General features: G+C 43.3%; 3 protein-coding genes and 1 pseudogene across 9 annotated transcripts; 1 reads left to right on the top strand and 3 right to left on the bottom strand.

Annotated features, from left to right (window-relative positions):
• Window positions 1-2245: 2245 nt before the first annotated feature.
• Window positions 2246-75677, bottom strand: FBXL16 (F-box and leucine rich repeat protein 16). 5 transcript variants are annotated; one of them, XM_075830730.1, is made up of 7 exons: window positions 75629-75677; window positions 69425-69505; window positions 17145-17843; window positions 5600-6108; window positions 4723-4807; window positions 4196-4259; window positions 2246-4053 (listed from the first exon to the last, which is right to left on the bottom strand). In XM_075830730.1, exons 2-7 carry the CDS (start codon window positions 69503-69505, stop codon window positions 3905-3907), a joined length of 1587 nt encoding a protein of 528 aa, XP_075686845.1. In that variant the 5' UTR covers window positions 75629-75677; the 3' UTR covers window positions 2246-3904. The 5 variants fall into 5 exon arrangements, with proteins under 5 accessions (XP_075686845.1, XP_075686842.1, XP_075686843.1 ...); XM_075830727.1 differs by having other exon boundaries at window positions 74810-75663; XM_075830728.1 differs by having other exon boundaries at window positions 75460-75663.
• A 5447-nt stretch (window positions 75678-81124) lies between these two features.
• On the top strand, window positions 81125-96074 carry WDR24 (WD repeat domain 24). Of its 3 annotated transcripts, none has more exons than XM_075830725.1 (10): window positions 81125-81165; window positions 83015-83707; window positions 86074-86251; window positions 87059-87734; window positions 88822-88937; window positions 89013-89128; window positions 89216-89320; window positions 91764-92101; window positions 92697-92881; window positions 93252-96074. In XM_075830725.1, the coding sequence occupies exons 2-10, from the start codon at window positions 83227-83229 to the stop codon at window positions 93418-93420; spliced, it is 2364 nt and encodes a 787-aa protein (XP_075686840.1). In that variant the 5' UTR covers window positions 81125-81165; window positions 83015-83226; the 3' UTR covers window positions 93421-96074. The 3 variants fall into 3 exon arrangements, with proteins under 3 accessions (XP_075686840.1, XP_075686841.1, XP_075686839.1); XM_075830726.1 differs by having other exon boundaries at window positions 81131-81224; window positions 87062-87734; XM_075830724.1 differs by having other exon boundaries at window positions 81131-81224.
• Window positions 96075-97637: 1563 nt separating this feature from the next.
• On the bottom strand, window positions 97638-102888 carry LOC142656683 (E3 ubiquitin-protein ligase TRIM21-like; annotated as a pseudogene).
• Window positions 102889-111611: 8723 nt separating this feature from the next.
• LOC142656533 (E3 ubiquitin/ISG15 ligase TRIM25-like) lies at window positions 111612-112973 on the bottom strand. The gene has a single exon (XM_075831464.1). The coding sequence runs from the start codon at window positions 112971-112973 to the stop codon at window positions 111612-111614; it is 1362 nt and encodes a 453-aa protein (XP_075687579.1).
• Between the last annotated feature and the right edge of the window lie 9749 nt (window positions 112974-122722).

Genomic DNA, 122722 nt, shown 5'->3' with positions numbered 1-122722 from the left:
CATAGGCCAAAAGAAACGGTGTCATGTGGGGTAATGCTTCTTCCAGCCCTCTCCGAACAGTCAGGAGGACTGAGGGGGTGCACATACCCTCTAACATTCTGAAATCTCTCCACTTGCAAGCATTAAGTATGTAGCTAAGTGGCAGTGCCAAACAGTCCTCAAATAATATCGCCACAAACCGTCCACATAATACCGCTAAACAGTCCGCAAATGCTAATGCCATGGAGTCACCCAAATAACAGTGACAAATAACCCTAGAATAAAAATGCCATACAATGTCCAAATAATACTCCTATTCACTGCCCAAACAATACCACCAAACAGTCCTCAAATAATAGTTGCATTCCATCTCGTACTGTCAGACAGTCCTCAAATAGTTCCTAAATAACGCTGATATACAGTACCTTAATAAGTGTCACTGTTCACATAATAGCGTCATACACTCCCCATATTAATGCCTCAACTTATGCCATAAAGTCCTTACACAGTCCCAAATAATACTGCCGCAAAGTGGCTAAATAACCGCGTCATGCAGTGCCAAAATAATAGTTCACAATGGCACCCAAATAATAAGGCTGCAGTCCCAAAATAACAGCACCACATAGTCTATAAATTATACTGCCATACAGTCCTCAAATAATTGCCATAAAGTCTATAAATAATATTGCCATACAGTCCCCAAATAATTGCCATAAAGTCTATAAATAATAGTGCCATACAGTCCCCAAATAATTGCCATAAAGTCTATAAATACTAGTGCCATACAGTGCCCAAATAATTGTGTCGTAAAGTCTATAAATAGCGCCATACAGTCCCCAAATAATTGTGTCATAAAGTCTATAAATAATAGTGCCATACAGTGCCCAAATAATTGTCCTAAAGTCTATAAATAATAGTGCCATACAGTCCCCAAATAATTGTGTCATAAAGTCTATAAATAATAGTGCCATACAGTCCCCAAATAATTGTCGTAGTCTATAAATAATAGTACCATACAGTGCCCAAATAATTGTCCTAAAGTCTATAAATAATAGTGCCATACAGTCCCCAAATAATTGTCCTAAAGTCTATAAATAATAGTGCCATACAGTCCCCAAATAATTGTGTCATAAAGTCTATAAATAATAGTGCCATACAGTCCCCAAATAATTGTCGTAGTCTATAAATAATAGTGCCATACAGTGCCCAAATAATTGTCATAAAGTCTATAAATAGTGCTATACAGTGCCAAAATAATTGTCAAAGTATATAAATAATAGTGCCATAGTCCCCAAATAATTGCCATAAAGTCTATAAATAATAGTACCATACAGTCCCCAAATAATTGCCATATAGTCTATAAATACTAGTGCCATACAGTGCCCAAATAATTGTGTCGTAAAGTCTATAAATAGCGCCATACAGTGCCCAAATAATTGTCCTAAAGTCTATAAATAATAGTGCCATACAGTCCCCAAATAATTGCCATAGAGTCTATAAATAATAGTGCCATACAGTGCCCAAATAATTGTCGTAGTCTATAAATAATAGTGCCATACAGTGCCCAAATAATTGTCCTAAAGTCTATAAATAATAGTGCCATACAGTGCCCAAATAATTGTCCTAAAGTCTATAAATAATAGTGCCATACAGTCCCCAAATAATTGTCATAAAGTCTATAAATAAAAGTGCCATACAGTGCCCAAATAATTGTCGTAGTCTATAAATAATAGTGCCATACAGTGCCCAAATAATTGTCATAAAGTCTATAAATAAAAGTGCCATACAGTGCCCAAATAATTGTCAAAGTATATAAATAATAGTGCCATACAGTGCCCAAATAATTGTCATAAAGTCTATAAATAATAGTGCCATAGTCACCAAATAATTGCCATATAGTCTATAAATACTAGTGCCATACAGTGCCCAAATAATTGTGTCGTAAAGTCTATAAATAGCGCCATACAGTGCCCAAATAATTGTCGTAGTCTATAAATAATAGTGCCATACAGTGCCCAAATAATTGTCCTAAAGTCTATAAATAATAGTGCCATACAGTGCCCAAATAATTTTCATAAAGTCTATAAATAATAGTGCCCAAATAATTGTACCATATAATATAACCCATCATATTAGGCTGAATAAAGTGTCTGGATGTGTCTATTAGTACAAGTGGCGGCATCAGGACTGGATTGTCCCACCACTTTCCTACTGCCGGAGAAATCAGTAGAATAAATGAATAAATTGATGAGACGGAGACGAGCGGTCATGTTCCTCTGGATGAAAACTTGGAATTCTTATATATTTTAATATATTTAAAGCATGGTGAAAAAACAGCACAAGATTGTTCCATAGATAGTGCTCTCCAGAAATGAGAAGAGTCCGAAAAAGAGACAGAAGGAAAGAAACATGCGGGGGATGGGCCAGAACATGGGACACGCATACATAGAGACAATGTGTTATATGGGAAAATGAGAGAGAGATAGGATGAGAGGAGAAAAGGAGATTCCTAGAGAGACCCTGGGGAATCATAGATGGACAGAGACAGTACGAGACGGCAACAGAGAACCGAAAAGGAATATCTGATTGTATGTGAACCCCTGAAGCTTCCTTTTTACTATCACGTCATCCAAGTGACATCTCACGGTTCCTCGGAACAATGGCGTCAAAAAGCACAAATGTCATTAGAAAGACCGCACTGCTTCTCCCTGGTCTTCTGGGGGACCGGTCGTGGAGGGAAGAGATGAACAGTAATGTCCTCCACCTTGATGAAAGCAGTGAATCGAGCAACAGCAATAATGTACAGGCACTAGGGCAAGCCGGGAAGATGTACGAGGGATGGAGCCCCTCTCCATCCAAGCAATGGTTCATACAAGGTCTCTCCTGCCTGATGTCCCTCTGATCAGTATCTACACCACATCATAGAGTCTACCCTAAATGGTGGCACCAACATCCATGAAGATACGGCACGATGACCACCCAATGGCAATCACGATCTTCTGGTTTGTGGTCACGTGTAGAAAGTTGAAGGCAATCAGCTCAACATAATGGACCTTTGGCGATCCGCCATCACTTTTATCGAATGCCTTGACCAAATCAAAGGGTTCTCTTGATGTGCCGCCACCACAGCTCCCATAAGACTCTCACATCACAAAAACGAGGGTCGTTCCTGTAGGACAAGATATTGAAACGTTGAGCGAGGAGTAGCCACAGGCAGATGTTGGAAATGTCCACACGATATATATATAGACTGGAGGTTGTGTAGAAAAGGGCGACAGGGGATTGTGGTACGGGACAGGTCTCCATGGATCTTTCCAACTACTCCATCTGGATGGACGCCATACGGTGGAGTTACGACATTTCAACAGCCATGCGGAACCTTTCTAATGAACTTTCCATAACTTGAAGAAACACCACAAGCAAAAACTCTTCACGTCGCTGGTATTCCGATTTGTTGATCTTTCTCCAAATTTAGGATACAAAAAAAAAATCCAGACTCGAACAACCAAAAATAATCATCTTCTAAAGCATTAGGAACCAAAATATGGAGGACCACCACTGGAACTGGGAGCAACACTCCACAATGTGCTGTACTCCACCTCACACCATAGAATCCTGGTAGAGAGAACATCGATGGGGTTTCGGATGGGAGCCGGCTCTACTTGTTGTGAGTATCAATCCACGACAGAGAAGACAAGAGATGAGGCGTGGGAAATCATACAGCCCGGACTTCGGGACATGGAATGAGGTCTTCACAAACCGGAGTGTGAATTATCTCCCAGGATCTTGCTCTCTTTGCTTTGTCAGCAAATCAATGACTTGGGGGTCAAACTCCCGCAGCCAAAGTCTCCGATCGGATGGTCAGTGCTGGGAATGGTTTCGGAGGATACGGCTCGAATATTTTTGAACACTTGACTCCTGCTGGTTACTCGATCACCACGCAACGAGGCAGGTGCTGGGAGAAATATTTGAAGAGCTCAGGAGTGGCACCAGGACAGTTGGTTAATTCCAGTTCTTCTAGGTCCTGTAGTTGGACGAGACCCGAAAGGCCAGTGGTGGTGAGTAGAGGACAACCTAGAGGGAGACATGAGGAAGGTTCAGGATCTCCACAAGGATTTACCTCTGACTACTTCACTTGTCTGAGTACAACAACCACCAACATCCAGTCTTCTACATCAAACCAAACATCAAATAGAGTAATAAGTTATAAACTCACCGGCCAGAGATAAGAGACGTAAACTTTTCATCCCCAGGAGATGTTTCAGACCGAAATCCTGCACCTGCAACGGAAGGTGATTGTTCAGTCATCAGATTCATCTTTTATTGAGAGTATCACACATGATAGGCTTAGATACACAGCTCAGCAGACAGTATCACACATGATAGGATTAGATACACGGCTCAGCAGACAGTATCACACATGATAGGCTTAAATACATGGCTCAGCAGACAGTATCACACATGATAGGCTTAGATACATGGCTCAGCAGACATTATCACACATGATAAGCTTAGATACATGGCTCAGCAGACAGTATCACACAGGATAGGATTAGATACACAGCTCAGCAGACAGTATCACACAGGATAGGATTAGATACACAGCTCAGCAGACAGTATCACACAGGATAGGATTAGATACATTGGCTCAGCAGACAGTATCAAAGATCTCAGGACAATAGAAACAATACAGTAAGACACTGAACATGGACATTACACTGCACAGGGCCACCTATATTTTACCTGGCAGCACCAGCGGAGGTACAGACTGCGGAGCGCCGACATTGTGGACAGGTAGCTGAGTCCAGTGTCTGTGATCCGTACACACCTGAGGAGAACAACAAAGTTCAGCACAACATCCCATGAGCGAATTATATCCTTCATTCACCCCCAGCCCGCTGCCAGTTATACATACCCGCAGTAATCCTGGTCCTGTGGTGCTGGGGATGTTGTACTGCAGACACTGTATTTTACAATCAGTTTACATGAGAAATAGATTGTGTAACATAGATTAGTGCCAGGGGGGCGCTATTGCACTGATTCCTATGACTGTTTACACTATCAACAGTGGTGGAACGTGGTACTGCAAGTCACAGAGATTTGGAGAGATCAGACAAGGGTTAATGGGGAGGTGAGATGGACCCAGAGAACATTTCATTATCAGGTTCTTCTAGTCCAAACATAGAACTAAGACCACTGCTGCCACTGTGACGAGAATAACCTGTCCTATGCTAGTTATCAATGTGACATCTAAGGAACGTCAAGGTCCCACTATGGGGTCTTAAGGGATCCCCGAGATGAAAATGGCTCATGGTTGACGAAGGAGATACCTGGAAGGTGTTCGGTGGAGGAAGATCTCCAGCTCTGCTTCCATTAGTGATCTGATACCACCATGTAGTTAAGCAGGACACCACTCAAGTGCGCCAACTCTCAGGAACTGCGGGATCGCCTAACCTGGTGCTCAAAGTTGGGCACCAACACAGCTCCTATGGCTGGGGTACTACTGAAGAGCGCTTTCTCCAGCCCCTCCACGCGGTACCTCAGTCGGTTCTCTACCCCTTTTTAGGGTTCCTTGTGCTCACATAGTTTGAGTGACAACTATATCCAATTCACCACCCACCTATCAAGAACGAGCTCCTCCAGCTTGTGCAGGTCACATGCAATATACTCCAGTGCTGTATCCGTGAGTCTAGGGCACCATGACAGGTCCAGTCCTCGTAGTCTTCTCAGGTTTTCGGCCACCAGTTCCACTCCATCGTCTGTCACTTTGGAGCACCCAGAAAGGCTGAGGACAGTCAGGTTGGGCAGACTGTGGACCACATTGACCACACCATGGTTGGTGATCTCCCAGCAGGAGTGGAGGCGCAGTGTATGTGTGGCTCGGCCCTGTTTGGCAGTAAAGTAAGCCAGCGCTGTGTCCGTTACATGGTAGGCCTGGAGGTTCAGCTCGCCCAGGTTGGGAAGGAGCTGGGAGATGGCCGCTACGGCGTCATCAGCCACATTTATACAGTCACTGACGCTCAGAGAAGTGATGCGTCCATGTAAGCTAGACCACAATCCAGCCTCCGTGAAGTCGTTACAACCGGACAGCTCCAGCCTGATCACCCCCTGCATCTGCTCCAGCATCACCTGGGGAAACATGGAAACAACTTATAGAAAATAATATCATATCAGCAATAATATCCAGCTAATAAAGATTAAGAAAATAATAACATTTTCCAATTTCCTTTTTGGATCATTTCCTCTAAATTTTCAAGATCTTTGCTTGCTGTCATTCAAAAGGATGTCTGATAATTGTACAGCATCTGTATGTTTCACATGAACAGGACATATTTTTATAAATTTGGAAGTAAACAATAAATTCATATTCACTGACAGCAAGCAGACATCTTGAAAATCATAAAAAAACATATTAAACATAAAATATTTATTTGATACAACCAATTTAAACTTTAAAAACAATCTGTCAGCTCTCCTGTGTGGTGTAGTATAGAGGATCTGTCAGCTCTCCTGTGTGGTGTAGTATAGAGGAGATGTCAGCTCTCCTGTGTGGTGTAGTATTGAGGAGCTGTCGGTTCTCCTGTGTGGTGTAGTATAGAGGATCTGTCAGCCCTCCTGTGTGGTGTAGTATTGAGGAGCTGTCAGTTCTCCTGTGTGATGTAGTATAGAGGATCTGTCAGCTCTCCTGTGTGGTGTAGTATAGAGGAGCTGTCAGCTCTCCTGTGTGGTGTAGTATAGAGGAGCTGTCGGCTCTCCTGTGTGGTGTAGTATAGAGGAGCTGTCAGCTCTCCTGTGTGTAGTATAGAGGAGCTGTCAACTCTCCTGTGTGGTGTAGTATAGAGGATCTGTCAGCTCTCCTGTGTGGTGTAGTATAGAGGAGCTGTCAGCTCTCCTGTGTGGTGTAGTATAGAGGAGCTGTCAGCTCTCCTGTGTGGTGTAGTATAGAGGAGCTGTCAGCTCTCCTGTGTGGTGTAGTATAGAGGAGCTGTCGGCTCTCCTGTGTGGTGTAGTATAGAGGAGCTGTCAGCTCTCCTGTGTGTAGTATAGAGGAGCTGTCAACTCTCCTGTGTGGTGTAGTATAGAGGATCTGTCAGCTCTCCTGTGTGGTGTAGTATAGAGGAGCTGTCAGCTCTCCTGTGTGGTGTAGTATAGAGGAGCTGTCAGCTCTCCTGTGTGGTGTAGTATAGAGGATCTGTCAGCTCTCCTGTGTGGTGTAGTATAGAGGATCTGTCGGCTCTCCTGTGTGGTGTAGTATAGAGGATCTGTCGGCTCTCCTGTGTGGTGTAGTATAGAGGATCTGTCGGCTCTCCTGTGTGGTGTAGTATAGAGGATCTGTCGGCTCTCCTGTGTGGTGTAGTATAGAGGAGCTGTCGGCTCTCCTGTGTGGTGTAGTATAGAGGAGCTGTCGGCTCTCCTGTGTGTGGTATAGTATAGAGGAGCTGTCGGCTCTCCTGTGAGGTGTAGTATAGAGGAGCTGTCAGCTCTCCTGTGTGGTGTAGTATAGAGGAGCTGTCAGCTCTCCTGTGTGGTGTAGTATAGAGGAGCGGTCAGCTTTCCTGTGTGGTGTAGTATAGAGGAGCTGTCAGCTCTCGTGTGTGGTGTAGTATAGGGGAGCTGTCAGTTCTCCTGTGTGGTGTAGTATAGAGGATCTGTCAGCTCTCCTGTGTGGTGTAGTATAGAGGATTTGTCAGCTCTCCTGTGTGGTGCAGTATAGAGGATCTGTCAGCTCTCCTGTGTGGTGTAGTATAGAGGATCTGTCGGCTCTCCTGTGTGGTGTAGTATAGAGGATCTGTCAGCTCTCCTGTGTGGTGTAGTATAGAGGATCTGTCAGCTCTCCTGTGTGGTGTAGTATAGATGAGCTGTCAGCTCTCCTGTGTGGTGTAGTATAGAGGAGCTGTCAGTTCTCTTGTGTGGTGTAGTATAGAGGAGCTGTCAGCTCTCCTGTGTGGTGTAGTATAGAGGAGCTGTCAGTTCTCCTGTGTAGTGTAGCATAGAGGATCTGTCAGCTCTCCAGTGTGGTGTAGTATAGAGGAGCTGTCAGTTCTCCTGTGTGGTGTAGTATAGAGGAGCTGTCAGCTCTCCTGTGTGGTGTAGTATAGAGGAGCTGTCAGCTCTCCTGTGTGGTGTAGTATAGAGGAGCTGTCAGCTCTCCTGTGTGGTGTAATATAGAGGAGCTGTCAGTTCTCCTGTGTGGTGTAGTATAGAGGAGCTGTCAGCTTTCCTGTGTGGTGTAGTATAGAGCATCTGTCAGTTCTCCTGTGATGTAGTATAGAGGAGCTGTCGGCTCTCCTGTGTGGTGTAGTATAGAGGATCTGTCAGCTCTGCTGTGTGGTGTAGTATAGAGGATCTGTCAGCTCCGCTGTGTGGTGTAGTATAGAGGATCTGTCAGTTCTCCTATTGGTGTAGTATAGAGGATCTGTCAGTTCTCCTGTGTGGTGTAGTATAGAGGATCTGTCAGTTCTCCTGTGTGGTGTAGTATAGAGGATCTGTCAGTTCTCCTGTGTGGGGTAGCATAGAGGAGCTGTCAGCTCTCCTGTGTGGTGTAGTAAAGAGGAGCTGTCAGCTCTCCTGTGTGGTGTAGTATAGAGGAGCTGTCGGTTCTCCTGTGTGGTGTAGTATAGAGGAGCTGTTAGTTCTCCTCTGTGGTGTAGTATAGAGGAGCTGTCAGCTCTCCTGTGAGGTGTAGTATAGAGGAGCTGTCAGCTCTCCTGTGTGGTGTAGTATAGAGGAGCTGTCAGCTCTCCTGTGTGGTGTAGTATAGAGGAGCGGTCAGGTCTCCTGTGTGGTGTAGTATAGGGGAGCTGTCAGTTCTCCTGTGTGGTGTAGTATAGAGGATCTGTCAGCTCTCCTGTGTGGTGTAGTATAGAGGATCTGTCGGCTCTCCTGTGTGGTGTAGTAGAGGAGCTATCGGCTCTCCTGTGTGGTGTAGTATAGAGGATCTGTCGGCTCTCCTGTGTGGTGTAGTATAGAGGAGCTGTCAGCTCTCCCGTGTGGTGTAGTATAGAGGAGCTGTCGGCTCTCCTGTGAGGTGTAGTATAGAGGAGCTGTCAGCTCTCCTGTGTGGTGTAGTATAGAGGAGCTGTCAGCTCTCCTGTGTGGTGTAGTATAGAGGAGCTGTCAGCTCTCCTGTGTGGTGTAGTATAGAGGAGCTGTCAGCTCTCCTGTGTGGTGTAGTATAGAGGAGCTGTCAGCTCTCCTGTGTGGTGTAGTATAGAGGAGCGGTCAGGTCTCCTGTGTGGTGTAGTATAGGGGAGCTGTCAGTTCTCCTGTGTGGTGTAGTATAGAGGATCTGTCAGCTCTCCTGTGTGGTGTAGTATAGAGGATCTGTCGGCTCTCCTGTGTGGTGTAGTAGAGGAGCTATCGGCTCTCCTGTGTGGTGTAGTATAGAGGATCTGTCGGCTCTCCTGTGTGGTGTAGTATAGAGGATCTGTCAGTTCTCCTGTGTGGTGTAGTATAGAGGAGCTGTCAGCTCTCCTGTGTGGTGTAGTATAGAGGATCTGTCAGCTCTCCTGTGTGGTGTAGTATAGAGGAGCTGTCAGCACTCCTGTGTGGTGTAGTAGAGAGGATCTGTCAGCTCTCCCGTGTGGTGTAGCATAGAGGATCTGTCAGTTCTCCTGTGTAGTATAGAGGTGCTGTCAGCTCTCCTGTGTTGTGTAGTATAGAGGAGCTGTCAGTTCTCCTGTGTAGTATAGAGGTGCTGTCAGCTCTCCTGTGTGGTGTGGTATAGAGGATCTGTCAGCTCTCCTGTGTGGTGTAGTATAGAGGATCTGTCAGTTCTCCTGTGTGGTGTAGTATAGAGGATCTGTCAGCTCTCCTGTGTGGTGTAGTATAGAGGATCTGTCAGTTCTCCTGTGTGGTGTAGTATAGAGGATCTGTCAGTTCTCCTGTGTGGTGTAGTATAGAGGAGCTGTCAGTTCTCCTGTGTGGTGTAGTATAGAGGAGCTGTCAGCTCTCCTGTGTGGTGTAGTATAGAGGAGCTGTCAGTTCTCCTGTGTGGTGTAGTATAGAGGAGCTGTCAGCTTTCCTGTGTGGTGTAGTATAGAGCATCTGTCAGCTCTGCTGTGTGGTGTAGTATAGAGGATCTGTCAGCTCCGCTGTGTGGTGTAGTATAGAGGATCTGTCAGTTCTCCTGTGTGGTGTAGTATAGAGGATCTGTCAGTTCTCCTGTGTGGTGTAGTATAGAGGATCTGTCAGTTCTCCTGTGTGGTGTAGCATAGAGGAGCTGTCAGCTCTCCTGTGTGGTGTAGTAAAGAGGAGCTGTCAGCTCTCCTGTGTGGTGTAGTATAGAGGATCTGTCAGCTCTCCTGTGTGGTGTAGTATAGAGGATCTGTCAGCTCTCCTGTGTGGTGTAGTATAGAGGATCTGTCAGCTCTCCTGTGTGGTGTAGTATAGAGGATCTGTCAGTTCTCCTGTGTGGTGTAGTATAGAGGAGCTGTCAGTTCTCCTGTGTGGTGTAGTATAGAGGAGCTGTCAGCTCTCCTGTGTGGTGTAGTATAGAGGAGCTGTCAGTTCTCCTGTGATGTAGTATAGAGGAGCTGTCGGCTCTCCTGTGTGGTGTAGTATAGAGGATCTGTCAGCTCTGCTGTGTGGTGTAGTATAGAGGATCTGTCAGCTCCGCTGTGTGGTGTAGTATAGAGGATCTGTCAGTTCTCCTGTGTGGTGTAGTATAGAGGATCTGTCAGTTCTCCTGTGTGGTGTAGTATAGAGGATCTGTCAGTTCTCCTGTGTGGTGTAGCATAGAGGAGCTGTCAGCTCTCCTGTGTGGTGTAGTAAAGAGGAGCTGTCAGCTCTCCTGTGTGGTGAAGCATAGAGGAGCTGTCAGCTCTCCTGTGTGGTGTAGTATAGAGGAGCTGTCGGTTCTCCTGTGTGGTGTAGTATAGAGGAGCTGTCAGTTCTCCTGTGTGGTGTAGTAGAGGAGCTGTCAGCTCTCCTGTGAGGTGTAGTATAGAGGAGCTGGCAGCTCTCCTGTGTGGTGTAGTATAGAGGAGCGGTCAGGTCTCCTGTGTGGTGTAGTATAGAGGATCTGTCAGCTCTCCTGTGTGGTGTAGTATAGAGGAGCTGGCAGCTCTCCTGTGTGGTGTAGTATAGGGGAGCTGTCAGTTCTCCTGTGTGGTGTACTATAGAGGATCTGTCAGCTCTCCTGTGTGGTGTAGTATAGAGGATCTGTCGGCTCTCCTGTGTGGTGTAGTATAGAGGATCTGTCGGCTCTCCTGTGTGGTGTAGTATAGAGGATCTGTCGGCTCTCCTGTGTGGTGTAGTATAGAGGAGCTGTCAGCTCTCCTGTGTGGTGTAGTATAGAGGAGCTGTCAGCTCTCCTGTGTGGTGTAGTATAGAGGATCTGTCAGCTCTCCTGTGTGGTGTAGTATAGAGGAGCTGTCAGCTCTCCTGTGTGGTGTAGTAGAGAGGATCTGTCAGCTCTCCCGTGTGGTGTAGTATAGAGGATCTGTCAGTTCTCCTGTGTAGTATAGAGGTGCTGTCAGCTCTCCTGTGTTGTGTAGTATAGAGGAGCTGTCAGTTCTCCTGTGTAGTATAGAGGTGCTGTCAGCTCTCCTGTGTGGTGTGGTATAGAGGATCTGTCAGCTCTCCTGTGTGGTGTAGTATAGAGGATCTGTCAGTTCTCCTGTGTGGTGTAGTATAGAGGATCTGTCAGTTCTCCTGTGTGGTGTAGTATAGAGGAGCTGTCAGCTCTCCTGTGTGGTGTAGTATAGAGGATCTGTCAGCTCTCCTGTGTGGTGTAGTATAGAGGAGCTGTCAGCACTCCCGTGTGGTGTAGTAGAGAGGATCTGTCAGCTCTCCCGTGTGGTGTAGTATAGAGGATCTGTCAGCTCTCCTGTGTGGTGTAGTATAAATGATCTGTACAAGAGAACATATTCTTGTATATAGGGGGCAGTATTATAGTAGTTATATGCTTGTATATAGGAGCAGTATTATAGTAAATATATTCTTGTATATAGGAGCAGTATTATTATAGTTATGCTCTTGTATATAGGGGCAGTATTATAGTAGTTATAATCTTGTATATAGGGGCAGTATTATAGTAGTTATATTCTTGTATATAGCGGCAGTATTATAGTAGTTATATTCTTGTATATAGGGGGCAGTATTATAGTAGTTATATTCTTGTATATAGGGGGCAGTATTATAGTAGTTATATTCTTGTATATAGGGGCAGTATTATAGTAATTATATTCTTGTATATAGAAGCAGTATTATAGTAGTTATATTCTTGTATATAGGGGCAGTATTATAGTAGTTATATTCTTGTATATAGGGGGCAGTATTATAGTAGTTATATTCTTGTATATAGGAGCAGTATTATAGTAGTTATATTCTTGTATATAGGGGGCAGTATTATAGTAGTTATATTCTTGTATATAGGAGCAGTATTATTGTAGTTATACTCTTGTATATAGGGGCAGTGTTATAGTAATTCTAATCTTGTATATAGGGGGCAGTATTATAGTAGTTATATTCTTGTATATAGGAGCAGTATTATAGTAGTTATATTCTTGTATATAGGGGGCAGTATTATAGTAGTTATATTCTTGTATATAAGGGTCAGTATTATAGTAGTTATATTCTTGTATATAGGGGGCAGTATTATAGTAGTATATTCTTGCATATAGGGGGCAGTATTATAGTAGTTATAGTCTTGTATATAGGGGCCGGTAGTATAGTAGTTATATTCTTGTACATAGGGGGCGGTATTATAGTAGTTATATTCTTGTATATAGGGGGCAGTATTATAGTACTTATATTCTTGTATATAGGGGCAGTATTATAGTAGTTATATTCTTGTATATAGCGGGTATTATAGTAGTTATATTCTTGTATATAGGAGGCAGTATTATAGTAATTATATTCCTGTATATAGGAGACAGTATTACAGTAGTTATATTCTTGTATATAGGGACAGTATTATAGTAGTTATATTCTTGTATATAGGGGACAGTATTACAGTAGTTATATTCTTGTATATAGGGGGCAGTATTATAGTAGTTATATTCTTGTATATAGGGGGCAGTATTATAGTAGTTATATTCTTGTATATAGGGGGCAGTATTATAGTAGTTATATTCTTGTATATAGGAGCAGTATTATTGTATATAGTGGGCAGTGTTATAGTAGTTATATTTTTGTATATAGGAGCGGTATTATAGTAGTTATATTCTTGTATATAGGGAGCAGTATTATAGTAGTTATATTCTTGTATATAGGGAGCAGTATTATAGTAGTTATATTCTTGTATATAGGGGCAGTATTATAGTAGTTATATTCTTGTATATAGGGGCAGTATTATAGTAGTTATATTCCTGTATATAGGAGCAGTATTATAGTAGTTATATTCTTGTATATAGGGGATAGTATTATAGTAGTTATATTCTTGTACATAGGGGGCAGTATTATAGTAGTTATAGTCTTGTATATAGGAGACAGTATTATAGTAGTTATATTCTTGTATATAGGAGCAGTATTATAGTAGTTATATTTTTGTATATAGGAGCGGTATTATAGTAGTTATATTCATGTATATATAAACAAAAAGAACAATGATCTCTGGACTAAAGAGCTCAGTATATGTAAATATATATATCTATATACGGTGCCAACCAGACATGGAAATGTGAGGAAAAGAAAAAACAAAAACCTGGTAAAAAAGGCACTCGGCTCAATAAAGTCGCAATTTAATTATCAAAAGTTTATTAATATATATGTAAAATTATGCAATCTTGCACAAAAACCTACAAACAGACATCACAAACCCGGCCGGGTAATGAATGGCAAAGAAATCAGTTTTAAGAAAAATTCTCATTTAGCATGGCCATATAACAAATAGTATCAAGTAATAAGTTACTTCAATACAGGCCACACAAGTGGATGAATCAGATACAATGTAGTGAGTGGAGGCAACATACTAACCAAGGTCATAACATCCATGGATATAAGCGATCCTGCTGATCAGATAGCAGTATACAGATGGACTTACTAGCAAGGATATACATGCAATGAACCCATAGAGCACATGAATAGATGCAAGAGTATATACTTATCAGTAGGTAGTATATGTGGAAGTCCATAGGGTTCTCTACAGATGAAAACGAACAGGTCACTCCATGAGAAGATAAAACTCTGGTGTCTCCTCAAAGCTCCAGTGTAAAGTAACTGCAGACAGCAGATAGAGATCTGTCCACTCCGTGCCGTTCCTCTGTAACCTCCCAGCACAGGGAAAGATAATCATGCAGCAGGTGTGTCGACACTCCAACATGCGAGAGTCCACAGGACCGAATCCCCTCCTGGGACAAGCAAAAGCAGGGAGTGGCAAGTCAGAGCCGTATCCTCCACAGCAGGGCAAGTGCTAGCAATGCGTTTCCCAGCTTTGACAGCTTGTATTGCCAGTAAGGTTCACACTTAGATGAAATATCCTTGTGTCCAGCTCAAAGGAGTCTTAACTCCAAATAGGAGGGCAGGAGTGCAGGAGTGCGCAGCTTCCCAGCTTTCCGTCCATTCATCATGTGCTACGTCCAAGTCTCATGCATGTTTGCTTGTCCCAGGAGGGGATTCGATCTATTCATGTGCTCTATGGGTTCATTGCATGTATATCCTTGCTAGTAAGTCCATCTGTATACTGCTATCTGATCAGCAGGATCGCTTATATCCATGGATGTTATGTCATTTGTAAATTACCTTGGTTAGTATGTTGCCTCCACTCACTACATTGTATCTGATTCATCCACTTGTGTGGCCTGTATTGAAGTAACTTATTACTTGATACTATTTGTTATATGGCCATGCTAAATGAGAATTTTTCTTAAAACTGATTTCTTTGCCATTCATTACCCGGCCGGGTTTGTGATGTCTGTTTGTAGGTTTTTGTGCAAGATTGCATAATTTTACATATATATTAATAAACTTTTGATAATTAAATTGCGACTTTATTGAGCCGAGTGCCTTTTTTACCAGGTTTTTGTTTTTTCTTTTCCTCATATTCTTGTATATAGGAGCAGTATTATATTAGTTATATTCTTGTATATAGGAGCAGTATTATAGTAGTTATATTCTTGTATATAGGGGGCAGTATTATAGTAGTTATATTCTTGTATATAGGGGGCAGTATTATAGTAGTTATATTCTTGTATATAGGAGCAGTATTATAGTAGTTATATTCTTGTATATAGGGGCAGTATTATAGTAGTTATATTCTTGTATATAGGGGGCAGTATTATAGTAGTTATATTCTTGTATATGGGACAGTATTATAGTAGTTATATTCTTGTATCAGGAGCAGTATTATAGTAGTTATATTCTTGTATATAGGGGCAGTGTTATAGTAGTTATATTGTATATAGGGGGCAGTATTATAGTAGTTATATTCTTGTATATAGGGGCAGTATTATAGTAGTTATATTCTTGTATATAGGAGCAGTATTATATTAGTTATATTCTTGTATATAGGGGGCAGTATTATAGTAGTTATATTATTGTATATAGGGGCAGTATTATAGTAGTTATATTATTGTATATAGGGGGCAGTATTATAGTAGTTATATTCTTGTATATAGGGGCAGTATTATAGTAGTTATATTATTGTATATAGGGGGCAGTATTATAGTAGTTATATTCTTGTATATAGGGGCAGTATTATAGTAGTTATATTCTTGTATATAGGGGCAGTATTATAGTAGTTATATTCTTGTATATAGGGGCAGTATTATAGTAGTTATATTCTTGTATATAGAGGGCAGTATTATAGTAGTTATATTCTTGTATATAGGAGGCAGTATTATAGTAGTTATATTCTTGTATATAGGAGCAGTATTATATTAGTTATATTCTTGTATATAGGGGGCAGTATTATAGTAGTTATATTATTGTATATAGGGGCAGTATTATAGTAGTTATATTCTCGTATATAGGAGCAGTATTATATTAGTTATATTCTTGTATATAGGAGCAGTATTATAGTAGTTATATTCTTTATATAGGGAGCAGTATTATAGTAATTATATTCTTGTATATAGGGGGCAGTATTATAGTAGTTATATTCTTGTATATAGGGGCAGTATTATAGTAGTTATATTCTTGTATATAGGGGCAGTATTATAGTAGTTATATTCTTGTATATAGGGGCAGTATTATAGTAGGTATATTCTTGTATATAGGAGGCAGTATTATAGTAGTTATATTCTTGTATATAGGAGCAGTATTATATTAGTTATATTCTTGTATATAGGGGGCAGTATTATAGTAGTTATATTATTGTATATAGGGGCAGTATTATAGTAGTTATATTCTCGTATATAGGAGCAGTATTATATTAGTTATATTCTTGTATATAGGAGCAGTATTATAGTAGTTATATTCTTTATATAGGGAGCAGTATTATAGTAATTATATTCTTGTATATAGGGGGCAGTATTATAGTAGTTATATTCTTGTATATAGGGGCAGTATTATAGTAGTTATATTCTTGTATATAGGGGCAGTATTATAGTAGTTATATTCTTGTATATAGGGGCAGTATTATAGTAGTTATATTCCTGTATATAGGGGGCAGTATTATAGTAGTTATATTCTTGTATATAGGGGCAGTATTATAGTAGTTATATTCTTGTATATAGGGAGCAGTATTATAGTAGTTATATTCTTGTATATAGGAGCAGTATTATAGTAGTTCTATTCTTGTATATAGGGGGCAGTATTATAGTAGTTATATTCTTGTATATGGGGCAGTATTATAGTAGTTATATTCTTGTATCAGGAGCAGTATTATAGTAGTTATATTCTTGTATATAGGGGCAGTGTTATAGTAGTTATATTCTTGTATATAGGGGGCAGTATTATAGTAGTTATATTCTTGTATATAGGAGCAGTATTATAGTAGTTATATTCTTGTATATAGGGAGCAGTATTATAGTAGTTATATTCTTGTATATAGGAGCAGTATTATAGTAGTTATATTCTTGTATATAGGGGGCAGTATTATAGTAGTTATATTCTTGTATATAGGGATCAGTATTATAGGAGTTATATTCTTGTATATAGGGAGCTGTATTATAGTAGTTATATTCTTGTATATAGGAGCAGTTTTATAGTAGTTATATTCTTGTATATAGGGGGAAGTATTATAGTTGAGTGGTATCAGTCTGATGAGTGCTTTTCTTTACCTCTAAGCCGGCATCAGTGATTGTTGAACGCTTCAGGCTGACGGACTTCACCCCCTTCTTGGACAGAGGATAGTTGTCAATGAACTCACAGATATCCAAATCTGACACCCCGACCAAACAGAATGAATCAAAACCGCGCACAGCGAATCCCTGCAGATTGACAAACTCTTTCTCCCCGGTAGGTAGGACATTGTAGAGTTCCTTGGCATGTAGGACAGGCATCAGGCCCACCCAGAACCTTGGTTGGTACAAAACCCGTCTCCACGTCTTGCAAACCTGTGCAAGAACACACTTCTCGCATGCTGAAAAATAACAAAAAAGCCGGTTTAGGATCTTTTCTTCAAGGGCCAGGTGACAATCCATTCCCTGACCCTGGACTCTGTCCAGTGAGGGCCCACACGGGATTGGTGGGTTCTCTTCTCCAGGGCTAAGGCCCAGTGGGATACTATGGGTCGGGGGAGGGGTAAGGATTGGTAACACTGAAGGGTTGACATGCTCTTGGTGCTTGGGAAAGGCTTGACTTAGGATGGATGGCACAGACGGCGGCTGGCAAATGCGGTTCTTGACAGCTGGTGTCCCTTTGGTGATGCTAGCGGAGCCCAGGCCATTGGTGGGACCGGGGATCTTTACCAGCCCATTCCGCGGCAAACATTGGGCCTTGGTGTCTCCGTTAGTTGTATTCGACATCTTTTCAACTCGCTACGAGGAAGAAAGATAAGATAGAGGTTAGTTTTAATAAAATGCTCATACATCTAATATACGTATGTGACTGACATGGAGTGGAATACTCAGCAGGGGGCGACGATGAGCAGAGTGGATATCTGTGCTTCCTCCTGAGGCATGATGGGAGTGACATTCAGAATAACAAAATTGGGGGTTTATTAGACCCTAATTTATACTATATCATAACCATGTGACTCGTCAATGATTGCTGCACCGGACATGTTAATATCAAGCGTGGATGGAGTGTCCTTTTAAAATCCCTTTAGATCTATTATAGCCGGCAGCAGGGACACAGACAGGAATCGGGGACATTCCTGTAACCAGCCGTCCGCTCTCCATGGTGCTGAAAATATATCTTCCTAACTGTAATGATCAGGGTAGTAGTCGAAAACCTGGGGCTCTACAACTGTTTTGTAACCATGACAGCTTTCCAAGCATGTTGGGAGCTGTAGTCTCACAAAAGCTAGAGAGCTGCCGGTTGGCACTGATAATCCATAATCCTTATATAATAACACAGGGTTTACTTCACGTGTGCAATATTTGCCTTTATATTAGAGCAGCTTCCATATAACATGCACCGCAGTAGTCACTGGCATTACAGTGCCAGTCAGGGCACGGGAAATCCTCTTGCCACATAAGCCCCTCCCCTCTGTGACTCATCACAGCCATTCAGAAGAGCTGATAAGGGTCACATGACCCTACAGTCCTGACTCCTTAGAAACAAGTAGAGTCCCGAGGGACAGAGCTTAGTTCTCCTGATCCCTTGACTCGCACTTTGGGGGCTATTTAGCAGATGGAGTTGCTCCGACTAGTTTTGCTTGGATAGGTCAATGTCTAGATAAAGGAAATCTGTCACTAGGAGGTTTCCTTTAAGAAACTGCTGTGCTGAGCGGCATAGACTGATATAAGATCTGCGGGCAGATACCCTAACGATGGGGTCAGAGCAGCAATTTTCTGGTGAGAGTTTTCTATTTGGGCATAAGAATGAATGCAAATTTTTGTGAAGGTCCCAAAAATGACTTACAATTGCGTCATGTAATAAAAATAAAATGATTATATAAAAACAATAATTATAATGGTAAAGAAAAAAAAGCCACATCGAAGGAATGGGCGCCATTTTTAAAGTGGTAGCAGAGTATATTAATTCCTAGGGAGAAGTCTATTTTCAGTAAGCCCTGGAGCGAGCAGCGATACGCCAGATCAATACTGCTACCTCCAGACAGGTTGAATAATATATACTCTCTATTATTGCTCGGAGGCTGAACAGACGCTTTTCATGAAGAGTCATAAAACAGATGTTCTGGGTTCAATTAACCCTTTGATCACTACAGTTGACTGCAGAACATTCACAAGGGACACATTTGACTGTCCTGGGGCGTTGGGAAAGATCAGGTTATCAGCCAGAGATTTCCCAAAACGTTGGAAGTCTAACACTATTGGCTCATTGCCCCTCCCTAACCGGGTCCAAAACCCAAATCAGGACTTGAACTTTTATTTTGCCCCCCCCCCCCCAGCAAACGAAACTCCAGTAATAAAAAGTGTGCTAAAGCCATTTACCAAAACTCATTTCAAAATGTGTGTGAATTAAAGGACTTGTACCACTAATTTTGTAAAATGTTCCTATTTATAGATCTATTTTTGATTATCAAAAAGTGGGGTCTGCCATGTCTGGGAGACACTTCAATCAAATGTTATTGCATTTTAAATATTGGACTTTTGATCAAGTTGGATTTCAGCTAGAATAGGAGGAAGGGGAGGAGCTGTTTAATTGTTATTTGTGGAAAATAAAGCTATTTGCTGACACCTGTGGTGAAAAGTGGTACTGCATGTTGCAAACGTCATTTACAATAAGTTTTAAAGGAAACATCTCACAGTAATGGTAGACGCCTCATTTTAATGGGTAGGAGGAGGCCTACAAGGAAGCAGCGCTGCAGATTGTGTTACAAAGATGTAAAGATAGCAGTAAATAACATCAGAAATAGAGATGATTTTCGCCTCCATTACATGAGACCTGAGGAGATGAGTGGTGTGATAATCACGCTGATAGATGAACGCAGGATCATTCCTATGCATCTGATAATCACAGGGTAACACGCACAGCATAGAAAGTGCACCCCTCCCCCGTAATTACAAGGCAATCGCAATTATCTGTTTCCATTGATCCATACAGACGACCCTTTTCCAAGCACCGACCTCGGGATGAGAGGACCGGAGCACAGAGGTGAAGAGACCACCAGACCCCAGTGCAAATTACTTCAGAGCTGAATATCAATTATCATAAATGTATCTACAGTGAGAGTGCGCTTCTGAGCCGCTGTATCTAATCCTATTATGTGTGATACTGTGTAAGCCGGGTATCAAATCCTATCATGTGTGATACTGTCTGCTGAGCCACTGTATCTAATCCTATCATGAGTGATGGTGTGTGCTGAGCTGGTGTATCTAATCCTATCATGCGCGATACTGTCTGCTGAGCCACTGTATCTAATCCTATGTGTGATACTGTCTGCTGAACTGGTGTATCTAAGCCTATCATGTGTGATACCGTGTAATCCTATGATGTGTGATGCTGTCTGTTGAGCCACTGTATCTAAGCCTATAATGTGTCATGCTGTTTGCTGAGCCGCTGTATCTAAGCCTATTATGTGTGATACTGTCTGCTAAGCTGGTGTATCTAATCCTATCATGCGTGATACGGTCTACTGAGCTGATGTATCTAATCCTATCATGTGTGATACTGTCTGCTGAGCTGATGTATCTAATCCTATCATGTGTGATACAGTCTGCTGAACCGGTGTATCTAAGCCTATCATGTGTGATACGTTCTTCTGTGCTGGTGATTCTAATCCTATCATGTGTGATACTGTCTGCTGAGCCACTGCATCTAATCCTATCATGTGTGATACTGTCTGCTGAGCTGTGTATCTAATCCTATCATGTGTGATACTGACCTTCTGAGCCGCTGTATCTAATCCTATCGTATCTAATCCTATCGTGTGATAATGCCTGCTGAGTCGCTATATCTAGTCTTATCCTGTGTGATTTGCTGTATCTAAGCCTATCATGTGTGATACTGTCAGATAATCTGCTGTATGTAATCCTATCCTTTGTGATACCATCTGCTGATCTGCTGTATATAAGCCTATCCTGTGTGGCCTGATGTATATAAGCCTATCCTGTGTGGCCTGATGTATATAAGCCTATCCTGTGTGGCCTGATGTATATAAGCCTATCCTGTGTGATACTGTCTGCTAACCTGGTGTACCTAATTCTATCCTTTGTGATACTGTCTGCTGAGGTGATGTATCTAAGCCTATCCTGTGTGATATTGTAAATAATGGCTATATGACAAGTTACTGGGTTACACGTCCATATATCCCGGTGTATAGGATCTGGTTGGAGCCTCATTAGACTCTTAGGCCCTGAGATGGACGTACAAGTTGCAGCCGCTCGTTCCCTGCCGAGCGATTATTCACTGCAGAATCACCGACCCCGCAGCAGGAGCGTAAATGTGTGGGCGCTTCCGAGAGAAGATGGTGGACTGTCAGAGGAGAGGAAGAGGTGGGAGGAGAGCAGGAAGGAAAGATGAATGTGGCAGTGAAAACACAACATGAAAACAAACCTCTGCAGTTTACAGGCCGCACCGTGGGGGACCCCTGCACTTTATAGGCCGCACCATGTGGTGACCCCTGCCGCTTACAAGCCGCACCGTGGGGGGACCCCTGCCGCTTACAAGCCGCACCGCGGGGGGACCCCTGCCGCTTACAAGCCGCACGGCGGGGGGACCCCTGCCGCTTACAAGCCGCACCGCGGGGGGACCCCTGCCGCTTACAAGCCCCACCGCGGGGGGACCCCTGCCGTTTACAAGCCGCACCGATTAATTAATACGGTCTATAAAGGGGTTGTCCAGACATTTTTTATTGACGCCCTAGTCTTAGGATAGGTCATCAATATAAGATCGGTGGGGGTCCGACTCTTGTCACACCTGCCAATCAGCTGACTGAATGGGCTGTGGATTTAGTCGCCGCAGCCTCCTCAGTGTTTACCAGGCACGGCGCCGTACACATCCGGAGGGGCCGTGCCTGGGATTATAGGACTCAGCTGCAATCTCAGGCACAGCCGCTACTGAAGTGTACGGCGCTGTGCCCGGTAAACACTCAAGAGGCGGCGGCGATTATGAAATCTGCTGATCGGCGGAGGTTCCCGGGTGTCTGACCCCCACCGATCCAATATTGATGATCTATACTAAGGATAGGCCATCAATACAAAATGTCCGGACAACACCTTTAAAGACCCATAGTGCAAGACAGGCAGAAACTGCGCCAAATTTATCACAGTGATTTTGGCGCATCTTGCTAGACACGACAGCCATTTTTTCTTCCTTACGCCACTTCATGGCTGGTGCACCGATCATCAATAATTTGTGGCAAAAAATGGCACACGCCCTTAATAAATCTGGTGCATTTTACGACTCCTCGTAGCCACGCGCTTTTTCTAGACTCTTTTCATGTGTAAAAGGGTCTAAACACGTAACAAATTTGGCGCCTTTTGTGCCAGAATTTTTCTCATCTTCCCCACTTTATGGATCATAATCACCATCCACATCAATGTACACATACTAGTTATCAGAAATAGCGGATGTTAATAGGCGGACATTGATGTAGATGGTAATTTATATCCACACAATCTCCTTATAACAAGACAGGAAGTGTTGTCATGAGAACACAGGCTCCAGGGATGTTACTTCAAGCAACGAGATCTTTACATGGGAATGAGGCAGTGAAAAAAATATTTCTGAATGTCGATCGTGCAGTAATGGTTTCGTCATTCTCCTTTAAGCGCAATTTCTTTTGTTTCATACTGTGGTAGAACGTGCGGCGGCAGAAGGGCAGCTTTTAACGGACCGCTCGCTCCAGACTACAGGACCCGACAAGCGGTGGATTCATTTTGACAGTTTTTCCTCAGTCTCTTAATAAGAGATCTGCAGCGAGAAGCTCGGACTCCTACATAACACACCCGTCAGCCATTTTGCTTGTGTTTACGTAGTGTTTTTTTTTTTACTTTTTGGACCCTACAATACAGAATTCAGAAATACGATAAATTTTTCTAGAGAAATATATTCACATCATCACCAAACATATAGGCTTCCTGCATTAACTCTGCCATCAGCTGTAATCTGTGAAGAAACTTGGCAGTAAGTGTTGAATTTCCCTGCAGCGCCCCCACAGGTGAAAGGAGGCATTACACAGAGCACAGTGTAATGCAGGACAGGACAGGTCCTCCACAGCAAGAGACTCTCCATGTAACCACTCTCCATTCTGGTCAACAGATGAGAATCCTGAACAGAGGACCCCCCTCTATTAACTCAGAATTCCCTAATGAGGTGTATGGAAATGGGTTTTGTAAACTGGACAACCCCTTTAAAAGGAATGTCCATCTTTAATGATCATGTCATACTTAAGTCAATCATTCTGTACCTATTCATTTCTATATAGAGGTCGGAATTCAATTTTTCTGACACAGAGCTCCAAATCTCCAGCACAGAGATAAAATTAAATGATAAAACGGCTACTTACAGCTACCACTAGGGGGGGGGGGGCTTATAATTTTTCTGCATTTTGTATATATACTAAGCACAGTAATAACACATCATGCAGTAAGCTCCTAATCCCCCCCTAGTAGTGGCTGCGGCCATTTAACCCTATGTCCAACAAAACTGATAAATTTGTGTAGTTAATGGGCAACGGCACTGGATCGCAGGTACTAATGGGCAACGGCACTGGATCGCAGGTACTAATGGGCAACGGTACTGGATCGCAGGTACCAATGGGCAACAGTACTGGATCGCAGGTACCAATGGGCAGCGGTGCTGGATCGGAGGTACCAATGGGAAGCGGTGCTGGATCGCAGGTACCAACGGGCAGCGGTGCTGGATCGCAGGTACCAACGGGCAGCGGTGCTGGATCGCAGGTACCAACGGGCAGCGGTACGGGATCGCAGGTACCAACGGGCAGCGGTACGGGATCGCAGGTACCAACGGGCAACGGTACTGGATCGCAGGTACCAACGGACAACGGTACTGGATCGCAGGTACCAACGGGCAACGGTACTGGATCGCAGGTACCAACGGGCAACGGTACTGGATCGCAGGTACCAACGGGCAACGGTACTGGATCGCAGGTACCAACGGGCAACGGTACTGGATCGCAGGTACCAACGGGCAACGGTACTGGATCGCAGGTACCAACGGGCAACGGTACTGGATCGCAGGTACCAACGGGCAACGGTACTGGATCGCAGGTACCAACGGGCAACGGTACTGGATCGCAGGTACCAACGGGCAACGGTACTGGATCGCAGGTACCAACGGGCAACGGTACTGGATCGCAGGTACCAACGGGCAACGGTACTGGATCGCAGGTACCAAACGGCCAACGGTACTGGATCGCAGGTACCAACGGGCAACGGTACTGGATCGCAGGTACTAATTGGAAACGGTACTGGATTACAGGTACTATGGGAGTTGTAATGACAGCCATATGGACTTTCAACCAGCTTTCTCAGAAACAGATATTCCGAAACAAGTTGAAAAAGGAATGAAGATGATGAAGTTGTGCTTCTTACTCAAGGTTTTTATTTAAAGCGGTTGCACAGGATTAGAAAAACCTGGCTGGTTTCTTTCAAAAAATGTTTCACACCTGTCCATAGGGTTCGTGTGGTGTTGCAGCTCAGCCCTATTTACTTCTATGAAGCTAAACTGCTATACCAGATGCAACCTGTGGACCAGTTTGGCGCTGTTTTTTGAATGCTGCTATGTTTTTCTAATCCTGTACCAGCCCTTTAATTCATCCTCTGACTTGCTTAAGATCATGTTACTCTATTATTGATATGGCTGAAGTTATTGGAATCGTAATAATGAACCCTGGGTAATGGCTGCATTAAAAATAGTTTTGTATTGAACGGTCTAATTCCCAGTAGGAGCCGTTGGCGGAGAATGGGCTCATGGTTTTCTTATATTAACAGTATCATGAAGACCAGAAAACGAAGGAAAATGAAATAACCTGAAATATAGTAATGGTCCTTCAAGACATGACGATGACGATGACCCTCAACTTGATATAGGCAGAATCATCTAACCTCTACAGAAGTTCTCTCCAACCTGTAAACACTCCAGCTGTTGCAAAACAACAACTCCCAGCATGCCCTGACAACCATGCTGTGGGTTATAGGTCCACATCAGCGGAATAGCCAGGGGTTGGAGACCACTGCTCTACAAAGTGGTCAAAAAAAAGCAAGAGAGATGAAGATAAGGTCAAGCTCCTTTCTAATTCTTACAGGACATAAACAACATGCCTTTGACTTTGTGGACCAAGGTATTTTTACCGGACTCAAGAGATAGGAAGATGTTCCCTTCAGGAATAATGTTTGAAAACGGTGTTCAAGAAGACTCTGTCAGAAAATTAGGTCAAGTTCCATTTGGGCTAGTAGCTACTGGACTTCACCTCCCCATACATGTGCAGCATGTAATGGGGAGGGCTGTACATACCCTGGGGCACTTTAAAAAAAATTCTACCCTCCTCCGTTATTTAGATATCGGTGCCGTTATATTTGGCGCCCGATATTTGAATAACCCCCTGAACTGTCAATGGGGCGTGTACTGGCAAGGGGGTGTGTTACTATGACTGTGACACTGTCCAATCAGCTACGGACAGTATCCAGCAAGAGCTGGAGAGAGGAGAGCGTGTGCGCGCGCACACGCTCTCACTCTTCAGCTCTCGGTAGACAAGGACAAGACTGTGATCTCTTGCGAGAGATCACACAGTCTTGTACTTGTCTGCCAAACTGGCAAGGGGGCGTGTCTCTGCTACGGACAATGTAAGAGCTGGAGAGAGGAGAGCGTGCGCACGAGAGATCAGTCTTGTACTTGTCTGCTGAACTGGCAAGTGGGTGTGTCACTGCTACGGACAGTGTAACAGCTGGAGAGAGGAGAGCGTGCGCATGAGAGATCACACAGTCTTGTACTTGTCTGCTGAACTGGCAAGGGGGCATGCGCGCTCTCCTTTCTCCAGCTCTTACACTGTCTGCAGCAGTGACACGCCCCCTTTTCATTTCAACGCCCCTTGCCAGTTTGGCAGACAAGTACAAGACTGCGTGATCAGTCTTGTCCTTGTCTGCCGAGAGCTGAAAAGTGAGAGCGTGCGTGCGCACATGCTCTCCTCGCTCCAGCTCTTGCTGGATACTGTCCGTAGCTGATTGGACAGTGTCACAGCCATGTTGCTCGCCCCCTTGCCATTGCACGCCCCATTGACAGTTCAGGGGGTTATTTAAATATTGGGCGCCAAATAGAACGGCACCGATATCTAAATAACGGAGGAGGGTAGAAAAAAAATGTCAAGTGCCCCAGGGTTTGTGCAGCCCCCCCCCCCCATTATATGCTGCACATGTATGGGGAGGTGAAAGGTTCTCTTTAACTAAGATATCATGTAAATCCTCTACTGGATAGTAGACGAGAGGCTAACCAGACTCAAATAATCTGAGATAGCATCATGTCTAAAAAAAATAAACTATGTCATGAAACTCTTCTTTAAGGAAGCCGGCAAGAAGACTCGAAAAAGGACTCAAATATCATGAAATGAAGCCACGTTCCTTCTAGGCATGATAATGGCTCTCAGGTTCCTTTTAATCAATGGTCCAAAAAGCATGAACATGAGATCAGGTCAAGTTACTTTAGTTGTAGGACATCATGTTATGTAAACCATCTGACAGATAGGGAACCAGACTCAAATCTTGATATCCTACAACTACTCCTATTATGTAAAACCTCTTCTGGATAGTGGTCAGGAAGACTCGAACAGAACACAAATGTCCTAAAATAAGGCCAAGTTCCTTCTAGGCGTGATGTTGGTCATCAAGTTCTTAAAAGTCCTAGTCAAGATCCATGATAGACTTCTACTAAATAGTGGAACCAGAAGACTAACAGAAAAGAACGGAGAACATGAAGGCATGACGACGGTTCCCACGTTCCTATGGTGCACAAAGAAGAGCTTGCCTTCTAGACAGTCAACCAGGAGACTTTTGTAGAACTTTTGGAGTCTAGAGTTCTGTCTAGTGTGCACTGGGGTTCAAATCTCCTGAAATAAGGGAAGGCTCATTGAAGACAAAATGCTGGTTCCCAAGTTCCTAAAGGGCTTAAACAATGGGTCATGTAACTCTTCTAGTAGAACTCTAAGAAGCCTCCTGAGAAGAAGTGATGCTCCTCCTAAAGCCCATACAGGAATATTGTAACTCTGGGCATTGTCAGCAGTCCAAAAAATTCTACATGACATGATGATGTTACGCACAATGTCAACTTTAAACAGAACATCAGAGTTTCAGAAAGTTCCAGAGATCAGTAGAGACGTCATTTCAGAGAGATGCATCATGGGACAGTGAAGCTTCTAACAAGGTACTGAGTCTAACCTTTGAGGGTTCTTCTTTTAAGGAAACTGCCTTTGTTCCTTCTGAGCCTTTGCAGATAGTAAGTGGGCAGTTAGGGCCGTGGAACTGTTCCCTCTAAGCTGGACGAGGAAGGAGTTAATATCAATATTCCTGGTGGTCCAAAGAAGTTAAGGGGTTAATGCCAATATCCTTGGCTGTCTAGGGAAGTTGAGGGTTTAATGTCAGTATGCCCAGTGGTCTAGAGCAGTGAAGGGGTTAATGTCAGGACCCATGGTGGTTGAGGGAAGTGAAAGGGCTATTTTTAGGATCTTGATGGTCTACAATAGTGAAGAGGTTAATTTTGGGATCCCTGGTGGTCTAGGGTAATAAAGGGGTTTATTTTAGGATCCCTGGTGGTCCAGGGCAGTGAAGAAGTTAATTTTAGGATCCCTGGTGGTCTTGAGCAGTGAATGGCTTCATTTTAGGATCCATGGGGAAGGGGTTAATGTTTCATACCTTTGCTGTAACACTGATCAGTCAGTTTCCAGGACGACATAAAGAGGACGGAGCAGCAGTAACTACGGTTTAGTAGTTCCCTCTGTAATAGGGGAAGAGCGTTTCAGGAGCACTCTGCCCAATCATTAAGGGGAGAGGGGCTCAGGGAGTCTGCGCAGGAGCGGACTTTGTATGAGTCAGGGTATCTTTTGAGCTAACAGCAGACGCTACCATTCAAGGAGTTGACAGTACCCCAGCATGCAGACTATCAAGGACCGACCGGTTTTGGAACTCCATTAATATTTTTACTTTAGGACAGATATGGTGCAGCAGAGGTGACACCCTATTTTTGGATCATTCCCACCATGCAGGTGCTGGGTTATAAAGCGAATCTCCCACATGTACAATCCCATATTGGTTGAAGATAAAACCAAAAAGTTGAAATAAAAAAATTCTAAAAAGTAGATATCAGAAAACCTGAGGTTCTAGGGTCTGGGGATGTGGGTGGTCAGAAGGGTCAGGTGACCCGAGCACTATTTTTGTCCACTTTACAGATTTGCTACATTCATGATCTGTTTCAGTTGCAGAAAATGACGTCATCCCCACGACTGGGAGTGTTTTATCCTTCAGAGGACATTTCCGTATTCCATAGTGGAACATGAAAGCCAAAAGGAAAGGTAAAAAGAAAAGATATCAGGAGAGTTATGAAAAATTAGTCAAAATAAATATTAAGACACTTTGACTTGTCTAGTGGCCTCTTTGGGGGGGTCAAACAATTTGTATTTTCCCTCTAAAAAAAAGAAAAAAGAAAATACATTTACAGGGGGAATTTCATAAATTAGGTGCATTTCTCGGCGTCCGTGCACCGGAAAGGGAAATCTATGCCAGCTATGAGCTGGTGTAGATTTCCACTATAACTTACGCCAATTTCTGGCATAAATTATAGTGAAATTGTCGGGCCGACCCATTACACTAAATGACACCCACTTAAAAAAAACAAAGTAGCAGGGGCAGCATAAAATGGCAAAAAGTTGCATATTATTGCACAAATATGGCGTGCGCCATTATTTGTGCCATTTTAACTCCATAATGCTGGCGTACAGCCGATGATGAATTCCCCCATAGTATATAACATTACTGCCCAGTATAGAGTACAAATTACGGTGGAAGAACTCTACAGTGCCACCCAACATGTGGCCATTCCTGGTACTGCAAGTATTTTTATTAGTGTTTTGAATAGTCCCTTTCAGTTCCGGGAGGATTCCATGGTCCTGTAACCACCCCACCACCCGCACCTCTGTACAAGCCAAGGAAGCATTCAATGTCATATGGTATTTCTCACTAAAATTTATCAGTGACCGCAGGGTTAAAGGTCACCCTTTAATTGACCCATTTCCCTAAGGCCGATGATTTAAGGCTCAGCACAGATGAATTTTTAATAACATATTGAACAGTTTTTTTCTTTTTTTTTTTTTCCATTTCCCCGATTCTTTTTACTTTTTAAGTGTCATTCTTCGTCCTGTGCAATCGTTCACGAAAAAAAAATAAAAAAAAAAAAATCGGAATGTAAAGTCTGATTTTCCCCAATAGTCGGAGACAATTTCCCATAAACTTTTATTGGGCACTTCTGGTCAAGAAACATTTGATTGTTAGACAGACAGTGTAGACTCATTCCGTCCTTGCTGTAGTGGGATCAGCTCCCCCTGCACTGACGTTCTGCTAAACCGGTAATCTCCCTCTAGTGGTGACTGCAGGCAGCTCTGCAGGGGATTTGGAACAATGTATCAGGAAAACGGAGCCCCAACCGCTAAAATTTATGAATTTAACAACTGGGCGTTACCATTCTCCTGGTCATAGGGGCGTGTTCCTACACAGTCTCACTCTGTCAGCCCTGATTGGACAGTGTCAGTCTGTGTAGGGACACACCCCAAACTGGTAACACCCAGTTGTCAATTTAATCATAAATTTTTAGGAAGAATAACAGAGGAACGGCACAACGTAGAGTTCTAAGAAAAGATACTTCTAAATTGTTATTTCCCATTACGACTATTTAGTAAAACAGACATCAGGAGAGGTGACAGATCCTCTTAAACAGTTATCATTTTTAAGATCTCTGCTTGCTGTCAGTGAATAGGAACATTCTTGAAAACCTTTCCTTGTCATGTCCAGCTGACACAGATACAGAGCTCGTTACAGTGTACCAGAACTTTTATTTAGCGGCAATAGGAAAAGGGGAAGCGGAGATAAACCCCGAGACGGCCGGCACAGTTTCACAACAAACTGTTTTCTATATAATAGAATTGCAATTGTGAGAAAAAATAGGGCAGATATCCATCGCGGGATCAGGTGATTAAACGCCGTCCCTGAGGTCTGGGATTGATTTTATAAGGAGCCACTAGAGCAAATATTTTTACCTTATCTTCTCCTGACCGAATTATCAAGAACCACGATGGCCAACATCTGGGGTCTATGATTTAGGAGGCCATAGCGCAGGCTGTTGTCTAGCAACCACTTTTAACATCCCCCATCAGCACCGAGCGGTCATAAATGTTTGTCAATAGGATAAAACCACTTAAGAGTTATGGCGAGTGCTTCCTGGGTAACAGCGCTTCAAAAATAATTATTTTGATTTAATTGGGACTTCCGTCCTCCAGAGAAGTAAAAGGAAAATAGACAATAAGTGTTTACTAAAGTGTTCTCACTACAAAAGCATCACAATTGCTGCAAAGTTATCATCACCTACACAAAGCACAATATAGAGACATCCAGCTGTACAAAGGGACCTACAGTAATGGTCTCCAACTTGTAGTTTTGTAAATAGGGGGCAGTATTATAGTAGTTATATTCCTGTATATAGGGGGCAGTATTATAGTAGTAATATTCTTGTATATAGGAGCAGTATTATAGTAGTTATATTCCTGTATATAGGGGGCAGTATTATAGTAGTTATATTCTTGTATATAGGGGCAGTATTATAGTAGTTATATTCCTGTATATAGGGGGCAGTATTATAGTAGTTATATTCTTGTATATAGGGGCAGTATTATAGTAGTTATATTCTTGTATATAGGAGCAGTATTATAGTAGTTATATTCTTGTATATAGGGGCAGTATTATAGTAGTTATATTCCTGTATATAGGGGCAGTATTATAGTAGTTATATTCTTGTATATAGGAGGCAGTATTATAGTAGTTATATTCTTGTATATAGGGGTCACTATTATAGTAGTTATATTCTTGTATATAGGAGGCAGTATTATAGTAGTTATATTCTTGTATATAGGGGGCAGTATTATAGTAGTTATATTCTTGTATATAGGAGCAGTATTATAGTAGTTATATTCTTGTATATAGGAGCAGTATTATAGTAGTTATATTCTTGTATATAGGAGGCAGTATTATAGTAGTTATATTCTTGTATATAGGAGCAGTATTATAGTAGTTATATTCTTGTATATAGGGGGCAGTATTATAGTAGTTATATTCTTGTATATAGGAGCAGTATTATAGTAGTTATATTCTTGTATATAGGGGCAGTATTATAATAGTTATATTCTTGTATATAGGAGCAGTATTATAGTAGTTATATTCTTGTATATAGGGGGCAGTATTATAGTAGTTATATTCTTGTATATAGGAGCAGTATTATAGTAGTTATAATCTTGTATATAGGGGCAGTATTATAGTAGTTATATTCTTGTATATAGGGGGCAGTATTATAGTAGTTATATTCTTGTATATAGGGGGCAGCATTATAGTAGTTATATTCTTGTATATAGGGGCAGTAATATAATAGTTATATTCTTGTATATAGGAGCAGTATTATAGTAGTTATATTCTTGTATATAGGGGCAGTATTATAGTAGTTATATTCTTGTATATAGGAGCAGTATTATAGTAGTTATATTCTTGTATATAGGGGCAGTATTATAGTAGTTATATTCTTGTATATAGGGGGCAGTATTATAGTCGTTATATTCTTGTATATAGGGGGCAGTATTATAGTCGTTATATTCTTGTATATAGGGGGCAGTATTATAGTAGTTATATTCTTGTATATAGGGGCAGTATTATAGTAGTTATATTCTTGTATATAGGAGCAGTATTATAGTAGATATATTCTTGTATATAAGAGCAGTATTATAGTAGGTATATTCTTTATATAGAGAGCAGTATTATAGTAGTTATATTCTTGTATATAGGAGCAGTATTATAGTAGTTATATTCTTGTATATAGGAGCAGGATTATAGTAGTTATATTCTTGTATATAGGGGCAGTATTATAGTAGTTATAATCTTGTATATAGGAGTAGTATTATAGTAGTTATATTCTTGTATATAGGGGCAGTATTATAGTAGTTATATTCTTGTATATAGGGGGCAGTATTATAGTAGTTAGATTCTTGTATATAGGGGGCAGTATTATAGTAGTTATATTCTTGTATATAGGGGCAGTATTATAGTAGTTATATTCTTGTATATAGGGGCAATATTATAGTAGTTATATTCTTGTATATAGGAGCAGTATTATAGTAGTTATATTCTTGTATATAGGAGCAGTATTATATCAGTTATATTCTTGTATATAGGGGGCAGTATTATAGTATTTATATTCTTGTATATAGGGGCAGTAGTATAGTAGTTATATTCTTGTATATAGGAGCAGTATTATAGTAGTTATATTCTTGTATATAGGGAGCAGTATTATAGTAGTTATATTCTTGTATATAGGGGCAGTATTATAGTAGTTATATTCTTGTATATAGGAGCAGTATTATATCAGTTATATTCTTGTGTATAGGAGCTGTATTATAGTAGTTATATTCTTGTGTATAGGGGCAGTATTATAGTAGTTATATTCTTGTATATAGGGGCAGTATTATAGTAGTTATATTCTTGTGTATAGGGGCAGTATTATAGTAGTTAGATTCTTGTATATAGGAGCAGTATTATAGTAGTTATATTCTTGTATATAGGGGGCAGTATTATAGTAGTTATATTCTGGTATATAGGAGCAGTATTATAGTAGTTATATTCTTGTATATATGGGGCAGTATTATAGTAGTTATATTCTTGTATATAGGGGCAGTATTATAGTAGTTATATTCTTGTATATAGGGGCAGTATTATAGTAGTTATATTCTTGTGTATAGGGGCAGTATTATAGTAGTTATATTCTTGTGTATAGGGGCAGTATTATAGTAGTTATATTCTTGTATATAGGGGGCAGTATTATAGTAGTTATATTCTTGTATATAGGGAGTAGTATTATAGTAATTATATTCTTGTATATAGGGGCAGTATTATAGTAGTTATATTCTTGTATATAGGAGCAGTATTATAGTAGTTATATTCTTGTATATAGGGGGCAGTATTATAGTAGTTATATTCTTGTATATAGGGGGTAGTATTATAGTAGTTATATTTTTGTATATAGGAGGCAGTATTATAGTAGTTATATTCTTGTATATAGGGGGCAGTATTATAGTAGTTATATTCTTGTATATAGGGGGCAGTATTATAGTAGTTATATTCTTGTATATAGTGGGCAGTATTATAGTAGTTATATTCTTGTATATAGGGGCAGTATTATAGTAGTTATATTCTTGTATATAGGGGGCAGTATTATAGTAGTTATATTCCTGTATATAGGAGAAGTATTCTAGTAGTTATATTCTTGTATATATGGGCAGTATTATAGTAGTTATATTCTTGTATATAGGAGCAGTATTATAGTGGTTATATTCTTGTATATAGGGTCAGTATTATAGTAGTTATATTCTTGTTTATAGGGGGCAGTATTATAGTAGTTATATTCCTGTATATAGGGGGCAGTATTATAATAGTTATATTCCTGTATATAGGGGCAGTATTATATTCTTGTATATAGGAGCAGTATTATAGTAGTTATATTCTTGTATATAGGGGCAGTATTATAGTAGATATATTCTTGTATATAGGAGCAGTATTATAGTAGTTATATTCTTGTATATAGGGGACAGTATTATAGTAGTTATATTCTTGTATATAGGGGGAGTATTATAGTAGTTATATTCTTGTATATAGGGGCAGTATTATAGTAGTTATATTCTTGTATATAGGAGCAGTATTATAGTAGTTATATTCTTGTATATAGGAGCAGTATTATAGTAGTTATATTCTTGTATATAGAGGCAGTATTATAGTAGTTATATTCTTGTATATAGGAGCAGTATTATAGTAGTTATATTCTTGTATATAGGAGAAGTATTATAGTAGTTATATTCTTGTATATAGGGGTCAGTATTATAATAGTTATATTCTTGTATATAGGAGCAGTATTATAGTAGTTATATTCTTGTATATAGGGGCAGTATTATAGTAGATATATTCTTGTATATAGGAGCAGTATTATAGTAGTTATATTCTTGTATATAGGGGACAGTATTATAGTAGTTATATTCTTGTATATAGGGGCAGTATTATAGTAGTTATATTCTTGTACATAGGGGCAATATTATAGTAGTTATATTCTTGTATATAGGGGCAGTATTATAGTAGTTATATTCTTGTATATGGGGGCAGTATTATAGTAGTTATATTCTTGTATATAGGAGCAGTATTATAGTAGTTATATTCTTGTATATAGGAGGCAGTAATATAGTAGTTATATTCTTGTATATAGGGGCAGTATTATAGTAGTTATATTCTTGTATATAGGAGCAGTATTATAGTAGTTATATTCTTGTATATAGGAGAAGTATTATAGTAGTTATATTCTTGTATATAGGCGTCAGTATTATAATAGTTATATTCTTGTATATAGGAGCAGTATTATAGTAGTTATATTCTTGTATATAGGAGCAGTATTATAGTAGTTATATTCTTGTATATAGGAGCAGTATTATAGTAGTTATATTCTTGTATATAGAGGCAGTATTATAGTAGTTATATTCTTGTATATAGGGGGCAGTATTATAGTAGTTATATTCTTGTATATAGGAGCAGTATTATAGTAGTTATATTCTTGTATACAGGGAGTAGTATTATAGTAGTTATATTCTTGTACATAGGGGGCAGTATTATTTTACCTCTATTCACTAGGCATCACCTAAATATATTTGGCCATTGGTTAGTAGCAAGTGCTACTTTATACAGGTAACAACTTACATGCTCCTGTAAAGATGGATATCGTCACTCACTATACTCCAGAAAGGTGAGTGATGCATAAGGTGTCAATATGGCTGACCGTCCCCAGTGCTAGAGTCAGGAATTCTAGGTAAGATTCTCACTTTGATTGTGAACAGGCAGGACGGGCCGGACAATGTCTGTTGTAATTGCATCTCATTAAATAACCATAAAATATTTATGACCAATAACAAAGCCTCTGCAGGTGCAGCATTTACAGTTTTGTGTTTTATTGGGCGGTTCTACCTTTTATTATGAGGTTGTAGTCACTGAAGACGCCGATCCCCACCTGGGTTATTGCCCTTATTACTGCAGCCTGTGGCACTGCTGCATATACATATACTGTAGTTTTCTATACAACTTGTCCCATGGACAAAAACATAATAATGGACTGAAAACTGTATGACACTACATACAGGAGTCACCGCCCCTTAAAGGGCACTTCCACTCTTTATACATTTCTACATGAATTCGATCCGCAACTAGGTATAAGTGTGGTATGGGGTTCTTTTTCAAAATAAATCTCCCCTATAGGTGCTTTTTTCATGGTTCTGAAATTCAGGACCATGATGCTTTGCCGTAGGACAATGCTGCTTCCCAAGTGGGTGTGTCCTCCTCACTACTGTTGGAGGGATTTAAAGTGGCAGCTACACCTATTTCATGATCGGCTTGTTTGTAACCTATCTTGTGTATGACATACAACTAGCCATAAGGAGATGTGTAGGACTACCCTAGAAGGTCATTGTACAATTTTCCACGAACGAACAACGCTATAATAATAGGATCAGTTGAAAGCCGTAGAGGAAAATGAATTGCTATTAATCCTGTAAATCAATGAGATTGATTCAGAATAGGTTTGATCCGGAGAGAAATCAGCTGGTGACGGTTTACGATCAGTCCGTCCCGGGAGAGCGCGCTGAGTGAGGCAGTCTAATAATTAGTCATTTTAAATGAGGAAGACCTGACAGTGGCTGCGCTTTATGGTAATGACACACTTCCTGCTCAGGGCTGAATGGAGACAAAGCCATGAATGAAAGGGGAGATGAGGTCATAGTGGAACGGAATAATCTCTCATGATGCCATCCACTGAGCGGCTGGCGCCTTACTGCTTCCACCGCCACAGTTGAACATTGCAGCATCGTCAGGGGACTCCGGCAGTGGAAATACAATGACGGCTTTCCAAGGCTTAACACTGAACACTTGGTTATTCCTTGCAGAAGTTCTCTCTACTCTATACCGCATAGGGATAAGCGGCCAAAATAAACCATTGGGTCTCTCCTCGATGTAGGGAGGTGATGCAGGAGTGCCCCATTATCCTTTACAGACCCTACTGCATAGGATTGACCACCTGGAAGAGGCATTCGTGAAGATCCCCTTTCAGGCTCACCGGTCGTTGGCAATCATTTGGAGAATACACCAGACTGCTCTCCCCTATGAGTAGAAATCTCACATTCTGGGAGCAGCACATTAGTGACGGCTGTTGAGGTGTCGAGCCTAGGGATTCGGTAGCTGAAATCTATGATGGGGGAACATATTGCTTCTGCTATGGGGCCCTTCCTACGTGGATCTAACGCTCATGGAAATCATATGGATCAGACTCCAATAATATGTGAGCACCAGACCAGATACAAATAGTCTCCAATAGGCAAATCTAAGATGAGACCGGAAACATAGCAATACGGGTTGGTGGGCTGTATTCTCCCGTTGGTTATAAGTCAGTTTGTGATTGGATGGTGATGTCATAACGAGAGAGGTGAGGTCACACAGTCTATGTAACAGGTCAATCTGTGACTGGATGGTGATGACATCATGTAGGCAGTGAGATAACACAACAGGTTAGTTAGTATCTTGATATCTGTGTATTAGAAGGGTGGGGGTGATAGGCCACTCCCTGATATCTTTGATTAGATGGTGATATCATCATGAGAGTAGTGAGGTCACACAGTCCATGTAGCAGGTTAGTCTGTGATTGGATGGTAATATCATCTTGAGGGGGGATTCACACGAGCGTGTATTCGGTCCGTGCGGGCCGCGTGGTTTTCACGCGCCACGCACAGACCAATACAAGTCTATGGGGCAGTACAGACAGTCCGTGCTTTTTGCGCAGCGTTTGTCAGCTGCGCAAAAAGCGCGACATGCTCAATATCTCCGCGTATTTCGCGCATCACGCACCCATTGAAGTCAATGGGTGCGTAAAACCACGCAGGTCGCATGGAAGCACTTCCGTGCGAACCGACTGAAACAGCGCACCAGCTGTCAAAAGGATGAATGTAACCAGAAAAGCACCACGTGCTTTTCTGTTTCCAAACATCCAAATGGAGTGTCTTTGAGATGAGCGAACCCGGACAATCGAACCGAACTTCACCGGGTTCGGCCGAACTCGTTTTGGCCAAACCCGGCAAAAAAAATTCCGGTACGCGACGTCAGGAGATAGTCACTGTCCAGGGTGCTGAAAGAGTTAAACTGTTTCAGCACCATGGACAGTGACTACCGATCCCAATATACATGAACCTGTAAAAAAAAACGAAGTTCTGACTTACCGATAACTCCCGGCTTCTTCCTCCAGTCTGACCTCCCGGGATGACAATTCAGTCCAAGTGACAGCTCCAGCCAATCACAGGCCAAGCACAGGCTGCAGCGGTCACATGGACTGTCGCGTCATCCAGGGAGGTGGGGCCCGATGTCAAGAGAGGCGCGTCACCATGGACGCGTCACCAAGGCAACGGCCAGGAGGGAAGTTCTCGGTAAGTACGAACTTTTTCTTTTAACAGGTTTCTCGATCTTGTGTTCGGCATTCACTGTCGAGGGTGCTGAAAGAGTTACTGCCGATCAGTTAGCTCTTTCAGCACCTTGGACAGTGACGGGCGTCGACTAGCCTCATCTCTATGATGGCGGCTGCGCGAAAATCACGCAGCCGCGCATCATACACGGATGATACACGCAGCTGTCAAATGTTTTTTGCGCGCGCAAAACGCTGCGTTGTTTGCGCGCGCAAAAACGCTACGTTCGTCTGAATCTGCCCTGACAGTAGTGAGGTTACACAGTCTATGTAGCAGGTTAGTCTGTGTTTGGACGGTGATGTCATCATGAGATTAGTGAGGTCACAGTATATGTAGAAGGTTGGTCTGTGATTGGACGCTGATGTCATAAGGAGAGTAGTGAGGTCACACAGTCTATGTAGCAGGTTAGTCTGTGATTGGATGGTGATATCATCATGAGAGCAGTGAGGTCAAACAGTCTATGTAGCAGGTTAGTCTGATTGGATGGTGATATCATCATGAGAGCAGTGAGGTCACACAAACATGTAGCAGGTTAGTCTTTGATTGAATGATGTCATAATGAGCACAGTGAGGTCACAGTCTATGTATCATGTCAGTCTGATTGTGATTGGATGGTGATGTGATAATAGAAGTTGTCAGAGACGTAACTTGAAGCTCCTGGGCCCAAATGCAAAATCAGTGACAGGGTCCCCCACCTACTATGTGCTATTAAAAATACTGGACCCTCGTGCAACTGCTACCTCTGCACCCTCTATAGCTGAGAGCAGTGAGGTCACACAGTCTATTTAGCAGCGGTCTGTGATTGGAAAATGAAGTCATAATGAGAGGAGTGAGGTCACACAGTCTATGTAGCAGGTTAGTCTGTGATTGGATGGTGATGTCATATTGAGAACAGTGAGGTCTAACAGTTTATGCAGCAGGTGGGAACTTGGTAGGCTTATTCCGTTCACACACTTCAAACTAGATCCCAAAATTAAAGTATTGTAACATCACAAATAGTGTGCATTTACCATACTTTTCCTATATAGCAGGCGATGGGTGGTGATGTCATCACGAGAGTATTAAGGTAACACAATCTAAGTTTTTTTTACATTATTAGAATTTTAGTGATCTTTATGGTAATCTGGAAATTCACTGCTGTGATTGGCTAATTATGTCATCATGACAGCAGTAAGTTCATGGAAACTCTCACTACACAAGTGCCTGTATGGCTGAAATGTCCTATAAATTACACTTGTGAAACGTGCTTCTCAGGAAAGGAAAAACTTTTCTTAGTAGTTTTATTTTCAATGCATACCCGTGTATTATATCTGTGTATAAGGAAGAGGAGAGGTCTGTGTATTAGGAGGAGGAGAGGTCTGTGTATTAGGAGGAGAGGTCAGTGTCCTGATATCTGTGTATTAGGAGGAGGAGAGGTCAGTGTCCTGATATCTGTGTATTAGGAGGAGGAGAGGTCAGTGTCCTGATATCTGTGTATTAGGAGGAGGAGAGGTCAGTGTCCTGATATCTGTGTATTAGGAGGAGGAGAGGACTGTGTCCTGATATCTGTGTATTAGGAAGAGGAGAGGTCAGTGTCCTGATATCTGTGTATTAGGAGGAGGAGAGGTCAGTGTCCTGATATCTGTGCATTAGGAGGAGAGGTCGGTGTCCTGATATCTGTGCATTAGGAGGAGAGGTCAGTGTCCTGATATCTGTGTATTAGGAGGAGGAGAGGTCGGTGTCCTGATATCTGTGCATTAGGAGGAGAGGTCAGTGTCCTGATATCTGTGTATTAGGAGGAGGAGAGGTCGGTGTCCTGATATCTGTGCATTAGGAGGAGAGGTCAGTGTCCTGATATCTGTGTATTAGGAGGAGGAGAGGTCGGTGTCCTGATATCTGTGCATTAGGAGGAGAGGTCAGTGTCCTGATATCTGTGTATTAGGAGGAGGAGAGGTCGGTGTCCTGATATCTGTGCATTAGGAGGAGAGGTCAGTGTCCTGATATCTGTGTATTAGGAGGAGGAGATGTCAGTGTCCGGATATCTGTGTATTAGGAGGAGGAGAGGTCTGTGTATTAGGAGGAGGAGAGGTCAGTGTCCTGATATCTGTGTATTAGGAGGAGGAGAGGTCAGTGTCCGGATATCTGTGTATTAGGAGGAGGAGAGGTCTGTGTATTAGGAGGAGGAGAGGTCAGTGTCCTGATATCTGTGTATTAGGAGGAGAGGTCGGTGTCCTGATATCTGTGTATTAGGAGGAGAGAGGTCAGTGTTCTGATATCTGTGTATTAGGAGGAGGAGAGGTCAGTGTCCAGATATCTGTATATTAGGAGGAGGAGAGGTCAGTGTCCTGATATCTGTGTATTAGGAGGAGGAGAGGTCTGTGTATTAGGGGGAGAGGTCAGTGTCCTGATATCTGTGTATTAGGAGGAGGAGAGGTCTGTGTATTAGGAGGAGGAGAGGTCAGTGTCCTGATATCTGTGTATTAGGAGGAGGAGAAGTCAGTGTCCTGATATCTGTGTATTAGGAGGAGGAGAGGTCTGTGTATTAGGAGGAGGAGAGGTCAGTGTCCTGATATCTGTGTATTAGGAGGAGGAGAGGTCTGTGTATTAGGAGGAGGAGAGGTCAGTGTCCTGATATCTGTGTATTAGGAGGGGGAGAGGTCAGTGTCCTGATATCTGTGTATTAGGAGGAGGAGAGGTCGGTGTCCTGATATCTGTGTATTAGGAGGAGAGGTTGGTGTCCTGATATCTGTGTATTAGGAGGAGAGGTCTGTGTCCAGAGATCTGTATTAGGAGGAGAGGTCGGTGTCCCGATATCTGTGTATTAGGAGGAGGAGAGGTCAGTGTCCTGATATCTGTGTATTAGGAGGAGGAGAGGTCTGTGTATTAGGAGGAGGAGAGTTCAGTGTCCTGATATCTGTGTATTAGGAGGAGAGGTCGGTGTCCTGATATCTGTGTATTAGGAAGAGGAGAGGTCTGTGTATTAGGAGGAGGAGAGGTCAGTGTCCTGATATCTGTGTATTAGGAGGAGGAGAGGTCTGTGTATTAGGAGGAGGAGAGGGCAGTGTCCTGATATCTGTGTATTAGGAAGAGGAGAGGTCAGTGTCCTGATATCTGTGTATTAGGAGGAGGAGAGGTCGGTGCCCTGATATCTGTGTATTAGGAGGAGGAAAGGTCTGTGTATTAGGAGGAGGAGAGGTCAGTGTCCTGATATCTGTGTATTAGGAGGAGGAGAGGTCGGTGTCCTGATATCTGTGTATTAGGAGGAGAGGTCGGTGTCCTGATATCTGTGTATTAGGAGGAGGAGAGGTCGGTGTCCTGATATCTGTGTATTAGGAGGAGGAGAGGTCGGTGTCCTGATATCTGTGTATTAGGAGGAGAGGTCAGTGTCCTGATATCTGTGTATTAGGAGGAGAGGTCAGTGTCCTGATATCTGTGTATTAGGAGGAGAGGTCGGTGTCCTGATATCTGTGTATTAGGAGGAGAGGTCGGTGTCCTGATATCTGTGTATTAGGAGGAGAGGTCTGTGTCCTAATATCTGTATTAGGAGGAGAGGTCGGTGTCCCGATATCTGTGTATTAGGAGGAGAGGTCAGTGTCCTGATATCTGTGTATTAGGAGGAGGAGAGGTCGGTGTCCTGATATCTGTGTATTAGAAGGAGGAGAGGTCAGTGTCCTGATATCTGTGTATTAGGAGGAGGAGAGGTCGGTGTCCTGATATCTGTGTATTAGGAGGAGAGGTCGGTGTCCTGATATCTGTGTATTAGGAGGAGAGGTCAGTGTCCTGATATCTGTGTATTAGGAGGAGAGGTCGGTGTCCTGATATCTGTGTATTAGGAGGAGAGGTCGGTGTCCTGATATCTGTGTATTAGGAGGAGAGGTCGGTGTCCTGATATCTGTGTATTAGGAGGAGAGGTCGGTGTCCTGATATCTGTGTATTAGGAGGAGGAGAGGTCAGTGTCCTGATATCTGTGTATTAGGAGGAGAGGTCGGTGTCCTGATATCTGTGTATTAGGAGGAGAGGTCGGTGTCCTGATATCTGTGTATTAGGAGGAGAGGTCGGTGTCCTGATATCTGTGTATTAGGAGGAGAGGTCTGTGTCCTGATATCTGTATTAGGAGGAGAGGTCGGTGTCCCGATATCTGTGTATTAGGAGGAGGAGAGGTCAGTGTCCTGATATCTGTGTATTAGGAGGAGGAGAGGTCGGTGTCCTGATATCTGTGTATTAGGAGGAGAGGTCGGTGTCCTGATATCTGTGTATTAGGAGGAGAGGTCAGTGTCCTGATATCTGTGTATTAGGAGGAGAGGTCGGTGTCCTGATATCTGTGTATTAGGAGGAGAGGTCGGTGTCCTGATATCTGTGTATTAGGAGGAGAGGTCTGTGTCCTAATATCTGTATTAGGAGGAGAGGTCGGTGTCCCGATATCTGTGTATTAGGAGGAGAGGTCAGTGTCCTGATATCTGTGTATTAGGAGGAGGAGAGGTCGGTGTCCTGATATCTGTGTATTAGGAGGAGGAGAGGTCGGTGTCCGGATATCTGTGTATTAGGAGGAGAAGAGGTCTGTGTATTAGGAGGAGGAGAGGTCGGTGTCCTGATATCTGTGTATTAGGAGGAGAGGTCAGTGTCCTGATATCTGTGTATTAGGAGGAGAGGTCGGTGTCCTGATATCTGTGTATTAGGAGGAGAGGTCGGTGTCCTGATATCTGTGTATTAGGAGGAGGAGAGGTCAGTGTCCTGATATCTGTGTGTTAGGAGGAGGAGAGGTCAGTGTCCTGATATCTGTGTATTAGGAGGAGAGGTCAGTGTCCTGATATCTGTGTATTAGGAGGAGGAGGAGGAGAGGTCGGTGTCCTGATATCTGTGTATTAGGAGGAGGAGAGGTCAGTGTCCTGATATCTGTGTATTAGGAGGAGGAGAGGTCGGTGTCCTGATATCTGTGTATTAGGAGGAGGAGAGGTCAGTGTCCTGATATCTGTGTATTAGGAGGAGGAGAGGTCAGTGTCCTGATATCTGTGTATTAGGAGGAGGAGAGGTCAGTGTCCTGATATCTGTGTATTAGGAGGAGGAGAGGTCAGTGTCCTGATATCTGTGTATTAGGAGGAGGAGAGGTCAGTGTCCTGATATCTGTGTATTAGGAGGAGGAGAGGTCGGTGTCCTGATATCTGTGTATTAGGAGGAGGAGAGGTCAGTGTCCTGATATCTGTGTATTAGGAGGAGAGGTCAGTGTCCTGATATCTGTGTATTAGAAGGAGAGGTCAGTGTCCTGATATCTGTATATTAGGAGGAGGAGAGATCGGTGTATTAGGAGGAGGAGAGGTCAGTGTCCTGATATCTGTGTATTAGGAGGAGAAGAGGTCTGTGTATTAGGAGGATGAGAGGTCGGTGTCCTGATATCTGTGTATTAGGAGGAGAGGTCAGTGTCCTGATATCTGTGTATTAGGAGGAGAGGTCGGTGTCCTGATATCTGTGTATTAGGAGGAGGAGAGGTCAGTGTCCTGATATCTGTGTGTTAAGAGGAGGAGAGGTCAGTGTCCTGATATCTGTGTATTAGGAGGAGAGGTCAGTGTCCTGATATCTGTGTATTAGGAGGAGGAGGAGAGGTCGGTGTCCTGATATCTGTGTATTAGGTGGAGGAGAGGTCAGTGTCCTGATATCTGTGTATTAGGAGGAGGAGAGGTCAGTGTCCTGATATCTGTGTATTAGGAGGAGGAGAGGTCAGTGACCTGATATCTGTGTATTAGGAGGAGGAGAGGTCAGTGACCTGATATCTGTGTATTAGGAGGAGGAGAGGTCGGTGTCCTGATATCTGTGTATTAGGAGGAGGAGAGGTCAGTGTCCTGATATCTGTGTGTTAGGAGGAGGAGAGGTCAGTGTCCTGATATCTGTGTATTAGGAGGAGAGGTCAGTGTCCTGATATCTGTGTATTAGGAGGAGGAGGAGGAGAGGTCGGTGTCCTGATATCTGTGTATTAGGAGGAGGAGAGGTCAGTGTCCTGATATCTGTGTATTAGGAGGAGGAGAGGTCGGTGTCCTGATATCTGTGTATTAGGAGGAGGAGAGGTCAGTGTCCTGATATCTGTGTATTAGGAGGAGAGGTCAGTGTCCTGATATCTGTGTATTAGGAGGAGGAGAGGTCAGTGTCCTGATATCTGTGTATTAGGAGGAGGAGAGGTCAGTGTCCTGATATCTGTGTATTAGGAGGAGGAGAGGTCGGTGTATTAGGAGGATGAGAGGTCGGTGTCCTGATATCTGTGTATTAGGAGGAGAGGTCAGTGTCCTGATATCTGTGTATTAGGAGGAGAGGTCGGTGTCCTGATATCTGTGTATTAGGAGGAGGAGAGGTCAGTGTCCTGATATCTGTGTGTTAGGAGGAGGAGAGGTCAGTGTCCTGATATCTGTGTATTAGGAGGAGAGGTCAGTGTCCTGATATCTGTGTATTAGGAGGAGGAGGAGAGGTCGGTGTCCTGATATCTGTGTATTAGGTGGAGGAGAGGTCAGTGTCCTGATATCTGTGTATTAGGAGGAGGAGAGGTCAGTGTCCTGATATCTGTGTATTAGGAGGAGGAGAGGTCAGTGTCCTGATATCTGTGTATTAGGAGGAGGAGAGGTCGGTGTCCTGATATCTGTGTATTAGGAGGAGGAGAGGTCAGTGTCCTGATATCTGTGTGTTAGGAGGAGGAGAGGTCAGTGTCCTGATATCTGTGTATTAGGAGGAGAGGTCAGTGTCCTGATATCTGTGTATTAGGAGGAGGAGGAGGAGAGGTCGGTGTCCTGATATCTGTGTATTAGGAGGAGGAGAGGTCAGTGTCCTGATATCTGTGTATTAGGAGGAGGAGAGGTCGGTGTCCTGATATCTGTGTATTAGGAGGAGGAGAGGTCAGTGTCCTGATATCTGTGTATTAGGAGGAGAGGTCAGTGTCCTGATATCTGTGTATTAGGAGGAGGAGAGGTCAGTGTCCTGATATCTGTGTATTAGGAGGAGGAGAGGTCAGTGTCCTGATATCTGTGTATTAGGAGGAGGAGAGGTCGGTGTCCTGATATCTGTGTATTAGGAGGAGGAGAGGTCAGTGTCCTGATATCTGTGTATTAGGAGGAGAGGTCAGTGTCCTGATATCTGTGTATTAGAAGGAGAGGTCAGTGTCCTGATATCTGTATATTAGGAGGAGGAGAGGTCAGTGTCCTGATATCTGTGTATTAGGAGGAGAGGTCGGTGTCCTGATATCTGTATATTAGGAGGAGGAGAGGTCAGTGTCCTGATATCTGTATATTAGGAGGAGGAGAGATCGGTGTATTAGGAGGAGGAGAGGTCAGTGTCCTGATATCTGTGTATTAGGGGGAGAAGAGGTCAGTGTCCTGATATCTGTGTATTAGGAGGAGAGGTCAGTGTCCTGATATCTGTGTATTAGGAGGAGAGGTCAGTGTCCTGATATCTGTGTATTAGGAGAGGTCAGTGTCCTGATATCTGTGTATTAGGAGGAGAGGTCAGTGTCCCGATATCTGTGTATTAGGAGAGGTCGGTGTCCTGATACCTGTGTATTAGGAGGAGGAGGAGAGGTCAGTGTCCTGATATCTGTGTATTAGGAGGAGAGTTCGGTATCCTGATATCTGTGTATTAGGAGGAGTAGAGGTCAGTATCCTGATATCTGTGTATTAGGAAGAGGAGAGGTCAGTATCCTGATATCTGTGTATTAGGAGGAGGAGAGGTCAGTATACTGATATCTGTGTATTAGGAGGAGGAGAGGTCAGTGTCCTGAGATCTGTGTATTAGGAGGAGAGGTCAGTGTCCTGATATCTGTGTATTAGGAGGAGCTGAGTGTCCTGTATATAAGATGACGGTTAGAGATCTCTGTATTAGGAGTGAGTGTCCTGTATATAAGATGACGGTAAGAGGTCTCTGTATTAGGAGTAGGTGAGTGTCCTGTATATAAGATGACAGTAAGAGGTCTCTGTATTAGGAGTAGGTGAGTGTCCTGTATATAAGATGACGGTAAGAGGTCTCTGTATTAGGAGTAGGTGAGTGTCCTGTATATAAGATGACGGTAAGAGGTCTCTGTATTAGGAGTAGGTGAGTGTCCTGTATATAAGATGACAGTAAGAGGTCTCTGTATTAGTAGTAGGTGAGTGTTCTGTATATAAGATGATGGTAAGAGGTCTCTGTATTAGGAGTAGGTGAGTGTCCTGTATATAAGATGACAGTAAGAGGTCTCTGTATTAGTAGTAGGTGAGTGTTCTGTATATATGATGATGGTAAGAGATCTCTGTATTAGGAGTAGGTGAGTGTCCTGTATATAAGATGATAGGAAGAGGTCTCTGTATTAGGAGTAGGTGAGTGGCCTGTATATAAGATGACAGTAAGAGGTCTCTGTATTAGGAGTAGGTGAGTGTCCTGTATATAAGATGACGGTAAGAGGTCTCTGTATTAGGAGTGAGTGTCCTGTATATAAGATGACGGTAAGAGGTCTCTGTATTAGGAGTAGGTCAGTGTCCTGTATATAAGATGACGGTAAGAGATCTCTGTATTAGGAGTGAGTGTCCTGTATATAAGACGGCAAGAGGTCTCTGTATTAGGAGTAGGTGAGTGTCCTGTATATAAGATGATAGGAAGAGGTCTCTGTATTAGGAGTAGGTGAGTGTTCTGTATATAAGATGATGGTAAGAGATCTCTGTACGAAGAGTAGATGAGTGTTCTGTATATAAGATGATGGTAAGAGGTCTCTGTATTAGGAGTAGGTGAGTGGCCTGTATATAAGATGACAGTAAGAGGTCTCTGTATTAGGAGTAGGTGAGTGTCCTGTATATAAGATGACGGTAAGAGGTCTCTGTATTAGGAGTGAGTGTCCTGTATATAAGATGACGGTAAGAGGTCTCTGTATTAGGAGTAGGTCAGTGTCCTGTATATAAGATGACGGTAAGAGATCTCTGTATTAGGAGTGAGTGTCCTGTATATAAGACGGCAAGAGGTCTCTGTATTAGGAGTAGGTGAGTGTCCTGTATATAAGATGATAGGAAGAGGTCTCTGTATTAGGAGTAGGTGAGTGTTCTGTATATAAGATGATGGTAAGAGATCTCTGTACGAAGAGTAGATGAGTGTCCTGTATATAAGATGATAGGAAGAGGTCTCTGTATTAGGAGTAGGTGAGTGGCCTGTATATAAGATGACAGTAAGAGGTCTCTGTATTAGGAGTAGGTGAGTGTCCTGTATATAAGATGACGGTAAGAGGTCTCTGTATTAGGAGTGAGTGTCCTGTATATAAGATGACGGTAAGAGGTCTCTGTATTAGGAGTAGGTCAGTGTCCTGTATATAAGATGACGGTAAGAGATCTCTGTATTAGGAGTGAGTGTCCTGTATATAAGACGGCAAGAGGTCTCTGTATTAGGAGTAGGTGAGTGTCCTGTATATAAGATGATAGGAAGAGGTCTCTGTATTAGGAGTAGGTGAGTGTTCTGTATATAAGATGATGGTAAGAGATCTCTGTACGAAGAGTAGATGAGTGTTCTGTATATAAGATGATGGTAAGAGGTCTCTGTATTAGGAGTAGGTGAGTGGCCTGTATAGAAGATGACAGTAAGAGGTCTCTGTATTAGGAGTAGGTGAGTGTCCTGTATATAAGATGACGGTAAGAGGTCTCTGTATTAGGAGTAGGTGAGTGTCCTGTATATAAGATGACAGTAAGAGGTCTCTGTATTAGTAGTAGGTGAGTGTTCTGTATATAAGATGATGGTAAGAGATCTCTGTATTAGGAGTAGGTGAGTGTCCTGTATATAAGATGATAGGAAGAGGTCTCTGTATTAGGAGTAGGTGAGTGTCCTGTATATAAGATGATGGTAAGAGGTCTCTGTATTAGGAGTAGGTGAGTGGCCTGTATATAAGATGACAGTAAGAGGTCTCTGTATTATGAGTAGGTGAGTGTCCTGTATATAAGATGACGGTAAGAGGTCTCTGTATTAGGAGTGAGTGTCCTGTATATAAGATGACAGTAAGAGGTCTCTGTATTAGGAGTAGGTGAGTGTCCTGTATATAAGTTGACGGTAAGAGGTCTCTGTATTAGGAGTAGGTGAGTGTCCTGTATATAAGATGACGGTGAGAGGTCTCTGTATTAGGAGTAGGTGAGTGGCCTGTATATAAGTTGATGGTAAGAGGTCTCTGTATTAGGAGTATGTGAGTGTCCTGTATATAAGATGACGGTAAGAGGTCTCTGTATTAGGAGTAGGTGAGTGTCCTGTATATAAGATGATGGTGAGGGATCTCTGTATTAGGAGTAGGTGAGTGTCCTGTATATAAGATGACGGTGAGAGATCTCTGTATTAGGAGTAGGTGAGTGTCCTGTATATAAGAGGACAGTAAGAGGTCTCTGTATTAGTAGTAGGTGAGTGTCCTGTATATAAGATGACGGTAAGAGGTCTCTGTATTAGGAGTAGGTGTCCTGTATATATGATGACGGTAAGAGGTCTCTGTATTAGTAGTAGGTTAGTGTCCTGTATATAAGATGACGGTAAGAGGTCTCTGTATTAGGAGTAGGTGTCCTGTATATAAGATGACAGTAAGAGGTCTCTGTATTAGGAGTAGGTGAGTGTTCTGTATATAAGATGATGGTAAGAGATCTCTGTACGAAGAGTAGATGAGTGTCCTGTATATAAGATGATAGGAAGAGGTCTCTGTATTAGGAGTAGGTGAGTGGCCTGTATATAAGATGACAGTAAGAGGTCTCTGTATTAGGAGTAGGTGAGTGTCCTGTATATAAGATGACGGTAAGAGGTCTCTGTATTAGGAGTGAGTGTCCTGTATATAAGATGACGGTAAGAGGTCTCTGTATTAGGAGTAGGTCAGTGTCCTGTATATAAGATGACGGTAAGAGATCTCTGTATTAGGAGTGAGTGTCCTGTATATAAGACGGCAAGAGGTCTCTGTATTAGGAGTAGGTGAGTGTCCTGTATATAAGATGATAGGAAGAGGTCTCTGTATTAGGAGTAGGTGAGTGTTCTGTATATAAGATGATGGTAAGAGATCTCTGTACGAAGAGTAGATGAGTGTTCTGTATATAAGATGATGGTAAGAGGTCTCTGTATTAGGAGTAGGTGAGTGGCCTGTATATAAGATGACAGTAAGAGGTCTCTGTATTAGGAGTAGGTGAGTGTCCTGTATATAAGATGACGGTAAGAGGTCTCTGTATTAGGAGTGAGTGTCCTGTATATAAGATGATGGTAAGAGGTCTCTGTATTAGGAGTAGGTCAGTGTCCTGTATATAAGATGACGGTAAGAGATCTCTGTATTAGGAGTGAGTGTCCTGTATATAAGACGGCAAGAGGTCTCTGTATTAGGAGTAGGTGAGTGTCCTGTATATAAGATGACGGTAAGAGGTCTCTGTATTAGGAGTAGGTGAGTGTCCTGTATATAAGATGACGGTAAGAGGTCTCTGTATTAGGAGTAGGTGAGTGTCCTGTATATAAGATGACAGTAAGAGGTCTCTGTATTAGTAGTAGGTGAGTGTTCTGTATATAAGATGATGGTAAGAGATCTCTGTATTAGGAGTAGGTGAGTGTCCTGTATATAAGATGATAGGAAGAGGTCTCTGTATTAGGAGTAGGTGAGTGTCCTGTATATAAGATGATGGTAAGAGGTCTCTGTATTAGGAGTAGGTGAGTGGCCTGTATATAAGATGACAGTAAGAGGTCTCTGTATTATGAGTAGGTGAGTGTCCTGTATATAAGATGACGGTAAGAGGTCTCTGTATTAGGAGTGAGTGTCCTGTATATAAGATGACAGTAAGAGGTCTCTGTATTAGGAGTAGGTGAGTGTCCTGTATATAAGTTGACGGTAAGAGGTCTCTGTATTAGGAGTAGGTGAGTGTCCTGTATATAAGATGACGGTGAGAGGTCTCTGTATTAGGAGTAGGTGAGTGGCCTGTATATAAGTTGATGGTAAGAGGTCTCTGTATTAGGAGTATGTGAGTGTCCTGTATATAAGATGACGGTAAGAGGTCTCTGTATTAGGAGTAGGTGAGTGTCCTGTATATAAGATGATGGTGAGGGATCTCTGTATTAGGAGTAGGTGAGTGTCCTGTATATAAGATGACGGTGAGAGATCTCTGTATTAGGAGTAGGTGAGTGTCCTGTATATAAGAGGACAGTAAGAGGTCTCTGTATTAGTAGTAGGTGAGTGTCCTGTATATAAGATGACGGTAAGAGGTCTCTGTATTAGGAGTAGGTGTCCTGTATATATGATGACGGTAAGAGGTCTCTGTATTAGTAGTAGGTTAGTGTCCTGTATATAAGATGACGGTAAGAGGTCTCTGTATTAGGAGTAGGTGTCCTGTATATAAGATGACAGTAAGAGGTCTCTGTATTAGGAGTAGGTGAGTGTCCTGTATATAAGAGGACGGTAAGAGGTCTCTGTATTAGGAGTAGGTGTCCTGTATATAAGATGATGGTGAGAGGTCTCTGTATTAGGAGTAGGTGAGTGTTCTGTATATAAGATGACGGTAAGAGGTCTCTGTATTAGGAGTAGGTGAGTGTCCTGTATATAAGATGACAGTAAGAGGTCTCTGTATTAGGAGTAGGTGTCCTGTATATAAGATGACGGTAAGAGGTCTCTGTATTAGGAGTAGGTGAGTGTCCTGTATATAAGATGACGGTAAGAGGTCTCTGTATTAGGAGTAGGTGTCCTGTATATAAGATGACAGTAAGAGGTCTCTGTATTAGGAGTAGGTGTCCTGTATATAAGATGACGGTAAGAGGTCTCTGTATTAGGAGTAGGTGAGTGTCCTGTATATAAGATGACGGTAAGAGGTCTCTGTATTAGGAGTAGGTGTCCTGTATATAAGATGACGGTAAGAGGTCTCTGTATTAGGAGTAGGTGAGTGTCCTGTATATAAGATGACGGTAAGAGGTCCCTGTATTAGGAGTAGATGAGTGGCCTGGGAATACACGGCCTTCTCCCTGTATATTAGGTACATGCGCCCCCTCCCTCTCTGGGTCGGCTGCCATGTATCACCTCGTTAGTGCGGGGAGCAGCCGCTGCATCATCCATCATGGAGAGATTACATTACATTGTATAAAATCACAGCCATGTCTTACCGTCAGCGCTGCCTCCTCAGCTCATGGCATCACTGCCTCCCAGATTATTATGGTCCAGACAGGTGACAGCAATATGGCAGTGACAGCTTCCTAGCACCCCAGCCCTGGGGGAGGAGGAGTACGAGGGTGGGAGGATGGGGGTCTCCTCTGAATCCAATTCTTCTGCAAAATCCTGATGTCCACGCTAAACCACCACCACCATCATCATCATCATCATCATCATCATCAGCAGCAGCAGCAGCAGCAGCAGCAGCAGCAGCCGCCTATATAGGTCACTCCAGCATCTTGCATCCCACAACGCCTCGTACCCGGCGGGATGACAGAGACGCTGAAATCCACAGGGTTCCCTTCTCGGCTCAGCCTCGGGGAGCCATTCACCCTAATGCATGGGGTTTAGGAGGATCTGGGGAGGGGGTGACAGCTGGAGACGCTTGCAGGTGCAAAAACAGAATCTGGCGTGAAGAAGAAGAAAAAAAATATAGAATCCTTTAGAATAATGGCAAAAAAAACAGCAAATCTGCCCTTTGTCAGCAGGAAGATGGGTATAAAGCCCAGAATGGCTGTGAATTCCCCACCCTGTCACACACGGCGCCGATGCCTGCCTGGCTATTATAAGTGCACACACACACAGGGTGTCACACACGGCTCCAGTTAAAGAGACATCAGCATTATTATCAATAATTCATGACTCCGGGCTGGCCTCCTCCCGAGCAGTCTATCCCCTCCTCCTCCTCCTCTCCGGAGTCACCGTCCCCTCCTCCTGAGCCATACACGCATGGGACTGGAAGGTGCCAGTGACATGATGAGCTCTGCTATCCCTACTCCATAGGTGGCGGCTGCCCCGCCTCGTAACCAACAAACCCAGATCTCCAGCCAGGTTCCCTACATGTATTATATACATGAACTATCTGTGTCTATGACATGTGGGTAGATCCATAACTGGAACAGAATATTAGACGTTGCATTCAAGATGGAGGCTTTCAAAATGGTGGTACAGTAAGGTCGCTTAAAACAGAGGGGCGACCATTGGTCTGATACGTAATGGTCATAATGGGATCAATCACTAAATCACAATAGAGAATTTAGAGGATAACCGCATATAATCTAATTTCTACGAGAACTGAAAGATGGTTCCTCAACGCCTCAATTGAGGGAAATAAGGATCCAATAAGGAGAATTTCCACTGCTACGACGCCTAATGGTAGCCACTTATCCCCCTATTGAAAGAACACCTCTGTACAAAAATAGAGCTACTATAATACTGCCCCCTCTGTACAAAAATATAACTACTATGATACTGCCCCCTGTATACAAGAATATAACTACTATAATACTGCCCCCTATGTACAAGAATATAACTACTATAATACTGCTCCCTATATACAAGAATATAACTACTATAATACTGCCACTATATACAAGAATATAACTACTATAATACTGCTCCCTATATACAAGAATATAACTACTATAATACTGCCACTATATACAAGAATATAACTACTATAATACTGCTCCTATATACAAGAACATAACTACTATAATACTGCTCCCTATATACAAGAACATAACTACTATAATACTGCCCCCTATATACAAGAATATAACTACTATAATACTGCCCCCTATATACAAGAATATAACTACTATAATACTGTCTTTTATGTACAAGAATATAACTACTATAATACTGCTCCTATATACACAAGAATATAACTACTATAATACTGCTCCCTATATACAAGAATATAACTACTATAATACTGCCTCTATATACAAGAATATAACTACTATAATACTGCCCCTATATACAAGAATATAACTACTATAATACTGCCCCCTATATACAAGAATATAACTACTATAATACTGCCCCCTATATACAAGAATATAACTACTATAATACTGCCACTATATATAAGAATATAACTACTATAATACTGCCCCCTATATACAAGAATATAACTACTATAATACTGCCCACTATATACAAGAATATAACTACTATAATACTGCCCCTATATACAAGAATATAACTACTATAATACTGCTCCCTATATACAAGAATATAACTACTATAATACTGCCCCCTATATACAAGAATATAACTACTATAATACTGCCCCCTATATACAAGAATATAACTACTATAATACTGCCCCCTATATACAAGAATATAACTACTATAATACTGTCTTTTATGTACAAGAATATAACTACTATAATACTGCCCCCTATGTACAAGAATATAACTACTATAATACTGCTCCCTATATACAAGAATATAACTACTATAATACTGCCTCTATATACAGGAATATAACTACTATAATACTGCTTCTATATACAAGACTATAACTACTATAATACTGCCCCCTATATACAAGAATATAACTACTATAATACTGCCCCCTATATACAAGAATATAACTACTATAATACTGCCCCTATATACAAGAATATAACTACTATAATACTGCCCCCTATATACAAGAATATAACTACTATAATACTGTTCCTATATTCAAGAATATAATTACTATAATACTGCCCCTATATACAAGAATATAACTACTATAATACTGCCCCCTATTTACAAGAATATAACGACTATAATACTGCCCCCTATATACAAGAATATAACTACTATAATACTGCCCCTATATACAAGAATATAACTACTATAATACTGCCCCCATATACAAGAATATAACTACTATAATACTGCTCCTATATACAGGAATATAATTACTGTAATACTGCCCCCTATGTACAAGAATATAACTACTATAATACTGCCCCCTATATACAAGAATATAACTACTATAATACTGCTCATATATACAAGAATATAACTACTATAATACTGCCCCCTATATACAAGAATATAACTACTATAATACTGCCCTATATACAAGAATATAACTACTATAATACTGCCTTTTATGTACAAGAATATAACTACGATAATACTGCTCCCTATATACAAGAATATAACTACTATAATACTGCCTCTATATACAGGAATATAACTACTATAATACTGCCCCCTATATACAAGAATATAACTACTATAATACTGCCCCCTATATACAAGAATACAACTACTATAATACTGCCCCTATATACAAGAATATAACTACTATAATACTGCTTCTATATACAAGAATATAACTACTATAATACTGCTCCTATAGACAAGAATATAACTACTATAATACTGCTCCTATATACAAGAATATAACTACTATAATACTGCTCCTATATACAAGAATATAACTACTATAATACTGCTTCTATATACAAGAATATAACTACTATAATACTGCTCCTATATACACAAGAATATAACTACTATAATACTGCCTCCTATATACAAGAATATAACTACTATAATACTGCTCCTATATACAAGAATATAAGTACTATAATACTGCCCCCTATATACAAGAATATAACTACTATAATACTGCCTCCTATATACAAGAATATAACTACTATAATACTGCTCCTATATACACAAGAATATAACTACTATAATACTGCTCCTATATACACAAGAATATAACTACTATAATACTGCCTCCTATATACAAGAATATAACTACTATAATACTGCCTCCTATATACAAGAATATAACTACTATAATACTGCCTCCTATATACAAGAATATAATTACTATAATACTGATCCTATATACAAGAATATAACTACTATAATACTGCCTCCTATATACAAGAATATAACTACTATAATACTGCTCCTATATACACAAGAATATAACTACTATAATACTGCCTCCTATATACAAGAATATAACTACTATAATACTGCCTCCTATATACAAGAATATAACTACTATAATACTGCCCCCTATATACAAGAATATAACTACTATAATACTGCCCCCTATATACAAGAATATAACTACTATAATACTGCTCCTATATACACAAGAATATAACTACTATAATACTGCTCCTATATACAAGAATATAACTACTATAATACTGCTCCTATATACAAGAATATAACTACTATAATACTGCTCCTATATACAAGAATATAACTACTATAATACTGCTCCTATATAGAAGAATATAACTACTATAATACTGCCCCTATATACAAGAATATAACTACTATAATACTGCTCCTATATACAAGAATATAACTGCTATAATACTGCCCCTATATACAAGAATATAACTACTATAATACTGCCCCCTATGTACAAGAATATGTTCTCTTTAGCACCTGGACTTTCCCCAGCAGGCTACAGATTACTGTACATTAGGATTATTCATGTATTACTCAGGTGCTATGGTTATATGTAATCTCAGGAGGATTCTACATAATTTCTATTGTGAGTCACTTTCCTCCTAATAAGATGCAGCTTTGTGGTCTGTGAGGTCGTGGTTAACGCTCTCGTAATCATCTGATTTCTGTCACAATCATTTTGTTGCTGGTGTTCCAGTTATTACCTTTCTCCCATCATTCAGATCAATATCATATGGTTATAATATAACAGGTTGTACCCGCTTTATGTGTAATGTCAGTGCGTAAACACTCCAAAAGGGGGAGAAAAAAAATATGTGAAAAATAACGGAGGATTCTGTTATATGGTGATAATCATGTGACATTTCCTATAACATGGAACCTCACCACAAGTGATGCTGGAGTCATCAGATTCATGTGGAGATTAATGGAAGAGGCTGCAGGGAGCAGAAGAGCTGAAGATGTTTCAACTATTTGTACCATTGGAACATTTAGTATGACTGGCTACTAGGAAAACTTGTGTATATATATATATATATATATACAAAATAAAAGGCTGAAAGTATGTACACCCCTTCTATTCATTACTGGGTTTGGCCTTTTCAGGCTCAACCATGACGAATAGGTTCATAAGATCCACCATAAAGCCATGCAATTCCCAGTAGAGCTCACTGTGGTACTCTCATGGGATGCCACCCTACCAAAGCTGCCTCAATCACCTCTACATGCTGGTAGCAACAACAGCTGTGTGATTTTCTCTTTAGCATCTGGAAGCAAAGTCAGCACAACAAATGTTTATCCAGGCCTTCACGGATTGGTTTCCCATGGTTGTGCAGTTTCATGTAAGCCTGACATCACCATGCTCAGTGCCAGGTGTGGGCTGGAGAGTCATAAAGCCACCATGCTCAATGCCAGGTGTAGGCTGGAGAGTCATAAAGCCAACTTGCTCAATGCCAGGTGTAGGTTGAGGAGTAAAAAAAAGCCACCTTGCTCAATGCCAGGTGTAGGTTGGAGAGTCATAAAGCCGCCTTGCCCAATGCCAGGTGTAGGTTGGAGAGTCATAAAGCCGCCTTGCTCAATGCCAGGTGTAGGCTGGAGTCAAAGCCACCATGCTCAATGCCAGGTGTAGATTGGAGAGTCATAAAGCCGCCTTGCTCAATGCCAGGTGTAGGCTGGAGTCATAAAGCCACTATGCTCAATGCCAGGTGTAGGTTGGAGAGTCATAAAGCCGCCTTGCTCAATGCCAGGTGTAGGCTGGAGAGTCATAAAGCCGCCATGCTCAATGCCAGGTGTAGGTTGGAGAGTCATAAAGCCGCCTTGCTCAATGCCAGGTGTAGGTTGAGGAGTTAAAAAAAAGCCGCCTTGCTCAATGCCAGGTGTAGGTTGGAGAGTCATAAAGCCGCCTTGCTCAATGCCAGGTATAGGCTGGAGTCAAAGCCACCATGCTCAATGCCAGGTGTAGATTGGAGAGTCATAAAGCCGCCTTGCTCAATGCCAGGTGTAGGCTGGAGTCATAAAGCCACTATGCTCAATGCCAGGTGTAGGTTGGAGAGTCATAAAGCCGCCTTGCTCAATGCCAGGTGTAGGCTGGAGAGTCATAAAGCCGCCATGCTCAATGCCAGGTGTAGGCTGGAGTCATAAAGCCGCCTTGCTCAATGCCAGGTGTAGGTTGGAGAGTCATAAAGCCACTATGCTCAATGCCAGGTTGGAGAGTCATAAAGCCGCCTTGCTCAATGCCAGGTGTAGGCTGGAGAGTCATAAAGCCTTCATGCTCAATGCCAGGTGTAGGTTGGAGAGTCATAAAGCAATCTTGCAGGATTCTAAAGGAGTGGAAAACAATTTTTGTAGTGATAAAACACACTTCACGATCTGGCAGTCTGGTGGATGGATCTGTGTTTGGCGGATGCCATTAGAATTTTTTTTGTCCAAGAAAGCACTGATAACTGTAAAATTTGTTCACAAGGTAGAACCAATTCTTTCATGTACTATGTCGCACAAGTAACCTCGTTCTACCACTCTAACTCTAGCCAATCGTTGCCTTCCAGTCCTATGTATGACCAGCTATAAGGAAAACCTCATCCGAATGGACCCCTTTAAATTAGGTGATCTGTAAAAAAGCTGAACTAGCATCCATTAATTATCCACCTAAACATTCATAAATGAAGTACACCTGATATATTATGCTCCTCAGTGACTCTTCTTGGCCAGCCACAAGCATCAAGAGGGCTCACGTGTTAGAAGCAGGAAGTGTCATTTTACCCCACCTCTAAGACCTGTTAGACACAGGAAGTGTCATGTTTTCCCACCTTTTAGACCTGTTAGAAGCAGGAAGCGTTATGTTTCCCCACCTCTTCGACCTGTTAGTATCAGGAAGTGTCAGGTTTCCACCTCTTAGAAGCAGAAATTGTCATGTTTCCCCGCCTCTAAGAAGCAGGAAGTGTCATGTTTCACAGTGTCTAAGACCTGGAAGTGTTGGTGTTTCCCAAATGTTGCATTTCCCAACCCCTTAGACTTGTTTCCATGACCCTTAGAGAGTCCTAAAGAGTCTATTTGTCAGTCACAAGGATGAGGAGCTCTCACAGGTCTGCATTTCCCTACACAACAGAAACTATAAGTAGAAAGAGTAACATTTCCGCACCTCTAAGTTAGAACCGAGAAGTGTTAAAGAGGCTCTGTCACCAGATTTTGCAGCCCCTATCTGCTATTGCATGTGATCGGCGCTGCAATGTAGATTACAGTAACGTTTTTAGTTTTAAAAAACGAGCATTTTTGGCCAAGTTATGACCATTTTCGTATCTATGCAAATGAGGCTTGCAAAAGTACAACTGGGCGTGTTTAAAAGTAAAAGTACAACTGGGCGTGTTGAAAAGTAAAAGTACAAGTGGGCGTGTATTATGTGCGTACATCGGGGCGTGTTTACTACTTTTACTAGCTGGGCGTTGTGTATAGAAGTGTCATCCACTTCTCTTCAGAACGCCCAGCTTCTGGCAGTGCAGACACAGCCGTGTTCTCCAGAGATCACGCTGTGTCGTCACTCACAGGTCCTGCATCGTGTCAGACGAGCGAGGACACATCGGCACCAGAGGCTACAGATGATTCTGCAGCAGCATCGGCGTTTGCAGGTAAGTCGATGTAGCTACTTACCTGCTGATGCTGCTGCAGAATCATCTGTAGCCTCTGGTGCCGACACGATGCAGGACCTGTGAGTGACGTCACAGATCTGCACTGCCAGAAGCTGGGCGTTGTGAAGAGAAGTGGATGATACTTCTATACACAACGCCCAGCTAGTAAAAGTAGTAAACACGCCCCGATGTACGCACATAATACACGCCCACTTGGACTTTTACTTTTCAACACGCCCAGTTGTACTTTTGCAAGCCTCATTTGCATAAATACGAAAATGGTCATAACTTGGCCAAAAATGCTCGTTTTTTAAAAATAAAAACGTTACTGTAATCTACATTGTAGCGCCGATCACAGGCAATAGCAGATAGGGGTTGCAAAATCTGGTGACAGAGCCTCTTTAATGATTCTCCACCCCTAAGACCCTCTTAGATTTGGAAATGGTTCTAACAAGTCCAAGGTGCAGGAAAATTCCAAGACATGAACCCTTGACCAAGAGGGCAAAGATGGTACGCTTGAAGTAGAAGTCCCGCAATTGTTGCTGCAGCTTCGTAGATCGCGATATAGTCTTCCGCCCCATTACCTGCACATTGAACCTATTATGATGTCATATTACAGACTCAAATTAAAATATGTTCACGTTGCCCATGGCAACTAAAAGATTAATATCGTTTACAAAACGGTTTTAGAAAACTGATAGCATCTGATTGGACGGTGACTGTGGATGACTCTAAACCTATAGTGAAGTTTAGTATATGCCCCGCTTTCAATGAATAAGTCCTCTATATTTCATGTCAGCAATGATAACAGGTAGAGGATCGGCAGTATCTGGTGTTTTCTGGCATCCGTCGAGAAATCCGTTATAAAACATCCATACGTGATTAACTCTTCTCGTTATCCCCTAGAATCGGTAATTAAACCCCGAACTCATTTATATTTCAAGCCAGTCGTTGTCTTCCCTACCAAAGACTCCGAATGTATTAAAATGTAATTAAAATCAAATAAAAAAAATATCACGCTGCATAAAAAACAAAAAAAGCTGCAGATGGTTAAATAATATGTGGAATGTCAATAATTAATTGTCTGTGTGCGGGGGGGGGGGGGGGGGGAGAGTTACCCCAGTGAAGGCTGCCATATAGCGGGCCGCAGCAACAATCAGCCATTGTCATCATCAAACAGGAGGCAAATCACTATGTTGTAATAGGGGAAAGGAACATCAAAGACAAGAGCGGAGTACGAAGAGGGATTTAAAGGGGCCTGGGGGTTCAATAAAAAACATGACTATAATGTGACTGAAAAATATAATACAACATACTGGTATAGAACACTACATCATCAGTGCAACCCGACTACAAATAATATCTACAATATCTGATCTAATCAGGCCCATATTCTTGTATATAGGGGGCAATGTTATAGTAGTTATATTCTTGTATATAGGGGGCAGTATTATAGTAGTTATATTCTTGTATATAGGGGGCAATGTTATAGTAGTTATATTCTTGTATATAGGGGGCAGTATTATAGTAGTTATATTCTTGTATATAGGGGCAGTATTATAGTAGTTATATTCTTGTATATAGGGGGCAGTATTATAGTAGTTATATTCTTGTATATAGGGGGCAGTATGATGGTAGTTATATTCTTGTATATAGGGGCAGTATTATAGTAGTTATATTCTTGTATATAGGAGCAGTATTATAATAGTTATATTCTTGTATATAGGGGGCAGTATTATAGTAGTTATATTCCTGTATATAGGGGCAGTATTATAATAGTTATATTCTTGTATATAGGGGGCAGTATTACAGTAGTTATATTCTTGTATATAGGACCAGTATTATAGTAGTTATATTCTTGTATATAGGAGCAGTATTATAGTAGTTATATTCTTGTATATAGGGGCAGTATTATAGTAGTTATATTCTTGTATATAGGGGCAATGTTATAGTAATTATATTCTTGTATATAGGGGCAGTATTATAGTAGTTATATTCTTGTATATAGGGGCAGTATTATAGTAGTTATATTCTTGTATATAGGAGCAGTATTATAGTAGTTATATTCTTGTATATAGAGGCAGTATTATAGTAGTTATATTCTTGTGTATAGGAGCAGTATTATAGTAGTTATATTCTTGTATATAGGGGCAGTATTATAGTAGTTATATTCTTGTATATAGGGGCAATGTTATAGTAATTATATTCTTGTATATATGGGCAGTATTATAGTAGTTATATTCTTGTATATAGGGGGCAGTATTATAGTAGTTATATTCTTGTATATAGGGGCAGTATTATAGTAGTTATATTCTTGTATATAGGAGCAGTATTATAGTAGTTATATTCTTGTATATAGGGGCAGTATTATAGTAGTTATATTCTTGTATATAGGGGCAATGTTATAGTAATTATATTCTTGTATATAGGAGCAGTATTATAGTAGTTATATTCTTGTATATAGGAGGCAGTATTATAGTAGTTATATTCTTGTATATAGAGCAGTATTATAGTAGTTGTATTCTTGTATATACGGGCAGTATTATAGTAGTTATATTCTTGTATATAGGGGCAGTATTATAGTAGTTATATTCTTGTATATAGGAGGCAGTATTATAGTAGTTATATTCTTGTATATAGGGGCAGTATTATAGTAGTTATATTCTTGTATATAGGAGTAGTATTATAGTAGTTATATTCTTGTATATAGGGGCAGTATTATAGTAGTTATATTCTTGTATATAGGAGGCAGTATTATAGTAGTTATATTCTTGTATATAGGGGCAGTATTATAGTAGTTATATTCTTGTATATAGGAGCAGTATTATAGTAGTTATATTCTTGTATATAGGAGTAGTATTATAGTAGTTATATTCTTGTATATAGGGGCAGTATTATAGTAGTTATATTCTTGTATATAGGAGGCAGTATTAGGGGGGATTCACACGAGCGTGTATTCGGTCCGTGCGGGCCGCGTGGTTTTCACGCGGCACGCATGGACCAATACAAGTCTATGGGGCAGTACAGACAGTCCGTGCTTTTTGCGCAGCGTTTGTCTGCTGCGCAAAATGCGCGACAGGTTCAATAACTCTGCGTATTTCGCGCATCACGCACCCATTGAAGTCAATGGGTGCGTGAAAATCACGCGCACCACACGGAAGCACTTCCGTGGGACGAGCGTGATTCGCGCAACAGCAGTGAAAAGGATGAATGAAAACCGAAAAGCACCACGTGCTTTTCTGTTTCCGAACATCCAAACGGAGTGTCTTTGCGTACCGAACTTCACCGGGTTCGGCCAAACTCGTTTTGGCCGATCCCGGCAAAAAAATTATCGGTACGCGACGTCAGGAGATAGTCACTGTCCATGGTGCTGAAAGAGTTAAACTGTTTCAGCACCATGGACAGTGACTTGCGATCCCAAAATACATTAACCTGTAAAAAAAACCCGAAGTTCTAACTTACCGATTACTCCTGTCTCCTTCCTGCAGTCCGACCTCCCGGGATGACACTTCAGTTCAAGTGACAGCTCCAGCCAATCACAGGCCAAGCACAGGCTGCAGCCAATCACAGGCTGCAGCGGTCACTTGGACTGCTGCGTCATCCAGGGAGGTGGGGCCCGATGTCAAGAGAGGCGCGTCACCAAGGCAACGGCCGGGAAGTTCTCGGTAAGTAGGAACTTTATCTTTTTTTTGTACAGGTTTTTCGCTGTTGTGTTCGGCATTCACTGTCGAGGGTGCTGAAAGATTTAGCTCTTTCAGCACCTTGGACAGTGACGGGCGTTGACAAGCCTCATCTCTATGATGCCGGCTGCGCGAAAATCACGCAGCCGCGCATCAGACACGCATGACACACGCAGCTGTCAAATGGTTTTTGCGCTCGCAAAACGCTGCGTTGTTTGCGCGCGCAAAAACGCAACGTTCGTGTGAATCTCCCCTTATAGTAGTTATATTCTTGTATATAGGAGGCAGTAGTATAGTAGTTATATTCTTGTATATAGGGGGCAGTATTATAGTAGTTATATTCTTGTATATAGGGGGCAGTATTATAGTAGTTATATTCTTGTATATAGGAGCAGTATTATAGTAGTTATATTCTTGTATATAGGAGGCAGTATTATAGTAGTTATATTCTTGTATATAGGAGTAGTATTATAGTAGTTATATTCTTGTATATAGGGGGCAGTATTATAGTAGTTATATTCTTGTACATAGGTGCAGTATTATAGTAGTTATATTCTTGTATATAGGGGGCAGTATTATATTAGTTATATTCTTGTATATAGGAGCAGTATTATAGTAGTTATATTCTTGTATATAGGAGTAGTATTATAGTAGTTATATTCTTGTATATAGGGGCAGTATTATAGTAGTTATATTCTTGTATATAGGAGCAGTATTATAGTAGTTATATTCTTGTATATAGGAGTAGTATTATAGTAGTTATATTCTTGTATATAGGGAGCAGTATTATAGTAGTTATATTCTTGTATATAGGAGCAGTATTATAGTAGTTATATTCTTGTATATAGGAGGCAGTATTATAGTAGTTATATTCTTGTATATATGGGGCAGTATTATAGTAGTTATATTCTTGTATATAGGGGGCAGTATTATAGTAGTTATATTCTTGTATATACAGTATTATAGTAGTTATATTCTTGTATATAGGGGCAGTATTATAGTAGTTATATTCTTGTATATAGGGGGCAGTATTATAGTAGTTATATTCTTGTATATAGGGGGCAGTATTATAGTAGTTATATTCTTGTATATAGGGGGCAGTATTATAGTAGTTATATTCTTGTATATAGGGGGCAGTATTATAGTAGTTATATTCTTGTATATAGGGGGCAGTAATATAGTAGTTATATTCTTGTATATAGGAGGGCAGTATTATAGTAGTTATATTCTTGTATATAGGAGCAGTATTATAGTAGTTATATTCTTGTATATAGGAGCAGTATTATAGTAGTTATATTCTTGTATATAGGAGCAGTATTATAGTAGTTATATTCTTGTATATAGGAGCAGTATTATAGTAGTTATATTCTTGTATATAGGAGCAGTATTATAGTAGTTATATTCTTGTATATAGGGAGCAGTATTATAGTAGTTATATTCTTGTATATAGGGGGCAGTATTATAGTAGTTATATTCTTGTATATAGAGGGCAGTATTATAGTAGTTATATTCTTGTATATAGGGAGCAGTATTATAGTAGTTATATTCTTGTATATAGGGGGCAGTATTATAGTAGTTATATTCTTGTATAAGGGGCAGTATTATAGTAGTTATATTCTTGTATATAGGGGGCAGTATTATAGTAGTTATATTCTTGTATATAGGAGGGCAGTATTATAGTAGTTATATTCTTGTATATAGGAGCAGTATTATAGTAGTTATATTCTTGTATATAGGAGCAGTATTATAGTAGTTATATTCTTGTATATAGGAGCAGTATTATAGTAGTTATATTCTTGTATATAGGAGCAGTATTATAGTAGTTATATTCTTGTATATAGGAGCAGTATTATAGTAGTTATATTCTTGTATATAGGGAGCAGTATTATAGTAGTTATATTCTTGTATATAGGGGGCAGTATTATAGTAGTTATATTCTTGTATATAGAGGGCAGTATTATAGTAGTTATATTCTTGTATATAGGGAGCAGTATTATAGTAGTTATATTCTTGTATATAGGGGGCAGTATTATAGTAGTTATATTCTTGTATAAGGGGCAGTATTATAGTAGTTATATTCTTGTATATAGGGGGCAGTATTATAGTAGTTATATTCTTTTTACTTTATAATTACTGTACTTTTGAAGTAAGTTTTAGATAATAAAAGCATCTTACAATCCAGAACATTTCAAAATACCACATCTGTCTGGTCCATTTAATAAAGCTCTTGCCCCCTCTAGTCTGGCAATTGGTGGGGTTACCAGTTCACCGACCCCCGCTGGTGACAGCAGCTTTTCCTTTTAAGTGAATACAAAATGTAAACCGACCATGCTGTGTTATATATCATTTTATCTTCTTTCCACATGGAGCGGGTGGATTGTCACTAGAAGCGCTCCTGTGCAGGTGGCACCCTGTATCAGCCCTCTGCTCTGTGTCCGTCTCTTTCTGTTCCCTGCTGGATTATTTAAGAGTCTGATCAGGTTTCTCTAGTGTAAGGTAATGGGAGGAGGAAGCCAGGCCGAAAATAGAAACATGCTCACACGACACGCTTTCCCGCTCTGCACGCACCCCGCTCTCCCTTTACCCCACCCAATTGTTATTGTCATCAAGTATGTGCAATCCATTGTATCAATAATACTCAGCCAAGATGAAGCAGAGGATTCTGGGAGGTTGGCGTTTGGAACATCGCACTTGCTAAAGTAATGGGTTTCCCCACCATACGGATATGTGAAGCGATCAATGTCTGATCAGTGGTGGTCCGACCAGTGGCACCCCCACTGATGCCTAGAATGAAGAATCTGGGGGGCGTCGGGAGTGATGCTATTTGGAAAAAGGATGTGGCAGCCTCAGCACCTTCATTTAAGACATTGATGTAGGTCTCCATTGTCAGCCCATCATAGTCAATATGAATGGAATTTGCTCACTGCCCATGACATGCATGCTGCTGCACAGGGCACAGTCTGCAGCCTCTCCTGGGCCTCACATCTGCATCTGTGGCCCCCCAGCATCCGGTTCACGTTTTGAAGAGATTTACAGAACTATAGTTTCTGGCAGATGTGATCTGGCCACTCCACCTTATGTGATGCCCGGGTATGGCATCATGGGGCATGAAGTAACCAGAGCTACTGACTGGAGGCAGTAATATCTTCAATCAAGATGGTGGACAGAAGATGGACATTTCGATTTTGCATTGGTGACATGGGGGGGGGGGGGGGGAGACAAAAGATAATTGTTAGAATAGTGAAGGAATAAGGGGTGCTGCGAGTTATTTCATGTGTCTGGTAGAGATTTTATTTTACGTAACACCCCTTTAAGACGCAATTCTCGTCTAGTCGTTTTGAGTTTTATTCAGAACTGAACGTTCGTTACAATGTATCTAGTCCCGAAAATCCTCTGTGAGGTAAACACATCAGTAGCGCAAATCTCTCTCCTGTCCCGATAGTTTGTTACAATGTATCAGTGCAGGAAAATGTATTAACATGGAGTCCAGACTCGTTTTAGTAACATTTTTGCAAGAATTGGAAATATTTTCCACAGAGAAAGATAAGAACAGCTCATAATAAAGGTAGAGCGAGCCATGGATAGTCGGCTTTAGGCACTAAAAAATCCTGAATAAAGTTTACACTATATATTATGTTAATCTGTCATACCTGAATCGCCAGATTATTATATATTCTGGATTATCGAACAAATCACATAACAGTATATCAGACACAAAAAAAAATTGAGAACGTCCAGGAAGAAAGCGCAAAATATAATGTTAACACAAAATCTCTCACTATAATATAAAAAGATATCATGAAATTTATCTATCTATCATCTATCTCCTGTCTCTCTCATATCTCTCTCTCATATCTCTCTCATATCTCTCTATCTCATATCTTTCGCTCTCTCTCTCTCATAGCTCTCTCATCTCTCTCTCTCATAGCTCTCTCTCTCTCATAGCTCTCTCTCTCATATATCTCTCTCATAGCTCTCTCATCTCTCTCTCTCATAGCTCTCTCTCTCTCTCATAGCTCTCTCTCTCATATATCTCTCTCATATCTCTCTCTCATATCTCTCTCTCATAGCTCTCTCTCATAGCTCTCTCTCTCTCATATCTCTCTCTCTCTCTCATATCTCTCTCTCTCATATATCTCTCTCTCATATCTTTCGCTCTCTCTCTCTCATAGCTCTCTCTCTCATAGCTCTCGCTCTCTCATAGCTCTCGCTCTCTCATAGCTCTCGCTCTCTCATATCTCTCTCTCATATCTCTCTCTCATATCTCTCTCATATCTCTCTCCTATCTATCTATCACCATTATTTCTCTCTCTCACTCGGTGTCTGGTCGTGGTTCATACAGATAGAATCTAATTTGCTAAATATTAGGGGAGACACCTGACATCATCCTCCTCATCATCATCATCATCATCATCATCCCACCCTTGGACAGGCATGTTCAGTCCAACTGCACTGCGGATGAGACAGGCCCCTGCTGTCGCCTGGCAACCACCGTCGCCTAGCAATGGCCGTCTCCCCCAGTAACAGTCGTCGCTTGGCAACGGGATATTTTTCGCAGCTCCCTGGATGAAGAGAGAGGGGGAGTGGGGGAGAGGGGAGAGCGTCTGCATCTATTTATAGACATGAGCGGGGGGCCTCTCGCGGAGGAAGCTTCTAAGGACAAATAAAAGCGCTCTATAATATATACAGGTTGTTAGCGGCAATCAGGGCACGGCTTTAACCCTTCCTCTGCCGCCGCGGCCTCCTGATCGGAGGTCACGTCAGCGCAGCGCCGGTACGGTTTTCCACCTATCAGCGGAGCGTTAAATAAACATCAGCCATGAAATCTTCTCGTCTGTTTCTTATGGAAATCCGCCGCCGTGCGCAGTTTGGACGGGATCCATGTGTTACCCCCCAGCGTAATCGGCGGTGGAAGTGAAGAGAATGAGAGAGGAACTAACAGAATAAATACAGATGACGGCGAGGAGAGGAAAGTCGGGGATACTGTGTGATGTATTCCTTATAATCAAGTACCAAACAATATGGCCGACATTTCTGCTGACACAGGCGTTGTCACCCAGCTTTCCCAGAGTCCTGAACGATTATGTAGGAAGTCAGGGCTCCCACCAGAGCGGTCACCCAGCTTTCCCAGGGTCCTGTACCATTATGTAGGAAGTCAGGGCTCCCACCAGAGCAGTCACCCAGCTTTCCCAGAGTCCTGTACCATTATGTATGAAGTCAGGGCTCCCACCAGAGAGGTTACCCAGCTTTCCCAGAGTCCTGAACGATTATGTAGGAAGTCAGGGCTCCCACCAGAGAGGTCACCCAGCTTTCCCAGGGTCCTGTACCATTATGTAGGAAGTCAGGGCTCCCACCAGAGCAGTCACCCAGCTTTCCCAGAGTCCTGTACCATTATGTAGGAAGTCAGGGCTCCCACCAGAGAGGTCACCCAGCTTTCCCAGAGTCCTGAACCATTATGTAGGAAGTCAGGGCTCCCACCAGAGAGGTCACCCAGCTTTCCCAGAGTCCTGAACCATTATGTAGGAAGTCAGGGCTCCCACCAGAGAGGTCACCCAGCTTTCCCAGAGTCCTGAACCATTATGTAGGAAGTCATGTCTCCCACAGGAGTAGTCACCCAGCTTTCCCAGAGTCCTGAACCATTATGTAGGAAGTCAGGGCTCCCACCAGAGAGGTCACCCAGCTTTCCCAGGGTCCTGTACCATTATGTAGAAAGTCAGGGCTCTCACCAGAACGGTCAACCAGCTTTCCCAGAGTCCTGAACCATTATGTAGGAAGTCAGGGCTTCCACCAGAGCGGTGACCAAGCTTTCCCAGAGTCCTTATAATCAAGTACCAAACAATATGGCCGACATTTCTGCTGACACAGGCGTTGTCACCCAGCTTTCCCAGAGTCCTGAACCATTATGTAGGAAGTCAGGGCTCCCACCAGAGAGGTTACCCAGCTTTCCCAGGGTCCTGTACCATTATGTAGGAAGTCAGGGCTCCCACCAGAACGGTCAACCAGCTTTCCCAGAGTCCTGAACCATTATGTAGGAAGTCAGGGCTCCCACCAGAGAGGTTACCCAGCTTTCCCAGGGTCCTGTACCATTACGTAGGAAGTCAGGGCTCCCACCAGAACGGTCACCCAGCTTTCCCAGAGTCCTGAACCATTATGTAGGAAGTCAGGGCTCCCACCAGAGAGGTTACCCAGCTTTCCCAGAGTCCTGAACCATTATGTAGGAAGTCAGGGCTTCCACCAGAGCGGTCACCCAGCTTTCCCAGAGTCCTGAACCATTATGTAGGAATTCAGGGCTCCCACCAGAGCGGTCACCCAGCTTTCCCAGAGTCCTGAATCGTTATATAGGAAGTCAGGGCTCCCCCCAGAGCGGTCAACCAGCTTTCCCAGAGTCCTGAACCATTATGTAGGAAGTCAGGGCTCTCACCAGAACGGTCATCCAGCTTTCCCATAGTCCTGAACCATTATGTAGGAAGTCAGGGCTCCCACCAGAGCAGTCACCCAGCTTTCCCAGAGTCCTGAACCATTAAATAGGAAGTCAGGGCTTCCACCAGAGCGGTCACCCAGCTTTCCCAGAGTCCTGAACCATTATGTAGGAAGTCAGGGCTTCCACCAGAGAGGTCACCCAGCTTTCCCAGAGTCCTGAACCATTAAGTAGGAAGTCAGGGCTCCCACCAGAGCGGTCACCCTGCTTTCCCAGAGTCCTGAATTATTATGTAGGAAGTCAGGGCTTCCACCAGAGAGGTCACCCAGCTTTCCCATAGTCCTGAACCATTATGTAGGAAGTCAGGGCTCTCATCAGAGCAGTCACCCAGCTTTCCCAGAGTCCTGAACCATTATGTAGGAAGTCAGGGCTCCCACCAGAGAGGTCACCCAGCTTTCCCAGAGTCCTGAACCATTATGTAGGAAGTCATGTCTCCCACAGGAGTAGTCACCCAGCTTTCCTAAGATCCTGAATTAACATAGCCACTGCCACCCCCAAAATCGATCACCTAGCTTTCCCAGAGTTTCCCAATATGATGACCACAAGTATTGTCACCCAGCTTTCCTAGGGCCCTGAACCAATCTCGCCACCATTATAGCACCCAAAGAAGTTGTCACCCGTCTATCGCTGAACCATTATGGAGACAATAAGCACATCCACAGGAGTTGTTACCCACCTTTCCCAAAGTACTAAACCAATATGGCCACGGTAAAGTTGTGTGGCAGCCACATTAGTCACCATTACAGCTTCCCCACTGCCTGCCACCATATCACTGCTTAGCTAGCCAAATACATTGTTCAAGAGTCTGGGAAAGCTGGATGACAACCCCCGTGGGGGCAGTAGTATCGTTATTTGCTAGTTATCACCCAGCTTTCCCGTAAACAGATATATTTAATAAATGTCTGCAAAAACTTTTGAATGACTCAAGGACTCACATAAACTGGAAATTGAGTGGGTTTTCTATTCTCTCGACGATTAAAGATTCTCGATTGGGTCCCCCTATAACTCAAGGCTGTCTAAAGTAACGTCCCAAGATCACCCATCACCAGTCACACCGGAAAGATGGGAGACGGCGCCAATGTCACTGACCTGGCATTGGGTTGACCAATCATGGTATGTGTATGACTGGCAGAGGGGACGCTCCAGAGCCGCACCGCAGAGAAGCCTCATCTGTAAGAAGGAAATAAAGAAATTGTAATGTTATTCTAAGACCTGGAGATGAAAGTCCTTACAGCGCAGGAAGCCATTATTGTGTGGACTATGCGAATGCTCCAAATGTGGCAGGGACCTACACAAGGGGGGGGGCATGGGGACAAGGGTGCCAGCACAGGTTGGGTCTCATCTCCATGCATGGTGTGAACACGTCTCCGCCAAATGGTCACACCGCCCATGAGAACAAGAGCAAGCAATGCTACATCTTACCCCCGAGAGGGGAATGTGGTGTTCACCATGACCAATAACGGCCCCATTATGATTTCTGCTATTAAGGAGGTTAATGGGGACAGGACCCCGGTCACTACGGCTTATAATCTAAATGAGATGATGGCGATGACGCATCAAGCAGCCGTGCTGGGTCTAAGCAGCCACATGGGCCATCACCGAGCTTGTAAGATTTCCCATCTCTAAGGGTCCGATGTCCTGTATCTAGGACAATCTTCCCCGATAATGATCAGCCTGAGGAAAGACTAAGCAGGACCCCATGGAGAGAGCAGACGGCCGAGATACACAACACTGTCACACCCTGGATGTCACCCTGACAGAGAAGAGAAAATTATAAAGACAGGGCAGAGCCCGGGCCCCAGGGTATTGTAAAAAGATGGTTCCCCCAAAACAAGTCCTGAGATATAATTTAACAATGCGTTATAACGGAGACTCTAATAAATCAGTATATTTTTAATTCTGAATGTACCATTTATCATGGCCCAGCACGGAGAACATATTACCCTAAACCTAATACTACCCCCTATGAACAAAAAAACATCTACTAGAATACTGCCCCCTATACACAAGAATATAAATACTATACTACTGCCCCTATATACAGGAATATAACGACTATAATACCGCTCCTATATACAAGAATATAACTACTATAATACTGCCCCCTATACACAAGAATATAAATACTATACTACTGCCCCTATATACAGGAATATAACGACTATAATACCGCTCCTATATACAAGAATATAACTACTATAATACTACCCCTATATACAAGAATATAACTACTATAATACTGCCCCCTATATACAAGAATATAACTACTATAATTCTACCACTATATACAAGAATATAACTACTATAATACTGCTCCTATATACAAGAATATAACTACTATAATACTGCTCCTATATACAAGAATATAACTACTATAATACTGCCCCCTCTATACAAGAATATAACTACTATAATACTGCCCCCTATATACAAGAATATAACTACTATAATACTGCCCCCTATATACAAGAATATAACTACTATAATACTGCCCCCTATATACAAGAATATAACTACTATAATACTGCCCCTATATACAAGAATATAACTACTATAATACTGCCCCTATATACAGGAATATAACTACTATAATACTGCCCCTATATACAAGAATATAACTACTATAATACTGCCCCTATATACAGGAATATAACTACTATAATACTGCCCCTATATACAAGAATATAACTACTATAATACTGCTCCTATATACAAGAATATAACTACTATAATACTGCCCCTATATACAATAATATAACTACCATAACACTGCCCCTATATACAAGAATATAACTACTATAACACTGCCCCTATATACAAGAATATAACTACTATAACACTGCCCCTATATACAAGAATATAACTACTATAATACTGCTCCTATATACAAGAATATAACGACTATAATACTGCCCCTATATACAAGAATATAACTATTATAATACTGCCCTCTATATACAAGAATATAACTACTATAATACTGCTCCTATATACAAGAATATAACTACTATAATACTGCTCCTATATACAAGAATATAACTACTATAATACTGCCCCCTATATACAAGAATATAACTACTATAATACTGCCCCTATATACAAGAATATAACTACTATAATACTGCCACTATATACAAGAATATAACTACTATAATACTGCCCCCTATATACAAGAATATAACTACTATAATACTGCCCCTATATACAAGAATATAACTACTATAATACTGCTCCTATATACAAGAATATAACTACTATAATACTGCTCCTATATACAAGAATATAACTACTATAATACTGCTCCTATATACAAGAATATAACTACTATAATACTGCCCCCTATATACAAGAATATAACTACTATAATACTTCCCCTATATACAAGAATATAACTACTATAATACTGCTCCTATATACAAGAATATAACTACTATAATACTGCCCCCTATATACAAGAATATAACTACTATAATACTGCTCCTATATACAAGAATATAACTACTATAATACTGCCCCCTATATACAAGAATATAACTACTATAATACTGCCTCCTATATACAAGAATATAACTACTATAATACTGCCCCTATATACAAGAATATAACTACTATAATACTGCTCCTATATACAAGAATATAACTACTATAATACTGCTCCTATATACAAGAATATAACTACTATAATACTGCCCCTATATACAAGAATATAACTACTATAATACTGCCACTATATACAAGAATATATCTACTATAATACTGCCACTATATACAAGAATATATCTACTATAATACTGCTCCTATATACAAGAATATAACTACTATAATACTGCTCCTATATACAAGAATATAACTACTATAATACTGCCACTATATACAAGAATATATCTACTATAATACTGCCACTATATACAAGAATATATCTACTATAATACTGCCACTATATACAAGAATATATCTACTATAATACTGCCCCTATATACAAGAATATATCTACTATAATACTGCCACTATATACAAGAATATAACTACTATAATACTGCTCCTATATACAAGACTATAACACTGCTCCCTATATACAAGACTATAACTACTATAATACTGCTCCTATATACAAGAATATAACTACTATAATACTGCCCCTATATACAGGAATATAACTACTATAATACTACCCCCTATATACAGGAATATAACTACTATAATACTACCCCCTATATACAAGAATATAACTACTATAATACTGCCCCTATATACAAGAATATAACTACTATAATACTGCCCCTATATACAAGAATATAACTACTATAATACTGCTCCTATATACAAGAATATAACTACTATAATACTGCTCCCTATATACAAGAATATAACTACTATAATACTGCCCCTATATACAGGAATATAACTACTATAATACTACCCCCTATATACAGGAATATAACTACTATAATACTACCCCCTATATACAAGAATATAACTACTATAATACTGCCCCTATATACAAGAATATAACTACTATAATACTGCCCCTATATACAAGAATATAACTACTATAATACTGCCCCCTATATACAAGAATATAACTACTATAATACTGCCCCTATATACAAGAATATAACTACTATAATACTACCCCCTATATACAAGAATATAACTACTATAATACTGCTCCTATATACAAGAATATAACTACTATAATACTGCCTCCTATATACAAGAATTTAACTACTATAATACTGCCCCCTATATACAAGAATATAACTACTATAATACTGCTCCTATATACAAGAATATAACTACTATAATACTGCTCCCTATATACAAGAATATAACTACTATAATACTGCTCCTATATACAAGAATATAACTACTATAATACTGCCCCCTATATACAAGAATATAACTACTATAATACTGCCCCCTATATACAAGAATATAACTACTATAATACTGCTCCTATATACAGGAATATAACTACTATAATACTGCTCCTATATACAAGAATATAACTACTATAATACTGCCCCCTATATACAAGAATATAACTACTATAATACTGCTCCTATATACAAGAATATAACTACTATAATACTGCTCCTATATACAAGAATATAACTACTATAATACTGCTCCCTATATACAAGAATATAACTACTATAATACTGCCCCCTATATACAAGAATATAACTACTATAATACTGCCCCCTATATACAAGAATATAACTACTATAATACTGCTCCTATATACAAGAATATAACTACTATAATACTGCTCCCTATATACAAGAATATAACTACTATAAGGGTATGTTCACACGCTGAGAGGCAGTTACGTGTGAAAAGACAGACTGTTAACAGCTGCCTCGTTTCACACGTAAAAGCTCCTCCTCGTAATTTACGAGGCGTCTGAGACGCTCGTAAACCTTGAGCCGTGCTTCATTGATTTCAATGAAGAACGGCTCAAATTACGTGGCAAAGAAGTGCCCTGCACTTCTTTGCCGAGGCAGTAAATTTACGGGTCGTCGTTTGACAGCTGTCAAACGACGACTCGTAAATAACAGGTCGTCTGCACAGTACGTCGGCAAACCCATTCAAATGAATGGGCAGATGTTTGCCGACGTAATGTAGCCATATTTTCAGACGTAAAACGAGGCATAATACGCCTCGTATACGTCTGAAATTTGGCCGTGTGAACATACCCTGAGGGTATGTTCCACGAGGTCATTACGTCCGTAATGGAAGGAACGTATTTCGGCCGCAAGTCCCGGACCGAACACAGTGAAGGGAGCCGGGCTCCTAGCATCATAGTTATGTACGATGCTAGGAGTCCCTGCCTCTCCGTGGAACTACTGTCCTGTACTGAAAACATGATTACACTACGGGACAGTTGTCCTGCAGAGAGGCAGGGACTCCTAGCATCGTACATAACTATGATGCTCCCTGCAGTGTGTTCGATCCAGGACTTGCGGCCGAAATACGTCCGTCAATTACGGACGTAATGACCTCGTGTGAACATACCCTAATACTGCCCCCTATGTATAAGTACAATCTATACAATATATGTACATCAGTATTCTGCGCTGTGCGGCGCCACAGACTAGAATTGTGCAGTATTTACTGTATCTGTGTAAGTTATATGTTGGCACACAGGCCCCTGGCAGGCGGACATTACTGGAGAGCAGGTGAGACATGTGGACGGAGCGTCTCTTCGGTATTGGTGAGGTGTCGTCTTGGTGTATTACACAGTCGGTGCCATTTCCATGACACGGGTAATCATCACCAGGTGAAGGTCGTCAGAGAATCCGAATTGTGGCCACTTTATCATTCATTAATTATTCACACTGTTAATCCCGGCTTTTCTGTGCCATGCCTCATGGGGTGGCATTGTGTGCCCGTGTCTGGATACAGTGCCCCCCGGGGGCTGTTCTGAGCCTTTATCATAGTGGAATCAATAGAGACAGAACAGAATATTACCGGCCGCTGCGCACTTTACGATCCCCGGGATCAGCAGCGGGCTGTACTGGTTGATAAACATGACAATGCCAGGCTGTGCCCTTGGGGTCCTGCCAACAATGGGACGGGCAGCAACGACGTGTAGATAATTGTCAGCTCTTGCGATCAGGCCCATCCAGAGTCAGCTGTAGGCATGAATAGTTACAATGATGGGGTTGGGCAGGATGCCCGGGGTGCCCACTACGATGCAACAATCAGCTGGTCACGGAGCAGGCAGGGCACCAACCACAGACATCACATGGGCCACCGTTACGCCAGGGTAACACGGCAAATTCAGCCACGAAACAAGTCACGCGGGCAAATATCGCGGTAATGAAACCGTGGCTGCGTTGCGACCGGCATGGTTGCTGTGACCGTGATACGACAGTCGCAAGAAATCCGTTAAGTTTCGATTTCTCGCGAGTCGTGTTTCGCTGCATTTCTGCAGGTCGCCACGTGACAAGATAATTGTGACCCAGCGTGTGCAGTAGAAGTCCTATAATCCAGCAGTTATAAGAGCAATAGGTGCCGGATTATCAGACATTCCAGATTAAAAACTGTGCAATTACCAGAACGTCACGTGACCCGGTAATAATATATTTCTACAAAATAGCATTAAAGGGTTACACCACATTGAGCTAGGCCTTCCTCATAACGCTGGGACTTGTAGTTCTCCACCAGCTGTCTGTGTTATGACATCTACAAGTAAAAGACAAACCAATCCTCCTCCCCCCGCACTGCCTGCGGCTGGGTGACCCCCTCCATAAAGAGTCAGAGCGCAATGACGTCACAGTGACGCACGTATTCATGCGGCCGTCGCTGAGCAGAAACACAATGCCGGCAGCCGGTCACTGAGGGCGGAAGTGTCTTCCGCAGATGTTATGACGATTTCCGGTGAATCGGCCAATGAACGAACAGGAGAGAATAGAGCGCGGTGGCCATGTTTATTGTGGGCAGCAGCCAATTTGCTCATCTTTTTAATGGAAGGAAATGAAATTTTTTTGTTGGCGGAATATTCTCTGTTTGGCTGATTCTGAATATTTTATAAAAACTTTGTATTAAAATGATACAGTCATAGACTTAGTATCACATGATACAATGAATAGTCTGATAATCTGAAGAGGTTTCCATGGAGACAGTGCACGATAAAGAAGGACCTTTTGGAGACTTTTTGGTGCATTACTATATCACTATTTACCGTGTGTCGCTTCATATCAATAAACGACAGCATTGTAGCGCTCATGCTGAAAAGGTTTTGATGAACAAATGGTAAAAATTGGAATAAAGGGGAACTCCAGGCAAAAATAAATAAATACATTTATTTCACTTTGCGGATTTTAAAGTGGACATTTATTTCCAATTATCATTATCACGGGTATGCCCCCCATGACAACCTACCACAAATACACTGTGTAATGTCTCTTCCTTAGATGCCCACGTGAAGTGACTGGTACTGATATCACAATTAGGTGCTCGGTTAAGTGACTGCATTGGATGCCCACATAAGTCCCACGCAGATGCTGCCACAAATTGCCTTCCCCGATGCCTCCATTGGTGCCCCCCACAGATGCCCCCATAGAGTGCCTTCTCCGATGCCTCCTTTAGTGCCCCCCACAGATGCCCCCATAAAGTGCCTTCTCCGATGCCTCCTTTAGTGCCCCCCACAGATGCCCCCATAAAGTGCCTTCTCCGATGCCTCCTTTAGTGCCCCCCACAGATGCCTCCATAAAGTGCCTTCTCCGATACCTCCATTGGTGCCCCCCACAGATGCCTCCATAAAGTGCCTTCTCCGATACCTCCATTGGTGCTCCCCACAGATGCCCCCATAAAGTGCCTTCTCTGATGCCTCCATTGGTGCCTCCATAAAGTGCCTTCTCCGATGCCTCCATTAGTGCCCCCCACAGATGCCCCCATAAAGTGCCTTGCTCAGATTTCCTCCTAAGTCGCAGCCACAGAGGCCACCATATGTATCAGCCTCAGGTGACCCATAAAATGCTTGCCCCAGGTGCCCCCACAAAATCTCCACTTACATCTTGTGCTGGGACGGAGTTGAAGATTTAGGGGGTGCAGAGGTCGCAGTCTTACCCGGTCCTGAGAGCGCCCAATGGCCACATAAGAGGACACCAGTATTATGAAGGCCATGCGGTAGTTGGGGGGCACACAACAGATTTTGCATTGGGGCGCAGGAGCTTCATGTTACACCTCAGGCTCGGACCAGTCTTCTCTCCGGCTTAGTCAGTTACAATAACTGGATCACGGCAGGTCATGACCGGTGTCGCTGCAGCTTCTTGGAGTTTCCTTTAATCCAGCCGATCGATTTGGCTAAATGAAAGACAATAATAAAAGTGCTACAGGTATTTTTGGTGGAATAGACGGAAGAAATGTTATTAATTATTATTATTGTTTAATAGTTGACTTGGAGTGTCTGGTGCAGTCCTGAGGGTGATTATGGCGGATCTGTACCCCCTTGTGTAGACCAAATGTTATCCCTCACATTTTGTGGTGCCCATGACGGTTGGCACTGCCCTGGAGAAGAAAAGACTGTCCTCTCCGCCTGGTGGAAGTCGCCCGGTCTTGGACAAACTTGAATGCGGCACCTTATTATAAAGCATCACGGTCCGGAATCTAGAACCATAAAAAAACAAGGCTTTTTGGTGTGATTTTTTATTTTATTTTTACTGTTCACTTATTTTTTGAGTGACGCTGATTACATTCATGTATACATGTACCTAGTGGAGTGGTCCTTTAAGAAATACATAGTCTGAACATAGTCTGAATGTTGGTGGCATTTAAGTGTGGGATTTCTGTCACTACACGGATCCAGCGCTTGGCTCGCATGAATTGATGATCCCATCTGGTTGCGGGGTGAGGCGGCACAGGTGACAGACGTCTGATGAACAGCCTTCCTATTTCCTGCTCCCACCTGGGGTCCCCCTGTATTGTGAGCGTCACGACCCGTCTGACTCACCACGAATCTCTCGTCTCAGTGCGTGACGAGCAGCAGAACGTGCAAATAAATCTTCTGCTGTGCGTTTTCTTACTTCCTTTCTGGTAATAATCTCATTCTGATTACATAACGGACGTCTCGCTGCTGGATTTCACCTCTGTTCATAAAACCCATCAAAAAAAAATAAAATATATATTTTTGTGTAGCTCTTGTTGTTACAATAGCATCCAGTCTAGGCCATGGTCTATGAGCTCCAGCAACAAATCTCTCTCCTGTTCTCCAGGCTGATAGCTCTGATGCATTGTAACAAACCCTCAGCTGTGAGAGCAGGGCTAGGTCAGGTCCAGCTTCTAAATCGTACTCATTGATGGCTCTGGTCCTATTGTGACAGGGCGGAGGTAGCCTTAGTATAATGATCTGGGCTCGATTACACTCAAAGGATCAGCGCCATCTTGTGGATGTCTAGAGTCAGTGCAGCCTAAGTGTAATATATCTGTGAACGTGTCGATTCATACGTCGCGGTTAAATCAAATTTTTTTTGGGCCTCTGTATTGAAAAGCTTGGTCGACTACGCGTTTCAATACAGCTGAAAAAGAGGCATGCCGGCACATGCCATCTGAATGAATGCCACTCTTTTGGCATACGTTGGGTCAATGGGAGCCTATGGCTACATTCCCGGTGTATACGCTGAATGCAGGTGTTAAATGTGACACGAACACAGCCTAAGAAGAGGTATCCGGATGTCAACCAGCCTAACGTATGACAAAAGAATACACTTTTGGCATAAGTCCGACCTATATAATTCTATAGGGACTTTCTAGGACTAGAAACCTTTCACACATAATATACACGGACCGTAATGTGAACTCTGAAGCTCCAGCAGTGCTAATTTGTTATTATTTCTGGTCACAATTAAATACTATTTTTTAAGTTTAAGTAAATAAAAGTTAAGTTCATTGTAGGTTTCTTGTGGACGCCTTGTTATAATCCGCTGCGTCTCCTATATTCACCGTGGACGGATTCCTTGTGGTACACGATGGCCTACTTTGCGCCCCGGCCGCTGGCGAGTTTAGGTTGTGAGCTTGTGGTATCTTTTACTATCTGGAGGAGATCTTAGCGCATTTCTCAAGGCTAAAAAACCAAAGCGACTACTTCTTTACCTGACATAACCAAACTAGGAGCTCCTGCAGGTAGCAAAATATACAGAAATACTAACTCAACACCCCTCTAAGGCCTCCCACACACGAGCGTGTTTGGTCCGTGATATATGGTCCGTATGTCGGCCGCATTTCCCGGATCGAACACACTGCAGGGAGCCTGGCTCCTAGCATCATAGTTATGTACGACGCTAGGAGTCCCTGCCTCGCTGCGGGACAACTGTACCGTACTGTAATCATGTTTTCAGTACGGGCCTGTAGTTCCACGGAGAGGCAGGGACTCCTAGCGTCGTACATAACTATGATGCTAGGAGCCCGACTCCCTGCAGTGTCCAGGAAATGCGTCCGACATACGGACATTATATCACAGACCAAACACGCTCGTGTGAATCCGACTCATGGCTCATACTGTGCTGCTGATGCCAGCCTGTCATGTGTGATAGTGGCACGCCACGTGTTAAGCAGACCACGTCTGCTCTGTTTTAGTGCACCATAATCCATCCTACTCCGTGTGGACGGTGTAAAACTGGTCTAAAGGTGCCCATACAGATTAGATGACAGTCGCTAATTTTCAGCGGGATCGGACGACTTTTTTGCGTATGAGGGTGTCTCAACTCTCCCCCGACAGCCGATTTCGGTAGATTTTAACATTTCGATCCTTTGTTCTGGCAGGAGCTAAGACGCTGCCAGGGCAGTCTGGCAGCAGCTTATTCCTCTTTTCCTATGTAAAACACATGCATACCCGAAGAGCCGAGCGTGCATGTGTATGGGGGGGGGGGGGGGGACGGTGGTTCAACGAGCGTTTGGCCAACAGCTATCTATTTTATGGCCACCCTAAGGGCGGATTCACACGATCGTGAATTGCGTCCGTGCAGGCCGTGTGGTTTTCATGCGGCTCGCATGGACCAATATAAGTCTATGGGGCAGTACAGACAGTCCGTGATTTTTGCGCAGCGTTTGTCCGCTGCGTAAAAAGCGCGACATGTTCAATATCTCGGCGTATTTCGCGCATCACGCACCCATTGAAGTCACTGGGTGCGTGAAAACCACGCAGGTCGCACGGAAGCACTTCCGTGCGAACTGCCTGTTTCACACAACAGCTGTCAATAGGATGAATGTAAACAGAAAAGCACGCATCATATGATGCTGCCTCACGGAGCAGGTAAGTGGCTTTTCGCATGCAAAACGCCACGTTCGTCTGAATCAGGCCTCAGGGTATGTTCACACGTAGTATAAATATTGCAGACTGGAGTGAATGATTTGAACAAATCTCATCCACACGCTGAGTGAATTACGTGCGGATAAAACGCTCAGAAACTGATCTGCAGTGCGGTTCCGCCGCAAAAAATGCAAAACGCAACTCAGAATTAAAAAAAATAAATCTTATACCTACCCAGAATTCTGTGCTTCTTCGTCCGGGGCGGCTTCCTGGGGGTGATGTTTCATCCCATGTGACTGCTGCAGCGGTCACATGACGTCAGAGGGTAAATATGTGTTTGTTTGTTTTTCGCAGCAGACATTTCAGCCAAAAAACTGCACCACAATTTGGTGCGGTTTTCCGGACGGAATTCCCTGTGGTCGCCAGGGCGTATGCGCCCTGTGTGAACGTCACCTAAAGGCCCTAAATTGGCCGGAGCAACGAGCGCCGATCAACAAGACATCGATGATCGGCGCTCGTTTGCTCCTGTCACACGGATCTATGGATGGGGGATGAGCGGTTGTTACTCTGATCGCTCGTCCCCATACATTATTATCATGTCGGCAGCGCGTCTCCCTGTTTACACACCAAGATGAGCTTATTATTGTCCATAGCGTACAGCACGCCATACACAAGAGCGAGTATTTCTCCCGACTCCACCATAAACATACAGAGAAGGGAATAACGTGACTCCTGACAGCGCCTCACGGTTCCCAGAGCCAAACTGTTAGAGATCAGCTCCAGGAAGGGAAGAGACATGTTCCTGGTAGAGAGCAGAGATGTTGGATACCAGTTATGGGGGTACTCTGGCTGTCATTATTTACTACAAGCTGGCAACCATATTGTACTGTCCACACATGATATCCACCCCCTCCATGGTGTATGCTGCTGATATATATAATGCTATCTATCTATTCTCGTGCCGGAACGTTGTGTGTGCGGAACCTTTACTCTGGGACTACTGAGCAAATGGGGGAAGAAAATAAGCGCAGGACCATTTACAAACTCTGCTGTTTCCGGTGTCACGAGGGAGCCGGTGAGTGTCCCGTGTCCAGGAGTAGCGGGCGCGTTGTGGTTACAGACGGGTGTGCGGAGGTTTGTATCTCATTACCCGGTGTTATAGACCCGGCACGGCGGGTGCACTGTCGTCTTGCTTCCCTGCTGCAACTTTATCCTTGTTTACAGCTGCAGGCTGCGCCTTCCTTCTTATGACTTGTAGGCAGCCGCCCCCTGCGACTTCTAGTTCTCCTGCAGATGGTTTTAGAGACTAGGAGCTGCAGTTCTCTAATATCTGTGACTTGTAGTTCCTCCATATCTGGGACTCGTATCCCTCCCCCTAAATATCTGGGACTCGTATCCCTCCCTCCCCCTAAATATCTGGGACTCGTATCCCTCCCTCCCCCTAAATATCTGGGACTCGTATCCCTCCCTCCCCCTAAATATCTGGGACTCGTATCCCTCCCTCCCCCTAAATATCTGGGACTCGTATCCCTCCCTCCCCCTAAATATCTGGGACTCGTATCCCTCCCTCCCCCTAAATATCTGGGACTCGTATCCCCCCCCCCATATCTGGGACTTGTACCCCCCCCCCATATCTGGGACTTGTATCCCCCCCCATATCTGGGACTTGTATCCCTCCCCCCCATATCTGGGACTTGTATCCCTCCCCCCCATATCTGGGACTTGTATCCCTCCCCCCCATATCTGGGACTTGTATCCCCCCCCCATATCTGGGACTTGTATCCCCCCCCCATATCTGGGACTTGTATCCCTCCCCCCCATATCTGGGACTTGTATCCCTCCCCCCCATATCTGGGACTTGTATCCCCCCCCCCCCATATCTGGGACTTGTATCCCCCCCCCCCATATCTGTGACTTGTATCCCTCCCCCCCCCATATCTGTGACTTGTATCCCTCCCCCCCCCACATCTGGGACTTGTAGTTCACCGGCAGCCGGCTTGCGTCTCTATAGCTTGTATACAGTAGAATGTATTCTATGTGGGCCCCTCGTCACCATTGTACTAACACTTCACTCATAGTAATGGAAACAGTCAGCATTTCCCCAGTGATCCGGGTCTGGCCTTGTTATTCAGACTTCATCCCCCTCATCATTATTATATAAGGCATCGAGGGAGGGGGAGGGGGAGGGAGAGGGAGCCGACAACTTGACAACTTTATCTGATCGGTCAATGAACGCAAAATCTAAAGTTCTAGAACCAATAGAAACCTGATCCACGCGACATTCTGAGCGGTCTCCGCAGAGTCGGGATCTCGTGTGTTATCCCAAATCTGGTGTGACTGTGGTGTCCGCCCCACGAGGGGTAACGGGACCTCAGCTTTACTATGAGCAAAAATCCCTCATAAAATCCCCGCTAAATAGAAAGAGTCGTCGTCTGTCAAAACGTAGAATATTCTGTTTGCTCATTCCATAAATATTTGTTTCCCAGCTTTTCCAGGATCCTGAACAGCAAATAATGATAAGATAGTGAAGAACGTATTGCTTCATCTCTGGGGTCATTTTACTGGTCGGGGCATTAGGGAATCCGGATGATAAAGGGGGCGCTGTAATGGGGGCTATATAGGCTGTCACCCAGCTTACCCAGAGACCGATAAAACAAAGACATGTCTGATAGAATTTTTTTAAGCACTTCATAGAAGAGAACAAATGATGGGGGTTGTATTCACACAGAAGCAGCGCCACACCTGTCCGTAGGTTGTGTCTGGTGTTGCGGCTCAGCGTCATTGGCGTGAATGGAACTGAGCTGCAATACCAGCCATAACCTGTGGACTGGTGTGGCGCTGTCCCCATCACCCCCTTTGATGAAACATTCCATAGTTGTTTGGACTAATCCCACAATCCTCTGCTCTTTCTTTGTATTTTGTAGGTTCTGTTTTTCCGGAGGGTTCACATAATATTCACCCTGGACCCGGCTGATGCAGGAATATCATTGGATGGTTTGTAGGGGAGGCCAGTGCTTGGTGTAACTTCCCTTGTGTTCCTGGAGCAGCATGGACTTTCTCAGCGTCGGTCTGTAGAACCGCTCTTGTGGAGACCCTAAGTGGCGTTTGGAAGGGGGCCAGTGGCCGGGGACCCGTCATGGAGAAGATGGCGAGAGTCACCACGGCCCTGGGCGGTAACACCCTGACAGGACGCACCATGTTCTGTCACCTCGATGCCCCTGCCAACGCCATCAGTGTCTGCCGCGACGCCACTCAAGTAGTGGTGGCCGGACGCAACATCTTCAAGATCTACTCCTTGGAGGACGATCACTTTGCAGAAAAGTTAAACCTGAGAGTGGGTCGAAAGCCGTCCCTCAATTTCAGCTGTGCCGATGTGGTTTGGCATCAAACGGATGAAAACCTACTGGCCACGGCGGCCACGAATGGCGTGGTGGTGACGTGGAACCTGGGCAAACCGTCCAGAAACAAGCAGGACCAGCTCTTCACCGAGCACAAGAGGACGGTGAATAAAGTCTGCTTCCACCCCACCGAGGTCTACATGCTGCTGAGCGGCTCCCAGGACGGATTCATGAAGTGCTTCGACCTCCGCAAAAAGGACTCGGTCAGCACCTTCTCAGGTGATCAGGGTCATGACCTCCCGTTACAGGACAGACCTACAGATACCCAGAAGGCACTTTGCACTTCCTTATCTTTATGTCTCTGTAAATAAAGTTGAAAGGGGTAACTAAACTCCTAAAAAAAAGTTTGACAAGTCATAGTGAGAATTCAGACGTTTTCATCAGTGCTGCATGGACTTAAAGGGACTGTGACCAGATTATAAGTGTCCTGTCTCCTACATAATGTGATCGGCGCTGTAATGTAGAGAACAGCAGTGGTTTTTATTTTGAAAAACGATCATTTTTGAGCAAGTTATGAGCTAGTTTAGATTTATGCTAATTAGTTTCTTAATAGACAACTGGGCGTTGTACAGAGGAGTGTATGACGCTGACCAATCAGTGACCAATCAGCGTCATACACTTCTCATGGTTCCAGTGTGATTGTGCAGTGAAAGAAGTTGGGCTGGAACAATGAGAAGTGTATGACGCTGATTGGTCACTGATTGGTCAGCGTCATACACTTCTCCCCACAACGCCCAGTTGTCTATTAAGAAACGAATTAGCATAAATCTAAACTAGCTCATAACTTGCTCAAAAATGATCGTTTTTTAAAATAAAAACCCCTGTTATCTACATTATGTAGGAGATCGGACACTTATAATCTGGTGACAGAGCCTCTTTAAAGGGAACCTTTCACCTCCCCATACATGTGCAGCATATAATGGGGAGGGCTGCACAAACCCTGGGGCACTTTAAATTTTTTCTACCCTCCTCCATTATTTAGATATCGGTGCCGTTATATTTGGCGCCCGATATTTAAATAACCCCCTGAACTGTCAATGGGGCGTGTACTGGCAAGGGGACGTGTAACATGGCTGTGACCCTGTCCAATCAGCTACGGAGAGCTGGAGAGCAGAGAGCGCGTGCACACAGGCAGCCCGGAGCTGTGCACGCACGCTCTCACTCTTCAGATCTCGGCAGACAAGCTGAACAAGACTGATCTCTCGCGAGAGATCACACAGTCTTGTCCTTGTCTTCCGCGTGCGCGCCCGCCCACACAGCTCTGATGCCGCTGCCGAAGATACTCGCCGCCATGGAACAGAAGAACCATTCTCATTTTTCTTCTCTTCTGTTCATTGGTGGCGGCGGAGCTGCGCTCTCCTCTCTCCAGCTCTTGCTGTGACACTGTCTGTAGCTGATTGGACAGGGTCACAGCCATGTTACACGCCCCCTTGCCAGTACACGCCCCATTGACAGTTCAAGGGGTTATTTAAATATCTGGCGCCAAATATAACGGCACCGATATCTAAATAAAGGAGGAAGATCGGAAAAACATTTATAATGAGACAAGGTTTGTACTGCCCTCCCCGTTACATCCTGCACATGTATGGGCAGCTGACCGGTTCTCTTTATAGGCTATGTACACCTTTTGAAATCTTTTTTTTTATTTTTTTTTAAATAAAAAATATTTATCAGAGTGTTTGGTGCAACTTCCTAAATACTTTTTATTAAAAATGATTTTTACTTTTTGAGATACAGCTGCTTTGTATCCTCTATATAGAGCAGCTGTATCTAGCGCTGAGACCTGAATCAGTCAGATCAGCAGGATTGACTGGTTTAGTGTCAGCGGATCCTGCGTGTCTGACAGTTCATAACTTAGATGTGATCGATAACACTGAACCTGTCAGTCCCGCTGACCTAACGGATTCGGGTCTCAGTGCTAGATACAGCTGCTCCATATACAGGATACAAAGCAGCTCTATCTCAAAAGGTAAAAATAATTTTTAATAAAAAGTATTTAGAAAGTTGCACCAATCACACTGATAAATATTTTTTATTAAAAAAAATATAAAGATTTCAAAGTTGTACATCCTTTAATAGAGAGTCTGAGTCCGTACACCGCTTGCTGGTCCTCCCAATAAAAGGCGATCAGAAACAAAGCGGCACAGCGATCACCCCAGCGCTTCTCCCGCCTCGTTTTAACGATTAGGTGGGGGTCTCCGTGCTCCAACCACCACAGATCAAAACTTCTGATGTGACTGTGACATGTCAAAAGTTTTTTAAAAGTTTAGTTACCCTTTAAATGCTTTGTCTCATCAGAGGCCTGATCGGAGCCGCCACGGCTATCCGCTGGTCAGCCAGCCAGGCATTGTAGAATTACACACGTGGTATTACATGGCGGCCGTTTAGATAATTTCCTGTCCGTATACACGTAATATATGTTACGCCAGTGGCTCTCCAGTCTGGCTCATAGAGGGGGGTCCCGAGTAGTTGACCTTATGATGTTCATGAGACAACCCGTTTAAGTCAAACCGGTTTCGGTGCCAATGATTATAGACGACCCCCGGAGTCCGTACATGTTCTGACTGTTTTCCTCCTGTTCCCAGGTCAGTCGGAGAGTGTGAGAGACGTCCAGTTCAGCATCCAAAACTACTTTACCTTTGCCGCCACGTTTGAGAATGGAAACGTCCAGCTCTGGGATATCCGAAGGCCGGACCGATACGAACGCATGTTTACTGCTCATAACGGCCCGGTCTTCTGCTGTGACTGGCACCCGGAGGATAGGCAAGTACTCCGACGGCACATTGCGGTACATAAAGGCTCTAGTTCTCTACTTGAGTCTATCCAGAATGTGTGCGGTCCTCCTGAGCAAGAGCAGCTTTCTGTGTCCGTTCTCGCTAATAGAGGGGGGGGGGGGGGGGTAATAGTGTTGTGGACCTCCCATCTGTTACCTAATCGTTTAGTATTGTCTCTAGCCTTTGTTTTGGGGTCTTTTCTGTCCCTCTTGCATTCTTAAATGATACATTTTCTCGCTTTTTCTGGTGTGATGCCACTGCTGAGATAATCAGATGTCTCCCCACTGCTGCTCCCCCTCCCCTCTCACAGCGTGCAGTCTCAGAGAGAGAGAAACTGCAGCTGCATCTCCCTCCCACCCCATCTTCTATGTATTATGTTCCTCTTGCATTCTTAGATTGTACATTTTCTCGCCTTTTCTGGTGTGATGCCACTGCTGAGGTAAACAGATGTCTCTCCACTGCTGCTCCCCCTCCCCTCTCACAGCGTGCAGTCTCAGGGAGAGAGAAACTGCAACTGCATCTCCCTCCCACCCCATCTTCTATGTATTATGTTACTCTAGACAGATTTGTGGAGGTTTTTGAACATTTTCAGAGCCTGCGGACAGGGCGAGGCTGAACTACAGGCTGCTGGAAAGTGAGCAAAATGCAACTTCTGCCTAATGCACTGCAGGTAGTCACAGAGATGGAAGGTTCAGCATTTCCCATCCCTCTTGTTGGCACGTTTTTGGGGTGTCCATTCTACGTGGTTCTTTGATTGTCGGTCACTGTCACCTCTAACTCTTTGATCCCTTCCCAGCAGGGGATGGCTGGCCACTGGCGGTCGTGATAAGATGGTGAAAGTGTGGGACATGAACACCAACCGGGCCAAGGAAATCTACTGTGTACAGACCATAGCCTCCGTTGCCCGGGTCAAGTGGCGCCCTGAGCGGAAGTACCACATAGGGACGTGTTCCATGATGGTGGACCATAACATTTACGTGTGGGACGTACGACGGCCTTTCATACCTTTTGCTACTTTTGAAGAACACAAGGACGTGACGACGGGCATTGTTTGGCGTCACTTACACGACCCGTACTTCTTGCTCTCAGGATCTAAGGACAGCACTTTGTATCAACACATCTTCAGAGATGCCCGAAGGCCGATAGACCGCGCCAATCCCGAAGGTCTTTGCTATGGACTCTTTGGTGACCTGGCCTTTGCGGCCAAGGAAAGCCTGATCTCCTCCTCCTCATCCTCCCATGACTCCAATAGGAAACCCTATGACAGACGGCACCCCATCTTCTTCTTGAGGAAGCAAGACCCCATGGAGCAGTTTGAGAATATTTCCAGTGGTCTGATGGTATTTGAGGCGGGCGGCGGGGACATGGGCTGGTTCGTGGCCACGGCGGAGAGTTACGCTCTGGCTGGGAAACCTCTGGCAGAACTTTGCGACCATAATGCCAAAGTGGCTCGAGAACTGAACAGATGGCAGGTGAGCAATGGTGGACGGCGGAGTGGGGTGCACGGACTTCACTATGTCATAGGCACTAAAGGGGTCCTCCTCCTACTAACAAAAACAGATTTATCATCCAAATCTAAAAACTTTCAATTTCTACAATGTCTTAAAGGAGCACACCCCAAAAATGTGGGCGGCATTTCAAATGGTCGCTAACCCCATAAAACCTTTTTTAGGGCCCCTCCTCGGGCCTGTATGGGTTAGAGGCCGTCCCCTGAAGTTTTTTTTAGGGCTTGAGATCATTGGAAACACCACCCAAACAGGTTGGATTTCAGGCTGATACATTGTACCTACACTGAAACAGTGTAACAAACTATCAGCCGTCAGAAGTATTAGGTCACAATTAATTTTCAGCCTATCAATGTAAACAGGAATGTTTCTATTCACTGACCGCAAGCAAAGCTATTGAAAATGGCAAGGAATTTAAACAGAAAGTTGCAGAATTTGTCATACAATGTATATTTAACCCCTTTAACTTATATTGCACGGCTTGTCGCGATACCTCTGCCTGGCTCGTCGCGATACCTCTGCCCGGCTCGTCGCGATACCTCTGCCCGGCTCGTCGCGATACCTCTGCCCGGCTCGTCGCGATACCTCTGCCCGGCTCGTCGCGATACCTCTGCCCGGCTCGTCGCGATACCTCTGCCCGGCTCGTCGCGATACCTCTGCCCGGCTCGTCGCGATACCTCTGCCCGGCTCGTCGCGATACCTCTGCCCGGCTCGTCGCGATACCTCTGCCCGGCTCGTCGCGATACCTCTGCCCGGCTCGTCGCGATACCTCTGCCCGGCTCGTCGCGATACCTCTGCCCGGCTCGTCGCGATACCTCTGCCCGGCTCGTCGCGATACCTCTGCCCGGCTCGTCGCGATACCTCTGCCCGGCTCGTCGCGATACCTCTGCCCGGCTCGTCGCGATACCTCTGCCCGGCTCGTCGCGATACCTCTGCCCGGCTCGTCGCGATACCTCTGCCCGGCTCGTCGCGATACCTCTGCCCGGCTCGTCGCGATACCTCTGCCCTGTCCCCTGTTACCAGTGTATCCGGTATCATGGTATATTTCTTCCAGGTTGCTCAAACATGGACAATGCTGAGAATCATCTACTGCAGCCCGGGCACCGTGCCACCGACAAATCTCAACCACAGCTTGGGCAAAAGTGGTAATTCAGTGCCCCATCTGAACAGGTAGGATCTTCGCACCTCTCGTGGCCTGTCTGTATCATAAGACCCGTCCCCATAACTATAACCTTCTCTGTTCAGCTATAACCTGAAGGACATGGCACCGGGGATGGGCAGCGAGGCTCGGCTGGAGCACAGTAAGGGTGACAGCCGGGCAGACAGCATCCTCATGGACTCTTCAGCCATTAATAATGATGGTAAGGACAGAGACGCGGCTCACGTGAATGATCCTCCGCTCTCCACCGTGTTTCCTCAGCTTTCTAACATTTCCATTCGCTATACAGAGAATGAGGAGACGGAGGGCAGTGACGTTCCTGCGGACTATCTCCTGGGGGACGTGGAGGGGGATGAGGATGAGCTGTATTTGGTGGATCACGACCATCCACACCGTGAGTCCTACTATCTCTATATGTAACTTACTCTGAGCCTCGTACAATCCCCGACCATAAATGTGCAGTAAGAATCGTCTGTTTTGCGTTGGTGTTTAAATGGTATTTTAGCTTTTTATAGTTAATATATAGAATGAGTCGACATAAATATACGCGTCTTACACTGATTTACAGCCTGTTATACCCCAGAGCGGCATTCACAATTCTGCTGGAAACAGAAAGCAAACTTGTGTATTGACAGACAATTAACGACTTAAGCTGATCTCCTATAATGCAGGGGGGGCAGTTTGTTTTTTCTACTGTGAAGACACGGAAGGGGATGCTTGCTGATTGTGAACGCAGCTCTGGAGTATAATACAGGATGTAACTCAGGATCAGTGCAGGATAAGTAATGTATGTACACAGTGACTCCACCAGCAGAGTAGTGAGTGCAGCTCTGAAGTATAATACAGGATGTAACTCAGGATCAGTACAGGATAAGTAATGTAATGTATATAAACACTGACTCCACCAGCAGAATAGTGAGTGCAGCTCTGGAGTATAATACAGGATGTAACTCAGGATCAGTACAGGATAAGTAATGTATGTACACAGTGACTCCACCAGCAGAATAGGGAGTGCAGCTCTGGAGTATAATACAGGATGTAACTCAGGATCAGTACAGGATAAGTAATGTAATGTATGTACACAGTGACTCCACCAGCAGAATAGTGAGTGCAGCGCTGGAGTATAATACAGGATGTAACTCAGGATCAGTACAGGATAAGTAATGTAATGTATGTACACAGTGACTCCACCAGCAGAATAGTGAGTGCAGCTCTGGAGTATAATACAGGATGTAACTCAGGATCAGTACAGGATAAGTAATGTAATGTATGTATACAGTGACCCCACCAGCAGAATAGTGAGTGCAGCTCTGGAGTATAATACAGGATATAACTCGGGATCAGTACAGGATAAGTAATGTAATGTATGTACACAGTGACTCCACCAGCAGAATAGTGAGTGCAGCTCTGGAGTATAATACAGGATATAACTCAGGATCAGTACAGGATAAGTAATGTAATGTATATACACAGTGACTCCACCAGCAGAATAGTGAGTGCAGCTCTGGAGTATAATACAGGATATAACTCGGGATCAGTACAGGATAAGTAATGTAATGTATGTACACAGTGACTCCACCAGCAGAATAGTGAGTGCAGCTCTGGAGTATAATACAGGATATAACTCAGGATCAGTACAGGATAAGTAATGTAATGTATGTACACAGTGACTCCACCAGCAGAATAGTGAGTGCAGCTCTGGAGTATAATACAGGATATAACTCGGGATCAGTACAGGATAAGTAATGTAATGTATGTACACAGTGACTCCACCAGCAGAATAGTGAGTGCAGCTCTGGAGTATAATACAGGATATAACTCAGGATCAGTACAGGATAAGTAATGTAATGTATGTACACAGTGACTCCACCAGCAGAATAGTGAGTGCAGCTCTGGAGTATAATACAGGATGTAACTCAGGATCAGTACAGGATAAGTAATGTAATGTATGTACACAGTGACTCCACCAGCAGAATAGTGAGTGCAGCTCTGGAGTATAATACAGGATGTAACTCAGGATCAGTGCAGGATAAGTAATGTAATGTATGTACACAGTGACTCCACCAGCAGAATAGTGAGTGCAGCTCTGGAGTATAATACAGGATATAACTCAGGATCAGTACAGGATAAGTAATGTATGTACACAGTGACTCCACCAGCAGAATAGTGAGTGCAGCTCTGGAGTATAATACAGGATGTAACTCAGGATCAGTACAGGATAAGTAATGTAATGTATGTACACAGTGACCCCACCAGCAGAATAGTGAGTGCAGCTCTGGAGTATAATACAGGATATAACTCGGGATCAGTACAGGATAAGTAATGTAATGTATGTACACAGTGACTCCACCAGCAGAATAGTGAGTGTAGCTCTGGAGTATAATACAGGATATAACTCAGGATCAGTACAGGATAAGTAATGTAATGTATGTACACAGTGACTCCACCAGCAGAATAGTGAGTGCAGCTCTGGAGTATAATACAGGATATAACTCAGGATCAGTACAGGATAAGTAATGTAATGTATGTACACAGTGACTCCACCAGCAGAATAGTGAGTGCAGCTCTGGAGTATAATACAGGATATAACTCAGGATCAGTACAGGATAAGTAATGTCATGTATGTACACAGTGACTCCACCAGCAGAATAGTGAGTGCAGCTCTGGAGTATAATACAGGATATAACTCAGGATCAGTACAGGATAAGTAATGTCATGTATGTACACAGTGACTCCACCAGCAGAATAGTGAGTGCAGCTCTGGAGTATAATACAGGATGTAACTCAGGATCAGTACAGGATAAGTAATGTAATGTATGGACCCCCTTTTCTTACAGCTGAGGAGCAGGAGTACATCCTCCCCCAGGAAGGTTTTCCTCTGCGTCACGAGATTACTGACAACCCCTCCGCTCTGGACCACCTGCAGGATAAGGCGGATTCTCCACACGTCAGTGGCAATGAAGCTGAGACCGTGTCCCTGACCCCAGTGGAGTCTTTCTCCCTTATCTCCATCTCCCATGCCTTGTATGAGAACAGACTGCCCTCTGACTTCTTCAACCCTACGGTGCGGGACATGCTGTGTTACTATGCGGAGCAGGGGGATGTGCAGATGGCGGCCTCTGTCCTCATCGTGTTGGGAGATCGAATCCGTAAGGAGATAGATGAGCAGATGCAGGTAAAGATCCTTAAAGGGGCTCTCCCAATTGTCACCAACTCATGTCCTGTTTGACAGGACCCTTGATTATCAAAGTGGACACGCTGCTGGGGGACCAATAAAAGGAGCGCTGATTGTAGGGGACCAGGGGCTTACACATGGGCCCCATAGTAAAACAAAGCATGGTCCCCTTTCCCATTCTGTGTTTAGGTGTAAAATTCTGTGCGGACTAATTTCATAATATATCTGTATAGAGGAGCTCTGTTCTTCTGATATAATTCTGCCTTCCGGTAGCCACCACTAGGGGGAGCTAACTGCATGTGGATTTATACAGCTAGAAACGTTATAATTCTGTATGCAGTGAGCTCCCCCTAGTGGTAGCTACAGGGAACCACTGTGTCGGCAAGCAGAGAAAGCTGTTCAGTGCTGCACGTGCCCCGTAGTAGTCACAAGTCCCTCCTCTATGGTGGTACTCCACCTCTTCTCTCACCTCCAGATGTTCCTTTAGGGCATATAGAAAGGAGTTTTCCACAGAGTGCAGCCGCTTTATATTCAGGACCTGATTTTCTGTCATATAACATAAGTGTAAGGTTTGTGCCGCTTATCTCCTCTGCAGGAGCACTGGTTCACTTCTTACATCGACCTTCTCCAACGCTTCAAGCTGTGGAACGTCTCCAACCAAGTGATCAAGCTGAGCACGTGCAGCGCCATCAACTGCATGAACCAGGCGTCCACCACCCTGCACATCAACTGCAGCAACTGCAAGAGACCCATGAGCAACAAGGGCTGGATCTGCGATCGGTGAGGAACTGGGGATGTAATAAGGAGGCGCGCAGCCAGGTGGCGCTATACACTAAAAGTCACAACAAAAATGGCTGTAAGCGCTCTTGCTCGGGTTCCACTGCTGTTGGATGACCTTGGTTATAATTACTGAGGTCTGATGTCATCGTTTATATTATAATCTCCGAGAGGCAGATTTTTTTAACCATTTAGCGATCTTTCTTAACCCTTTAATGATCGCCTCTGTACAGCGCCTTAGATTTGCAGCGACATAAAGAATCCTGTAACTACAGGCCAATGAGTCGGGGATTGCGGAGGGAAGGCAGAAGTGATCTAGAGGAGTGTATAGTACGAGACGTTGTGGTAACCCGTTCCTGGTTTTCCTTTTTAGATGCCGGCAGTGTGCCAGTATGTGTGCTGTGTGCCACCATGTGGTGAAAGGCCTCTTTGTCTGGTGCCAGGGCTGTGGGCACGGCGGTCATCTTCAACACATTATGAACTGGATGCAGACGAACTCCCACTGTCCAGCTGGCTGCGGCCACCCCTGTGAATACAGCTGAACATGGGATCTGCATATGGAAGCTCGATAGCGCCCTCCAGTGCATATTGGCGGTATTACAACAGACATTTTCTCATCCTCTGTTTATAAGACTCTCGTATTGGTACGTCCTCTCCCCCCCCCCGTCTGATCTAAATATTGGTTTTCCCCTGTAAATACTGGTTTGTATTTAAAGACACAGCTGCTACCAATGTGCTGCCTGCCCTCATCATGACATGAAGGTGTTACCCGCAGGCGCTCCGCGTAATGCCATTTCTTCTAAGGCCGTCGGTCATCTGAGGTCCTGAACAAGCCTGTTGCTGCTCCTTGACTGTTCAATCCCCGAGGTGGGGGGTTGGTGATTGATCGAAGCTCCAGCCAAGAGTTTTCAGCCAGAGTTCTCCTTTAAATTGAGTTTGCACCTAGTTTTTTTTTTTTTCTAATACTTCATCCGTTTTTTGTTCATTATTTTGTCACCTGTAGCCGCACACAGGAACTTCCTGCGCTATGTGACGCCCCGTCCTGTGTACGCAGGACCTGCCCGGAGGGTTGTACTGGTGGGTCGTTCCTGCGCTATGTGACGCCCCGTCCTGTGTACGCAGGACCTGCCCGGAGGATTGTACTGGTGGGTCGTTCCTGCGCTATGTGACGCCCCGTCCTGTGTACGCAGGACCCGGCCGGAGGATTGTACTGCTGGGTCGTTCCTGCGCTATGTGACGCCCCGTCCTGTGTACGCAGGACCCGGCCGGAGGGTTGTACTGGTGGGTCGTTCCTGCGCTATGTGACGCCCCGTCCTCTGTACGCAGGACCTGGCCGGAGGATTGTACTGGTGGGTCGTTCCTGCGCTATGTGACGCCCCGTCCTCTGTACGCAGGACCTGGCCGGAGGATTGTACTGGTGGGTCGTTCATGCGCTATGTGACGCCCCGTCCTCTGTACGCAGGACCTGGCCGGAGGATTGTACTGGTGGGTCGTTCCTGTGCTATGTGACGCCCCGTCCTCTGTACGCAGGACCTGGCCGGAGGATTGTACTGGTGGGTCGTTCCTGTGCTATGTGACGCCCCGTCCTCTGTACGCAGGACCTGGCCGGAGGATTGTACTGGTGGGTCGTTCCTGCGCTATGTGACGCCCCGTCCTCTGTACGCAGGACCCGGCCGGAGGGTTGTACTGGTGGGTCGTTCCTGTGCTATGTGACGCCCCGTCCTGTGTACGCAGGACCTGGCCGGAGGATTGTACTGGTGGGTTGTTCCTGCAGAGAATAGGACCCGGCAGCGGTGTAAGAGGAGGTTACTTTTCTTTTATCAGATTTTTAGTTGTCGGTGCACAGAATAGTTTATGCACAAATCTCGGGTTGAGGTCCCTTTAATAATAAGTCGTCCTCCAGACCAGGCAGAACAGAACGTCTCACAGATGATATAATCCACGGAATATTTCTCTGTCTCTCCCTTTCCCCAATTCTCTCTATTACATCACCCTCCGATCTTCACCTCCTTCCCAATTGTGCGCTCTCCCTCCTTCTACCCTTCACGTTCTCTCTTTGCTACTCTCTTTTCTCTATCGTCTCTCTCCCTCTGTCTCTTTATCTGTCCTTCTCTTTTACTCTCTGTCTCTTTCTCCTACTCTGTCTCATTTGTCTCTGGTCTTTTCTCCTCTGCTGACACATTTGACTTGATGAATGTGATTTGCCGTTGTTGCTTTTCTGTCCTGCAGGTATCTGCCGCCTCTTAAAGGGAACCTGTCACTATATCTTACAGCGCTATATCCCATGTCCTTATACTGCTGGGGTATATTATCCTATACGTGCCCCTCTCATTACTGTCCGTTTCAGCATTTTGTCTTAGAAGTTATAATACATTGTGCGCTGAATGTAAATCACCAGGGAAGAGTCCAGCAGGTCCTGCACATGCTCAGATGAGGCCGCGGCGGTACACCTGGACTCCTCTCCGGACTCTTCACTAGTCATTTACTTTATATTATATACATTATATTAACATTTATGTTATAACTTCTTTTTAGATAAAATGAGAGGGCGATGTACAGGACGCCGGACCCCGGTGGTATTTTGGTAGTTTTGTCCCCTCAAATCTAGTGACCGGTTCCGGTTAAAGAGGAATCGGAGTTTCAGGAAATAAAGGTTATTCATTATAGGATGAAACATTAAACCATTTTCCAAAACAGATAAGGAGGAATTTATCGTCCATTTTCTGGCGTTAAAAAGTCGCCAATTATGGCACAAGCATCATATGCAACGTTTTGCCATTCTGGCGTAAATGATGGAGTAAATCTACACCAGCTCGTCGTCACTGGCACAGATTTCTCATTGTGAGGCACGGACGGCACAAGATGCGACAATATTATTAAGAGACGTGTAAACAATTAAGGTTCCTATTCATTGACAGCAAGCAGAGATCTGGAAATCCGTGAGGAATTGATACAGAAAGCATACGGCAAAATTGTTTACCTTATCGTTATACACAGGTTAATGTTAGAGGTCCCTGCGAGCCCCCCGTCTACTAGTTAACCCTATGTAGCCATGTATTATCCATGCAGCTTCTCCACCAGGACTCGCGTTTTTACTTTTCACCAGTTACCTCGCGGTGCCACGGCTCTTCTCCGCTGGGCCACGCCGCCATCATACAAGACAGAGATGTATTTATTAAAGCATTTTCTAACACTTCCCTCTGGTATCATGTCTGATCTGTCTCCTACCTGTGGAATGGGAAATATAGCGGTACTTTGTGTTATCACCTCAGGGGGGCGCTGCTGAGCAATGCACGGTTGTAGTATGAAGGGGAAAATGTGACGTCACTGCATTATGCGAGGCCCTAAATTCCCAGAAGGATCTGAGTTGCCCCCAGTTTTGAAAGAGGGGGGGGGGGGGGGGGGAAGGCACATACTTTTTGTGTCTAACTTTAGCGAGTGTAAAAGCCGTTGCGTTGCGTCCTGTATGACATCCGTTCCTTCTACTGATAAAATGTCTTCATTGCAGGACTACACACTTAACCCTTTGCAGACCAGTCTATTAACCTCTATCAGCATTTATACTCCTATCGGTTATGGTCTAGTAGAGTTTGTTTTCTTCTCAGGTTTACAATGGTTAATAGTAAAAACGCCCCCGGTGGCAGCGATACGTTTACAGAACAGCAGCCATACAGGCGTCAATGGGCAAAGTTAGCGTATTGCAATTTATTGGAAATATACATCGCCCTCTTGTGGTTCAACGGGTGAATAGCACTGAAAAAGTTCGAAGATCTGAAGCATTTAAATAATTTTTCTTATTCATTTATATAGCACCAACATATTCCGCATCGCTGTTCAGAGATTGTCATATAGAACATTATATAGAAATAACAGGACAGAACTTCTCTGTGCCAGGCAGGATTGCACTTAATGCATCTTGTACATATCATAGCCCTCCGCTTTGAACAATCACTACTTGTTATCTTAACAATAAGCTGATCGCAAAGTCTCCCCCTGCTGGGACCTCCAGCGATCAGCTGTGATCTGTGGGGAACCCTTGCAGAAATTCTATTTCCCTGCAGCACCACCACAGGTGAAATGACATATTACACAGTGTCCATTCTTACCAATGTGTTGTCTGTCTAATACAGGACAGGTCCTCCAGAGACGCTCTATGTAACCGCTCTCCACTCTGACCAAGAGATGAGGATCCTGAACAGAGGACCCCCCTCTATTGCCCCAGAATGCCCTAATAGGGTGTGTGGAAAAGGGTTTTCTAAACTGGACAATCCCTTTAAATAGTATATGTATAAAATGCAGAGTAATAACCACCTCAATAATAATGATATCAGTGTAATTATTTTCTTTGGTTAATATATAGACTATAGTATGACCAATATCACACGCCCGACTACAAGTCCCAGCAGATCTTATAGGCGTATAGCAGAGTATAATGGTTCTGCAGTGGTGGACAACCTCTCCCCTTATACCTACTGTGGAAATGGGAGTCTGAGAACATCTACAAGAGTGAGAGGCTGGGAGGACATGCTGGTACTTGTAGTTAATACAGGAATCTTCGGCATCGAGCGGTTCGGTGAAAGCGGCCATGAATGTGTGCAAGTGTCTCGTTAGTTGCAGCTGATAGAAGGACAAGCGTCCAGCGCCATCGTCCAGGTAGATTCCGACTAACCACAGTGGAGCCTCCAGATGGATCTTCCGGTGGGTTTTGTTGTACAGAGCTGAGAGATACTGCCGGACAGTGCGGCCCCACGATTTATCATTATATCCAATGTACGACTTGTCTCCCATCTACTTTCCTCTCGATTCTGTGATAGGCAACTCCAATTTTCCATTTCTGTGCCTTGCTCAAGTACCTTCCAGTAAAGGAGAATCTGGAGGAGCTTAAAACCTACCGGGATATAAACCTCTCCAGGTGGTCCAGATAATTCATGGAGGTAGGAGAAGAAGATGCGGAGGTAAGAGAAGAAGACGCGGAGGTAGGAGAAGATGCGATGGTAAGAGAAGACGCGGAGGTAAGAGAAGAAGACGCGGAGGTAGGCGAAGATGCGATGGTAAGAGAAGAAGACGCGGAGGTAAGAGAAGAAGACGCGGAGGTAAGAGAAGAAGACGCGGAGGTAAGCGAAGAAGACGCGGAGGTAAGCGAAGAAGACGCGGAGGTAGGAGAAGATGCGATGGTAAGAGAAGAAGACGCGCATGTGAGGTTGCTGGAGAGGAGGGCTTTATGGTGAGGTATGTTCAATCCAATAAGACTTTACACTTCTCTATCGTCTTGGGAAATTTACTCTTGACTCCTTCAGACAAGAGATTGGCAACGTGCCCAAGGCCTGTCCGCAAAATCAAAGACACGGGTCCTTCATCCAGGGAGCCGGTATCTGGTAGAGGAGAATTACCAGAAGTTAAGTCGAAACATGGAGATCTTTCCCCCAAAACAGTCAACGGATCAGTGCTGGCACAGAACTGTTCAACCTCAAGAATCTGGGCCAACAACTCGCTTTTGATCTCCAGCTGATGGATCAGATCAGAGATTGAGAGTGACACAAGCTTCACCTACTTGCAGATCTCTCTTAGAACTTCCTTCTACAAAGCCTTCATTTGTTCTGCGATTTCCATGAAGAGACCAGATGTGCACGCTGTCCAGTTGACCATTTTGTCATAAATTTCTCGCTTACGTTCCCTCAGATCCTAGATCTTCTCAACCGTTTTTTTCTTATAAGACAACTTCTCCAGGACCGTTGCCATTTCCTCCACCTTCTCAGGAGCCTCTTGTAACGTCTCCACCAAGTCTACAGCGTGAACGCCATCCAGCCGGCAAGATCCACAGATACAGGTGGCATCGTCGGTGGAGATATACTCCAGGATCTTGTTGGGGTTGGTCCAATTTCTGTCCTTGGAGAAGGTGGTGGGTTCCATGAGCATGTGGTCCAGCGAAGTGTTGTGTATTGCATGGTCTGCATGGTCCGGAAAGTCTCCACAATGTTGCTGAGCCCCAAGTTTTCCTTTGCAGCAATGGCCGAGTCTTGTTCTGCACTCCGGAAAAGAGTAGAATTCATGACCATCCTGGGTTTCGAATGTGTCTCCAATTCATTCCATGCAAAAACTGTGCCCACATGAGAGGGTGATAGGTTCTGTGTAAATGATCAGGCAGATGCAACATGTCAGCTACCCCCCCCCCCGCCCCCCAAACATCCAGAGCCATGACACGCTATCCGGGACACTGCAATACAGCTTCTAGGAAATGTGCTCTATGCATAAAATCTTGAAACACTGGTTGTAAGACCTGCAGACTATTGCAGCCGCCCCTCTCACTTTATGATTGGGAGTAAAGTTTCCAGACATTCAGGTGAAGACGACACAATTTAAAGGACCAGATCTAGAGGTGATCCCAGAAGACGTGCAAGATTGTATTATAGAAAGATAAACACACACTTCTAGGACCTGACAACGGAGTGAAGAAAAATCCTCTTAACCATTCAGGTTCATATTCTTGTATATAGGGGGCAGTATTATAGTAGTTATATTCTTGTATATAGGGGGCAGTATTATAGTAGTTATATTCTTGTATATAGGGGGCAGTATTATAGTAGTTATATTCTTGTATATAGGGAGCAGTATTATAGTAGTTATATTCTTGTATATAGGGGGAGTATTATAGTAGTTATATTCTTGTATATAGGGGGCAGTATTATAGTAGTTATATTCTTGTATATAGGGGCAGTATTATAGTAGTTATATTCTTGTATATAGAGGCAGTATTATAGTAGTTATATTCTTGTATATAGGGGGCAGTATTATAGTAGTTATATTCTTGTATATAGGGGCAGTATTATAGTAGTTATATTATTGTATATAGGAGCAGTATTATAGTAGTTATATTCTTGTATATAGAGGCAGTATTATAGTAGTTATATTCTTGTATATAGGAGCAGTATTATAGTAGTTATATTCTTGTATATAGGGGGCAGTATTATAGTAGTTGTATTCTTGTATATAGGGGGCAGTATTATAGTAGTTATATTCTTGTATATAGGGGCAGTATTATAGTAGTTGTATACTTGTATATAGGGGGCAGTATTATAGTAGTTATATTCTTGTATATAGGGGCAGTATTATAGTAGTTATATTCTTGTATATAGGGGCAGTATTCTAGTAATTATATTCTTGTATATAGGGGGCAGTATTATAGTAGTTGTATTCTTGTATATAGGGGCAGTATTATAGTTGTTATATTCTTGTATATAGGGGGCAGTATTATAGTAGTTGTATTCTTGTATATAGGAGCAGTATTATAGTAGTTATATTCTTGTATATAGGGACAGTATTATAGTAGTTATATTCTTGTATATAGGGGGCAGTATTATAGTAGTTATATTCTGGTATATAGGGGGCAGTATTATAGTAGTTATATTCTTTTATATAGGGAGCAGTATTATAATAGTTATATTCTTGTATATAGGGGGCAGTATTATAGTAGTTATATTCTTGTATATAGGAGCAGTATTATAGTAGTTATATTCTGGTATATAGGGGGCAGTATTATAGTAGTTATATTATTGTATATAGAGGCAGTATTATAGTAGTTATATTCTTTTATATAGGGAGCAGTATTATAATAGTTATATTCTTGTATATAGTGGGCAGTATTATAGTAGTTATATTCTTGTATATAGGAGCAGTATTATAATAGTTATAATCTTGTATATAGGAGCAGTATTATAGTAGTTATATTCTTGTATATAGGGGCAGTATTATAGTAGTTATATTCTTGTATATAGGGGCAGTATTATAGTAGTTATATTCTGGTATATAGGGGGCAGTATTATAGTAGTTCTATTCTTGTATATAGGAGCAGTATTATAGTAGTTATATTCTTGTATATAGGGGGCAGTATTATAGTAGTTGTATTCTTGTATATAGGGGGCAGTATTATAGTAGTTATATTCTTGTATATAGGGGCAGTATTATAGTAGTTGTATACTTGTATATAGGGGGCAGTATTATAGTAGTTATATTCTTGTATATAGGGGCAGTATTATAGTAGTTATATTCTTGTATATAGGGGCAGTATTATAGTAATTATATTCTTGTATATAGGGGGCAGTATTATAGTAGTTGTATTCTTGTATATAGGGGGCAGTATTATAGTAGTTATATTCTTGTATATAGGGGGCAGTATTATAGTAGTTGTATTCTTGTATATAGGAGCAGTATTATAGTAGTTATATTCTTGTATATAGGGACAGTATTATAGTAGTTATATTCTTGTATATAGGGGGCAGTATTATAGTAGTTATATTCTGGTATATAGGGGGCAGTATTATAGTAGTTATATTCTTTTATATAGGGAGCAGTATTATAATAGTTATATTCTTGTATATAGGGGCAGTATTATAGTAGTTATATTCTTGTATATAGGAGCAGTATTATAGTAGTTATATTCTGGTATATAGGGGGCAGTATTATAGTAGTTATATTCTTGTATATAGGGGGCAGTATTATAGTAGTTATATTCTTTTATATAGGGGGCAGTATTATAGTAGTTATATTCTTGTATATAGGGGGCAGTATTATAGTAGTTATATTCTTGTATATAGGAGCAGTATTATAGTAGTTATATTCTTGTATATAGGGAGCAGTATTATAGTAGTTATATTCTTGTATATAGGAGCAGTATTATAGTAGTTATATTCTTGTATATAGGGGCAGTATTATAGTAGTTATATTCTTGTATATAGGGGCAGTATTATAGTAGTTATATTCTTGTATATAGGAGCAGTATTATAGTAGTTATATTCTTGTATATAGGGGCAGTATTATAGTAGTTATATTCTTGTATATAGGAGCAGTATTATAGTAGTTATATTCTTGTATATAGGAGCAGTATTATAGTAGTTATATTCTTGTATATAGGGGGCAGTATTATAGTAGTTATATAGCAGCTCATGTATTACTCAGCAGGGGGTGACAATGATCTTAGGATAAAGGTCACTTCATGGGAGTCACACTTTGTTCTTTTCTAGTTCATGGCGCTTTAAATCCTTTAACCGGCAAATCTCGCTCATTCCCTTCCCCACATTTCCTTGGACCTTTTTGTAGGTTTTACTTCTCTCGCTTGTTAGTTTTATTTCTTAATTTCAATTATTATTTTTAAGAAGATTTTTTCGTGACTTTCTCTTACCATTACCGCGGAGATGATACAGCGAAATTTAAAGGCGAAACCTTTAATACTCTTGGTTACATGCTATGAGCAGCAGACAGTATGTACTGTCCAGATTACACAGCGCGTTGTTGTTATATTAATACATTGTTGTCATTCGACATTTCTTTAACCTGATCCATATGGAACATTGTGAAACTACAACTCCCAGCATTCCCTAACAGCCACAGGTGGTAGTTTCACAACAGCTGCAGGTTGCAGGCTGCTGCATTGATGGTACTTTTGTCTCTGTGCAGTTGGGAGCCATCCGTGCATGACCCATTTCCCTTTGTCAGTCGCACAAAGCTGTCCTTTTCGCGAGGAAGCTGGCCCAAGACAGGTCATGCCACCCTTTTGTCCATCCAGCATAGGGTACACGGGCGCTGGTCTCTTCAGTGTAGGAATAGGGAATATTAAGCTCTACAGATCATGGGAATTGTGAAGGTAGCACAGAGTATTTCAGAAGAGTGTGCCTATCGTGTGGGAAGTAATAGACTGAGAGTAACATAATGGAAGTAGCAGGGTCCCTAGCAGCACAGAGTATTTCAGGAGATTCTATTTTCTGTTTGCCTTATTGCTGCCTTTGTAAATCGAGAGTTAGAGCCTATGCTGGGAGCAGGATGTATATATTATCTATATCTGACCAGCTATAGGTCGGAGTTCAGCTTTGTAAACCTAGAAAACAATTACTTTACTATATAGGGAGGTGGCTCTTATCACCCTCAATTATGTGATGTCTGCTTCACAACCTCTTTGATGTTACTGGAGACTGTAGTCATAGGGCATCATGGGAATTACTGTATTCATCCTTATACATCATTTATTGAACCCTTTTGTGTGACTTTATATATTCAGGTGGAGTTATACTGCTATAACCTGGGTATCTTCTGTATATAATTATATATGTACAGCTGGTATAAGTTATACATCTTCTTGTATACAGTGATATGGAGCATGCTGGTATAACCTGGGTATCTTCTGTGTATAATTATATATGTACAGCTGGTATAAGTTATACATCTTCTTGTATATAGTGATATGGAGCATGCTGGTATAACCCGGGTATCTTCTGTATATAATTATATATGTACAGCTGGTATAAGTTATACATCTTCCTGTATATAGTGATATGGAGCATGCTGGTATAACCTGGGTATCTTCTGTGTATAATTATATATGTACAGCTGGTATAAGTTACACCTCTTCTTGTATATAGTGATATGGAGCGTGCTGGTATAACCTGGGTATCTTCTGTGTATAATTATATATGTACAGCTGGTATAAGTTATACATCTTCCTGTATATAGTGATATTGAGCATGCTGGTATAACCTGGTTATCTTCTGTATATAATTATAGATGTACAGCTGGTATAACTTACACCTCTTCTTGTATATAGTGATATGGAGCGTGCTGGTATAACCTGGGTATCTTCTGTGTATAATTATATATGTACAGCTGGTATAAGTTATACATCTCCTTGTATATAGTGATATGGAGCATGCTGGTATAACCTGGGTATCTTCTGTATATAATTATATATGTACAGCTGGTATAAGTTATACATCTTCTTGTATATAGAGATATGGAGCATGCTGGTATAACCTGGGTATCTTCTCTATATAATATATATGTACAGCTGGTATATGTTATACATCTTCTTGTATATAGTGATATGGAGCATGCTGGTATAACCTGGGTATCTCCTGTATATAATTATATATATGTACAGCAGGTATAAGTTATACATCTTCTTGTATATAGTGATATGGAGCATGCTGGTATAACCTGGGTATCTTCTGTATATAATTATATATGCACAGCTGGTATAAGTTATACATCTTCTTGTATATAGTGATATGGAGCATGCTGGTATAACCTGGGTATCTTCTGTATATAATTATATATGTACAGCTGGTATAAGTTATACATCTTCTTGTATATAGTGATATGGAGCATGCTGGTATAACCTGGGCATCTTCTGTATATAATTATATATGTACAGCTGGTATAAGTTATACATCTTCTTGTATATAGTGATATGGAGCATGCTGGTATAACCTGGGTATCTTCTGTATATAATTATATATGTACAGCTGGTATAAGTTCTACATCTTCTTGTATATAGTGATATGGAGCATGCCGTTATAACCTGGGTATCTTCTGTATATAATTATATATGTACAGCTGGTATACGTTATACATCTTCTTGTATATAGTGATATGGAGCATGCTGGTATAACCTGGGTATCTTCTGTATATAATTATATATGTACAGCTGGTATAAGTCATACGTCGTCTTGTATATAGTGATATGGAGTATGCTGGTATAACCTGGGTATCTTCTGTGTATAATTATATATGTACAGCTGGTATAAGTTATACATCTTGTATATAGTGATATGGAGCATGCAGGAATAACCTGGGTATATTCTGTATATAATTATATATGTACAGCTGGTATAAGTTATACATCTTCTTGTATATAGTGATATGGAGCATGCTGGTATTACCTGGGTATCTTCTGTATATAATTATATATGTACAGCTGGTATAAGTTATACATCTTCTTGTATATAGTGATATGGAGCATGCTGGTATAACCTGGGTATCTTCTGTATATAATTATATATGTACAGCTGGTATAAGTTACACATCTTCTTGTATATAGTGATATGGAGCGTGCTGGTATAACCTGGGTATCTTTTGTGTATAATTATATATGTACAGCTGGTATAAGTTATACATCTTGTATATAGTGATATGGAGCATGCTGGTATTACCTGGGTATCTTCTGTATATAATTATATATGTACAGCTGGTATAAGTTATACATCTTCTTGTATATAGTGATATGGAGCATGCTGGTATAACCTGGGTATCTTCTGTATATAATTATATATGTACAGCTGGTATAAGTTATACATCTTCCTGTATATAGTGATATGGAGCATGCTGGTATAACCTGGGTATCTTCTGTATATAATTATATATGTACAGCTGGTATAGGTCACACATCTTCTGGTATATAGTGATATGGAGCATGCTGGTATAACCTGGGTATCTTCTGTATATAATTATATATGTACAGCTGGTATAAGTTATACATCTTCTTGTATATAGTGATATGGAGCATGCTGGTATAACCTGGGTATCTTCTGTATATAATTATATATGTACAGCTGGTATAAGTTATACATCTTCCTGTATATAGTGATATGGAGCATGCTGGTATAACCTGGGTATCTTCTGTATATAATTATATATGTACAGCTGGTATAAGTTATACATCTTCTTGTATATAGTGATATGGAGCATGCTGGTATAACCTGGGTATCTTCTGTATATAATTATATATGTACAGCTGGTATAAGTTATACATCTTCTTGTATATAGTGATATGGAGCATGCTGGTATAACCTGGGTATCTTCTGTATATAATTATATATGTACAGCTGGTATAAGTTACACATCTTCTTGTATATAGTGATATGGAGCGTGCTGGTATAACCTGGGTATCTCCTGTATATAATTATATATGTACAGCCGGTATAAGTTATACATCTTCTTGTATATAGTGATATGGAGCATGCTGGTATAACCTGGGTATCTTCTGTATATAATTATATATGTACAGCCGGTATAAGTTATACATCTTCTTGTATATAGTGATATGGAGCATGCTGGTATAACCCGGGTATCTTCTGTATATAATTATATATGTACAGCTGGTATAAGTTATATATCTTCTTGTATATAGTGATATGGAGCATGCTGGTATAACCTGGGTATCTTCTGTATATAATTATATATGTACAGCTGGTATAAGTTATACATCTTCTTGTATATAGTGATATGGAGCATGCTGGTATAACCTGGGTATATTCTATATATAATTATATATGTACAGCTGGTATAAGTTATACATCTTCTTGTATATAGTGATATGGAGCATGCTGGTATAACCTGGGTATCTTCTGTATATAATTATATATGTACAGCTGATATAAGTTACACATCTTCTTGTATATAGTGATATGGAGCATGCTGGTATAACCCCGGTATCTTCTGTATATAATTATATATGTACAGCTGGTATAAGTTATACATCTTCCTGTATATAGTGATATGGAGCATGCTGGTATAACCTGGGTATCTTCTGTATATAATTATATATGTACAGCTGGTATAGGTCACACATCTTCTGGTATATAGTGATATGGAGCATGCTGGTATAACCTGGGTATCTTCTGTATATAATTATATATGTACAGCTGGTATAAGTTATACATCTTCCTGTATATAGTGATATGGAGCATGCTGGTATAACCTGGGTATCTTCTGTATATAATTATATATGTACAGCTGGTATAGGTCACACATCTTCTGGTATATAGTGATATGGAGCATGCTGGTATAACCTGGGTATCTTCTGTATATAATTATATATGTACAGCTGGTATAAGTTATACATCTTCTTGTATATAGTGATATGGAGCATGCTGGTATAACCTGGGTATCTTCTGTGTATAATTATATATGTACAGCTGGTATAAGTTATACATCTTGTATATAGTGATATGGAGCATGCAGGAATAACCTGGGTATATTCTGTATATAATTATATATGTACAGCTGGTATAAGTTATACATCTTCTTGTATATAGTGATATGGAGCATGCTGGTATAACCTGGGTATATTCTGTATATAATTATATCTGTACAGCTGGTATAAGGTAGACATCTTCTTGTATATAGTGATATGGAGCATGCTGGTATTACCTGGATATCGTCTGTATATAATTATATATGTACAGCTGGTATAAGTTATACATCTTCTTGTATATAGTGATATGGAGCATGCTGGTATAACCTGGGTATCTTCTGTATATAATTATATATGTACAGCTGGTATAAGTTGCACATCTTCTTGTATATAGTGATATGCAGCGTGCTGGTATAACCTGGGTATCTTCTGTGTATAATTATATATGTACAGCTGGTATAAGTTATACATCTTGTATATAGTGATATGGAGCATGCTGGTATTACCTGGGTATCTTCTGTATATAATTATATATGTACAGCTGGTATAAGTTATACATCTTCTTGTATATAGTGATATGGAGCATGCTGGTATAACCTGGGTATCTTCTGTATATAATTATATATGTACAGCTGGTATAAGTTACACATCTTCTTGTATATAGTGATATGGAGCATGCTGGTATAACCCCGGTATCTTCTGTATATAATTATATATGTACAGCTGGTGTAAGTTACACATCTTCTTGTATATAGTGATATGGAACATGCTGGTATAACCTGGGTATCTTCTGTATATAATTATATATGTACAGCTGGTATAAGTTATACATCTTCTTGTATATAGTGATATGGAGCATGCTGGTATAACCTGGGTATATTCTGTATATAATTATATAAGTACAGCTGGTATAAGTTATACATCTTCTTGTATATAGTGATATGGAGCATGCTGGTATAACCTGGGTATATTCTGTATATAATTATATCTGTACAGCTGGTATAAGGTAGACATCTTCTTGTATATAGTGATATGGAGCATGCTGGTATTACCTGGGTATCTTCTGTATATAATTATATATGTACAGCTGGTATATGTTATATATCTTCCTGTATATAGTGATATGGAGCATGCTGGTATAACCTGGGTATCTTCTGTATATAATTATATATGTACAGCTGGTATAAGTTATACATCTTCCTGTATATAGTGATATGGAGCATGCTGGTATAACCTGGGTATCTTCTGTATATAATTATATATGTACAGCTGGTATAGGTTACACATCTTCTGGTATATAGTGATATGGAGCATGCTGGTATAACCTGGGTATCTTCTGTATATAATTATATATGTACAGCTGGTATAAGTTATACATCTTCTTGTATATAGTGATATGGAGCATGCTGGTATAACCTGGGTATCTTCTGTATATAATTATATATGTACAGCTGGTATAAGTTATACATCTTCTTGTATATAGTGATATGGAGCACGCTGGTATAACCTGGGTATCTCCTGTATATAATTATATATGTACAGCTGGTATAAGTTATACATCTTCTTGTATATAGTGATATGGAGCGTGCTGGTATAACCTGGGTATCTCCTGTATATAATTATATATGTACAGCCGGTATAAGTTATACATCTTCTTGTATATAGTGATATGGAGCATGCTGGTATAACCTGGGTATCTTCTGTATATAATTATATATGTACAGCTGGTATAAGTTATACATCTTCTTGTATATAGTGATATGGAGTATGCTGGTATAACCTGGGTATCTTCTGTATATAATTATATATGTACAGCTGGTATAAGTTATACATCTTCTTGTATATAGTGATATGGAGCATGCTGGTATTACCTGGGTATCTTCTGTATATAATTATATATGTACAGCTGGTATAAGTTATACATCTTCTTGTATATAGTGATATGGAGCATGCTGGTATAACCTGGGTATCTTCTGTATATAATTATATATGTACAGCTGGTATAAGTTATACATCTTCTTGTATATAGTGATATGGAGCATGCTGGTATAACCTGGGTATCTTCTGTATATAATTATATATGTACAGCTGGTATAAGTTATACATCTTCCTGTATATAGTGATATGGAGCATGCTGGTATAACCTGGGTATCTTCTATATATAATTATATATGTACAGCTGGTATAAGTTATACATCTTCTTGTAAATAGTGATATGGAGCATGCTGGTATAACCCGGGTATCTTCTGTATATAATTATATATGTACAGCTGGTATAAGTTATACATCTTCTTGTATATAGTGATATGGAGCATGCTGGTATAACCTGGGTATCTTCTGTATATAATTATAGATGTACAGCTGGTATAACTTACACCTCTTCTTGTATATAGTGATATGGAGCGTGCTGGTATAACCTGGGTATCTTCTGTGTATAATTATATATATGTACAGCAGGTATAAGTTATACATCTTCCTGTATATAGTGATATGGAGCATGCTGGTATAACCTGGGTATCTTCTGTATATAATTATATATGTACAGCTGGTATAAGTTATACATCTTCTTGTATGTAGTGATATGGAGCATGCTGATATAACCTGGGTGTCTTCTGTATATTATTATATATGTACAGCTGGTATAAGTTATATCCTACTGATATGAGGGAATTTTTACAATCCGATGACAGCCGTTCCTTTCTGTGATGATAGAGACACTTGAGCACCGGATCTGGAGAAGTTAATAACTGGAGCAATATTTTGTGCACAAAAAGGACTTGGTCATTTTTACTTTTAATTCCAAAACTGCTTGTCCCATGACTATGTGCTGACATGTACAGAACTAGTGACATCACATTTTGTGTACTCGGCACCATCTGGCAGTAGAAATATGGAGGTCACAGTAGAAAGTTCTAGTCCTCCATGTTTATACAGCAGAAACTTGTTTATCCACATAACCCCAGAATCTTTATCTTATGAGCCAAATGTTGTCGCTTTGTGCCCCTAGAAATGGGTGTTTTTCGTTGCATCATTGTGTGTATCCAAATCACCATCCACATCAATGTCCACATATATTATGAACAGTGGCATTAATGTGTGGATAGTGATGAGAAAAGCCTGTACTTCTAAATTCTACTATATCCACTTTTCTGCTGCCATCTAGTGGTCGTCGTGTGGTGTATTTGAGACCTGGCATAGCATTCTGGGTAAACGTTTGCTCCTATGCTAGAACTGTCTTGGTTTGCTTGTCTCTTCTCCAGTCAACGTCGCATAAGCGTTAATATGGCTGACCATGACAATAATCAGGCTGCTACTTCATGTCCAATAAAAAGGGTGAGTTTTTCAATGTTTACTCTCCTTTTTCAGTTCTCTCTGACAGTATGAGAATTTTCCCTTTCCTTTCCCTCTTACTAAGGTGCTTTGGATGTGCACAACATCCCTATGATAACACTGAACTGCCATAGCAGAGGGCAGGGAGAGTTGTCATGAGCAGAGTAGCCTCAGGGATCGGGTTGTGTTTTGCAGTGATGTATTAATTACCTCTTCAGAATACGGTGGTGTACATGACTTACACAGAGAGTGAGAAGAAGCGAGACGACGCGGGTCAGTGGTCGCCATGCGGCCGTATATTATACACTGATAAATCATGGAAATCATATACAATGTCATCACACTACAATCATTACATTCTTGTGTTTGTAAATCTAACATTTAGCATTTTGTTCCATTTTTACTATGGGTTGATTTATTTGATTTGTTTTGTTTACGAACCTCATCTGATCAATCACCTGGATCCATTCTACAGACATAGGCATAAAGCGAGGGGGAACTAACCCATACTCCCTTTCTGGTATAGGGGCCCTTCCCCCACTTCCAGTCCCTTGTTGGAGACCTGCTCATAGGGAAGGACTGTGGGGCTGAACGGAGCCACTTCGGATGGACACCCGAGAACCCACAAGGACTTCCACCATATTCTGCTTGTATCAGAGACTTGTGTTGTCTTTCTATGCGTCGGTGTATCTGAGCACTCTGCATGCCCTACAAATCTCTGCAAGAGTATTTTTGCCATGCCCCACAGTGCCCCCATAAAATAGCATGCCATAGTGCTCTCATACTAGTGACAGTCATTGAGCCAGCCACAGTGAACCTATAAGACAAAAAGTAACATTATCCACACCCCATGCTAAAGCTGAAAAATTACTGGCTGCATTGAAAAAAAGTGGTAAAATGTGCGGCTTTATTGGAGAGCAGGGCTGTATTATAGGGAGGGCAAAAGGGGCAAATGCCCCAATGTCTCCTCCAACCTCAGGGTCCCCGACTATCGAGTCTTTTTTGCTTGACTTCAGAACTAGGACCAGCATCATCAGAGCACTGTATAACAGTTATTGAGGTTATGCTGGTGTTAATGGGGCACTATATGGCATAATTATTTGGGCCTTGGGGTGGTATTAATTGGACACTGCATTGTAATATTACTGGCTCACTTTATGTAGCTGTATCATTTTTACATATCATATGTAGATATTCTGACTTCACTCCCTCAAAAAAAAAAGGGGTTCCCATTCAGTGTTGAGCCCAGGGACCCCTTCAGACCTTGACCCTGTTTTTGAGTTACAGACCAGTACCTCCCAAATCGGTTATATAAATAACCACTAAAACTAGTGTGACAGGTTTAGTGAGTTACATTCCCAAGTATATATACAAACATTGTAAAACAGTCTCATTAGAGTTGTGGATAGTCTAAAAAATACTCATAAAAGGCGTGGAATGTTCCCTGTGTAGAAGTCCAATAGATAAGGATGAATTATATCATAAAACAAGTTGTATAAAATATAGTTGTAAATACTTAGACCATAGTTCTCAGTGCTGACGTTGGCCCAGAAACCTTGCAGATGTTTTTGAAAATGTAATGGATGTGAAGTGAAAGGATCCTTCAAAGGATCAAGTGTCCAAAAAGCTCCAGTTGACAGATTGTCATGATCCAAGATGTTCCTTCTAACTCCTAATTTTAACGCAGCTATTGTCAAATATGTAGAAAGCGGCAAGAAGAGGCTCGTAGAAGGTTGCGGTGAAGGTGTGCAAGTGTCTGGTCGGGTTGAGCTGATAGAAGGACAGGTACCCAGCATCATAGTCTAGGTAAATCCCGACTCCTTGCACTGGGGAATCGGAGACCACTGTGTTCTGTATATTGTTGTGAGAGGCTCCAAGAAATTTTTGGAAAAATAAAGTCCATGACTTGTTGTTGTATCCAATAAATGACGCGTTACCAGCGATCTTCCTCTCAATGCTCTTGAAGGCCACCCCAACAATCCACCGCTTGGCGTCACTCACGTCCACTTCCCAGTAATGCTGCCCAGATGTAAATTCATTGGTGCTTAGGACTTGACATGACTTAAACCTCTCAGGTGTTTCCAGATACTTCTGAGATGTTGAGGAGTGAGAAGCGGATTTCAGATCGCTGGATATGACTATTTTATTTTGAGCGGTCTTCACATCCAGCGTGATGTCTGTCTTCTTCATATCTGCAAATTGTCTTATGGCCTTGAGTTCCAGCAGGCTCTCGGCAAAGTTTAAGAGCCCTATGTGTAAGATGAGGGAGATGGGAGCCTCGTCAACACTGGTAGATACATGGATATCCGCGTCGCCTTCGCTGGCTTTTCGAGAGCCCCTACGTTTGACTTCGTCATGAGAACTTCCCCTCAGCACAGTTAATGGGTTGGTCACATTGCGCAGCTCCTCGAGGTGGTTCTTTTTTAAAGAGAGCTCGTCCTTCTTCTTCTCCAGTTGTTCTATTAAGCCATTGACCCGAAACATAACTTGTTGCTCTTGCCTGGACACCTCACTCATGGCCCTAGCCCGAAGAGCCTCCAGCTGTTCACTCATGTCTCGAAAAAGGGCAGAAACTCTTTCCGTGACTCCCAGAGCTGCCCCTTGCATGTTGTCGCGTTTCTTTAGCAATCTCTCCAGTTTTTTCTCATTGTCTTCACTCTCCAAAGCCAAGTTGTCTAAGGCACCTTTAAAGCTGGCCTTTCTCTTCTCGAAGGCATCCTTAAGTGAGTCCACTTTGTGACCTCGATGTTCTCCGATGATACAACAGGACACACAGATACAGGCACCATCGATAGAACAGCAGAACTCGATGACCTTGTCGTGGATGGAACAATTCATGACTTTCATGGAAGTGGTGGGTTCCACCAAGATGTGCTCCGTAGACTTACTGTGGACCTTTATATGTTCATCACACAGAGAAGCTTCACAGTGTAGACATGTTTTAATGGCGGGCGCTGATGACTGGATACAGTAGCTGCAGTGGACCGCGATTGTCTCATCTTTTTTTCCAGTTTCAGGTGTCTCCATCTTAAACTTCAAGAAGGTAGAAAATCACGTTTGCAGAAGAAGTCCTCACAATGTGCAGTGCTCCGGCAGTGGATGCAGCTGCTGTACGTCCTGAGCAGGTAATAGAAGGATTGTTATGACAACTAGACTTTATGTCTACGAGTTTAACATCTAGTGAGTCACGTGGAGAACAAAGTCCACATTGTAGTACTATAGATGCAGATTTATTACTGTACTCCCAACATTATTACACAGTCACATAGCTTGAAGCTCCTCATCCCTGGTGCAAAATCTACATGGAGGTCCAGCACCCAACCACTAGTGATGTAACCACTAGTGATGTAACCATGTGATGGAGATAAACATAGTACTCAAATAAAGCATTCAGGTCCCTCGTGAGTAACCTCCATCTACATGATGACATCACTGAACAACTGCTTACCTCATGTATGGTGCTGCTGCTCTCAAGTGATGCAGGAGAAGGGGATGCAGTCTAAATACTGCCGAAAAGATCTATCTATCTATCTATCTATCTATCTATCTATCTATCTATCTATCTTTTGTCTATCTCAATGAGCGTGAGATAGGTGAGAAATTTCTGCTTATTCTTCAGGAGCTCATGATATTGAAAAATGTAAGCAGAACATATAGAGTGAGAGTTCCCTATAGGAAAATCACTGCATTACAGGGGCAGAGCTATAGGGGTTTCAGACATATCAGTCGTACCTCGCCCCCAATGCCTCATACAGTAGGCCTCATGCGCACTTCCATCACCGTTTTATCGGCCGTTTTTGACGGATCCGTGTGTCCGTTTTTGTTTCCGTGTGCACTCCGTTTCCGTTCCGTGTTTCCGTTTTACACTGACGTTGTGCTTCCGTTCGGCTTCTGTTTTTCCGTTTAAAAAACGGAAGGTAAACTTCATTTGAACTTGTCACATGTCCCAGGAAACACCCATAGAAAGATTACAAGAAGTTTTTGGTGCTGTTTTCTGTAGCTTTCCGAGCATAGAGAACAGTTTGAGATTACTCTGCTTGGCTTGCTTTGGTTTTTATGGAGTTTTGGAGTGAAATGTGTACATTTACTTACTTATTTTGTGACGCTGGGCACTAGTTGCTGCCATCTGTGCATCAAAAGCTCCTTTGCAAGTTCCTCCCACGCGGCGTCCGTTTTAGGCTATGTTCACACTGAGTTTTTTTATGCGGAAACCGTGCCGCAAAACTCGTCAAAAACGGCCCGAAAATGCCTTCCATTGATTTCAATGGGAGGCGGAGGCGTCCTTTTTTCCGTGAGCGGTAAAACCGTCTCGCAGGAGAAAGAAGGGACATGCCCTATCTTCGGGCATTTCCGCCTCTGACCTCCCATTGACATCAATGGGAGGCAGAGAAAGCTTATTTCGCTGTGTTTTATGCCCGCGGAGCTCAATGGCCGCAGGCGAAAAACGCAGCGAAAATCGGCGTGCAGGGAGAGGAAAATCTATCTCAAACTTTCAAACGGAAGTTTGAGGCAGAATTTCCGCCTGCAAAAAACTTTGTGTGAACATAGCCTTATAGCGGTCGTGGTAGCGTTCTGCCCGCGTATCCCACAGTTCTGGCTGATCATGCACCAATGCTATGAGTCTCTCCACATCCATCTTCAGGAATGAATGTGTACTGTAGTCTGTGAGTCTGTGAACTTTGGCTCACCCAGCCATTGCTATGGCAACTGATCCGCCAAAAATGGACAGCACACGGATGCCTTCCGTGTGCCACCCGTTTTTTTGACTGACCCATTGACTTCTATGGGCCACACGGTCACTGAATCACTGACCAAAGTAGGACATGCTCTACTTTTGATGGAACGGAACAACGGATCCATTTAAATAACTGAAGTGTGCATGGGCCCATTGAAATGAATGGGTTCAGGGTGCTATCCTGAAGGAAAAGACTGAACTGGTCATGAAGCCTAAGAAGACACCAGTATTATAAATGGCACCTGGTCGGCCGGGGCCCTGTTTCGGATTTAGCATTGGGTCCCAGGAGCCTCTAGTGTCACCACCACATACATTCTTTAGTGTCGGGCATGATTTCGTACACCCCCCGCCCTCCGTGCAGCAGTAGGAATGCGTTTGGTCTGTATAATATTTAACGGTGATGTTATTTCCAGATATTTTACTGCTCACACATTTCCTTATTAGTTTATGACCTTCAGGAATTTTCCTGCTTTCTCTTTGTCCAGGAGGCTGTAATACATCGCAGTAACATTATATCACGTCTTCCCACACGTCCACTGCAAACACCGACCTATCAGAGCCAGTGGTGGATTAAGTGTACCATGGGCCCTGGGCTGTTTCCGTAACCCCCAACCATGCCATCAGGATGGGGCCGCGAGGCAGCGAGAGCAGAAACAGGTAGTAAGGGGATTAGGGGGCCCCGTTCTAGAGATAGGTGCGGGACCCAGAGGTGGGACCTACATCCAGCTGGCATTTATGACAAATCCTGTGGATCCTGTGGCTATGTCATAAATTTCTCTCATGGGAAAACTGAGGGCTGTATGGGGGAGATATTGCAAGGGGAGGTCAGGTTGTCTGACTGACTGCTGAGGGCTCTATAGGGGGGTCTGAGTATCTGATTCTGACGTCTCTGGAGGGGGGATAGCCCTCCCATAGAGCCCTTAGCAGTTAGTCGCTCATACCCCCCTATAGAGCCCCCATCAGTCAGTCAGACAATCTGACAACCTCCCCTTGCAATATATTAGTAACTACTGAGGGCTCTATGGGAAGGGGGGGGGGGGGGGTTATACTGAATGGGGGGGTCCAACCATCTAAGTGACTGCAGAGGACTCTATGAAGGAGGGTATAATCACCCTCATCCCCTATAGAGCCCTCAGTATTTCAGTATTTATTAAACAGCGAAAGGGGGGGGGGGGGGTTGAGCATCTAACTCACTGCTGAGTGTCTATGGGGGAAAAATTATTATCCCCCGTAGAGCCCTCTGCAGTTAGTTAGATGCTCAACCCACCCCCCCCCATATATCCCCCCTTAGCGTCTGCCGGGGCAGGAGGCGAATAGCACACTAACCTTCCTCATCGCTCGACCACCGCCCTGCTCTTCTGTTCCTCACTGGCGGTAAGTGCAGCGTCAAAGAGGGGCATGTTCTACCACGACTAGCAGACTCACGTCTGCTAGTCCTATCCAGCCCCTGCTATTGCTGTCCCTCCCCCTCCTCCCCATCAACAGCGCCGGCAGCTCTATTCCATGCCAGTCCGCCCCTCCCTCCCTATCAGCAGCGGCCATTAGCGGCGCTAGCACGCTGCATGATACTCTGAAGTGATTTTTAAAATTATGTGCGGTTTTGGCGGCCATGGGTCCCCTGGGAACCTTGGGCCCCGGGCGGCCGCCCAAACCGCCCATATGATCCGTTACTGATCAGATCATGACCTCTCACTCTATTCATCCTGAGCCATCTGGTTTGTGAATAGAATCCCAGATCTACAGTGAAGACTGACACACTGACAGTAGAGGGCACTAGGGGACCATATAACCTTGTATAAGAATTCAGATTGATATTATATGCAGTTACATTGTAACAACCCGACTCTAGACTCCAATAGGCATTATAATACTTACCATTAGTGATTGTCACCCATTATCTGTTACCTATATAGGAGGGGTCCCGGGATACTTATTAGCCCCTATAGGCAAGGATCTCTTATCTCATGGACAGGGATAGGAATACCCCTTTAACCAGTGTGACTCTGAACAAAGTTGCATGACGGTGGCTCATAGGCCTCTGATCAAGTTACTCATTTGTAAACCTCCACTTTTGTGGAGCACAAGAATCCTACTTGCTGACGGATCCCATTGTCATCAGGACCTGCTAAATTCGGGAGAAGCGAGATCATTGGCTGGTGAGTAGATCAAGGGTAGTGATCATATTCCCCTCTTCCTTTTTGCTTTGCACACGCGTCACATGCTGAGTGACTTGAAGTCTATCACAAGCAGTTGTGTGGATCCTACTTGCTGATGGGCTTCATGACCTAATATGGGTTTGTGCTGACGGCTTTCATAACTGAATCGCGTGAATTACCGTGTACGACTTACAAATTTACAATCTAAAGAATTGATGGTAGAATTGATCAGATAAAGCAGGTACAAGGTGTAAGGCTTCAGGTAAGAGGAAGTAAAATATGAAAATAATCACCTGTAAACCTCTTATATGACATGTCTGGATGATGAAACCCTTTTTCTAACACCCTATTGGGGAATTCTGACTTACCAGAGGGGGAGTTTTCTGTTTAGCACCCCCATCTATTGGGAAGAGCAGCTACAAAGAGCGTCTCTCACTCTGGAGGACCCAACATGTCTATGCAGTACATGGACAGCCCTTTGATTTAATTGAGAACAGTGTAATACTTTATTTCCCCTGTGGTGGCGCTGCAGGGAAATGAAACACTTGCTGCTGGGTTTCCTTACAGATCACAGCTGATCGCTGGGGTCCCTACTAACAAAAAGAGACTGTCCATAGTGGAGAACTTCTTTAAAGGATATACTCATCCTTTATGTTATGGCCATTATCACTCAGCTTTTCCAGAGACCTGAATGAGAATCAGCCCAATTATGCAGCAAACAGAGGATTTATAAATAAGCGTATTTGACCTTAAGAATCTAAATTTTTTAAGACGACTCAAGGATTTTTATTACTGGGTTATTTATTTTGTAATCTGAGCCCTATAATACCTACTCTGCCACTAGGGGGGGGGGGGGGGCTATATATAAATGTTATTTAGTACTTCAGTATACAGATAAGTGACACATAGAAACTCTAAGTAATTACTCCTCCTCAGAGATCCCGCAGGTAGAGTAGGTTTTATTCCCACATGAATCGCTCGGCAGGGCTTAATCACTTTTGTTTTTCTTCCTCAGCTAATAAATAGATCTCAGTAGAGATTTTCTTGCTTATTTCCCCGGGTTACATTAGATTGTGTCACTTGAGAGATTACTCCGGGTACGACACAGGCTTTGTTTCCAGAACTTTATTTTTACTGATGTAAATATCACGTGAGTTTGAAGATTAGAAATATGTATAGATTCATGATGAAGAAATCTACGCATATATAATACAGAGACCTATAACAGCAGCAGAGGCGTGACTTGAAGCTCCTATGCCCCAAGAATCACTGCACCCACTATAGATACACCCCTGTTGGTGCTCCAGACCACTGAAGTGACCGGCACTCCCCCAGACCACTGAAGAGACCGCCATTCCCCCAGACTACTGAGGCGTCCGGCACTACCCCAGACCACCGATTTGTCCGACACTGCCCCAGACCACTGATGCGTCCAACACTGCCCCAGACCACTGAAGTGACCGCCACTCCCCCCAGACCACGGAAGTGACCACCACTCCCCCAGACCACGGAAGTGACCGCCACTCCCCCAGACCACGGAAGTGACCGCCACTCCCCCAGACCACGGAAGTGACCGCCACTCCCCCAGACCATGGAAGTGACCGCCACTCCCCCAGACCATGGAAGTGACCGCCACTCCCCCAGACCACGGAAGTGACCGCCACTCCCCAAGACCACTGAAGTGACCGCCGCTCCCCAAGACCACTGAAGTGACCCCCGCTCCCCCAGACCACTGAAGAGACACCACTCTCCCAGACCACTGATGCGTCCGACACTGCCCCCGACCACTGACGCGTCCGATAATGCCCTAGACCACTGACGCGTCCGACACTGCCCCAGACCACTGAAGTGACCGCCACTCCCCCAGACCACTGAAGTGACTGCCACTCCCCCAGACCACGGAAGTGACCGCCACTCCCCAAGACCCCCGCTCCCCCAGACCACTGAAGAGACACCACTCCCCCAGACCACTGATGCGTCTGACACTGCCCCAGACCACTGACGCGTCTGATACTGCCCTAGACCACTGACGCATCCGACACTGCCCCAGACCACTGATGTGACCGCCACTCCCCCAGACCACTGAAGTGACCGCCACTCCCCCAGACCACTGAAGTGACCGCCACTTCCCCAGACCACTGAAGTGACCACCACTTCCCCAGACCACTGAAGTGACCGCCCCTCCCCCAGACCACTGAAGTGACCGCCACTCCCCCAGACCACTGAAGTGACCGCCACTCCCCCAGACCACTGAAGTGACCGCCACTCCCACAGATCACTGAAGAGACCACCACTTGCACTGACGCGTCCACCACTGCCCCAGACCACTGACTCGTTCGACACTGCCCCAGACCACTGACTCGTTCGACACTGCCCCAGACCACTGACTCGTTCGACACTGCCCCAGACCACTGACTCGTCCGACACTGCCCCAGACCACTGACTCGTCCGCCACTGCCCCAGACCACTGACTCGTCCGCCACTGCCCCAGACCACTGACTCGTCCGCCACTGCCCCAGACCACTGACTCGTCCGCCACTGCCCCAGACCACTGACTCGTCCGCCACTGCCCCAGACCACTGACTCGTCCGCCACTGCCCCAGACCACTGACTCGTCCGCCACTGCCCCAGACCACTGAAGCGACCGACGCAGCCCCAGACCAATGACGCGTCCGACGCAGCCCCAGACCACTGACGCGACCGACGCAGCCCCAGACCACTGACGCGATCGACACTTTCCCAGACAGGCCACTGAGGGCTGCTGTGTCAGGAAGCTCCCAAGAGATAATTCAAACCCCAGACTTCAGACCTCAAGACCTGTGGCTTTTGGGTCTGAATTCTCTTAGGGTCTGACGTCTGGGGTCTGAATACATTTCCCAGACTACTGAGGCGTCCGGCACTACCCCAGACCACCGATTTGTCCGACACTGCCCCAGACCACTGAAGTGACCGCCACTCCCCAGACCACGGAAGTGACCGCCACTCCCCCAGACCACGGAAGTGACCGCCACTCCCCCAGACCACGGAAGTGACCGCCACTCCCCCAGACCACGGAAGTGACCGCCACTCCCCCAGACCACGGAAGTGACCGCCACTCCCCCAGACCACGGAAGTGACCGCCACTCCCCAAGACCACTGAAGTGACCGCCACTCCCCAAGACCACTGAAGAGACACCACTCCCCCAGACCACTGATGCGTCCGACACTGCCCCCGACCACTGATGCGTCCGATACTGCCCTAGACCACTGACGTGTCCGACACTGCCCCAGACCACTGAAGTGACCGCCACTCCCCCAGACCACTGAAGTGACCGCCACTCCCCCAGACCACGGAAGTGACCGCCACTCCCCAAGACCCCCACTCCCCCAGACCACTGAAGAGACACCACTCCCCCAGACCACTGACGCGTCCGACACTGCCCCAGACCACTGACGCGTCCGACACTGCCCCAGACCACTGACGCATCCGACACTGCCCCAGACCACTGATGCGACCGCCACTCCCCCAGACCACTGAAGTGACCGCCACTCCCCCAGACCACTGAAGTGACCGCCACTCCCCCAGACCACTGAAGTGACCGCCACTCCCCCAGATCACTGAAGAGACCACCACTCCCACTGACGCGTCCACCACTGCCCCAGACCACTGACTCGTTCGACACTGCCCCAGACCACTGACTCGTCCGCCACTGCCCCAGACCACTGACTCGTCCGCCACTGCCCCAGACCACTGACTCGTCCGCCACTGCCCCAGACCACTGACTCGTCCGCCACTGCCCCAGACCACTGACTCGTCCGCCACTGCCCCAGACCACTGACTCGTCCGCCACTGCCCCAGACCACTGACTCGTCCGCCACTGCCCCAGACCACTGACTCGTCCGCCACTGCCCCAGACCACTGACTCGTCCGCCACTGCCCCAGACCACTGACTCGTCCGCCGCTGCCCCAGACCACTGACTCGTCCGCCGCTGCCCCAGACCACTGACTCGTCCGCCGCTGCCCCAGACCACTGAATCGTCCGCCGCTGCCCCAGACCACTGACTCGTCCGCCGCTGCCCCAGACCACTGACTCGTCCGCCGCTGCCCCAGACCACTGACTCGTCCGCCGCTGCCCCAGACCACTGACTCGTCCGCCGCTGCCCCAGACCACTGACTCGTCCGACGCTGCCCCAGACCACTGAAGCGACCGACGCAGCCCCAGACCACGGAAGTGACCGCCACTCCCCCAGACCACGGAAGTGACCGCCACTCCCCCAGACCACGGAAGTGACCGCCACTCCCCCAGACCACGGAAGTGACCGCCACTCCCCCAGACCACGGAAGTGACCGCCACTCCCCCAGACCACGGAAGTGACCGCCACTCCCCCAGACCACGGAAGTGACCGCCACTCCCCCAGACCACGGAAGTGACCGCCGCTCCCCCAGACCACTGAAGTGACCGCCGCTCCCCAAGACCACTGAAGTGACCGCCTCTCCCCAAGACCACTGAAGAGACACCACTCCCCCAGACCACTGATGCGTCCGACACTGCCCCCGACCACTGATGCGTCCGATACTGCCCTAGACCACTGACGTGTCCGACACTGCCCCAGACCACTGAAGTGACCGCCACTCCCCCAGACCACTGAAGTGACCGCCACTCCCCCAGACCACGGAAGTGACCGCCACTCCCCAAGACCCCCACTCCCCCAGACCACTGAAGAGACACCACTCCCCCAGACCACTGACGCGTCCGAAACTGCCCCAGACCACTGACGCGTCCGACACTGCCCCAGACCACTGACGCATCCGACACTGCCCCAGACCACTGATGCGACCGCCACTCCCCCAGACCACTGAAGTGACCGCCACTCCCCCAGACCACTGAAGTGACCGCCACTCCCCCAGACCACTGAAGTGACCGCCACTCCCCCAGATCACTGAAGAGACCACCACTCCCACTGACGCGTCCACCACTGCCCCAGACCACTGACTCGTTCGACACTGCCCCAGACCACTGACTCGTTCGACACTGCCCCAGACCACTGACTCGTCCGCCACTGCCCCAGACCACTGACTCGTCCGCCACTGCCCCAGACCACTGACTCGTCCGCCACTGCCCCAGACCACTGACTCGTCCGCCACTGCCCCAGACCACTGACTCGTCCGCCGCTGCCCCAGACCACTGACTCGTCCGCCGCTGCCCCAGACCACTGACTCGTCCGCCGCTGCCCCAGACCACTGACTCGTCCGCCGCTGCCCCAGACCACTGACTCGTCCGCCGCTGCCCCAGACCACTGACTCGTCCGCCGCTGCCCCAGACCACTGACTCGTCCGCCGCTGCCCCAGACCACTGACTCGTCCGCCGCTGCCCCAGACCACTGACTCGTCCGCCGCTGCCCCAGACCACTGACTCGTCCGCCGCTGCCCCAGACCACTGACTCGTCCGCCGCTGCCCCAGACCACTGACTCGTCCGCCGCTGCCCCAGACCACTGACTCGTCCGCCGCTGCCCCAGACCACTGACTCGTCCGACGCTGCCCCAGACCACTGAAGCGACCGACGCAGCCCCAGACCACTGAAGCGACCGACGCAGCCCCAGACCACTGACGCGTCCGACGCAGCCCCAGACCACTGACGCATCCGACGCAGCCCCAGACCACTGACGCGACCGACGCAGCCCCAGACCACTGACGCGATCGACACTTTCCCAGACAGGCCACTGAGGGCTGCTGTGTCAGGAAGCTCCCAAGAGATAATTCAAACCCCAGACTTCAGACTTCAAGACCTGTGGCTTTTGGGTCTGAATTCTCTTAGGGTCTGACGTCTGGGGTCTGAATACATTTTCCTTTATCTGAATTAATTTTGGGGTCTGAGGTCTGGAACCTAAATAAATTTTGCTGTGG

Source organism: Rhinoderma darwinii, chromosome 6 (genome assembly GCF_050947455.1).
Source record: "Rhinoderma darwinii isolate aRhiDar2 chromosome 6, aRhiDar2.hap1, whole genome shotgun sequence".
Taxonomy (NCBI): Eukaryota; Metazoa; Chordata; class Amphibia; order Anura; family Rhinodermatidae; genus Rhinoderma; species Rhinoderma darwinii.
The sequence above is the reverse complement of the archived record's forward strand: the minus strand, read 5'-3'. Positions and strand labels throughout refer to the sequence as shown.

Coding starts and splice junctions, on each gene's coding strand:
- FBXL16 (XM_075830730.1), bottom strand. CDS start 69,505: ATGAGGCTTCTCTGCGGTGCGGCTCTGGAGCGTCCCCTCTGCCAGTCA. Junction 4,808..5,599: donor GAGGAGCTCGTTCTTGATAG/GTGGGTGGTGAA, acceptor TGTTCTCCTCAG/GTGTGTACGGATCACAGACA. Junction 4,260..4,722: donor ACCTCCGCTGGTGCTGCCAG/GTAAAATATAGG, acceptor CTTCCGTTGCAG/GTGCAGGATTTCGGTCTGAA.
- WDR24 (XM_075830725.1), top strand. CDS start 83,227: ATGGAGAAGATGGCGAGAGTCACCACGGCCCTGGGCGGTAACACCCTG. Junction 87,735..88,821: donor GAGAACTGAACAGATGGCAG/GTGAGCAATGGT, acceptor TATTTCTTCCAG/GTTGCTCAAACATGGACAAT. Junction 92,102..92,696: donor AGATAGATGAGCAGATGCAG/GTAAAGATCCTT, acceptor TCTCCTCTGCAG/GAGCACTGGTTCACTTCTTA.
- LOC142656533 (XM_075831464.1), bottom strand. CDS start 112,973: ATGGAGACACCTGAAACTGGAAAAAAAGATGAGACAATCGCGGTCCAC.